This window comes from Corapipo altera, unplaced genomic scaffold (genome assembly GCF_003945725.1).
Source record: "Corapipo altera isolate COAL_440 unplaced genomic scaffold, ASM394572v1 61411, whole genome shotgun sequence".
Classification (NCBI taxonomy): Eukaryota; Metazoa; Chordata; class Aves; order Passeriformes; family Pipridae; genus Corapipo; species Corapipo altera.
In genome coordinates, this window is record NW_020884875.1 from 2,354,831 (window position 1) to 2,496,816 (window position 141,986).

General features: G+C 40.1%; 9 protein-coding genes and 2 long non-coding RNA genes across 32 annotated transcripts in view; 4 read left to right on the forward strand and 7 right to left on the reverse strand.

Annotated features, from left to right (window-relative positions):
* The window catches only part of CCDC152 (coiled-coil domain containing 152), a 14,277-nt gene extending 11,687 nt beyond the window's left edge, over positions 1-2,590 (forward strand). Inside the window, exons 7-9 of one of the 3 annotated variants that reach the window (XM_027634667.1) lie at positions 1-123; positions 1,059-1,145; positions 1,675-2,590. The exon at positions 1-123 is cut by the window's left edge and continues 5 nt beyond it. In XM_027634667.1, the coding sequence (XP_027490468.1) occupies positions 1-123; positions 1,059-1,145; positions 1,675-1,797 (333 nt within the window). In that variant the 3' untranslated portion in view covers positions 1,798-2,590. Of the gene's footprint in view, positions 124-1,058; positions 1,285-1,674 lie in introns of those variants that run through there. The other 2 variants (XM_027634668.1, XM_027634666.1) reach the window with 2 other exon arrangements.
* Positions 1,888-10,371, reverse strand: SELENOP (selenoprotein P). The gene is made up of 5 exons (XM_027634665.1): positions 10,123-10,371; positions 8,428-8,631; positions 5,761-5,973; positions 4,535-4,652; positions 1,888-3,626 (listed from the first exon to the last, which is right to left on the reverse strand). Exons 2-5 carry the CDS (start codon positions 8,616-8,618, stop codon positions 2,982-2,984), a joined length of 1,167 nt encoding a protein of 388 aa, XP_027490466.1. The 5' UTR covers positions 8,619-8,631; positions 10,123-10,371; the 3' UTR covers positions 1,888-2,981.
* Positions 10,372-23,103: 12,732 nt separating this feature from the next.
* ZNF131 (zinc finger protein 131) lies at positions 23,104-39,053 on the forward strand. Of its 9 annotated transcripts, none has more exons than XM_027634875.1 (8): positions 23,633-26,112; positions 26,695-26,833; positions 27,532-27,633; positions 28,515-28,659; positions 30,439-30,802; positions 30,905-31,127; positions 34,837-34,967; positions 36,796-39,053. In XM_027634875.1, the coding sequence occupies exons 1-8, from the start codon at positions 26,005-26,007 to the stop codon at positions 37,456-37,458; spliced, it is 1,875 nt and encodes a 624-aa protein (XP_027490676.1). In that variant the 5' UTR covers positions 23,633-26,004; the 3' UTR covers positions 37,459-39,053. The 9 variants fall into 9 exon arrangements, with proteins under 9 accessions (XP_027490677.1, XP_027490676.1, XP_027490672.1 ...); XM_027634871.1 differs by having other exon boundaries at positions 23,633-25,189; positions 25,980-26,112; positions 30,439-31,127; XM_027634872.1 differs by having other exon boundaries at positions 23,633-24,331; positions 25,980-26,112; positions 30,439-31,127.
* On the reverse strand, positions 34,978-41,260 carry LOC113943290. 2 transcript variants are annotated; one of them, XR_003526274.1, is made up of 3 exons: positions 41,151-41,260; positions 37,052-37,152; positions 34,978-35,798 (listed from the first exon to the last, which is right to left on the reverse strand). It is a non-coding gene; the product is annotated as an uncharacterized LOC113943290 (long non-coding RNA). The 2 variants fall into 2 exon arrangements; XR_003526273.1 differs by lacking the exon at positions 41,151-41,260 and adding an exon at positions 40,543-40,911.
* On the forward strand, positions 40,177-58,912 carry LOC113943289. Its single transcript, XR_003526272.1, has 3 exons — positions 40,177-40,561; positions 42,434-43,419; positions 58,749-58,912. It is a non-coding gene; the product is annotated as an uncharacterized LOC113943289 (long non-coding RNA).
* Positions 58,913-59,041: 129 nt separating this feature from the next.
* NIM1K (NIM1 serine/threonine protein kinase) lies at positions 59,042-68,668 on the forward strand. Of its 2 annotated transcripts, XM_027634884.1 has the most exons (4): positions 59,042-59,112; positions 59,661-59,899; positions 65,555-65,823; positions 67,783-68,668. In XM_027634884.1, exons 1-4 carry the CDS (start codon positions 59,042-59,044, stop codon positions 68,530-68,532), a joined length of 1,329 nt encoding a protein of 442 aa, XP_027490685.1. In that variant the 3' UTR covers positions 68,533-68,668. The 2 variants fall into 2 exon arrangements, with proteins under 2 accessions (XP_027490685.1, XP_027490684.1); XM_027634883.1 differs by lacking the exon at positions 59,042-59,112 and having other exon boundaries at positions 59,308-59,899.
* A 1,504-nt stretch (positions 68,669-70,172) lies between these two features.
* HMGCS1 (3-hydroxy-3-methylglutaryl-CoA synthase 1) lies at positions 70,173-81,512 on the reverse strand. Of its 2 annotated transcripts, XM_027634881.1 has the most exons (11): positions 81,379-81,458; positions 77,915-77,942; positions 76,471-76,928; positions 75,983-76,108; positions 75,328-75,492; positions 74,460-74,628; positions 74,163-74,333; positions 73,279-73,385; positions 72,820-72,945; positions 72,386-72,549; positions 70,173-71,986 (listed from the first exon to the last, which is right to left on the reverse strand). In XM_027634881.1, the coding sequence occupies exons 2-11, from the start codon at positions 77,926-77,928 to the stop codon at positions 71,894-71,896; spliced, it is 1,593 nt and encodes a 530-aa protein (XP_027490682.1). In that variant the 5' UTR covers positions 77,929-77,942; positions 81,379-81,458; the 3' UTR covers positions 70,173-71,893. The 2 variants fall into 2 exon arrangements, with proteins under 2 accessions (XP_027490682.1, XP_027490683.1); XM_027634882.1 differs by lacking the exon at positions 77,915-77,942 and having other exon boundaries at positions 81,379-81,512.
* A 5,917-nt stretch (positions 81,513-87,429) lies between these two features.
* Positions 87,430-99,640, reverse strand: CCL28 (C-C motif chemokine ligand 28). Its single transcript, XM_027634926.1, has 3 exons — positions 99,406-99,640; positions 88,971-89,097; positions 87,430-88,229 (listed from the first exon to the last, which is right to left on the reverse strand). Exons 1-3 carry the CDS (start codon positions 99,467-99,469, stop codon positions 88,073-88,075), a joined length of 348 nt encoding a protein of 115 aa, XP_027490727.1. The 5' UTR covers positions 99,470-99,640; the 3' UTR covers positions 87,430-88,072.
* Positions 99,641-105,780: 6,140 nt separating this feature from the next.
* On the reverse strand, positions 105,781-125,881 carry TMEM267 (transmembrane protein 267). 4 transcript variants are annotated; one of them, XR_003526282.1, is made up of 5 exons: positions 125,746-125,881; positions 123,414-123,599; positions 120,638-121,019; positions 114,432-115,361; positions 105,781-105,793 (listed from the first exon to the last, which is right to left on the reverse strand). XR_003526282.1 is itself a non-coding variant. In XM_027634925.1 (4 exons), exons 3-4 carry the CDS (start codon positions 120,959-120,961, stop codon positions 115,026-115,028), a joined length of 660 nt encoding a protein of 219 aa, XP_027490726.1. In that variant the 5' UTR covers positions 120,962-121,019; positions 123,472-123,599; positions 125,746-125,881; the 3' UTR covers positions 113,342-115,025. The 4 variants fall into 4 exon arrangements, 3 of the variants coding, with proteins under 3 accessions (XP_027490726.1, XP_027490725.1, XP_027490724.1); XM_027634925.1 differs by lacking the exon at positions 105,781-105,793 and having other exon boundaries at positions 113,342-115,361; positions 123,472-123,599; XM_027634924.1 differs by lacking the exons at positions 105,781-105,793; positions 125,746-125,881 and adding an exon at positions 125,648-125,736 and having other exon boundaries at positions 113,342-115,361.
* A 178-nt stretch (positions 125,882-126,059) lies between these two features.
* On the reverse strand, positions 126,060-135,715 carry CUNH5orf34 (chromosome unknown C5orf34 homolog). The gene is given in 12 exon segments (XM_027634479.1): positions 126,060-126,679; positions 127,400-127,440; positions 128,231-128,323; positions 129,065-129,153; positions 129,803-129,973; positions 130,279-130,348; positions 130,564-130,655; positions 131,443-131,566; positions 132,774-132,801; positions 132,804-132,868; positions 133,484-134,025; positions 135,578-135,715. Coding segments are annotated over 12 exon segments (1,656 nt in total). The 3' UTR covers positions 126,060-126,476.
* Positions 135,716-136,887: 1,172 nt separating this feature from the next.
* The window catches only part of PAIP1 (poly(A) binding protein interacting protein 1), a 24,588-nt gene continuing 19,489 nt past the window's right edge, over positions 136,888-141,986 (reverse strand). For all 6 annotated transcript variants that reach the window (XM_027635303.1, XM_027635305.1, XM_027635304.1 and 3 more), the window contains 4 exons: positions 141,243-141,360; positions 141,056-141,110; positions 140,364-140,457; positions 136,888-138,285 (listed from right to left, as the gene is read on the reverse strand). In XM_027635303.1, the coding sequence (XP_027491104.1) occupies positions 138,192-138,285; positions 140,364-140,457; positions 141,056-141,110; positions 141,243-141,360 (361 nt within the window). In that variant the 3' untranslated portion in view covers positions 136,888-138,191. The remainder of the gene's footprint in view (positions 138,286-140,363; positions 140,458-141,055; positions 141,111-141,242; positions 141,361-141,986) is intronic.

Sequence of the window (141,986 nt, forward strand, 5' to 3'; positions counted from 1 at the left end):
GTAAAAGAAATGGAGTATAGAGAAGAGAGAGAGAAAAAAGAACTGGAAATACTAGAGCTAACGAGACAGCTGAAAATTCAAAATGAAGAGAAGCAAAATGAAATGATTAAACTGCAGATAGAGGTATGCATTACAAGGCTGACTTAAAGATGAATTGGGCATTGGGTAAACTTCAAAGAGACTCTAGTGAAAAACATTAATTAGTACTTAACAACATAATATGATGGAATCTAGAAAACTTAAAAAATTATTGTCTTTACAAAGATCAGTGGCATAAGCTCCCTTCCTCAATGGAAACTGACTCACTTCTGCTCAGGAATCAAGTTCTACCTACTGTATGGGGAGACTGAAGTTTGCTCTGTTCTTGTTTTAAATTAAACTACTTTGAAACTTTTCTAGGCTTTCGAGGCATAAAAAAAATTAAACAGCATTTTCTGCTTAACTTTCTTGTTTTTAATTTCTAAATGATGGGAATATATATTACAATTTACTTTTGTAATAAAACTCCAATAAAAAATTAGAATCCTGCAGAGATTTTAAGTCAAAGTATTCAACATGTATTTAATTGCTCAGGTTTTAAACCACTCTCATTACAGAAATAATTAAGGAAATACTTCAAATCCTTCACATATCAAAAAAAGAAATAAAGTGTGGAAGTGTTCATGCTGAGTTACTCTTGGAACATGAGGGAAGGATGATGGTTTCAGAGGTCTTTAGCATCCTCTGCATTTTCCCCTCCTGTAGACATGTGGCTCAGGAGCCTTCAATGTATTTTTTTTTTTCAGTAATGTTCTTTACATCTTTTTGATCATATTTGTACTACATACCTTTTGAAATATTTTAAGGCTTTTTTAAAAAGAAACATAACTTGTAATGGCGTTCTTTCTTTTAAATAAACCTACATAGGATTTGCCTAGGATTAATTAGTAGATAAGCCTGTTTTTACTAGTCTCAGGTTAAAAATGCAACTAAAAAAAAGTGAAAATTATATTTGAATTATTTACTATACCTTTTTTCGTGATGGTTCTTATTGTTTTATCTTTGCCTGATTCTTTCAGTTCAATGCTAAATTAGCAAGAGCTCAGGATAAAACCACCAAGTCATTTTCAGATGCTTCTGTCTTGCCACAAATTATCTATCGAAGGGTATGTGCTTTAATAGTCCATGGTCAACAGGAGCTGTACTGTTACAGCCTGTTTGAAACAGGACTTCCCTGGGTTTTGTCTGTGTCTGTGTGTTCTCTCCCACATATCCCTCCCACACCTAGACAACTAAATTCATAGAATCATAAAATAATTTAACGTAGGACAGACTTTTAAGATCACCAAGTCCAACTGTCATGTCTTTTTGCATATTGATACCACTGGGGTTCAACAATAAAGACCACATGTGAGGTGGTTTTCTAACCACCAGAATGACTAATCTGGAAACTTAAGATAGATGACATAAATGACACTGATATAAACTGTGTATGGGCATTATTTTTTTTGTAGGCTTGAGATTTTGGGATGTCACAAAAATAGGATTCTGAGGAAGTAATCTTGGTCATTTTGTGATACAAACTAATGAGGAAAAATATTCTTATTAGAAAATTTCTCATTTGCAATAGCAAATCGTATTGTTATATAATTCTGTGTGATGTTTAACAATGAAGCCTTTCTTGCACTTTTACAGAAGCTGCAGCATCTCCAGGAGGAGAAAAACAAGGAAATTGAATTTCTCCGAAACACCATAAGAGACTTAGAACAACGTCTTCATAAAGGCCAAGACTTGCACTTAAAACGGAAGCGATTTTGAGTAAATGACATGAAGTATTTCAGCAGTACATACAATGCAAAATACAGACAGTGTATTTCAAACTGTGTATCTCGAAGTCAAAACAATATATGAAGATAGTATTTTTTATTGAAAACACTCTTTTCAAATATTCCAAAGGCATGCACTCTGTGTATATGCAGGGCTACACTCCTGCTAATCAGCATTCACAATAAAAAGACTCAGGTTTTGTAGGAGTAATAATTTCCCTATCAAACCATCATTAATTATGGTGTATGCTTTCACAGCAGTTTTCCTTTCATAAATATTATTTTCTTCATCCAGAAATCCTTCAAACAACTGGTTTTACTTCCATTCAGTTAATCAAACATTAGAAATGCTAAGATACAGACAGAAATTATACAAGTTTCAGTGGTATGTTATCTTACTAATTGATACAGATTTATCAAATTCAGCACAGTTATAAACAAAGATAAACATTATACTAAGATTAAACTCATTTTATCCCTCCCTCTTATTGATTCTGACACTGATTCTGCATGAAGAGCTGTTAACACTGCTTCTCACTTTAGGCATGATCTTACTGATTTAGTAGGATTATGTATTAATGGATCCTTTTATTGTATCTAAGCCACAAAAGTTAAGCACATAAATCTGTTACTTTAAAATAATTCAGTTACTGTTTGTATATTACATTTTCAACAAAAAGTTATTTTGTCACATTGCTTAGGAGTAACTTTTTGTGTGCATAGTTTGTATCCCCATGTTAGGAAAAAAAACTAACTCAACTTTTGAATAAAAAGTGATTAAACTATCTGTCTTGGTTATCTTCTGTTCTTTATTGCAAAACATCAGACAGGAGCCCCTAGGTCATAGTTTATGCTCCTGTCCTCAAAAATGCAAGCAGAATGTTAGAAGAAAAGCAAGAAAGACAAATTAATCAAGAATGCAGACACCTTCCCAGTGCACCTGAAAAACAAACCAGGGGTCAATTAAATTCCATTAAATTATGATGCTTCTCAGTGATGGAATTTGACAGGTATTCTGTAATTCTAAGAGGACTGCTCTAAAAGTCTACTTCTTTGCAATATTTTAACTCCACACACCTGTCAGTGCAATTTTTAATCTGAGGCAATAAAAACATTTTTCCACGCTTGCAACCATATGAATTTATTTGGCAGGATTCCCTTGCATTTTGAAGGTGCTTAGTTTGTTTTTCAGGCTCAGTTTGTCGCCTTTTCCTGTCACTGTCAGGTGTCACTGGTTTCACTTTCTCCTGCTGCTGGTGACTGTCAGGCAGCAGAGAGCAGACGTCACTGTCAGGACTCAGTGATGTCCTCTGCTGCCAGCTCGCTACGTCACCTGCAAGAATTTGGAAGTGCTCCGTGACACTGTCAAGTGACAGAATTTCCTAACTCTTCAAACAGAAGGTGTCGACAATGACAGCATCAGCTACTAGAAGTCAAGCCTGATGCTGTCTGCCAATTTCAAGTCAACTGGTTCTTACACCTGTTTTTCCCTTTTTTTCATAGCTTTTGTATAATTTTCACACTTTCTCCTGGAGGAGCAGTGTCTACCTGTTCATGACTACCTAAGTGATCATGTCTGTGATGGCCAAACACTCTGTGATGCCAGCTGCTGTGAGGATGATGTCTCTCAGTTTCAGAGGAAGTTTGGCCATTCTCATTTTTGGGACGATGACTGCCGTGGCGGTGGTGGTGGCGGTGGTGGTGCCCATGTCTGTGCAGGTTGTGGTGATGTGGGTGTTGACCAGTTGGTTTGGGATCTCTCTCTTCTAGCTTATCTGCTTTTCTGGTGATGTTTTCACATACATCATCAATATCAGGTTCCTGAAAAACAGAGGCTTACATTAAATACAAGGCAGAGTATTTAACTAGTTGTAAAATATTAATTATTTAAAATATAATAAAATAAATAAAAATATTTAAAATAAATAAAATAAAATATTAATTATTTTTGCAGAACCTGAAATCCAGTTTTAAATTATTTGTGCCACCTTGTTGAAGAATGTATGAATGTATAAAAAATAACCTTTCACTGAAACACCACTGATAACAGGGCTTTTAATACAAGCTTTTAGCAATTATAATTCAAGTAATCGCTAACAAGAAGTATTTTTTTTCTAGATCCCACATCTGACCTGCCTGTGGCCTATATTTAGATAGAAAACTGCATTATGGGATCCAAAATTATTATTCTTAGTGAACTTTCATGACTATGTATGTACATTTCTTGATAATCCTTAAAGTAGTTCTGATCTTTAATTATACATAAAACAAAGCTACCCTTCTTTTATAGCGGTAAGAATAATTTGTCATCTTGTATTATCACTTTTTAAAATTACTATGTTTAAATGCAAACTAAAATGAATATTACCTCAAATCAGCTTGGATTTGATTCCCAGGTTTAAAAAAAATACCATCCGTTTATGTCCTTACCCATCCCCCAAGACTAGAGTAGCTAATTGCTCACTAGCTGTATATAAACCCACAAACAGAATTAGTCTCCAAGATTACATTTAGGTTTCTGACAATTATTTCTATCACAGGCAAGTATTCTGATAATCAGTCTATTATAAATTAGATCTAATTAATTTGGAAAAATATTTAAAACCTCTCTGTCAAGACACATGAAATGTGTAAATTCTAAATCATGTTTTTGTGGATTAATCACACATTTAAGTACCAGTCAAATTCAGTTTCCTGTCCTAGTATACACAGATGGGACAAGAAAATACCGTGTAAGAGCAGTTTCCACACTTGTTTCCACAGTATGCAATCTTAATAGCTTCTTCTACATATTGGAAACGCAGGAAGGAATAGGGCAGTCCCAGATGATACACCAGACGGCCACATCTAAGGAGAGAAAGAACTTTGTGGTTAAATGTACCTGAAATTAAATCTCTCTTGTCATCACATCTCACTTTATTCACATCAATCCACCCAAATTGTACAGTCCCATGGAGAGTGTCCCTGTTCAAGGAGTTTACAATGGTTGCCTGCTCAACTGCATCAGCCAGTAGCGTGAAAAGAGATTTCTAGCTGTACTGGCAGAAGCTTCTGTGTTAGGAGCCTTTAGACTAGCAAAGGTACACTCATTACAGGTTATCTGGCTAATGAGTAGGGCTGTTTGCACAGCAGTTGTTGCATCCTTACAACATGTTTTTATGCAGCCTCACATGTATTTTGATTGGAAAGTGTATTGTGGTGCATTTCCATTACAGATTTAGTGTACATAAGGGGATTTTTATGCTACCTATTTGCTCCAAGTCTCTACTTGAGTGTTCTGACATGCACTTGACTACGCTACTGGTCAGTTTGAAGGAGCTGAGTAAATCCAGAACCTGTACACAAGGGCATCTTATTTAATATCCACCTATGTGTGGGCCTCTAGCCTTAGCTCCTTACATGTCTGCAGTGCATGTCCAGCAATAGGTAAACCCACTTGGAATGCTCATTACAGTAACATAACTTGGATAGATTTCAGTTGCAGTTATTACTGGCTCTGTCAAAATATACAAGTGCCAGAATCCTGTATCAAAAAGTTATTTTCTGCTGAAGTTTTAAGTTTCAACTGAAGACTAATTTTTCCATATGTCTACATTTTCAACAACTCTGGTCAAAATGTTTCCACTAGAACTTGGATAGTTTTCCTCTTTGATTCTACTTTGACATGCATGGGTGTAATGAAGTTGTCTGAAAATAAAAACAGCGTAAAACAAGAAAAAAGTTATCAAATTCTACACTCAGTTACATTAATCTAAATACACAGTAATTATAAAGAAAAAATTATTTACTCCAAAATTACTTATGCAAAAGCAGACTTTTTTTTTCCAGTAAACTTCAGCTAAGAAGTTGATAACGATGTCTTAGTTATTTGCACATAAATGAAATAATGTAGATTTACAAAGCATTACTCTAAATATATACAAATATTTTCCTGTGTTTCTCTGTAAACACACACCTGTCATAGATGAGAAAGTCATCCTTGTTTCCATTTAAGGTAGTCCAGACATCATCCTGTTGTTCTTCTTGCTGGTAGACAGTAATATAGTCTGAAACACTTCCTTTCAGTAGGTGAAATTCCCTCCGGGACTGAGCTCCCTGATGGTTGACAACCACATACGAGATGTTGACCAGTCCTTCATTCTCTAACTTTACTCGCAGGTCCTCCAATCTAGTGGGAATGCAGAGAAGCAAGACCATAAATCATTAGAGAATCATAAGATTTGCCACAAAAGTGAATATGCTCCATCTTGTTTTTATTACAGTGGAAGTTATTTTATCCCAGTTTTAATGGCAACAGTCTAACACTATTAAAACATTCTTGCCATTTTCCATGACTATCAAACTATACTGTCACTAAACCAGACTTTGCAACAGCTCATATGCCATGAGTCCTGTCCTTGTAAGTAGAATGCAGTAAATCAGACATCTGTTTTCAGACTGAATTCAGTGCTACTTTTATGTCAGCTCTTTCATAGTCTCCATGGTCTAACAGAGTTTATTTGATGCCTTTATTCGAATGCTGAGGTTTTGGTCATACAGTTGGTTAAAGAACGCACACCATAAATACAGCAGAAAAATGAAATATCAAGAAAGCAAACCTGCAAGTAAAAGGTCGACAGCTCTCCCACTCATCTTGACATGGCTATTTTCTATAATGGCCAGAAAAGGGCTATTACAGCAGCGGGGGCAAAATGAGTGCTATAGAAATGCTGCACAACCTGTCTGGCAGCTGTTAGTCTTTCCTCTGGCTTTTCATCACAAAAGTCTATCTCTGCTAATAGTTCAGAAAGCCGATTTCTTGCTTGATGTGGGGTTTCTTCCTTTTGGTTTGTATCCTTCCTATTGAGCTGCTCTAGAAAACTTTAATTTTTCAGTTGCAGGAAGTAATCTAGAATGTGGAAAATTCTTTTAAATTTTTCTAAAATGTGAAAATCAAACCTAAATACCTTGAAAGCCAAATGCAAAGCCCACTTTTGACTTTGACGGAGCTAGAGATTTACCAGTACTTTTTCAAATCCAATTCTTAGTAAACTTGCAAAGCCTATTGTACTATGAAGTTATGCAGCCAAGAGGGGCAAACTGAGATGTCCTTACTGTGACTAAAATCCAAGTCTGAAACCAGTATTATTAATTTTTATGCCAAACTGATTTCATGATCACTGAATGAATCCAAGATAAAGGCTTTATACAATTCCTGTTTGGGTCATCTCATAGTTATTTTCTTGCTACTGTGACTGTCATGATAGCTAATTATTTGCAAAGAGTGGGTTCTAGAAATCACAGCCCCAATGTCCCAGTCCTGTATGAAAACACAACACAGCTGACTTCTTTGAATATTCCATCTCATTTTTGAAAGGCCAGTCTTTACCTGATCTTCTGGATTTTTATATATCATAGAATCATAGAATCAGCCGGGTTGGAAAGGACCTCTGAGATCATCAAGTCCAACCCTTGATCCAACACCGCTGTGGTTACTAGACCATGGCACTCAGTGCCACATCCAGTCTCATCTTAAAAACCTCCAGGGACGGAGAATCCACCACTTCCCTGGGTAGCCCATTCCAATGCCTGATTACCCTCTCTGTAAAATATATCTTCCTAATATCCAACCTAAACTTCCCCTGGCAGAGCTTGTCCTACTGCTGGTTGCCTGGGAGAAGAGACCAACACCCACCTGGCTACAACCTCCTTTCAGGGAGTTGTAGAGAGTGATGAGGTCTCCCCTGAGCCTCCTCTTTTCCAGGCCGAACAACCTCAGCTCTCTCAGCCTCTCCTCACAGGACTTGTGCTCCAGTACCTTCACCAGCCTCGTTGCCCTTCTCTGGACCTGCTCCAGCACCTCAGTATCCTTCCTGAACTGAGGGGCCTAGAACTGGACACAGTACTCGAAGTGTGACCTCATCAGCGCTGAGTACAGGGGAAGAATCACTTCCCTGGTCCTGCTGGCCACGCTGTTCCTGATCCAGGCCAGGATGCCTGTAGCTCTGCATGGGGTTGTTGCGGCCAAAGTGCAGGACCCGGCGCTTGGCCTTGTTGAACCTCATCCCATTGGAATCAGACCATTTTTCCAGCTTGTCCAGGTCCCTCTGCAGAGCCCTCCTGCCTTCCAGCAGATCAACACTCCCCCCCAACTTGGTGTCATTTGCAAATGACATATGTATATAGAGCACTGCTGAACACAGGCTGGAAAAGCACATTATAATCACGTTTTGATTTGTCTTTTCCCCTACAGATCTTGTGTAAGAAATGAGTGGTCACAGATCTCTGTTTCATGTGATCTAGCCATGTTAGAGAATAGTGATGTTTCTTGGCTTCAGCATCTTTGCTGTCTTAATCATCTGTTCCTAACTGAAGCATAATCTTGAGGAACTGTTTCTCTTAGGTTTTTGTGTGGTTTGGGTTTCATTAATGTCAAGTGGATCACACTAATAGGTTGTAAATATAATCTGGAAAAGATTTGAAGTCAGAACCCTCCTGCTGAGAGTGAAACTGGTTACTAGGTCACATATTCCAGCTGTAGTGGTGGCATTTGAGGCAGCCAGAGTTCATTGAGTACATTGTAGTAGGGCACACATAGTATCCTCAGCTGGGTAACAAAAACTCGGAAGACACTTATGCTTACCTGGAAGCCTGCAGCAGGCACAATAATCAGCTAGCCTGGAGGAGAGCCACCACCGTCACTGTGCCTCTGGAGTTCAGCATTGGGTTCTCCTCCCCAATACGCCATTCCGGGGGCTCCTGGCAGTTCTGGACTTCAGTCCCTCCTCCTGGGAGGAGGCAGAGAGCCAGAACTAGCCCCAGCCCTGCCCACATGGCTGGGCTTTCCCTGAGAAGAGAGAAAATAAAAGTGAGATCAATACCTAAAGTTCCCATAAAAAAACACAGCAGCATTTTGGCTCCATTCAGTCCAGAAAATAAAAAAGTCAAACCTTCAAGAATAAAGTTGAGCTACTTTGTTTACTGCTCAATGTCTTTGATTTTGCAGTGGAGTTCCCCTATAGTAAATATACAAGTGTTTTTGCTTGTTTGGGTTTTTTTGTTGGTTTTTTTTTCTCACTGCTGTTATTGTTGTTAGGGGGATTGTTATTGCATCTCAACAGCTGAAAATAACCATTCAGAATAACTGGATTTTCTCTTAATACTACTAATCAGACTAAGTTATTTCTTCCTCTTTGTAAATTCTTCTCAATTGTTTTTACCACTTCAGTGATTTTAAAGTGGCCTGTTTCTTGCTTTTTGAAATCAATTGTGCTCAGCCAGTTTACAGTAGTAAGAATCTAGACCAGTTCACTTCACATTCCAGGGTAATTCCACTGACTTAAAAGTACATGCACCAACACTGTATTTCGGTACCCAGCAAGTACTACAGAACCTGGCAGAAAATAATAAAAAAAGATTTCAAGATTTTTTCAAGTCTTTCTGGAGAATTTGGATCCCATTGTGAAAATCTCTTAAAAAGAGAGGCACTAGAAACAATTTTGCAAAAACAGGAAATGAAGACTGAGTTTCAGGATTTCTCAGATCTTACAAAATCTCCTATCCACACTTAGTCCTTTTAATGTTTATGAAAACCAAAGCACATGAGAAATTCTGTAATTACCTTTTCCTTTTACTCCATGAACATCACAATTTTGGCTTGAAATGTTCAGAAAATACTCATTATCGAGAAACACATAAAATTATAAAGTTGCTCTCCAACATGTCCCAGGTTGTGGAATTGTATAACTTCACCACTTACATCAAAGTCTCATAGTGAACACAGAATAGTTTGGAAACAACGAGGTCTGATAAATAACATGTGTTTCATCAATCTTGTCCTATTCTAAGAAAATTAAAACATTTTAATAATTGATCTTTTAAAACAAGAGCCGGCTGCTGCATTTGTGAAATCCAGCTGTTCCTAATGTTTCTTTTCTGCAGTTCTACCAAAAGCATTTCAGGTAGAGTACTTTGAAGACTAAACTGCGGTCCAATAGATACCAATAGAGCCCTTTTTTTCACTCTTTCCACATACGAGGAAAACCTCCTGCCTTTACATCCATTCCACACACATAGAACTCTTAGGACATTCTGAGATCCTTCTATGCCTTTACAGTAGCCTCCTGCAGCAGTGGCATACAGTGCCCAGCAACAGGTGTCTCACCCTGTGAACCACAGGAGAGCTATGTTCTGCATTAAACTTCGCTTCACATTTCAACTCTATAGTTTGTTTCCAATGGAAATTTCCACAGTCAGCCTTTTCAGCCAAAGAAACAAGCAGACACACTGCCAAAGCTTAAGTCATGAAAGTCTTTCACAGCAAACCCAGCACACTTACCCTTTTCCTCCTCCCCCTTCTTGGCAGCTCCCCCTGGCTCTGCTGCAGAAGAAAACAGTGTGGGGAAAAGGGCTGTGGTATTTATATGGCTCTTGTTTATCTCACTTTGCAGACACGGTTCAAAGTTCAGGGAGCTTTTTCTGAACAACCTTGCAAGCAAAGAAAACGCCTTTAGCAAAAAGAGCCAAAATATTTCTCCATTAACTAATTCCAATTGGAAAGCATTTATGGTGCATAATGACAAAGTATTTTTAATATAATGACTTCAGATATCATGTTATGTGGTTTTTCGGTCACCCCAGTCAGCTAGAGGTAGTGGTACAGTCAGGGGAGGGGGATGGGCCAAAGAGTCATTATTTTCTGAGCACAGTGGTAACCACAGTGAGGGGGGAAGGTACTTCTCCATTTATAAAAACGCTGAGCTAGCAGGTTTTTTCTCATGTGCTTTATCTGGTATTTGCCTTAGAGAATGGTGTGCTCTGTCTAAGGGCATGTGTATACGGAGCTCCTTTTGCCCAGCTGCTCTTGATTACATCACTCTGCTTTCAAAATTACTTCTGTAGAACTTGCCAGTTTATCAGCTTTTGCTGAAAGTTAGAGCCCAGAACTCCAGCCATTTAAATCAATGCAGCTACAGGAAAGCCATGAAGCTTTAGCAATAGCTATATAACTGGCAATAGCTACACCCTCATCACTGAGGTATCTGTGGGCATTCAGGTTAAACTGTTTCCTTACCCCCTTGCCTCGGTGACAGAATAGCTTATGCACAGGGTGGTTTACTTCGACAGCAGTTTGCTTGGGTTTGATTTCCTTCAATGTAAATGGTACGTGTGTTTATGGGGAAATAAATGTTTAAAAACTGGGTGTGCCCTCAAGAGTTCTTAGTGGTGAGATTGATATTGCTTAGTTCTATGGCCTGACGCTGTCTTCTGCACAGATAAGCTTTGTGCTTCTGGCTGGGTGTGAGAAAAAGAACTGCTGACCTCGGGGTTTTATGCTGTAGAAGTCAGTGGAAAGAATGAGGAAAATCTGAACTTTCATTCAATAGCCTTGGAAGATACAATGCAGAAAACAGACAGACATCATACTGGGCCTGAAGTTTTTTTATAAGGTAGAATGTGTTTTATCTTCCTTCTACTGTTAGGGAAACAAATCTTGTATTCTTTGCTGGTTGGGACCAAGCCCTCATATCTGTGATGTCCTTTACTATTCCAAATGATAGACAATTTGCTGACCTCCTGCTTCAGGATTGGGTGTCAAATTCTCAGTTCTAATAAAGTCCTGTAAGGTTGTTTGGAAGCAAGTATGTGGTATGCACCATGTCCATCAATTCCTCCATGAGCATGGACGCAGCCAAATAGAAATTAAGCAGGGCTCACTAATAGGAATAATAAAATTTATTCTATTAACAGGGCTAATAAATCTTTTATTAGGGCTAATAATAATAGCTCAGTAGTGAGCTCAGTAGTGACTGACAGTTGGTTTCTTGCCAATTATTGCAACACAGGTGGAGATACTCTCAAATGAAGAGCAATATTCCATCCCCATTTCTTTTCTGCTTTGTAGAGAGGATGCGGGCAAGGTTTGATTAGCAAGTGCTGAACCCATAAACTACATGTTATACCACTGAGTGCTGCTGAGACATAAAGCCCACAAGTACTGAAGAACAAACAGGCCAGACGGAGTGAACTGAGCTGAAGAAGCTAATGTATAAAACAGCTACATTGCTGTGGAAAGCACACTAAGGATGGAAATGTATAGTGGTCACTACTGAAAAATTATTATTTCCTCCCTTAGAGTATGCAGAGACCCCTGCAGACGCTGCCTTACCAATGATGAGAAGCAACTGTTGTTAGCAATTAATACACTAGTATCATTTAGTGTTATATTACATTATATTTATTATAACCTTCATAATTTTAAGGTGACTTCAACTAAATTCCTAGCGATAAGCTATAAGCATTTTGCTTTATAACACTCACCTTACCTTAGATCGTTGTACTGCCTCAATAATCTGACTTGAAGCAAGGGGCAGGGAATATCGTAATCATGGGTGTGGATTAAGATAGATCTAGATAATTTAGTTTAGAAATGTATAAACATTAAATATGTTTAAAGTTCAGTTTGAAGCATTACTGTTTCTCAGTAGAAAAAAAAATCCACTTCCACATTTTTTTTTATGAATGGAAGATAAAGCTATTAATAGTCTAAGAATCTGACCATATAATTTCATATATTAATCCCCCTTCTGTTGATAGGCTTCTGTAGCCCTTTGTCCATAGCTTCTAAAGAAACAATTGTCTTTGATCCTTATTTTGCTTTCCACTGCAAGTATTTTCTTAGTTGTTGAGTTTGTTCCAATCTCACAGCAGGAGGGAGTTATGAACTCTAATTTGGACAAGCCCTCAGTTTTAAGCAATAATTTTTATAATTATCATCATGTTCCTACTTACTTTCTTTTGGGGTGGACAATAATAGTCCTGGTAGAAATAAAAGCCCCCTTCTCTTCTTATTGGACATCAGTTCTCCTTTTTTTGATGTGTTTGAAACTTTTTGAAGTATCAGAGCGCAGAAATATAATTTGCTGATTCTGTTATCTTGTTTAGTAATGTATACATTTCTTAAAAAAAAAAAAAACAGAAACACAAAAAAACCCAAAACGATACCACAACTCAAATGGATAAGGAATTGTGGCTGTCAAGAAGACATTACATTCTGTTAAAATCTGCTGTAGTGATTTGTAACTTGTGCAAATAATGAGAGGACAGGGGAAGAAGATAAATCCAGCATGAATTTTGTCCTGAGGCCTTAGGACTTCAGAGTCTGTTTTTCTCTTGTGACTGAAAGGTGTCACAAACAGGGAATTCAAAGTCCACCTGCAGATCATAAGTCTCTACTAGTTCTTCTCATGTCCTCTCAGACAACTGTGTCAACTCAGTGTAGTTACTCATACTTTAGAGTGGAAAATATTGCAACAACAGCAGGCTGTTAGAGTTACTTAATGCTTATGTAAAGAAATTTCCATTTGTTTATGAGGCCTTAAACTCTTGCATAAATGCTGTAAAAAAAAGGGCACTTAAGTGAAGAGTGAGAAGATATATTAAAGTAAAGTAAATCTATGCTCCTCGCATCTGGGATCCAGAGCAGCATAAGATAACTAAATGCACACTTCTCAGAATTCAAAGGAAGAAACAAAAGCTGACATCCTCTGATATAGGCCTAAAGACTCTTTCAGTGAACAAAGGAATAGCTGTTACATGCAATTGTCTACTTATAAACAAAATAAGACTTAAAGGAGCCCTGATCTAGTAGAAAAATATTTGGGTTTTCTGCTTGGAAATTCCATTATATTAAGTAAATATCTTTCTCTACTTGACCTTATCTGTAGCACACTGTAATTAGGAAGGGAAATATTTTTTTATGTGTCCTCAGTCATAATCATTACAAATGCAAACGGACCCTGGTTGCTGAATACCTACATGTATTCTGAGTTGCTTACTGGCTATGTTTACTTTCTGCATTTATCCTGCAATAATTCTATCAACCCACAAATTCTCCATGTCACCTCAGTGGGCCTAAAACCAGTGGTCCTCTTATCATTTGAAAGAAGCACAAATTTCCTAATGGTGCCCAAGAGGTGGTTAAGAAGATCACAGCTGTACAACACCTGTATTTTTGTATCTCCATCGGTGCCTTGGCAGTCCTGTGATCTACAGAAGAAAACTGCAAATTCCTTTTGCTTGTTGTGACTCTGCTGAGGCTCTTGGTGTTTGGGATAGTAAACCAAAAAGAAGCTAATGTACTCATGCAGTGCCCAAAGCAGGATATCTGTACAGACCTCCCATATGGATCTCACATCCCACAAAATAATCAGCAATCCTTGTAAGGAATGATGCAGTTGCACCAGCAATTCAGCAGGCAACATCAGGGTCTCCAGTACAATTGACTGAGTAAATGTATAAAGTGATTACAGCTCTGGACCAATGAATACAGAGAAAGTTAAACAAAACTCTTGATTATTCTCCATTCAGACAGTTCTCTTTACATTAACAGATCAAGTCTTCAAGAGTGCGTAATAGTAATCAAAACTTCAGAAGTATCATCAGCAATACATAAAATAAGTCTCCTTAGGAGATGTGGAGGAAAACGGTTCATCAGCTAAATCCACATAGTTCATTCTAGGTGACTAAATTGAAATGCTTTTCACCAGAAATGTCTGTACCAGCAAGTTCTTATTAATGATTTATAACAGGTCATCTAGGCGTAGTTCACTGTGCTGAACTTTAGCCACAGAATGGAAGCTAAGACAGCCCAGTATGTGGGATTCAGGGACAATACACAGTGAACATTACAGGAAGTTCAAATCTGTTCTTTGTTTATCTGTTGTGAAGTATATTAAAACTGAAGTGAAAACTGCGTCCAGCTTATCAATAAGAGGGATTTCTATACAAAACAGTTCTTTTTTGAGCACTGTTGAACTGTGATTAAAAAATGGATTATGTATTCTTGGTTAAATTTCTTTTTTGTAGCTCTGTTTTCCTGAATAATACAGGAGTAGCTGCAAACATTATGGTCTGTAAGAGATGTTAGGAGTGTTTAGGGCCAGATTCAGATAGATGAGTGCAAGATGGCAATTGTCTTATATGGAGTTAAGTCCAATAAACTAAAACACTTGTGGCTTCAGCTTTGATTGCTGATGATACTTCTTTTGAAATAGCATAGTCCTGGAATGCTGAATGTGATGGAAAATATTATTGTCTCTTCCTAGGGCAAGAAAATGTGAATGTGCCACCACAAATGAAGAACTAACTGACTAAATAAACCACTTTTTACTGTTCTGTCCATTCTGGAAATTCAAAAGCAGCTGCCATTTCAGCCCTCTAAGTAGCCAATTGTATGTGAACTGCTGAAACAACCTGCAGAGGAAATAAAAAAGTAGATCAGTTCAAGTGATGGTTTTCACTTATGAAAATATACTTTGCTGCTGTAGCACACAGGAAGGTGAGACTGAGAGCCATCTACTCCCACCATGAATTAAAGCCTTTTTCACAGAAAGGGAGTTCTGAGTACTATAAACAACTCCACACATAAATACCTGAAGTGATAGCTATACAAATATTATAAAGCGATACTGACCTTCTGAGGACTGTTGGAAGAACTAAACTGTTTATTAAATATAAAAGCAGAGGGAGTGCTGTGCTGATACATGTCACATGCTTGCAACAATTAAACCCTGAACAGACTAACTGACTGAAGTCTGGATGAGTCGGATTTTTTCTTTTCCCTGATTTAGATCAGAAAACAGATTTGGTGGGTCAGGAGGACTTACAGCAGCTATCTTACAGTAACAACTTTGCTGTTGTTGTCTGGGCCATAATTAGTCAGCAATAACAACCGGCATTTGACCCCTGCCTAGATTTGATTTCTATTAACAAAGCTATACTGGCTTATAAGTTGTGTCTTCAGCAGACAGTACTTTGTCAAGTGTTTAACCTGTTGTTGGTTTACAGGTACTTGGTGTCTGCAACCCACACTCAGAATGCAAAGGCTGTGCCTGTAGTAACATGGGTGACTGCACACCTTCTGGAAGTGCTAAATGCTTTAACACTGGAGTATATAATCACAATCATAGAAGGGTTTGAATTGGAAGGGACTTTAAAGATTATCTAGATCAAACTGCTCTGCCATGGGCAGGGACACCACTCACTAGGTAAGGTTGCTCAGAGCCCCATCCAACCTGATCTTGAATACTTCCAGGGATAATGCATCCACAGCTTCTCTGGACAACCTGTTGCAGTGCCTTACCACCCTCACAGTGAAGAATTTCTTCCTAACACCTAATTTAAACCTGCCTTCTTTCAGTTTAAAACCATTGCCCCTTGTTCTGTTACTCTTAGCCCATATAAAAAGTCCCTCTCCCTTCTTTTTATACCCTTTAGGTACTGGAAGGCTGCAATGAGGTCTCCCTGGAGTCTTCTCCAGGCTGAACAACCCCAACTCTGTCAGCCTGTTTTCATAGGGGAGGTGCTCTAGCCCTCTGATCATCTTTGTGGCCTCCTCTGGACCTGCTCTAACAGGTCTATGTCTTTCTTGTGTTGAGTACTCCAAACCTGGATATAGTACTCCAGGTGGGAGTATACAATGTAGCTGTCATAAATTCATACTAACTGGTGAAAAAAAAGAAGAAAAACTATTACTAGCTTCAGATAGCCGAGTATTTCCTATTCTCATGAAGAGTTTGCATTTTGCTGAAAATTATAATTATTAACTAACATATGATTATTTTCCTGTATTTTGGAGGAAATATATATAAGAGAAGTTCTCAATCTTTGGATAGTATAGTCCTATATTTTATTTTCCACAGATGCAGCTGTTGAAGGTAACAAGGCAAAGTAAAATTTTGAATACAAAACACTACTTCTGTATTACATTGATAAGGGGCCAGCAAAGATCAGAGACCATTGTATCTGACAAACGTGTCAGCCATACCTTAACACTGGCAGTCTTTCTGTTCTCCCTACAGTTTTGGTCTCCTAGTTTTTGGCTGGTTGAAGGAAAAGCAAAATCAGAGTAATAGAACTGCAGTAGCATTTCAGAATAAAGGGTGCAGAATACAACACAGAGGAAATAATTCAGTGTTTGAAAGAAAGAGAAGTGAGAGCAGAGAAGATATGATGACACGTTGTCTGAGGACACTGGCACAAGCCACACTACTTCACCTCACGGCAAATAGCAAAGACATGGAAAAATCTGTCCTGCAAAATTCAAGCAGCCATTATTGTTTGTTTTTATGAAATTACCATTATTTCTTATGTTCACATGTGTTTGGATGGACCTCTTGGCTTAACTTAGGGCTCACACTGAACAGGCTTCATATCATGTTGTCTGATTACAGGCAACAACAGCAACACTCACTTTTGATGTTCTTCATCCCATTTCAAAAGCACTAGCTCAACTTGTGGAACTTGAAAGGTGACTAGGTCCTGGTCCTGTCAAGAAATAGTCATCACACATACCTGAACAGCTTTCCTGTCAATAGGGGTTTGCATGGATGCTCGTTTGTAAGGACTCTTGTAGAACTACAGGAGAGGTGAATTCAGGATTGGCATTTTACCTTGGTAAGTCCTCATCTCTAGCTGACCTCTATTTTGAACTTTTAATGGCTGTCTCTTGGTAGGAAGACATGTTCAAAATATTATTCATGTATACCTTGTATTATTTACTAGTTGTTATTTATATATCAGGCATATAACAGTCATAGGATTGTATATAAGAAGGTGGCAGTTTCCACCTTACAGCCCAGTCTGCATCTCATGAACAGTTGAGCAGCTCCCACACCTGTCTTTGACCATCAGCATTTTATCCAGCCCATCAAATTGCAAGCTGAAATTTTCTGACCTTTTTTTGTCAGCAAAAAATGAAAAAAGAGGAAAAACAAAGTAGGGATTTTTGTGCTGATCCTGCATCACGATCCTTGCCAGATTTCCTGTAAGAGCTCAAGAAGAGGAAACAAAATATGACTGTGAAGTGAAAAAAATCTGTAGTGCTTTAAAAATCATAGCAATAAAGTTTCTAAACATTCTCTTCAACACAGCTAACAGGCATTCAGAAGGAGAGACAGACCAGAAAACTAAATGCATAAGCGATCCCATGACTGCACTACAGTAATAATTAACAATAAGTGCTTTTTAATTGTATTCCCCTTTTTGCAAAGACTTCATGATGTCTTGCCTGTAAATGTTTTAAGTTAATTATAAAACTCTTATTAATTCTTTAACACAGACGTACACCTAGGTAAGTTACAAAATACATAATTAAAGGACTGTGAGGTATTTCAGTTGTCCTGAAGCCAAGTGTAGGACTTCAGATTCCCATTGTTTAGGCAAATCATTATGCAGTCGGCAGCTCAGGCACCGTTTGAGGCTTTCAGTGTGGATCATGCATGAGGCCGGCCTTAAGAACCTAAATGACAGAACAGCGAGAAGATGGGTGGTCTTTCAGTAGCACATGTGCTTTGGTAGCTGTTCCACCTGTGTGGCTACAAAAGGAGTTCTTACGTTGCTGTTACAATCAGCACAGTCCCATCCAGTGTGACACAGACCATGCATTGTCTGGCACAGATGGAAGATGCACTTGATGGATGGAAGGCTGTGCCAGAAAGAAAAAAAGTTCTTGAAGGGAAAAGCAATATTTCCCTGCCTAATGGCAAGAATTATTTCTAGGTTGCCCCACATTCCAACTTTTTATTGCTCTTAATGTTATTTTAATTGAATGTGGAATGTTTCATGGATTGTCTCCAGGTTCTGAAGTAGACTTTCACCTGCAGTGAACATTTTATGCACCTATCAGTCATACATAATTTCTCACAGCAATAGGATGATCCATAGGTCTGCAGTTTTTTAGGAAGCTTATGTGCCCTGAAGGAGGAGTAAACACAAATTATCTGTTAATGTTTCTGCATATTTAATACATGGAACTGCAGCACTTATAGTGGGCTAGGTCAAAACCTTTTCTTACAGTTTAGCTTTAATCCCTTCCAGACTCTGTAGAATTTCATGGATTATAAAAGAGAGCTAGAAAAGCCACCACATTTCATGTACTGATGTGCTGTGTTCACTGTTGCTTATCAAAAAAAACCCCAACAAAACAAAAATAATTTTGCAAATCAGGTTAGATTTGGATTTGGTGAAAAATCTGAGTCACCTGTGAAGAGGTAATAACTACATATACAAAACCTTTATTAACAATGTCTATGTATGTTATTTCTACTCATGATGCACAATGCATACCAATACAAATCATGGCTAGGCTTCATGAACGAAGATTTGGGAAGGCACTACCCACACTTGTTGCAATACAAAAATGACATACTATGTATGTATTTTATCAATAAACACAGATAACCTTTTACAGAGGCTTTCCTTAAGAGGTTTCCTAGACAAGTACTGACCTAGCCAAGGCTGCTGAATTTATACTGGGAAATGATCTTTAAAGAAATCTTCCAACACAACCCATTCTATATTTATAGCTGTGATTCTATATTCTGGGATAAAAAGAGGAAAAAATAGCAAAGTACTTAATGTCTACTGTTATTTAAGCTCTAAGCCACTATACAATACCCTTAGGCATGCTTCTTATAATTCTGCAGAATCCAAATAACTATGGTTTATGAAACTGATATATAGTAAGTTTTTTGACTTGCTTCTTCTTCCACATATTTAAAATCATATAAAAGAAAATATTTAGATAAGAACTCTAGAATGCAACCACCCACTCATGCAGTGTTCACCAGACAGTGATCTCCCTGATTTCAGTAGTCAGCTGATCTCTCTGGAGTCACAAAAATATGACGCTTGTCAACAGTAGATAAGATTTGGCATGGAGCTTGTAGGTCAGCAGATAATACTGAATAGATATAAACGCCCATCCTGTCCTAGTCGGGCATTTCCTCTGAAAATAGAAAGATAACAGAGGAACAAGCTGACACCTTTGTGTCACAATTGCAAGGTTTAAGGATTTTTTACTTCAGTCCACAATTCGACACATTACAGTTTTCAAGCATTTAATTTTCCAGCTACCACTATCGTTTTGACTTCCTTTAACTTCTTATACCTTCCCTTCCCTCTGGAGATGGTAAAAAAATAAGGAGGATTAACAGAACAGCTCTCTGTCAGAAGGATAACCCATGTTTATTTTCCTATAGGACTTTATAAACAGGTACTGATATTTTTTCCCTGGATATACCTACCAAAGGGGCTCTACAGAAATGTTTTCCTCTTGCATAATAGCACACATCTGGCTTGCTCCAGGCGTGACAGTAAAGCCTTTTCATGCACAGAACAAGTCATTGTGCAATGGACACATGCTGAGTTGTCTGATAAAGAGAAGATTTCTTGCAAATGATTGATAGCATTACAGGAATGAGCAGTTGATTTCATAATAATTTTTTTAATAGAAGAGACAAGTAAATGCCACATTGCAGCTGTTTGAATTCTGCAGCTGCCTGGATGAATAATTTGGTTCTGATGTGGGAGATCTGGGTGTGCTGTGAGTGCACTAAGCAGCTTTCAAAACCACTTGAGGAGCCAGTCAGAACTGTCCAACAAGCTGGGTGTAGGTCACAGGCTGCTAGGTGGATAGCCTTGCGCTAGGTAACCTAATGGTGCCTTTTGGCCTTCATTTATTATCTGAATCGCCTTTGGAAAATAGTTATCTACTCATTGCTGCACACAGACACACCTTCTGAATTTTTGGTTTCACATCTGCAGTTCATTCATTCCTGCATTTCTTCAGACAAAGAGGTGTTTCTTTTATTAAAGAAGGGGAATGTATGACTCATGCTTTTCTACTATTAGTTTAGTATTCATTTTTCTCTGTTTGCTACTTCACAGCTCCCCCTGTGAAAAGGAGAGGCTCATAACACTCAGTTTGGACAGATGATCTCCGCCTTGGAAGAGAACATATACTCTTCAGTAACTTTCCCAAACTCAGCTGAGTGTTATGTCCAGAAGACTTATCAGATTATCTTAATAAATGAAGGATTCTCCAGTGCCATTGAGGGGATTCTGGAAAAGGAGAAAAGCATAGGGAATTTTTAGCCACACAAATAGAGGCTGAACTGGAGATACCAACAGAAAGCTTTTGGATGTTTGCTTAACGTATTCTTCTTCATGTAAATAAAATGCACGGTAAACAAGGTAATTTTCAGATTTACAACTAAATTGTATGTTTTTGTAACATAACTCTCGGAAATCCTAGAGGTAGTGCTGGGAAACAGCACACCCATCTCTGAGAGAGGAAAAGGGGAATCTAAAGAGTTATAGCTTAATCAGTCTAATTTTATATTCAAATATAAAGCTACTCGGACAAAATAGGAACCGTTCACTTAAAAGCTTCCATCTAACCTCACAGTAAAATTAGATAGGTGAAGCCATAGGAGAAAAAGAAACACAATGGAAAATGCCATGGGAAAAAAAGTAAATGGGCAGAACAAACCACACATTAGTGAAAAACAAGCAAGTCAGCAACATTGTCTGGATAGGTAGAAGGTGCTGGAATGGAAATTTTTAATTCTTGTGTTGTACTCTGCTACAGTGGTAACCTTAGCAATATTTTTATTTGAATTATAAGTTATTGTAGTTACAGTTCTTCAACTAAAAATTAGATCTCCAGTGGTTTAAACCAAACCTTTATATATTTTTAAATGCAGGAGGCATCAACATTGTTTATGTGCTGTTGTGTATCAGAAAAGAAGAATGAGTGTGGCAGGCAACTCCTAGATTGAAAACAACTATCTGAATAGATCTACTAATAAGAACAGCTAGCATTGTTACATTAGCAAGGCCATTAATAACATAAACAAATAAAAGGGAAATAAATTTGACTTTTTAATGTTGTTTTGCAAACCATTAGTATTGACAAAACTTTCTTGTATTGCTGTATTATAAAATGCTGCACAGAGTTTTAGGACTCTGCATATTAAAGAGTATATAAAAATTAGTTTGAACTTGACCAAATATCTACTATTTATGTTAGTTTGATGTTGTAGGATTTCTATGCTGAACAGCTGCCCTAATTTCATAGACATTTATCCTTTTAGTGGAGGAAGAATATGGCAAAAGTAATGGTGTAGGTGTGGCACCATGGAAAAGGGATAGAATGCATAAACAAGTCCATTTGCAGGCATTAACGCAGGTGAGCTCGTTATAACAGAGCCACTGCATGTGCATGCTCTTCTGTTGTCAGCATTGACACAGAGCCTGTCAAAGGGGCAATCATTGTGTCTGTTCTGGTAAGTTATACTGGTTTATTTGGATGAATACATTTTCACCTGGTGACAGGCTGTGACACCTGGATGACCAGGGGTGCCCCCGAAGACTCCGGCCTAGAAGAGAATCCCGAGTTTCCCATCGCCAGCACTCAGGCAGGGTGGCAGAGGGGCCGGTGTGGCACCCAGTGGCATGTACTTGCTGTCTCCTCCTAAGGTGCCTCAGCCAAATAACTCAGGAGCTCTGTTGGAGCTGCAAGGTGCTGCCTGGGCCTCTCCTTCCTCAGCTGGGGGACCTTGGAGCTGGAGGGGCAAAGCTGGACACCACAGAGTGGAACAGAAGCCTTGCTGGGCAATATTTCGTTTGCATATTTTGACACCACTTCATGATACTCATTTTGAGCACCATTCAATCTATATTATAAAATAAGACAGTGTTATGGAACTGCATGGAAGAGTGGCTGTGCAGCAGAGGGCAGAGACATGGACTGAAGGGAATCTCAGGGGTGTGAGTCCTGTCTGTTAGGGTGCATGTGGCCCCACCACCACACACCTTCCAGAATGTTCTGGCATTCCACACTGAGGAAAGTGGTCACTCACATAAAACACTGCAATACAACTACAAAGTGCGTATGGAAGAGGAGACACAGGTGTTCCCTGTCAGCTAGAGAACAAAGTTGAGCTACAAAATTGATCATGGCACTGGAGCATCTCTGTTACAAGGAAAGGCAGAGGAAGCTGGGTCTGTTCAGCCTCGAGAAGAGACAACTGAGAGAGGACCCCAATCAATATATTGGCTATCAGTATCTGCAGGGGAGATGCCAAGAGGATGGAGCCAGGCCCTTCTCTGTGGTGCCAACCAATAGGACAAGAGGCAAAGGGCAGAAACTGAACTTTACTGCGTGGTGACCAAGCACTGGAACAGGTTGCCCAGAAAGTTCCCACACTGGAGATATTCCAGAGCTGTCTGGACGCAATTCGGTGCAATGTGCTTTGAGATGGCCCTATTAGAGCAAGGTAGTTGGACCCGATAACACACTTCCCCGTGCTGCGTTCCACATTCCACCCCCTTGCCCGCCCCACCCATGCCACAGTCACGGACTACAGCTCCCGGCATGCCCCGGGCCGCCGGGCCCCGCCCCTGCCGCGCGCGCGCCCTGTCGCGTGTAAGGTGAGCGCGGGGCAGGCCGGGAATGCGAGTCGGGATTGGCCGGCGCGCGCCCCCTTTCCAGCGTGCCGGGCAGCAGGAAGCGGCGGCGGCGGAGCGGGAAGCGGCGCGGCGAGGAGCTGCTCCTGGTGAGTCCCTGGCGGAACCGTCTCGCCACCCTGCGGCGCACCGCGCCGCCGGGCCGCGACCCGGCCAGGAATTGAAAAGGGATCGATTTAATGCGCGCTTTGATGACGTAATAAGGACTAACGAGGTGGCGGCGCTGCCGAGCGCCCGACTCGAGCCGGCGGCGGTCGAGCTCCCCCTCTGGGACTTCCCCGCGGGACCCCCGCGCCCGCGGGCGCCGCTCGCCCCGCGCCCGCACCGGCCCTGCCCGGCGGGCCATGGGCGCGGGCCAGGCCTTCCGCCTTCGCCCGCTCCGGGCACTCGGCGGCCGCTCATTGGCTCCTCCGCGCGGGGCGGGCTAGGCCCACGCCTCGCGATTGGCAGGGGCCGCGCTGACTGACAGCGGCACCCGCCAATGGGGCCGCGAGGCGCGCGGGCCGAAGCCCGCGGGCGGCGGGAGCTGCGGGCGGGGCGCAGGGGGCGGTGACGCACTCTGGCGGGCGCGAGGGGCGCGGCCCCGCAGTGCGGGAAGGGGGAGCGGGAACGGAATTGGGAACGGGAATGGAAATGGGAGCGGAAGCGGCGCCTGCCGGGGCGGTGGCTCTGGGCACAAACGTGCGGCTCAGTGCACGAGAGATTCCTGCTGCCTCACTGCACACCCCGCAGGTCCCCCTTGCCCAAGATGGCGGTGGTTTGGGCAGCCTGCACCAGCCCCGCGGAGCTGCCCTGTGGGACCCGTGCGCTGGAAAATATTTGGTGCCTAAAATACAAGGAGTTCCCGTTGTAGTCCAGGAGGGTGGTAGTAATAAGGTGTTTCCGTTGAGGTGGATTTATAAAAATCTCTAAATCGTATGCATGTGACGTGAAAGGAGTACAGGCTGGAAAGGTGGTCAGTAGTTGAACGAGTCTTCCAAGAAAATTGGGTGAACAACTGAAGTATTCCAGTTTCCATCCCTCATCTGTGAGCCCGCTCATAAGAGGAAACTTGGATCACTTCTGTCCATCTTCCTGAGCTGTTCTGTTTTCCCAGCTGTACCTTTCTTTTCTTTGCCCAGAACAGTTGTGCTCCTAATGAACATGTGCTGTTCTGCCTGGCTTTCTTCTGCAGTATGACCGAGTTTTTAACATGAGAGTACGCAATGAATGCTGCAACTTCGTTGAGATACACAGTAAATTCACACTTTTTACTAGTTCTGTGTAAATTTATGACAATGAACTAGCTAACATAAGTTGTATGTCTCCTTACTCATGTTTCATAAGAGTTCTGAAAAAAAAATTTTTTTTAAAATATCTTAGATTTGCTGGGGTGAGGTTACTCTATAATTTTGAGGGTTTGGAGGGTTTTTTGGGATATCCCTCTAAACAAACAATTTGAAACTAAATCCCATGAGTTGGAGATCAAAATCTTGCTTGTTTTACGGAATTATGTTTTTAACTGCAAGTCATCTACCCTTTTACGATGTGTAAAAAATGGGCAAAAAGAATTAAAACAGTGAAGTAAGTGGCTGACAATTTCCCACATGAGACTTTATGTGAAATACCAGATGGTGGAGGAAAGCAGGAGCTGCTGGTTGTCTGTCTCAGACCCATCATTACAGATGAGATGCAGTCACTGCAGCAGCAGCATCCACTCCCTTCCACCTCACCTTCCCCTGTAGGCTGGTCTCTGCCTCCTTGAAGACCCTGACTGGTGTTTCTATTGCAAACAGTGGAATATGTAAAAGTTTCTTAAGAAAGGATGTTCTTTGATGTTTGATCTTTGTAAATTTTCGAGCCTGATCAACGAGAAGGGAGATTTAATCCGTGAAACAGAGAGAAGCCAACAAGCTCTAAGTGATGTCCAGGCATTAGAAGAACACATTACCTGTTGGTAGAACTGCCTTGTTAAGGTTTAGGACTGGAGGCGCTTCAATGATTTCAGACCTAGGGGGAGGTTAACAGAGCTTGGGAAGAAGAATGCCCACTTACAGTGGACACAAAGAATGGAGAATTTACAGGCCACAGGGACATTGAGAAGAACCCCCAAGGTGAGGAAGAAACTAATAAAACCAATCCAGCAACTGTGCTGAAATACGCTCCAATTGGGTAAAAAGGTAATTCTGCCAAGGAGTGATCATGACCACCAACCCAAGAAACCTAGGAACTCTGGAGAAAGACTGAGAATGTGGATTAATTAGCATGAGAAGCAAGAGAATCATTAACCAGTAGAAGATAAAATACTAATTAACAAGAAAACCATGTAATTTGTAGCCACTGAAAGCTAATTCCTTTGTTTGCTAAAATGCATAGTAATATAGTGTATAGTAGTATAGTAAAATAGTAATATAAAACAGTAAAAAGTTTTGATAGTTGGTGTGCTTGATTTGTGGAATACCACCGGGAACCCAGGCTTGCATAACTCTGAAATAGATAATCAGTGTCTTTCTCGAATGTTTAATTATTGGCTTGTTGCACACCAATTTTTGTGGGCATTTCCCTGGTTGGCAACGCAGCAATAGCAGCTGGAGCTGGATTTCCCTAAGTGGTTGCTTGTTCTCTACTTATTTTGTTCTCTTGGCAAAATGACTTCTCTGTGGGTGGTTTTTCTTGAGATGCAAGAAAAAGAGTGTGTTTTGTGGTGAAAATAGGAGCTCCATAATTCTTCTTTTCTGCGGCATTCTAAGTGTTAATGTGGGAGTTGAAGATGAGTGTTGCTGCATAGATCTGAAGTAATTTTGCCTGGGGGTGATTTGTGAAATGCTTTCATTGAAGCACTTGGAAGCTCTCCTGAGATTCTTTTGCATAAGCAGGAGACTAACATCTGCATCTCATCCACAGGCACAGAGTTTTGCTAAACCTCTTTATGTCTGAGATCCTGTGCAACTGCTACACCCACCTATGCCATCAGATTACAAGCATATTTGTCTCTTTAGAAAGGTTAGCAAAGAATATTTCACCTTGCAGGAGAAGTGTAAGTAGGAGGGATGAATAAGCTTGGGTGTGACAGCAAATGAAATCCCTGGCAACTCCAGTGTACTTAGAAGTTGAAAATTGCTACTCGATTACATGGATGCTGGAAGGAAGTAAACATCTTGTGTTCATAAGGAGCAAAATGTGACTTTAATATGAAAATTTTAAGAACTGTTCTTCACAGGTGGAGTGGTGGGATGGTGAGGAGTAACTTTATAAAGATTCTGATATTATCCTGCTGTGGCGTTGAATAATTAGCCATGGAGATGTTGCATTCCTGCAGCATTTGCTTTGAGGATGGTGGATCCTTGCTGAAACTGTAGGATAAAGAAATACGCTTATCCACTTTGACTGTTTTTTCAGGTGTTTAAATAAGACAATATTCCACATCAGTAGCTGTGCCATTTCCTACCTGTCAGCTCATATCAGGTAAAAAACCTGTTACCAGAACAATTTGTTGTTTCTATTGGTTTTATGGTCCATGCAAAGTTCTAGTTAGTTTATGTCCATATAAAGACCTGACTGTGCACAGTATTTACCAAGTGGCACAGAATTCTTACTCTCACACTGTACTTTTTTGCAGACCGGGTATTTTGCCATGGAAGCCGAGGAAACGATGGAATGTATCCAGGAATTCCCTGAACACTATAAAGTTATTTTGGATAGACTGAACGAACAACGTGAGCAGGACCAGTTTACAGATATCACCCTGATTGTTGATGGTATGTATGGGCCTGGGAACCAGCTGGTATACAGGGAATTCTAAAGGCTGTGCTAGGATGCTGTTGGGTTTGTCACAGGTCAGAGTCAGACTGGGCTGCAAACAGGCTGGTTCTGCACCGTGTGCAAGTTACTTGCAAAGTTTCATTTAGCATCTCAGGGTCAACAGACTCCAGCAGTGATTAATAATTTTGCTTCTGCTTTTCCAAATAAAGGGCTAAATATTTTCAGATAGCAGCCCTCTTTGAAACTGCTGTGCTATACTTAACGTGTTGTCTAAAGATTTCCAAAACATTATTAAAATATTTTTCTCTGACTTGAGCTGACTGTTTGCACACAGAGAACTTTTACAAATAGTGTGTCTAAATAAAATCACACCTTGAAATAAGATTTACTTCTTGCTTCTCTGGTATCTGGTATCATAATTTAAATATTTGAAAAGAGAAACACTGGAGTGACTGAGTCCTCCATCTGGTTGAGTTACCTTTTGCAAGGTAAGCGATATCACCAAGGTTCTGCAAGAGATGGGATAGGATAGCTGCAGTAGTATCCCATGTTTTATGGAGACACAGTGACTGTATGCTGCTGGAGTGGTGGAATAGTTGTTTAGGCTGGCTAGTCTTTTTCTGCATCTACACTTATTCTGCACTATGGAGGGAGTTATGTTACTCTGAACCAAAATTTTTGTCTCTCTTTGCAGGTCACCATTTCAAAGCTCATAAGGCTGTTCTTGCTGCCTGTAGCCAGTTCTTCCACAAATTCTTCCAAGATTTCACTCAAGAGCCTTTGGTGGAGATTGAAGGTAATCTGATTTGTACAATTAAAAACACTCAGAGTTGTGTGCTCAAGCTGGAAATTAATATAGCATCCTTGGTACAGGCCTACATACATAGAATCATAGAATGTTAAGGGTTAGATAGGTCCTTGAAGATCATCTAGTCCCAACCTTGCTGTCATGGGCAGAGATACCTCCCACTAGACCAGGTTGCTCAAGGCCTTATGCAACCTGGCCTTGAACACTTAAAGATGATTAGTCATATAATTAGCTTTCTAAATCTTACCTCTTGAGTTGTTCTGAGACAGCTGTCACCACTGGAAAAAAAACTTCCCCTGAAGAAAAATCAAAAAGAAAAAGAACACTCTTGAATTAAATTGTTGGAAGGGAAAGTGTGAGATTATGTGGGTGCTTTTTTAATTTTTTTCCTTTCTTTCCCCGATACATGGCTAGTGGAGGTCAGGCAGATCCTGTATGTTTTTAGAACTTGCAGTGTGACAAAATCTTTTCCCTGAGAACAACCAGTCTGGTCAGATGAAAAAGGTTGACAGTGATGGCAAATGGCAGATGCCTTGGCTGGGATGCAAGAGCATGATAGACATTGAGCAATACTTGTGTGGTAGGCAAGGAGCCAATTCCTGGAGCAGTATTTCACCCTCCAGTACCTTGCTGCTCAGAGACCTCTTGAAAGAGGGATAGTATTTTTGTGTTTAAATCTATATATTATTCAAACAGCTTTTTGTCCATCTCATCCTTCTTTTTATCTTTGTCAAGAGTGTTATCTTTATGAAACTGGCAGGTACAGTACTGTGATCACAATGGTGTGCAGGCAAGTGTGCAGGATTCATCAGGTAGATGAGACTGAGGAATTGTTAAAAGAAACTGTTGTTTCTCTTTTCTGTATACAGGTGTAAGTAACATGGCATTTCGTCACCTAATTGAGTTCACCTACACAGCAAAACTAATGGTCCAAGGTGAGGAAGAAGCAAATGATGTTTGGAAAGCAGCTGAGTATCTACAGATGCTAGAAGCAATCAAAGCACTTGAAATTAGGTAAGCACATCAGCCTCTTTTTCTTCCCACCACTTAAAATATAGAGTCTTAAGAATCCTTTTGTAAGAGCTGGCTGCCAGTATTTTGCAGTGCTGTTCCTTATGCTGGAACCTCCTTAGCATCTGTAGCACCATAACTCTTCTACTATGGTGTACATGTCAGAAATATACAAGCTAAAAAAAGAATGTCACATTCTTTGGGCTGGAACTCAATGGCAAGGGACATGGCTCGTAAATGTTGCCAAAGCTGTAGGGTTGTGTCTTTGTGGTAACTGATACCAGGTCTCTGTGCTGCCTGAAGGCCCACACCTGACTGACAACTGGCTGCACAGTGACAGTGTGCCTCAGGTAATCAGAACACATTAACAAGTTTGTGCTGGTTTTGTATTTCATGCAGCTTTCTGCTATTCTGAGAGAATAAGCAGTGATCTTAAAATTTCTTGCTGCAAAACTAACCTGTCAAATTTCTTGAATGAATGTAACTGTTGTAGTCAGTTTTATCTGGGTTCAATATTTAATCAAATGTTGCTGTGGCAGCTTTTATCCTCTACCAGGAACTGTGCTCCATTGCCGAGCTTGAGAAAAATGGGTGCCAGTCCCATCGTGCTGTTTTTCATCCCCTTTCTTCCCTTTCACTTCCACAAAGTGCTCTCAACGTTCTCATTCCTTCTGCATGCTACACTGCTGGTTTTTGGTACATGATCCCAGAGCTCCTTGCAGTAATGTGCAATGTAACTATCACCTTGTAGACATCAGAAATCCAGGCTAGATGAAACTGAGTTTAGCTGCTCTGTTTTCCCTGTGTGTGACTACAGTAAGGTGCAATTTGATAAGCTGTGTCCTGCATTACATCATTAGTCACATCTCTGACATATGACTTGGAGATATTGGGCCAAGTCTTGTCTCCTATTACTAGAAAACGTGGAAATGATAGGGAGTACATTACGTGAAAGGATTCATCCTGCTGCAAAGGAGGGTAAAAGCATGGCTTACCCCAGTCAGTCTGTTTGAGGGGGAGATACCCAGTCGTTTTCAAAACTGATAATCAGTAACAAAACCTGCAGCACAGAAGTGCTGTGAATGACTTGAAGGCATTGACCTGCTCAGTTCTGTCTATGTTTGAGATGACATGCAATCTCTGACATTTTGTAGGAAGGGGAGTTGAGTGTGTGTTACGCAGGGAAAATAGCAACAGAACTGAGGGTTGTGTTCAAGCTCAGAAAATTAAACTAGAATACTCTTTCCACATCCTGCTGGCTTTTACCTCAGCTGTTAGTTGTGTGCCTTCCTGAAGTACAAGATGCTATGATAACCACTGTGTGAAGTCACAGCTGTAGTGTTTTCTAACAAGCTCTTAGCACTGTGGGAAGCTGCACACACTCAGAGCTTAAGAATTGAAGAGCATAGGAGGGACTTGAATCTTATTTCTGAGTAGGCAGGCCAAAGTACTCTTTCTTTTGGGGGATTTTTCTTTCCAAGTAGAGAACTTTACAATTTTTTTAGATAAGCCTATGTCTTAGGTTAACTGGCCTTTCTTCTTGATAGGTACTTTGTGTCATTTGAGCAGCACCTTAGCAGCTTTAACCATGCTATTTTACTACACTAAGGAGTGTAGATCAAGGACAAATTAACTTCTGACATGCACACAGATTAAGTGGTCATTCATCACTCAACTTTGAGAAATGGCTAGAGAGTGTTGGATGCAGAAGCTCATTACTAGGCAGGAGTTCCTTTGTCAGTGCTTATGGATCTTAACGATGTTTATGCAAATGATTTTCAGGAACAAAGAAAATTCATCACTCTTAGAATCAAATGAAGCGCAAGGTAAAAATAAACCAAAAAAGAGGAAGATTGCTGAAACCTCTAATGTTATCACAGAAACACTGCCATCTGCAGAATCAGAGCCTGTTGAAATTGAGGTTGAGATTGCAGAAGGGACGATGAAAGTGGAAGACGACAGCATTGAAACACTTGAAGAAGTAGCTTCTGCAGAGCAATCCATAAAGTACATACAGACAACAGGTACATCAGATGAATCTGCTTTGGCTCTTTTGGCAGATATCACCAGCAAGTATCGTCAGGGAGAGAGAAAATGCCAGATCCAAGAAGAAGGTGATAATGCAACTGATCCCTCGTGCAAACAGGTAGAAGGTATTGAAATTGTGGAACTTCAGCTGTCACACGTGAACAATTTATTCCACTGTGAGAAATGTAACCGTTCATTTAAATTGTTTTACCATTTTAAGGAACACATGAAAACACACTCTACTGAGAATTACAAGTGTGACATATGCAATAAAAGATACCTACGAGAGAGTGCTTTGAAACAGCACCTCACCTGTTACCACCTTGATGAAGGTGGTGTCAGCAAGAAGCAAAGACCTGGCAAGAAAATACATGTATGCCAGTACTGTGATAAGCAGTTTGACCACTTTGGACATTTTAAAGAGCACCTGCGGAAGCACACAGGTAAGAGCACTGCTACAGTCCTTTGTTCTCACGTTTTGGGGCTTTGCATGTTTTGGGGAAATAGAGAATATGCTGAAGAAAACACATGAGTCCTGAGTGCTAGAAATACTTGGTTTCTAGTTACAGCTAAAATGCTGGTGTGTCTTTTTGTTTGTTTTTTTGTTTTACATTGATGTAAACTTTTGAGGGATTGAGTTGATTAAAAATATGCAGAAGGCACTAAAACCAGAAGGCACTAATGAAGCTTCTCTGTCAAGTCTACTAAATCTTAAAGGTTTTTTTTCAAAATACCTTCTTAAGGCATGTTCCTTTCTTCAAAAATACCAAACTGAGCTACTTTTATTTTCAAAATTTTCTGATAAAAGTTTCTGTTGAAATATGATCTGATCATGAGCTTCTTGGTGGAATACAGTCTAGAGCATTTCTTTATCTAATAGGGCTTCTTAGCAAATGCCTATTAATGCATTAGACATGAAATACCCTCAAAAAATTCTCTCCTGTACCATCTTGTTTGGAAAGTTTTATCCTTGCTCTTGACACCTCATCTGTGATTTGAATTTTCTTTGTTAATTAAGCAAAACTACTGAGAACAGCAGAGCATTTCTAGTCACTCTAGTACACTTTTCGATTGTGAAATTTGCCTCTTTGAAATCTAGATAGCATTTTTGGAGTACAAAGTGACTTGTGCTCCTTATTTCTTCCTTATAGTATGGGACATTACTTCATCTCACTGAAAAGTCTGCTGTCTGAACAGATACCAAGCATGACACAGATAACTCTGAATGTAATATATATGTGATCTTGATCTTCCAGATGTTTTTGTTTAATATGTCAGTCATGAGTCATCAGAAAAAATTTAATGGAGAGTAGCAGCTCTATTTCTGTTTCAGCTTCTTGCTGTTAAAGCCTTTTAACAAGGATGGCTTAATTTAATTAAAATGTATCTGTGTATGGGACTGCTGAGTATTGAACATATAGCAGTGTCCAGTCTATTCCAAACAGCCTCTTAAAAGTTCAGTTTATAAACAGATTTTGGCAAATCCTTATCCCCTATGAAGCAGGGAGTGTTTCTCCATTATGAACAATCCAAATACAAGCTACTTAACAAAAATCTTTTCATAAAAAAGTTTGTGGCAGATAACCAGATTAACCCAAAGTGTGTAATATGTTGTTTGCTCTTGCAAAAAAGTATTTTTGGTTCAAAGGAAGCTAGCATATCACAGAAGGTACAGAATACTTTATATATTGATCTAATAAGTATAACATGGAATCTAATTACTTCCAGTTTAGCATTTTCAAAAGCCTTAAGCTCAAAATCAAAACTGATATCACCATTTAACTCCTAAGGTCAGTGGAAAAACTCCCATTCAGTCACAGGCTTTCTAAATTCCAAATTCTGCATAGCACTGGTTGAATGCTAAAATCAAACTGAAAGGCCTGGGACAAAATGAACTAAAAAGTGTTTGATCCTATTGTTGATCAGTCACTATGCCAGAAATTACATGAAAATAGTAACTGCAGCAGAAATAGAATCATAGAAAGGCTTAGGTTGGAAGGGACCTTAAATATCACCTGGTTACACCCCTGGGACCATGGGTAGGGAACCTTCCACTACACCAGGTTGCTCAGAGGCCCATCCAACTTAGCCTTGAACACTTCCAGAGATAGGGCATCCACAACGCCTCATCACCTTCTGAGTAAAGAATTTCTTCCTAGCATCTTATCTAAACCTGCTGTCTTTCAGGTGAAGGCCATTCCCCCTTTGTTGTATCCATGCCACTGTAAAAAGTCCCTCTCCAGCCTTCCTGTAGGCTCCCTTTAAATACTGGAAGGTGCTGTACTGTCTCCCTGAAGCCTTTTCTTCCCCAGGCTGAACAACCCCAATGCTCTCAGCCTGTCTTCACAGCACAGTTTCCAGGAGGATCTCCTCTGTGGTTTTGCTGGGAGCAGAGGTGAGACTGACTGGCTTGTACTTCCCTTCGTCTTCCTTATTTTTCTTTTTTGAAAGGTTTATGCTTCTGCTTTTCTGGTCAGTGAGAACTTGACCAGGCTGCCACACCTTTTCAAAATTTATGGATAGTGGCTTCCTCCATCAGCTCCCTCAGGACCTGCAACTTTCTCTGTGTCCCAGGTAACAAGGTCTCCTATTTCCTTCTGGAGAGCACACACATTTTTCCTAGTCTTTTTATCACCCCTGTATCTAGAGAAGCTTCTCTTGTTGCCCTTGGTGTCCCTGGTCAGGTTCAATTCTATGAGGTCTTTAGCCTTCCTCCCTAACCTTATCCCTCTCTGTTCAGACAATCTCTCTGTATTCTTCCCAGGCTACCTGCCCTTGCTTCCACCACTCTAGGCTTCCTTTTTGTGTTTCAGTTTTTGCAGAAGCTCCTTGTTCATCCACGCAGGTATCCCCCTCCTCTGTAGTACTGCAGTTAGTAGAGACCTTGAAGACCATCTAATTCCAATCTGATCAGTTGCTTGGTCAAAATCCATGATTTTTGACCTGCAAAACTGAAGGCAGTTCAGCATCCTCTGCATTACTTTTACAACAGTCTCCAAAAATGTGGCCTTTTGTAACCATTGAGGGCAATGTTCCTGTCATTTAAACATCTTTGTCTAGCTTTCAGGTGTTTTAAGTGAGAATTGTGGATTTCTTTTGAAAAGATAATTAGGAGCTTTTGAATATTTTTGAAGATGTGGGTTTATTGGCTTTCCACCTCAATATCCGGTAACTATCGCATTCCTGAAAACGCAGGCTTTTAAACTAACTCGGATAGATTCTTATGATATTCACTGAAATGGCTCTTTTGGAGTTCATTGAGCAGTTTGTTTCAGTAGTGATGTTGTACCTCCCCAGGTTAATTATCAGACTTTCAGAAGAAACACACTCTTCCAGTTTTCTTGTAATTTAATTTGCTTGAATTTCAGTGTGTTTGTGCATGGTGGAATTAGTAAAGAGAGACCTTTTGTTCATTACTACTTGATAATAGTACACTGCTTTAGATGATAAAAAGATCGGTTTTCTGCCTCCTCTGTTGTTGTCCTTAGCTGGCTTCTGTGTTTGATACCATCATTAAAAAGAAGTGGCCAAACTGAAAGGAATTTTATCTTGCTTGTGCCCATTTATGTCCTTCTGTACTTGCTTTTCACTGTATTTTGGGAGAGGAGGGAGGGGGTTGTTCATTTTAACACTAATGGATTGTTATTTCATTATCATTCATCATGTGCCACCTTCTTTTTCTGGAGCTCAGTTTCAGCTCTCAAGCATAAACTGTTACTGTTGTTAAAAATAAAAGTTTATATTATTTAAATACTTCTTTAATGTGTCACTTTGTATATTTACTAATGTTGATATTTTAATTATAACAATTATCAGATGAAAAGTGAGAAAAAGCTGCTATTTCTTTAAGATACTTCATTGGAATAGTAATCTAATTTCCACTAAATTTATTTTCACAAAAGCGAAATGTACCTTAAATGGTACTGGTAATTGTTACATTGGTTTTCTTCTAAATGAGAGTTATGACTCCACATTTGGTTTTTTGCCCTTTTACATGGCATATCCATCTCTTCTTCTCTAGAATAATCCAGCTGGCCACATCTTTACAGTGTATTTATCAACCTAGACAAGAGGAAGAAAGGGGAAGAAGAGAGACCTGACAAAAGACTGGGTGGTTTTATACATTTACAAATCCTGTGTCTGTTTTAACAGGTGAAAAACCATTTGAATGTCCAAACTGCCATGAACGTTTTGCTAGGAATAGCACACTCAAATGTCACCTGACAGCCTGTCAGTCTGGAGCTGGAGCCAAAAAGGGAAGAAAGAAGCTCTACGAATGTCAGGTGGGTAATGGAAGTAGCAGAGTCCCAGGCTAGATACCTCCCTCCTTTGAGGGAGTGGGGGAACTGAACAAGAAAGGCAAGGAGAGTGGCCTTGTGTCTCCAAGAGCTACTTCAGTAAAATAAAGATCACATTCAAACACAATATGCAGGTAAATTCTTATGTCTAAGTAGCTCCATTTAAAATGTGGAATTACTCATGTGGAGCCTAATAATACTTATAATTAGATTCTTACAGGAAGGCTGCCTTTTACTGGTCTTTCTGCTTCCTTTCAAGGTTCTTGATGCACTGACCTAGGCCCTTCCCACTTCTGACCACGCTTCACTAAAGTTCAAAATACAAAATAATATTTTATTTTTTATTTTATTATTATTCTCTTTGATACCACACATACTGACTTTACCTGGAAAGTAATTCCAGCTTATGCTGGTGTTGCCTAAAGATCGGGAGCCAAAAAACTCCAGGCAAATTTAATAGAGATAAGATAATAGAGCGGGTCTTTAATGAAGGCCCCCTCTGACCATGGGAGTACAGAAAAGATGCACACGCACCGTGTCCAGTGGTTCTGCAATGTTATAGTATTGTCCATCCAATCCCAGAACTATCTGCCCCCCAGTTCCTCCCCAAATCTGCCCCCAGCATGCCTCTCCAGAAATTGAGTCAGGATCCTGAGAGCCCTTTCTTCCTTGTCTTCCTCTTCTTCATGGCACACATTGTCTTTGGAGCTTCTCCAACGGACTATGATGGTATCTTGTTGTTCTGGCGTGGGATGCAAATATTCTTAAACAGAAGATGTTTTCTACAATTCTACCTTGAAAGGAGCCTAAACAAACCTAAAGAATTTAGAAAATTTGATATGAAATGGGGAAATAGGGTTTAGTGAGTGTAAACTACTAAAGTGTGAGAGACTATACAATTATATTAAAAATCTATATTTACTACATAGCTGCTTTAAAATCTACAAAAAGCTAAAAATCAAAAAAATTCAAATGCATCACTGGCAATCTGTAATGTCTTTTAAGCAAAATAAATGCTGTAGAGGTTGTTAGGGTACTTGGTCACTGTATGTAACTGTCACTTGAAAAGCTGTTAAGATAAATTTTAATTCACTTTTAAAAGCAATTCTGAAGAGCTAGAAAATAAAAGAGCTGAAGTTGGTTGTAGCGTTTTTATTTGCAGGTTTGCTGCCCCACTGCTGTGACAATCTCACACCACCAGGTGGGGGGGGAGTGCTCCCCTGTCCAGGGACTGACAGCTGCTCTGGGGCTGCCCCAGGAGGCTCCAAGGGTGTGGGATATGACATCACCTCACCTCCACGAAATTTGACCTATCCCTTCCCTCCCACCCCCCCCCACACACTTGAGTTGGTCCGAGCCAATAATTAATACACTATAATCCAGCATCTTACAATTGGTGACCCTTTGGTCTAATTACTTCATGTCATAGTTTTGTCTTTCTATATTTCCTCATCCTCTCCCAGATGTTGTGACTGTGGCTTAGTACCTCTTCAGCCTGAAAAAGTTGCAGCAGTCTTGGATAAATTTTTCTTTAATTTTTCACTTTTTTTCTTCAAATGCTCTACTGACTGACAAATTTTGTCAGTGCCCTATGCAGGCACAACTCAAAGTAACTCACTGTTCTTAAAAAATGAATAAATACCAAGTCTTCTGTTTGTCTGAAGCTTGCTTCTCAGCTTTTACATCTAATGTCTATGTTTTTTGAATCCAAGTAGCAAGAAGCCACACTGTGTGAAGCCATGATCTCAGAGAGGCACCACACTTTGTCATATTTCTGTTGGCGCTGTTTAACATACTGTATCTTTTGTTTCAGGTTTGTAACAGCGTTTTTAACAGCTGGGATCAGTTCAAAGATCACTTGGTAATACACACTGGTGACAAACCCAACCACTGTACCTTGTGTGATTTGTGGTTTATGCAAGGCAGTGAGCTGAGAAGGCATCTCAAAGAAATGCACAATATTTCAGAACTACTGGTGACAGAAGAGGTTCTTCCAGTGGAAGCTATGGAAGCTGAACCAGTAACATCAATGACAATAATAGAGCAAGTTGAGCAAGTCCATGTCCTACCAGTAATTCAGGTACAGGTGGATCCTGCACAGGTAACTGTGGAACAGATGCACCAGGATCTCATACAGGACAATCAGGTCAAAGGCACACAGATGGAGGAACTGCAAGAACAGGTGCAAATTAGTTACTTGGAAGTTGAACACATTCAGACTGAACAAGGTGCTGAAGTTCATGTGGAGCAGTTACATGTTGAGCATGTAAATCAAATACAGATGGAAGAGGTACAGGCAGAACTTATAGATGGAACACACCTTGAACAAGTAGAATATCAAAGTGTTGATCAAGGAGAAGCAGAAGAAAAGGAACCTAAACAAATAGATGATGCGGATAAGGAACATCATGAACAAGCTGAAGACTTAAAAACACAACAATTAGTGGACATGCAGAATGAAAATGTGGATGACTAGGGCAAATAATGACACTGCAGGTTTAGGAATGAAATACCAAATTATTTTTGTTAACTTTTACATTGGTTTTTGAACTGTCAGTGGTCACCTTTCCAATATGCTGTCCATAAGAAGCTGGACCAGTGGACCAAAATTAGCTTTATTCATGTACAATTAAACTTCTCTTATATGTGAAAAATAACTTTCCCATTTGTGTAATGCCATGGAACAGAAGCTACCACAGACATGGACACCTTTGTGAGGTTTTTTAGCAATTAATAGCTTGTATCATTGTTACACCATTCCTGGGTATATGTAAGAGTAATTTCACCTCTTTTCCTCTTGCAGTAGAAACAAACTCTTGTATAGTATTGCAGGGTGTCTGTGGCAGGAGAATCACTAAAATCTGAGGGTTTCTATTGTAAGTGGCAATTACGTACCTGTGAATTTTCGGATCTTTCAGGCTGGGCTAAAATTAGCATTGTTGCTGGAGGTGTCTGAGCACAAAAATCCCGTGCCTTTTCAGCACTGACTAGTTAAACTTCCCAAAAGTTTCTAGAGTTTTTGAGAATTTAGTTCTGTAAAAGGCAATGTAGGTAATGTTATAGTGCTTTATATTTTTGCTTAAAATTGTCAGCTACTGGTTTTCTTTTTGCATTAAATTTAGAGGTGGGGGGCTGAGGGAGGGAACAGATTCCACATGGAGGCAGCAGGACACTCTAAAAGGGACACTTAAAAATAGAAAAAACTTGGTAGAGTCTGTGGCAAACACAAATTGGAAAAAAGCTACTAGCAGACTCTTCTTTTATAAATAATCATTTTTGAAAATGAATATGTTTAAACATAAATATAGAGATTTGTCTATATGATATCAGGTTCTTGGTTTTTTTGAAAAGAAATTCTGACACTTGACACAAAGATATGCTAAACATAAAAGTAAAAGCCATAGGTATGAGTGCTAAACTGTGGATTGAAAAGTAGAAATGTAAATAGTTTAATCAATATTAGACAATAAAACAATACCAACCATTAAATGTTGCATTACTTGTTTTATCCATTAGGAACAACTGAGTGGCAATTACAGTGCCAGCTTCCAGTGCTAAGAATCAATCTCATTTTTAATATGATTATTATCTCTTTACTGTAAAGTTAGATTTGTTTAGAAAATACTTGTCTATCTCTATGCTCAAGGATGCTAAGAACTACTAATTCTTAGTTACTGCTGGAGGTTAGAGGTGCTCCACATTTCTGAAAAACTATTTTCAAAGCCTTAAATGGAGGAATTTTTGCAAGGACATTCCCTAATGCTCTTGGTAATCTTGTAGGTCTTAGCTAAAATCAGGCTTTTGTATTCCATGTTCAAATGCAGAACTATTTCCTGGGATTTGTGCATTTATTTAGTCTCATTCATGTTTCATTGTAGCTTTTGCGAAACTGTTGCAAAACAAACATGGATCTCAATTAAACTTTCAAGCAATTTGATTAATGTAACTTGCATTCTTTTTTTATTATGTTTTGTGTTTTCTGAGATGCAAGTAATTTGTGATGAGATTCTGTGCAGAGGGAAGAATGTGGCCCAGTGTTAATCATGAAAATAAAATCAGTTATTATATTTATACCTGGCTTCTGATAAGCAGCTTGTCTTTTGATAACGTGGACGGGACAGGCCTCCTTGCTTAGCTGCATAACGCTGAAATTGTGGGGGTATTTGACAAAGTCAGTCTCTGTGGAATTAAAGGAAGGATCTGTGTGCCTGACCAGTGAAACCTACTTTTAGGTAATTAAAGTCCAATATCAACTGAGCAGTTTCTGGGTATTGGTAACAAGGCCAGTGGTTTGGTAAGCACAGTTGGGCCATTTCTTCGTTCAGTTTGATGTCCCCTTTCCAACAACAGTTCATTAATTTGGTCATCATCATCATGGCTGGGCTTCGCGAACAAAGATTTAGGAAGGCACTATCCACGTTTGTTACAGGCACACTGGTGACTTATGAGGCCAATACGAGATAGACATGTCTGATTGCAAGAGGCACAGCAGAAAGACTCCTTAGATGGTGTATTCAGCAAGGCACGATTCTTTCTGCGTTGTCTTTTCTCCTCAAGAGTGATCCTGCGTGCGTTCTCAAAGGAAGCAGCAACGTTATAGATGGTGTGTCTCCAGGCCTCCCAGTTTGCGGCCAGAGTAGACCAGTTATGTTGATCAGTATGGCCAAGGCTGAGATGTTGTTTCAGGGAGTCCTTGTATCTTTTCTTCGGGGCTCCTCTCTTGCAGCAGCCGGAGGCAAGTTCACCATAAAGCAAGATCTTAGGGAGGCGGTGGTCCTTCATCCTGGAGACGTGCCCTGCCCATCGCAGCTGTGTTCTCAGCAACATGGCCTCAATACTTGTGACTGCTGCTTGTTCAAGAACAGATGTACTGGTCACATAATCTGACCAGTGGATGTTTAGGATTGTACAGAGACAGCGTTGATGGAAGCATTCTAGGAGTCACAGGTGGTGGCGGTAGATGACCCATGATTCGGAACCGTATAAGAGAATGGACAACACTATGGCTTTGTAGACACTGATCTTGGTGCTTTTCTTCAAGTGTTTATTACGCCATACTCTTTTATGGAGTTTTCCAAAAGCACTATATGATTAATTTGGTAGGAGAGAAACAATACTCTGGTGTTGGGCCCACTGGTACCCCCTCTAGATTCCCGATGAGCCCGGATGGGAGTATGATGGGATTATGACTCGTCCCCTCCTCCCCGGAAGGGACAGGGAGAAAGGATCTCCTCAAGTGGTAGCTCTGCTAGAGAGCCTTCCCCCCCTTCCCTGTAATTCCCTTCCCTTTTGACTGAAGCCCAAAATGCTCCCATCCGTGAAGTCGCTTTGTGCCTCCTTGCTGCACCAGCTGATCCTGAAGGAGGGAAGGTTGATGGGGGAGTGGAAGGTCTGGAAAAGCCACCTTGCCATCCTCTCTCAGCCCCCAATGTCTCTATAGACACACAGACCTCTCTAAGCTCCGTATTCCCTATGCACTGTTGGAAGAGTTCTTCCCCCTAAACACACACGCACTGCAGGTCCCTGGAGCCCTGAGTGACGCGCGTCTTGGGAGTGGTACCTTGGAACTACGCCTGTCTGTAAGTTAAAATTCCTGAAGCCGGGAAGGGGGAGCAGCTGTAGCTCCTGGGATGCGGTGGGAGGGGGGGGAGCGGAACGGCCTGGAGGTGCCAGTGGGGAGCGGGGGCTGGTCGACGCCGCCCGGGGCCGGAGCTGTCCGAGGTTTGGAGGCTCCCGGGTGCCGAGGGTCTCTCCCGAGGGGAGCGGGGTCAGGAGGGGGGGAAATGGCGCGGACGCCTGAGGGCAGCAAATGGCGGGCGGCGGGAAGGGGCCGGGGGTCTGCGGCGGCGCTGCTTCCCGGGATCGGAATCTCGGGAAGGGAAGGGCCGGACCGGCGAGGCCCTGCGGAGCCGGGGATGGAGGCGGAGGGAGGCAGCTGGCCCTCAGGTACCCGCGCTTCCCTCGCCAGGGAGTCCAGCCAGCCTGGGCACCGGGGATCGCGGGCCGCGTGCAGGCGAAAGAACCCCCCCTCGAACATCTGCTAAAATGCCGCTGAGTTATTACTGATAATTTCAGTAATAGCACGTCGCTGCTGTTCTAGTTTGTGAGTTGGATTGCCTAGAGGAAGTATTCTGGCGAAAAGGAATCATGGAGACATTCCAAACCCACCTGGATGCCAACCCGTGTTACCTATTCCAGGTTACCCCGCCTTGGCAGGGGCGTTGGACTGGATGGTCTCCAGTGGTCCCTTTCAACCCTGACAATTCTGTAATTCTGGCATTATCCGGTGGGCTTATTGGTGCATTTTCCTAGCACTGAGGCATTTTCAAAACCCTCGGAGCAACATGAGGCTATACCTCATAACGCGGAGTGGGTTCCATTTGTTACTTAAATGCAGATTCTTTGAGAGAAACGCGTGTCTTATCTGACACCCTCTCACATTTAGAATTAATGGAAGCCTGAGGCAAAAATATTTTCATTCGAAGAAATCCCATCCTGTGCTTGACCATGGAAGGAGCAGAGACACACTACTAAGTTTTCTTGTTGGGTTGTTATTCCTTAGATAGTGTAATCTTTCCATATAGCTCCAGAGCGTCAGGCACGGTCACTTCCCTAACAGCAGGTATCAGAAAAATGCTCCTTTAAGGATGTAGTCTGGCATTTCAGTTGATTCACACCAATAGATTTGTTGATATTATGGGTACACACATGTTCCAGCATGTTTAAATGGTCCCAGTTCAGGAAGAAAACTGAAAACTGATGCTTGTTTTCAGAGAGAGAAGGGTGTTTGTTTATATGTATATAAAAAAATCCACCTGAATTTAAGATGTATAAGTCTATCCGAAAGGGTCCTAAATTATATATATATTTTTTCTTGCACTATGTATTTACTTTTTAAATATTTTCTCAGATCTATACCAATTCCAGGAGCTGAGCAATCTCATGACTGTAAATGAGCAAATAATTTGATTGAGTTTATTTTTCCTGTCCACTTAAATATTATCATCCATCTTCTAGTGCCTTTAGTTCAACTGAGACTTCTTTTCTAAATAGTATCTTATCTCACAACGAGACGCGAGGACTTCATAGACCTTGGGAACTACAAAATAAAGATGCCTGAATATGCTGATATTCCTATACTTAACAATTGCTTGTTTGGAATATTTCCAAGGTTTTTTTTTAAAATCGCACCTTCTGGGGTATTTTAAAAAATATTTTCCAGTTGTGGAGTCCATAGCTTTATCAGATGAAAATAGTGATTTTGTAAACTAAGACGGGATTTGCACTATTGCAAATGCAAATAATTCATTATAATACATTCTGATAGTACTAGGCAATTTTGAAGGCTTAAGTGGCACTGGAAAATATTTGGTTGTTCATACTGCCTCCACATTGCAATAAACTGATCTATTAGCCCTTTGCTAAAAAGGATTTTTCTTTGGTTCCTGTAGGTTGAACTTCATAGCAGGATTTTCTGGATTTCACCTCTGAGGAGATAAGATGCTCCATGGAGTGGAGCCACTGCAAGTTCCTGTTCCACGAGATACACAACACTGACCCAAGCAGACACAGCATCGTGGCAGCTGTAGAGCTTTGCTTGGGGAAGCACATGTAACTGAGGTGGTTGTAAGATACATGTCCAAAAAGTGCTCTTAGAAGGATTAACTGCTTACAGCTGCAAATACCACACAATATTTTCATGGCCAGCTGTAGCCTGTAGTGTTATTCCGAAGCCCTGGAAGTGGGGCGTGTTTGCTTCTTTTCCTGATTTTTACTGTGAGGTGGGAAATAAATTTCAACCTTTGAAATTCTTGGCTAACACTAGAAAAATCTCCAGCATGGCTCTTCCTTGTGTTTGGAAAGAAAGTAGTCCTTCATGCATAGGCAGCTCTCTTTTGGGACACTTGGCAAATATTATTTAGCTCGACCTCTAAGTCTTCCTGTAAAGTACATAAATGGCTTTTATTTTCCCCTTTTTAATTTTCTGTATTTTTTATGGTTACACAGACTAAATAATTCTGCAAGCAGGCAGTAATGGAACTGGAAACACTGTCCCGCTTTCTAACTTTCTCTCCTGAAGCATAAAACCAAGGACTCTTCTTATTGCAAGGAAAACAAGTTAGAAAGAAAGATAACTCTAAAATAGAAATCCTGCTTGAAATATGAGACTATGCCTAATGTGGGAAGTATAGGGATAATTCTGACTTTGTTATGCTTATAAAATAAATACAAATTTTCACACTCAGAACCATGAAAAATTACTTGGAAAACACTAATATTTTCTCAGAAATTATACATTTCCAACAGCTTCCAAGGATTTTCATTACTTTCAGCATTCATTCATACGGTGAACCTCTCTTCTGGTTGTGAATTGGTTTTTTAAGATGCAGAGAGGGTTAGAGATTATACCACTCTCGGTATCTGCAATGAAATAATTGTAAGTATGTCTGTGCTAGTGATAAATCTTCTTAATGCTGCATGGAGACAGATCTGCTCGTAGAGGATTATTGGGATACATTTTCTGCTGGTTGTCATGACAGTCACAAATCCATGCAGCTGCACAGCAGTGTATTAATCTGTGCGTGCAGTTTAATCCCGTTTCCAAATTAGATCATCAATACTGAACAGATAGATAACAGCTGGTTTAAATGCTGTCTGTTCACTTCTCTGAAAATAGCACCCGGAGTCCAGCCAGTACGCCTCCAGTTTTCTAGGAAAGACATGGTGTTAAGCCGTGGAGCAATTTGCTGCTGTAATAGCAGTGTACAACTTGGCTCAGTGTCCCACGTCCCGTATTCTTCAGGTGTTTATAATTAACGTAATTTTTCTCAGTCTGAATTATGATGTCGTTTATGTTTTAGAAATTATATCAGAAGTTTAAGGACTCAATAGTCCCTCATTAAGAGAACCTGGTTATTACACTGTGTAGCAATGCGTGCTGATGCTATCATGACCTTTAAAGCTCTTGTTGCAAAATGAGGAGGTATTTAATCTGAAAGGAAGTTAAGAAACATGAGTATTCCCTGCAAGGCAGTTGGGGTGTGCTTGAAAACTCATCTGGCATTGAACAATTCAAGACAACTACTCCTGGTGTGTCTTGAACCTTCTTTCATTATTTTATAATTAGTATATTTTATTATTTTGCAGTTATTATTTCCATATTATTTCCATTATTATTTGCAATTATTACTTCCTTAGCTTTTCGTGTAGTTTGCTGAAATGTACTTGTGAATTTCAGTGTTTGTAAAAGGTTTCATGAAGTCAAGGTGATCAGGCTCAGTTCACATGGCCTCTTCTAGGGGCTGTGTTTGTGTGAAATGTCAGCCCTGTCCTGCACAGCAGGCCCACAGATAATGCGGTTTTCCTTAGAGCAACTTGAAAGAATCAGCGTTTCTTAGTCCTGCAGGAGTTGATTGCACTAGCAGTTGTCTTCTCTGCCCTATCAGGCCACCATGAATTAATTGTGGGCTGAGAGGGGCAGCATGAAAGTACACTAATAATTATAGAAGGATAATCTACCAGTGCTTCTTGGTTTTGGTTTCATTTTTATGCATGACAGAGCAGTGTAAGTTTGGGGTTTTTTTCACTGGTTACGGATTCCACAGAATCCTCATTTGGTTTTGCAGAACTCAAGTTGAAGAGTCTCTTTCAATAAATAATAAATAATAAATAATAAATAAAGTTCCACTTCTCTGGCCGAGCATGGCATTATTGCACTGAAGGAGAGCTGATCACTTACCAGCTTCAGTAAATATAACATTTAAGATGAGTAATCAGTGTTTAATTTCCAGTGGCACATTTTCATTGGCATTTAAAGGGAAGTCTTTCTTTACTTACTCCCAGCAGTGCACAAGCAGCATGCCGGAGGTGCATAGGGATTTCAGTTTTCCAGGGATGTTTAGCCAGGGATGTTAGCTTTTCAGAAATAATACTAATGCAAAGTGTCAGCTTCCACAGCATATCGATGACAAATTTTTATTTTAATTTGAAGTGTGATCAGCTCCATTTGGCAGAGATTTCTCTTGACAGCAGTTCAGTTGCAATTAAGACTGACAACTTTTTTCATAAGTAATGAAGATTTGTAAAGATTTTATTTCAGTGCCTTCTTGCTTATTCTTCCTTAGGGTTTTGCTTTGGGGTTTTTTAATCCCTTGTGCTTTTTTCTGTCCCAAACCCCTTTTGGTTTCTTGATATCACTTGAAACAGCTGATATCTTGCTAAGTAGAGAAAAAAAAGATGCAGGTTTCCCTTCAGAATCAAAGCGTAGGAGCATCAGTAAGAGCTGGGTTTGGCCTTTTTCCCAGATGCGGATTATATCATCCTCTTTGCTGGTCTCTGATGACCCTGGATTCAATGACTGCCTGTATTAGGGAGGGTTCAAAACAATACTGAAACTTAAAACCATGACACCGTTAAAAGCTTAACAAAACCCAGTATTTATTACCAAGAGGTGGCCAACAAAACAAACAAACCCAAAAGGGAGGAAGGAGGAGAGAAATAAGCCCCCAGCACGACCTCCCCAGTTACCCAGCTGTTGCCCATAAAGTTATCTTACTGACCTGCCATGCCTATAATTACCCATAGCAGAAACTGCATCCTTGGAGAGTCAGTAAGTTCACAAACTGGCAGGCGTCCCCGCCAAAGGCAATGTTGTCCTTGGTGTGAAGTTAGCTCCCCCCAGGAAAGCACTATCTGCTTTTATACAATTAACTGAGTGAACACAACCTCCCAGGTGTGTCCAGCACCGCCCAGCCCAAGGCCCTCAGTCCCACCTCCTGGTTATGTAAGTGCATCTCTTCTGCACACACATGGCTTTCCCTGTGCCTGCGTGCTGTACTCGGGGGGGTCTTTTCCAAATGAGTCTGGGGGTGTCCTTCATCATCCTCCTCCTCAGTCTCTCCTTCAGGCGACCTTGGAGGACAACTAGCCAATCACAGAATACCAATTAAAACAGTTTATACAAGAAGCTCTCTTCAAGGACAACTTTCCCGTTTATCAGTGCTTGTTCTCCCATAACTTGGCAGGGAAAGAGCAAAGCTTTCACAGGTGGCAGGGCCAAACACAGACCAAAAGTATCAGCATAAATTCACCCTGGTACGCCGCCTGAGAACATGTTTGGTAGAAAAATCAAAGATTGAAGTTAAATACCTGGAAACTAGCCCAACACATGACATGAATATTTAGTCATTAAGCAAATTATATTGAATATATAGGAATAGAGATTGGTGTTGCCAAAAATTCTGTACTTGGCAGAACAAACTCATTGTGACTGAGGCTTAATTCTTGCTAAACATCACATTATTTGGGTGTCTCACACAGAGCTATGCCCATAAAGCCTGATGTTGAGAAAATATTTTTTAACTTTTCTTCACATGAGGGGGTGATAGTTTCGTGCATAAATTTTTTGTGTAAATTGCTGCATGGGTCTGCATCACAGTCAGTGAATTGTCTTCTGTCTAACCTTTTAGAAATTTACTTTAAAGGCGCTTATGGGTTTTTTTAAGGCATGCCTGTAGGATAGTTGAGCAGTGATAGTGTTCTTCTGCACATGGAAAGACTGCATCTGAAACCCTTCTTCAGGGCTTAGGACAGGGATTCAAATACACCACCAAAATCTGAGTAGGTGTTCCAGTCATGAGGTTATTTTGTGGTAGCTCTTTTGACATGCGTACTGTTGGGTTTGTTTTGTTTAAAAACATATGGAAGTTGTTTTATTCTGGATGTGGAATAACTTCACGTTCTTAAAAGAAACTAAATTGCCTTTATCAGCTCCACATAACCAACATATGGGGCCATACAGGACCTTTACTAAAAAAGATACTGTTTAGGGACATCGAATCTTGGGCTATTCATAGGGAAAAGACACTGGTATCAATGAAGCTGAAAAGTGGAGCCAACACATCAGTAACTCACCATAAGAATGTATCTTCCTGTACAGATGTGTTGTTTCAGAAATTGTTTCCTTTAGAGAAGAGCCTGTCTTGGCAGTGTCCTTGTTTTCTTCTCGGTTATTTTTCCTCTGTCCAGTCCGATCTGAGAACTTCTTAATGATAAAAGCCTTTATGTGGCTGGATGAGTATACTAAATGATTTTGAATGTGCTGTACTGCACTGGGCTGCCCACAGTGACAGTGACGTTTAACTGGAAATTGCTGCACCTGTTGACTTGCAATATCTAGGGGTGAATGGGAGAAGCTGTTTCCATTGACCTCCACTCCATGCTTTGCTCTCTTCAGGCAAGTGAGGAACAACCGCTGGCAGCCTGTTGGGAAGGAAAAGCCAGTGATAACAGCAGTGGGTGCTTTGGTGGTAGTCAGAGCCAGTGTGGGAAGAGGAATTGCGGCAACCCCCAGTTCTCTGGCAGGTTTTCCTTGGATATCACACATGTGAGTCTGTGTTGGCTATCTGCTTACATATGTGTCTGTGTGATAGGTGCATTGTAAGATATAATTGAGTGTGGGATCAGAAGGATGTAAAACGGAAATGTGGAATTAGGGCTGTAGTACAGGGGAAAAAAGTTGAGTGAGAACCCTTGAGGTTACGTACTTTTATCTGACCCTACTTTTGTTTCCCTGGTTCCATTGAAGGAGCATATGTTTCTCTGATGTGTCTCCACACAGTGAGAAAGGCCTTCTTCTCATTTGATGTTGCTATTCAGGTCACCTTAGAAACAAGTGTAATTATCTGCAAATGTGAAGAAAAATGCTGAGAAAATTTTAAAGTCAGAGCCAGTTTTGGTGAATGCATTCAGTAAAGGAGCCTGGGCTTTGAAGTCTTGCAGACTCAGCAGTGGTCTTGATGTTGTGGCTGGTAGTCTACACAAAATGGTGCTACAGAGGAGCCTGGTTCCTGACTGCTACAACATGAAAATGAGAATCAATTCCTTGATTATATTGGAGCCTTTTTCCACCAAGGACCTGAGCTTCACTTGGTAGATACTGAGATGACAATTAGGTGCAATACAGTTCCACAGAAATTTTATGCTTCAGAAATACTTTGTGAAGACTCCCTAAGTTTGGCAGCTTTAGCAATGGCAGTTCACTTTTGATGTTGGTCTCTGCTAATCCTCCCAGCAGTAAATGTAGCGTGGTGTATGTAAGGGATCTCAGGGCTCTGAACAAGCACTGTCTGCCAAGGTCTCTGGAATTTTAAAGTTTATTTGGACTCTCATTCTGTTTGTATTTGTAGTCAAGTTTTACACTGCTACCATAATTTTCATATGTGTAAGACATTCTGCTAATAGAGAGATTGACAAATGTGTTTCAGTACAGAAGTGATATGGAGATGCTCAAAAGATGTCTGTTTTTTGTCTGAATCTTGAAGCGTAAACAGTAGGTCAGCTGGTGAAACCACTTGAGGAAGGATGAAGAAATGCCTCTAGTAACAGTATTTTTTCTGTCTTCCTCGAATTAGTATGTTAGAAATCAGAATTAAAAGACAATCTAAGTTATTCTGAAATAATAATTGCAAGAAAACTTTGTTAGAACTGGAATTCTCTTATTGGCTGAAGGAAGAGAACTCAGCTTCATCAGGCCATATGTGAAGCCCCAGTATAATTTTTTTAAATCTGATTCAGTAGCATTGCAGAACTTTTCAAAGCTCAGAATTCTGTCTTAGATTTACTCCTGTAACAAGAAATTCAGAGTTAGTAAACGTATTGTTAAGACTCCTTTACATGATAAGAAAGTCCATTATTGGTACTAAAATAAGAAAGGTGAACAGATTCCTTCTTCATCACAAATGAGACTCCATTGTTTTAATTTCATCCATCACACTAGCAGTCTTGGTCCTCTAGCAATCTTTCAAGTTTGATTCCAACAATTTATGAAACTTTGTGGTCATTTTTGTGTGATTGTCTTGGGCATAAAGTAACAACTCATTAAAGCTGTTGGCTTAACCTATTTACTTCTGTAAAGTGAGCTGTACATACGAGCAGAAAGTTATGTGCATTTTTTGTTACTCTGGAAATATATGTAAAACACCTTAAAGGTATATTAGGAGTATCCTCATCAGGGGTAGCAAGCAGAATTTGTGGCATTGCCTAAAGTGAACAATATGTTAGTCTGTGTGCACATCTCATTTCATTTTCATGAACAAGAATAGAGCATAGCAAGGAGAAGTTGATTTAACTTTGCTCACAAGTGGTGTATATGTTCAGTTCCGTATCATGTCTGTGAAAAACTGTGGAGTTCTATCTGGCGAGTGCAAGGGGTGCAGGATATCAGCTTGATGCTGGCTTTGAGATGGGAACAGGCTTTCAAATTAATGGTTCTCTGTTTTTTGAGTACACGATCACTGCCGTAAATAACTCCATCCTTGCCTTTCGAGTGGTTGGGGTACCCCAGGTTTAAAACGAGAAACAGAAATGTATGAAGTTCTTTCATCCAGTAAACCAAATGATGCCAGCCCTGTGGTTTAGAGGTTATGAGAATAATCTCTTTCCAGTCCTGTTGAGCTCTGCATGGTGTCACCAGATTAAGTGGTGTGATTAGCTGGGTTAAGTACTAATTATATGAAGAGGATGCAAGAGACATGCATTTTCTTTCTTTTTCTCTCTCAACTGGTGCTGTGGCTCTGAGAAATGCTGCTGCCATGGAGAGACAGAAGAGTAAATGTTGTCCATCAAGGTTGAGCCAGAGACCTTTGAAGGAACCAGAAGAAGCTCTTAATCATTGTGTTAGAGGCTGAAAAGCTTATTGCCAGCAAAGCAGGCAGTTATAGTTCAAGGCAGTGTTGACTGTTCACACACGGTACATCACCAGGCAAGATTAAAGGCAGTGTCATGTCTACTCTGAGAAGCTTGATGGAGAATTTCTTCAAATACATCTTCAAATACAGGAGCTGATCGTGAGACTGCTTTCTGAGAGGCTTCAGGCTCTTAATGGAACTTGTTTGCTAGACAGAGGGTATAGGAGAGCAAATAAGTCAAATGTCCCCTCTTACCTGAAAATAAAGCTGTTACTGCAAATACTGCAAATGTCTTCATTTCCAGACCTGATTTCTGCTATCACTCTGTAGTGCTAAAACAATGTAATGTCATTTGTAAATGGCTGTGAAGAGTAAAAGGCTTTGGTTTTGACTCTGCAGTTCTTCATGATGCATTTTTTTAACTATCGGAGATGTGGAAGGGTGCCCTTCTTGAGAAGGGGTGAGAACTTGGCCTTTTACTTCCAGAGGCTCTGACTGTGCCCAGACTGATGTCCTGCCCAGTACCTGACAAGTCAGAGTTTGTCCTGAGATAATGTAAGCTTCTGGATTGCCAGCTGCACTTTGTTCAGATTTCAGGGCAACATTAAGCATTTCGTGTCTTATTTTATCTTTCTGGCCTCATGGTGTTAACCTGTGTAGTTGAAAAAGCTGAACAGGCCCTTCCTCTGTATCTCTTGTTCCCATTTTCCTCTATTTGCAAAAGCTGTCCTAGAAACCTTAGCAGGTCTTTTGACTTTATGTTTTTAAATGACATGTCACATGAAGCACCAGTGACACCGTGTTGCCTTTAGTAGTGCACCAAAGCATCGTTATGGTTTTAAAGTCATATTTTTTTTCTCAGCGTCCTTTCCTGCTGGTAATATAATTTCATGTGCATACCACTTAAACAGCAGTTGCATTCATAAGTGTCTTGAAAAAACTCCCATCCGAGAGGTTTTATAGTTTAATTATAATGATAAATGGAAAAAAAATACGTTGTGCTCAAGCAATTATCACCAATAAAGTAGTACAGACTCTTACAATTTTTTACTCTCTCCATTTTTTTTCTCTTTCCTTTCTCTTTTTTTCCTAAACAGTAACTATGAACTAGTTCCTCTGATTGTTTTCCTATTGTTTTTTTCCCCCCATTCTACAAAGTAAAATGAAACTAGAGTTTTTTTCCCTTACATTGAATTTTGCTTCCCTCAGGCAGCTGCTCTTTCTTGAGCTGTTAGAAGGCTGCTGGGAAGGAGTAGAGCATTAAGCAAATCCAGGATAGATTAGTCAGTGAATGAACCACTAGCAGCATTACATTGTCGTCTGTTTAAAAATAGATTGCTATTTCAGAACTTTAGTCTAATAGGAATAGCTTATAAACTCTTCTGCATGTCTCTAGTCTCAGATGCATTTCTGGATTCTCATATGAAATTCTCCTGCAGATTTCTTCAAGGAGAAAATAGAGGGAAGGTGAGGAACTGGAGTATCTTACCTGTAGACTTTTAAATAACTGTGGGCTTTCAGGTCGTATTGTGTGAATGATGGCTGTAATGGAACTGCACCCGGGGAGTGGATCCTTGCAGGGAAGATTATGGTTTAAACATGTTCTAAAATTTGCTTATGCTGTACTTCAGTGTATATTTGCTTTTTGCTTCCATAGTGAACCTATACTTCCTGAAATCATGGAATGTAATTTGTATCTGTGTAATACCATAGAGTTATATGTAAGAATAGAGTTACATGTAATGCCGGGGACTTATTCTTAATTTCCATTTTTCAAATTTGACAAAATCTGGTCCCTAAACTTGAACATTGTATGTGTTACTCATTAACATTTTATCAAAATATCTGCTTTTGATATGTTTTGTGGTCTTCTGTGTGGTAAGTGTTATGATCTTTTGTATGGCAGTTCATGCCATAGCTGTTCCAAAAATCTTTGGAAAAACTGTTCCCTTTCTGCTGGATTTAATTAGAAAAAGTAAGGTGGAAAGAACACTGATAGGTTTCCTAATGCTGCTGGATACTCAGATTTGCACTGTTCTTTCTAATGGAACACTGTTTACCTTCATTTTGACAATAATAATAATAATAATAATAACAATAATAATAGTCTGAGTTCAAGGACACATACTGAACAAATGCCAGTGAGATTAGCTAATGAAATTAAATACTAGCCAAATGTATTAACATTAATATTCACTCAAGTCAGGAAAGGTTTTGCTGTTCAAATGTCATATGAAAAGTAGGATGGTTTTTAGGGATTTGAGATGTAGCAGCTTTTTTTGCATGACTCTGCCTTTCAGTGAATCAGTAGTGAGACCTGTACTGCTTGGCCCTCTGTAGTGTTCCTCTTTTGCACCTTCCCAGCCAGAAGGGTCTTGGTCTGTGCCTGCCCCCAAACACTGACAGCTTTCCCTGCCTTTAAACCCTGGCTTCTTTGCTGATCCTTGCAGCAGAACAAAGCAGTTGCCTAAACCTGTTGGGGTACAGCCTCCTCAGCACACACTGATGTATTTAAGCATTTGGTTTGAGAGACAATATTATGAATTTTTCAGTGCTCCAAAACCAGACAAGTTTAAGGGGTAGGGGAAAAAAAAGGCTTATAAAAGAGCCTACGATTGCATGTGAAGCATTAGCAGCAATACTGAAGCCAAAGTCACAAAAGAAGAGTAAAATCTAGAGTTCTGTCTTCTTTGGGTTAATATCCCTCACTTAGGATCCTTACTATGCATCACAGCAGATTAAACTGAGAGAACAGTTGAATTTGCAGTGGGCTGTCTTGAATATTTCTTGCTGACATTACACTTTTTCTCTAGATCCCAGTTTCAAAAATACCCGTCCTAATTTCACTCCTGTTCTCAATCCAGTGGAAAAGGAATCTTTAGTGGGCAAGATATCTGTTATATCTTTTCAAATTGCTCCCTGAAGAATAATATCAACTGTTTTCTTCTGCCCAGATACATTGAAAAATCACCTTATAAGTACTTAACCTTTTAGTTCTCAGTACTTTTGAGGAGTGCATATAGAGTAATAAACTTGATTACATTGTAAGAGGTAATGTTGTTTCTATTTGCTAGGGCCAATCTGGTAAGTGAGGAGTAGTGAAACAAAACTATGATAGGCAATCCAAAACAGAACATTTTCTGTTTTCCTTGTATGGAAATACATTTTAAATTTCTCTTCCTTGCAAATAATGGTAGGGTGATTTTATTGCTGGCCACCTACTTAACAATGCTTATCTGCCTAAATATACAATCATTTTCTTGATATGAGTAAAGACTGATTTCTTCTGTGATTTCAGTGGGACTCAAAGTATTGCCTATTTCTTACTTCTTGTACTACACTTTGCTTTTTCCAGAGGATTTGTTTTATTTTCACGGAAAACTTATATGTCAAAATCATTTTTAGTGAAATAACTGAATTAGATGTTTTTTCTGTTATTTAAAAGGCATCTCTGTTGACTTTGAATACATGTTTAATGGAAACTGATTTTATCCTAGAAGAATAGTTTCAAGGCAAATTGACCAATCTGCATTATACCTCAAGAAAGGAAATAAAATAGACTGGCCAGGTTAAAGTTTTGCAAGGGTAAAATTAATTTCAAAAGACAGTCAGACTTCAAATTATTCCCTCCCATGTATTTCAAAGACCTGGGAAATCAATGGGCTCTGCTAATAAATTCTTTTTTTGTCTTTGCTTTTAATGCAATTTTCTGCACAATTCAAAGACAGAGTAATTAATTTTAATTCTCTTTCTAGCTGTGAAAGGATGAAAGGGATTTTTTCCCCTTCATTTTAGTTTCTACTTCACAAGTATTAATGTATTAGCTTAGTATTGTTTGTGTTGTGTTGATTGTTATGCATTGATTTTCTTTTCCATATACCCTAAGCACTCTACAGACTGTGGATTTGATGTGAGGCTCCACCAGGTGGGCTGCACACAGCCGGTGTTGGTAGGGTTACATGAGCTCTGAGTGCTGAGGGCTCTGTGCATCCTTCCTTCATCTCTCATCCAAGAGCTTATGCTAGCCAGTCAGCAGATAACCCCTGGGGAAGTGGAAAGGTGAGTCTGTGCTGCACCCTGATATCAGTGTGGCATGAAGTGCCTGTCAGTCTCTGGTGGGTCTTGTGAGTCAAGCTGGAACGCTCTCTAGACACAGCCAATCACTGCCTAAAGATCATGAAAGATCTCTTAAGGCTGGGTTACAGATTAGGGCACACCAGTGCCCCACACCAGTTTTTCCTCTATCTCTTATCTCTGGATTTGGCAAGAAGGAAGTTGGACTAAATGAACATGGGAACTTGCTTGGATCTATAGTTTTCTTCTACAGTGACCTGTGCCAAGTTGTGCATTCCACGCTCCTGCCTGTATCCCGTCAGCAGCTCTGGGAATAGGCTGATCAGGTAAAATCCCTGAGAGATCAAGTTCCATCAGTGAAATAACTGTGTTTGTCTTTAGGGGTCCATTCCAGAACGAGTGTGGGATCAACCCAAAAGATAAGGGTTTTCAGTCTTTCTGGTGCAGTTAAGGGGAGACACTTGAGCAAGCATCCACGTGTATCCTGCTTCAGTATGCAGGGCTCAGGCTTATTAAACTTCTAAATAGGTTTCAAAGTCCATTGTTTTCTCCTCTGAGTTACAATTGTAGAATTAAGTTGTGGGCAAGAGTTAGTGTGTTCTAATGTGGAGGGGTGGTTTTGTGGCTGTTTTTTCCTTTTTACATCAGAATTGTTGTTTTCTTGGTTTGATAACCATGTGTACAACAGATATTCTGTTGTGGTGAAGGAGTCAGTACAGTTTCACACAGAAACCACTGAAGGTGTTTATGTTCTGTTTCAGCCAGGGCTGCTGCATAAGTTAGTATTCTGTATGTGGAAAAACAATGCCATGTCTTAGGCAAGAATATTTATAAGGCTGAGAATAATAGAATCATTTAGGTTGGAAGATCCTTAAGATGTCATGGTTTAACATTGCAATGATGTTCTCCCCTTGCCCCTTGCTCCAGCTTGGACTTACTCACAGATCACAGGATTGTACCTGCTTGGAGTGGAGCTTTATCTCTGAGCCAGTCTCCTCAGAGATACATATACCTGCTGTGGGAGAGACTTATGCACAGCCACAGTGGCTTTGAAATGCACCATAATCCCTTCAGAGGCATGCTAGCTGTGGCACAGTCATAACTACAGCCACAGATGCTTTGAGATGCACCTGCTCCCACATGGATTCATCTGCAGGTCACAGTCCCTTCAGCTCGAGTTCCCACAGGAGTTCCAGGCTGTCCAGCACAACAGCAAAGGAACAGCAGTGATGCCTTGGTCACCTGCCAGCCCAGGGGCATCACTGTGGCTGCTATCAAAGTGTTCCCAGGCACAGCAGGAAGTTGATAAGAATAATGTTCATCATGTCTGGTTTTTGTCAAACAATAACTGGCAAACTGAGTCATGGCTGGGCTTCGCAAACGAAGATTTGGGAAAGGTCTCTACCCACATTTGTCACAAGCGCACTGGTGGCTAAAAAGGCCAATACAACTGCATTTGTAGAAGATGTCGCTACAGGGCTTTGCAAAAGTGGGTAGGGCCTTCAAGCCTGCGCAATGGATTTTTTAGGTGAGACACAGCATGCGCTGAACTGAGCCCACCCTTTAATCCTAAGGTTCATCTGCCAGGGCCGAGCAAGCTTGGACGGTGGCAGCGAGGTCCTCAGGACGTAGGTTTAATTAGAGTGACCTTCTCTTAGATGGGTACGGCCAAGGGCAAACTGAGTGCTATACCAACTAACTGCAGTAATTCTGGAATGTACAGAAATGGGTGGCATGCGGCCCTGGGCAGAGAGAGCAAGTTGTTTCTGGAGGTTCTCTGCTGTTAGTATTTCCTCACACTTGATCTGGGAATATACAAGTCTACATTCAGCCTGTAACTGTGCTATATTTTGTGTTTTGAAAAGTTGTGGGTTTTTTTTAACAACTCCTATGAAGCTCTGGTTTGTGTTTTATATAGGCACTCTGTTTTCTGGCATTCACAGAGGTAAGACTGAGAGTGCTTCTTAAATCAAAAAATGTGCTCAGAGCAAACCTTGAAAAAATGTTGATTTCCTTTGGCCACAACAGCTGTGCACTCAATATTACTGTAGCAAAAGCAGAAAAGTGGAGCTATTATTTTCCCTGTGGTGTCTGGCTGCACAGCAGAGCTTTTGTATCATGTGTGGTCTGTGGTACAGGTATTGTGAACTGTTCTGTCTTTTATAAAAGATAGGTCTTCTATACACGGGAGTATACTAGATTGTTGGTATTTGCTTGCAACAACTGTACTTTCAAAGCTACGATTAAAAAAAGGGGACAATATTTTTCCTGCAAATGACATTAAAAAAAAATCCCTGCTTCTTTAAATTCAATTTGGTTCTGGAGTTGGCTCATGGTGCATATAATGTACTAAGCAGGAGACATGCTGTTCTTCAAAGGAATTTACACAAATTAAGCTAATCCCCTACCCTAGGGAAATACCTTCAAAATCTTCATCTCCTCGGGCTAGACAGCAGAGGGCCTGAAAAGGGAACTCTGGTGAATGTGTTGCAGTATCCAGTGGCATCTTCATAAAAACTCTGTTACTCTGAGGATTTGAGTGGTAGGAGACCCTCCAGTGTGGCTTCTTTCACATTCACTATAACAAGAACTGCAGCAATTTAAGCACTCAAAGCTGAGTGGTTTTTTGCCTCTCTGAAAGACAGGCTTAATAAAAGAGACCAATTTGCAAAACGCAGTGCTTGGAGCCTTGGTCTAGCTGCTTGTGTGTTTTCATGTGCTCCATTCAAAGCTTCTTAAAACCAAGTCACTTATATTTCACATATATCTATCAAGATGGGATTTTAGGAACCAAAGTCTGTATATCCAGTGATCTCTCTCTTGGTTTGATCCTTTTTGCTTTCATTCCAAACTTCCTTAGAGTTGTGATGCAGGGTTTAAACTGAGCCTGCAGCTGAAGCCTGAGGGTATTTAGCAGTTAAAATAGTACTAGAATGTCAGTTTGAAAAACAAGGTTAAACAACAGCAGTGTTGGGCTGGCACAAGTCTTGTAGGATTGATACATTTATTCACTGTCTTGTTTTGTTTTTTGTAGTGATTTTGTTTTGGTTTGGTTTGGTTTTGGTTTTGTTTTCTTTTGATTGTTTATTTTGTTTTTTAAAGTTATTATTTGGGCAGATAAGTTCTCCTGAGGTTTTTAAGGTCACCAGTCAGCAAAAAAAAAAAAATTAAATTATTGTCCTTCATTGTATTTGGATCGCTTCTGATTTCCTTGTTTTCCCTTCTCTCTTAGAATTTCTTTTACAGCCAGTGCCCTTTTGTGTGATATCAGGATAGATTTTACTGGTTTAGAATACAGGAAGGAATGTAGGCCATAAATAGATGGCATATATTCTTCTAACAGCAGGAATACTGAAATAGCTCATCTCAAAAGACAGGGAACACCTCACCCATTGTCCAGATGCCAGGAGGTTACAGGATTGACAATTAGGTGGCAGGCCTGAAAGGCAGATTAATGGTAGGCTGTGCTCTAAAAAAGAGCATGTTGAGCCCCAGGAGAAATTTCCGCAGCAGCAAATTCAGGAAGAATTCAGCCATGTGCTGATGGCTTAAGGCAGTTTTGCCTTTCTCTTGACTCCTCTATCTCCACAAGGCTCTGGCATTCCCATGTGGTGTGTTGGTCCCCGTGATTCTCATGGAATGGGCTTGCTGCATTCTCTGCCTTTAACCAAATGTATTCAGGAGGGGCTCGTCTGTACAAGTCTATTTGAAGGAAATCCTTCTTATACAGTCAGCCTTTTCTGAACAGCCAGGTAACTGCAAGGGCCCTTATAATTTTTGCAGAAGATAGTCTTTAGCTGGGTGACTTTGACTTGATGCTGAATAGGCTGGCATTCATAAGACTGAGCTATCCAGACCCTCCTGTGGGTTTTTTTTGTTTGGTGGGCTTTTTCCCACCATTAGTAGTTCTGTGTTTTTCCTTTTGCAAAGCAGGATCGCCCATACCTGCCATTCTGGAGTGCTCAGAGCCATAAGTTACAGCTGTTCTTTGGTAAGGTGACATGGATGCCACCGCCTATCCAAAGACACTTATTTAAATAATAGCTTGGTGTTTGTACATGGGACTTCTAACATTGCTCATGGAGTTTTCCAGGCTTTTGTATGGACAGCCTGTGCAGCTGTGGTTATCCTCAAGCTGACAGAGCAGAATGGGATCAGAGTTCTGCCTCTCTAATGTCTGCAATGCTGTGGCAGTATAGAGCAGATGAGTGGTTTTCAAAAGCCCTGCTCTGCTAGAGTGCTGTCCACCACAAAAACTGTGAAATACAGTTGAGTTTCATATAAAGAGTTTTTTATTACCTAAAATATTTTTACAATTGTGATGTGAAACAGGTTAAAGCAGAAAACAACTATGGGTCAGAATTCAGGCAATCCTGCAAGAAATCATCCTTTCCCCAAAGGGAGAACAAACAGAATATAAGAAGCATTCCTGGTTCAGAGAAGTGGCAGAGTGAGTGACAGACACCTGAGGTGGTACCTCTGACCTCTCTTTGTCTTGCTCACACAGGAGATGGGGAAGGGGGTGTGGAGGGCAGCTCCACCTGGCAATGTCACGTGCCCTCTGCTAGTGCAGCACCTTAGCTGACTGTCTACCTAAGCCTCAGGCATTGAGTTACTGGTCTAATTCACTCACCCTCAGTCTGGTGAATCTGTCCTGGCAGTCAGGTGTCTCCTGTGTTCATCAGTCGGATGTGCTGCAGGCTGAGAGCAGGGGAGGTGAGCTCTGCACTCTTAAGAGCTTTCATGCCCAGCTCATCACCCTCAGGCTGCATGATTAGCAGTTGCTGATCAACTCCTGTTTTCCAAGGTTAAAGAAGAAAGGTAAAGAAGAAAATAGTGGTGTGCTGCTTTAAAGGTAAGTGATGCTTGTGTATTTAGAGTAAGGACTTCCACGTCTGTGCTGCCAGAGTTAAACTGGTGAAATGGTATGCAGGAGGCTGTCATTTAGTGAAGCATGTGGCTGTTATGTAAAGGTTTTAATTACTTTCTTCATCTGTCTGCTTAGGAACACGAGATGTCTGGCAAAATTTTGAGAAGGCTCAAGGCGTTAAAGAAAGCTCATCTAAATAAAGGAGAGTTAACGTGACATTGCAGTTACTTAATCCTTCATTGTCCTGCCATGTGACTGCAGGGATACTAAGGCGCAGCATTGCTTTTGCCTTTCCTGTCATCTTCTAGAATTAGGTGCTTCATTAAACCCACCATGGGAAGGAAACAGAGGGGCAAAGAACTTTCTACAGCAAGGCTTCAACACACAGTGACATTTCCAAGGCACAGTGACAAGCTCACAGCTGAAGAATGAATCAAAGGCAAACCCTACAGCCAGCTCTTGGACTGGTACCAGAATCAAGTAGAACTGCGCTCTTAAGGTCAGCTATTCAAAATTAAATGGAGGTATCTGAATTTATTAGGAGCAGTTAATCAGCTTTCTGTTTGACCTTTATCTATCAAGTTGTTTTTCAAAGCATCAAGCTAAAGCCTGAATATTTGTGTCAAATATTTTCCGTGTGTCAAATGTACTGTGTAGACACTGAGCACCTTGCCGCTTTCTTGCACAAATTTTGCAGTTTTATTTGCAAAGCCTCTTTCACCTTGTAGCTGAAGATCCCGACGTACTCACTCTGTGAGTGAGAAATTGATGTATACGGCTTCCAGTTTATCTCTGATTTTGAACAGGACATGCAATATGCAGATTGGGCAGATAATTTTCAAACTAATCCTTGGACTTTCCATAAACAGCTTTTTTTTTGCTACATTTGTCACAGTTTCTATTATGTGCAGGATTGCATATTCATTCAGAATTACTTCATTTAAGCTTGCTATTGCGACATCTGGTTAATGGGGAAGTGATTACCCTGTAGACTATGACAACAGGATATGTGAATGAAGGAGGTCATGGAAAACACCGCTGTTCCAGGTGGAATCATGAGGATAGCGGAGAAGATGATGGGCACCCGGAGTTCTATGGAGGAGATGAAGAGAACAGGCAGCACAGGCTGACCCCATTTGAGAAACTAATGCAGGATATGTCTCACAATGAAAAAGTGGTGAAAGAATTAACCCTGGGAAAGAGAATTGCCTTCTATCGAGTCAGAGGAGAAATAGGAAGTGGGAATTTCTCACAAGTGAAGCTTGGAATTCATTCCCTAACTAAAGGTAGGCACCACTGCACGTTGAGTGCCCTTACAAACGGCCTTCTATGGTAAGAAAGGTGTTGCCTGAACCTTAAATACATATATAGTTTGTATGTGTCTTTTTAATGTTGCTAAGTGAATCTGTGGGCAGTGTCACAGAAAAATGATCAAGGTTGGAAAATTTTTCTCTAGATAGCAACCATTACAAGAAAAGTTCATCACTGCACTCCATGGTGTTAACATATCTCATCCTATGGTTCGAACACTCCACACTTTAAAGCGTGTGTTGTGCCTCCCCTCCTACAACGTGTCCTGCCAATCTGTCCTCTTCCCTGCCCCAGCTCATGGGCTGCAGGGCTACAGGTGGTGAATGCCCACGGCAGTGTGGCTGGGCATGCTCCTGCCTGCAGCCAGACGTAGCAAGGCTTCCTCTGTTTCATCACAAATAGTACTACTATGGACCAAGATTTTATTTGGTCACAGTAATTTTGGTGACAACTGTTATGCCTGCTTTACAGACTCATTTGCAGACAGCTGGAATAGGGCTATAGGTGTGGGCTGAGCAGGTGCAAGGAAACAAGCTCTGGAAGGAGAGTCAGATTGAGAAAAATGCCACAGTAGTAAGTGTACAAAGATGCAGAGAAAACAAGTCACCCTGACAGAAAACAAGAACAATTTCTATCATGGTCAGACAGAGGCAGAAGAAGAAATAGGACAGTTGATGACAAGTTCTTAGCTATACCTGTGACTGAAATGTCCACTGCAGTAACCTAACCCTTCTAGTCCTTCATAGAAGATAGGGTGCTTTTCTGTATTTAAGCCGAGAAAAATACTTGACAATTCAACACAAACACCACTTTGGCAATACCAGAGCTTGCTTTTTCAATCTGATTGACTGTCCTTCCTTCCATCCTCTTGTAGGTGAGACAACAAGATATGCCCCGAAACCTGTATTATCTCCCATTATTTTCTCTGACTGCCTCTTTCAGCCCAGACTTCAGAGGGTGAGAACTTGTGTGCAAGAGTTGTTGCACTGGGAATCTAAGTGGGGAACTGATGGTTAATTTTTCACTTTTAAACCTGCCTCTGACCAAGGGTCGCTTTAACTGGGTGTGGAGTTTTTGATTTTGCTTGTTTAAGAAAGGCAACTCAGTTCTGCTTGGCCCATGGCAAGTTGTTTCCTCTTCTGTGATTTTTTTTTTTCTTCCAGAGGTAACTGTCTTGTACTTACTGCTGGAAGAAATTCTGCTCCTGTATCTGGAGCAGCAGGAATGCTAATGAAAGGCAGTTAGAAATTTGATCTGGATGAACCCTTTACTTGCTGAACTTACTTAATAACAGGTTGCTTTAGCATTTGAATAGAATTGATTGAAAAAATTTGAACTTGGTGAATACAGTAAGCTTGGGCAAACTAAATACCAAAAGCAAACCTCTTCCTTTTTCTTGAAAAGTTTCTTTTTCATCAGAAATCTCTCCAATTATTATTTTTTTTTGCTTGTTTGTAGCTTTTTTTGGTTAAAATGTTCACTGGGCAAAGAGTTGATTTCTTGATGCTAAATTTGCAACTGTCATGAGGAAGGAAGAATAAAAGATAAGTATTTTCTGACTCGTCTCTGCCTGTGAGCTTATCTGTGCTCATAAAATACAGTACACAGACAGAAGAACAGGGACGTGCACACAGGCATGCACCCATACCCACTCCCCACCCCCACAAAGAGGATTCTGTTTTTTGCAGTAGATGCACATCGTTGTATTGGTGATGATGTTCCTGCACAATGTTAATGAGTACTAGTCTTTTTTTTGCTGATTATATAAATACAAAGGCTTCGTTATTAATGCTGTTTGGATCTCTGTGGTAGGGGGTGGTATATGTGTTCAGCTCCTCAGTTGCTACCATAGTGTTAAGTATGGTCTCTCTCCTTACATGTCACCCTAAAGCAGAGAAACAGTTTTGGCTCTTACTACCATGAACCTTTGTAACAATTACACTGTGTGTGCTCTTCTATTGTCCTTGTGGTCTGTCACAGCAGGACACATGATTTCGAGAGAGAGAGAGAGGAAAAAACTTCAGGATCTTACTGGATGACATACCTTGTTTCTCTCATAAGGGCTGTCTTGGCTGTTTAGAGAATACAGAAAAATCTTTGGTGCTGTGATGTGGCTTGGACAGGTGTGCTCCTCACTGGGTAAAAAACTGGCTGGATGGCTGGGCCCAGAGAGTGGTGGTGAATGGAGTTACATCCAGCTGAGGCCATCACTAGTGGAGTTCCCCAGGGCTCAGTGTTGGGACCAGCCCTGATTAACATCATAATCAGTGATCTGGACAAGGGGATTGAGGGCACCCTCAATCAGTTTGTAGATGACAGCACATTGGCTGGGAGTGTTGATCTGCTGGAGGGCAGGAAGGCTTTGCTGAGGTATCTGGACAGGCTGGATCGATGGGTTGAGGCCAATGGTATGAGGATCAACAAGGCCAAGTATCAGGTCCTGCGCTTGGGTCACAACAACCTAAGGCAGCTCTAGAGGCTGGGGGAAGAGTGTCTGGAAGGTGGTTCAGTGGAAAATGATCTGGGAGTGCTGATTGACACTGGCTGAGCATGAGCCAGCAGTGTGTCCAGATGGCCAAGAAGACCAAAGGCATCCTGGCTTGGATTGGCAGTAGTGTGGCCAGCAGGACCAGGGCAGTGACTGTCCCCCTGTACTGGGCACTGGTGAGGCCACACCACAAATCCTGTGTCCAGTTCTGGGCCCCTCACTGCAAGAAGGACACTGAGGGACTGGAGTGAGTCCAGAGAAGGGCAACAGAGCTGGTCTGGAGCACAAGTCTCATGAGGAGCGGCTGAGGGAGCTGGGGGTGCTTAGTATGGAGAAAAGGAGGCTCAGGGGAGACCTTGTTCTCTACAAATACCTGAAAGGAGATTGTAGCCAAGTGAGGGTCATTCTCTTCTCCCAGGTAATAAGCAATAAGACAAGAGGAAATGGCCTCAAGTTGTGCCAGGAAAGGTTTAGATTGGACATTAGGAAAAATTTCCTCACTGAAAGGGTGGTCAAGCACTGGGACATGCTCCCCAGTGAAGTGGGGAGTCACCATCCCTGGAGATATTTAAAAGACATGTAGTTGTGGCACCTGGGGACATGGTTTAGTGGTGAATTTGGCAGTGCTGAGTTAACAGTTGGATGTGATGATTTTAGAGGTACTTTCTGATTTTATGATTCTATGTGTATTGTGGTATTCAGGAGCATTATCCACTATATTAACCTGAATTTTGGCAGAGATTTTTTCCAGAAACCTGTGAAACTTCTGCTAAGGACCATTACATTCCTAAGCTCTGTGTAACCTTTATTTTACATGCTTTCCAACTGACAAAAGTAGTGTGAGAGCACACCTGAATAGATGCAATTAAGAGCATCCAAAATGTACAGCTAATAAAAAGTCAGTGTAATGTGAAACATGAATTGCAAAAGCACAGATTTCCAGGCACCTAGTTTTCCTTTTTTTTTTTTTTTTTTTTTAAGCAATTTTAACCTGGTTTTGTTTGTATTTTGTTTCTTTTTTTGCCATCACAGCAAATACCACTTCCTCCTGAAATTATTTCTCAACCTTTTCCTAATTTCTCTTAGATTTCAGCTAGCACTTTTCAAACCTCAGCATACACTGTGTATAGTCAATCAAACATCTTTCAACTCAGTCTTTTGGTAAATAAGCTGCCTGCTAAAAATGCCCTTCTGTTTAGCACTGCTGCCAAGCAAGGGTAATAGAGGATTTGCAACAAATAATTTTTTGGAAGCAGAGAGGACTAGTTTACAAAAGAAAAGGAAGGTGTCAGGTTTCTTACCCTCTGGGTGGGCTGGGTTTCTTCGAATGTCATGCATTTGCAACTGCAATTTTGTAGACTTAAAGGAGAGCTTGGTCCTGATTTATGGTGGTGTTTGAACAGGATCAGGCCTTCAGTTTGTAAACACTCTTCTTTTTCCCCCTGTTTCTTTTTAAAACGTTGCAGGAAAACTGACAATGAGGAACAGTAGTTTCCAGCAAAAGGAAAGGGGAGAAGATTTCTTTTTTAAAGCCCAAATGACCCCAACTTTTATAAATCAAGATGTAATGATGAAATTGAGTGGTTAAGATTGTGAGAATTGTTCTGCCTGTATTATCTAACCATTTAGCTGAGTAGCCTACTGCAAACTGATGCTCATTCCTTGTGGTTTAAGAGATCAGTATGCTAGGAACATGACAAGGATTTTAGTCTGTCGCTGCTAGATCAGCAGTCAGAGCACTGCCAGGATGAGTGTCAGTAGCTGCATTTCTTCCCAACTCACCACACAGGAGCAGGTACCTACCTACCCAAGGAGCTCCTTAGAAAGCATGAAACAGGTCAGAGAGAAGCAGCATGGGGAAACCGCCCTGTACTTAGCACAGACTCCTGAAAACAGGTACATCAAGGGTAATTCAGTACCTTCCACAAGAATCATATTTGCTTCAAGTACTTGCTGCACTTCAGTAGAGAAATAACTGATGCATGTATGGTACTAAAAAATGTAAATGTACCAAACATGGTGTTTCCTTGATCTGTAAGATATATGCATAAGTATCCTTAACACTTCCTTTAGATATGTTGAAATACTAAACTTGAGTTAAAAACTTTATGTCATTAAGTAAAAACATCTTGAGTACTTTTATACCAGAACACATGTACAAATATAATACCCCTCTCACTCTTCTCTTACAGTAAAAAGTGAACAATACCCTTTTTTTTTTTTTCTAATTTACTCCCATGTGCCAGAAAGCAGGGTGAAGTTTTTTTCTGAAAGATTGGTTAAAAGTGATTCATTGTTAAGAAGCCTGTGATTGGTTGACTAAGATATTTATTTCCAGGAATAAATAGTTGTTTTTATTGCTGTGATCCAGTTTAATTTCGCTGTCCTGACAAATTATACAAAGCCACTGTAAACCTGTTTTAACCAGACTAATCCTTCAAATACCAGCTGTATTCAGAACAGCAAAGACAAAGGCCATAACCTACAAACTAATACAGAAGCATAAGGGCAATTGTGATTGACCTCTTCATTCTGCTCTGAGCTACCCTGATGATGTGATGCAGCTGCAGATGTATATCTGTGTTTTGTGGCTCTTGCCTTCACTGTAGATATGCTACAGAAAACATCTAGGACTTAACAGCAGCTTTGCATTACCAGAACAGCATATGTCAGCTAGGTTTGCTGTCTTACAGGATCCCTGCAGCGTACTCTGCTTCACTGTTTTCTCCCTTCCTCAGAATAAAATCTTGTGTATGATGTGGATTCATGGCCCACTGTGGCATACAGACATAAAAATGTACTTTTCCTGTATTCTGAACAGTACCAAGAACTATTAATACATGAACACATTGGAGAAACTGGTACAGCTATCCTGACAAAGACAAACCTCAACAACACTGATTTTGCTGAGAATTTGGAGGAGGATGAGAGAAGTAGTTAGGGAAGAGTTCTGTAAGTTGCATCTACTTCGAAATCTCTCCATTATAAACCTTCAGGGTTATAGCCAGGGCCTCTAAATTCCCCCCAAGTTTGTCTGTCTGGTGTGAAACAACCAAGCATTGTTGTAAAAAGCATCACCATTTGTACCTATTGCACTAATAGGTATAATTATGGTATAATGGAAAAATATCTTCCTTTTCAGAGAAAGTTGCAATTAAGATTTTAGACAAGACAAAGCTAGACCGGAAGACTCAGCGTTTGCTGTCTCATGAGATATCCAGCATGGAGAAGCTGCACCACCCAAATATCATCAGGCTGTATGAAGTGGTGGAGACACTCTCAAAACTGCACCTGGTGATGGAGTATGCAGCAGGTGGGGAGCTCTTCACTAAAATCAGTACAGAAGGAAAGCTGCTAGAAACGGAGTGTAAAATAATCTTCTCCCAGATTGTGTCTGCTGTGAAGCACATGGTAAGTTGCTCTTACGCAGGCATGTTGCCCCTCACTAGTCTTAGCAGATTTTGTGGGTGTATCTTTTGGTTTTCAACTAGTAGATTTACTGTTACCCAAGTTTCAGGCCCACATTTCTGAAAAGCAAAACAGCTGGAGAAGAGAATACCAGAGAGCTTGCACATCTACCTCGAGTTACTGCCTCTCTGTTAATAGCTTTTGGGAGGAGACTGAAGTGGGAACACCTGGTGGGTGTTCAAATCATCCCTTTTGCAAGTGTTCTGTCTGCTTTAAGGTGCCTGGGCACCAGTGAACAAAGCTTCATTTTTTCCCTCCACTTATTTCAAAACATGGGATTAGTCACTCTTCTGCTAGAACAAAGTGTTCCAGAGAGGCTTGTTAGGTTTGCAAACATCCAACTTGCTTATTAATGAACATAGGAGTCTGTCACGTAAAGACAGGCCATTCCTGGTCCTCACTTTAGCGTGAAGTTAACACCCAGCAAGTCCCTTCCCCTTTGCCTGGTCTTCAGTACCTGTACCTGGGATGATGCCATTTGTGTAGAGCCCAAAGCACCTTGTAAAGGCAGAAAGGAGCAATTAACTACTTCAATACCATGTCCTCTGAACCTTGCATAGTAACTACAGGTACTTCAAACAACAGCATGAAAACACGGAGGACTGTTCTACAACTTTGACAAGTAAAAGTAGAATTCGTTAAAGTTGGCTGAGAGTGCCCTCCGGCGGCTCATGTTTTCTTGCCACATAATAGCCTCTGGTGAGGTCAGAAGCAAGGGTGTTCCCAGGTCACTCACTCACTGCTCCTCTCTTACAGAAACAGTATGCATTTTTTATATGTTTTGACAAAATGATTGTATGTCCTGTAAGTGATGGATTAGCTCCAACACTTTTTCCACAGGACAGATACCCTGCAGCTACAGGAACTTAATTTACATTTCAAAATTACATCACACCTATTTCTTAGAATTAAACCCAGATTACTGAGCTGGCCAACCTCTTCACTTGTACACACAGACTTCTGCATAACATTTTATTTTTGTTAAGACATCAAATCCAGACTGTATAAATCCCATCTGACTGCTGCCAGTCCAAAACAAGAACAGAGGATCCCTGCCTGTTACTGACGTCAGTTGAAATAGGATGTCAAATGGTTTCCTTATTGCCTCCAGATACTGCACCTTGTTACTCCAGAGGGTAGGGCAGAGTGTGCTCAAACACATCCATTCCTTCTTGTTAGTTCAAAAATGACGCTAAACCCTTACCTAATCAAAATGGGTATGTTGTGACTAAAGCAGAACAAATTCAGTTTGAGTCCTTAGCTACTACTACCATTTCCAAGGGAAAAAAGTAGAAGTAACAGTGAATGTATTTATTTTAGCTTTTTAAAACTAGAAGACACCACTAAACTTGGTATCCTGCAACATGAAATACCATGAAGCCCAAGTCTGTGGTCCTTTTCTCCTGCCACCACCAGTTTCTCATAGGACATTAGATCACACAACACAATTGTAGTAACTTTCTTACTCTATCTGTGATTATGTTCACTCAGTGAACTAAATAAGCACTTATTTCCACAAGCTGTTACATGTAGTAACTGCAAAACCAAGTGTCGTGAACCCTGAAAAAATACTGATTTTGCACATGAAGATATCTATCTAGTCTTGTAGGATTAGCCATTCTGCCCTTGCAAATTTGCTTCACAAAAATACTTAGTATAGTTTGGGACTGCTGTTCTTAAAAAAATCCCAGCATCCTTCTTTTCCCCCTACTCAATTGGTTTTGTATCATTAGAGAATTAGGTTATATTTGTTTAATACTTTTTCAATTTTGTTGCAATACTAGTTTCTGACTTTGCCCAAGATAACTCCCCTTCTCCTGTGGGGTAACTAATCAATTAGGGGTAGCCATTGAGAACTTTCCAGTGAACAAACCAATACCAACTTCTCCTCTTGTCCTACAGCATGACAATAATATAATTCACCGGGACCTGAAAGCAGAAAACGTCTTCTACGCCAGTAACACCTGTGTTAAGGTGGGAGACTTTGGATTCAGCACAATAAGTAAAAGAGATGAAACTTTAAAAACCTTCTGTGGCTCTCCTCCTTATGCTGCTCCTGAACTCTTCCGAGATGAAAACTATATAGGCATCTATGTGGACATCTGGGCACTAGGAATCCTACTATACTTCATGATGACGGGTAGCATGCCATTTCGGGCAGATACTGTAGGCAAACTGAAGAAGTGCATTCTTGAAGGGACATACACTTTGCCTCCCTGCCTCTCAGAAAATTGCCAGAAACTGATAAAAGGAGTCCTTCAGCCCATACCAACCAAGCGATACTCCGTCAAACTGATTATGAACAGCGAATGGATGCAAGGCATACAGTTTCCCAAACCTTTACAGACATTTAAACTGGATCCTAAGTATTTATCAGACATCAGTACACTCAAAGAAGAAGAAATTGAAGTGAAAAATATTCTGGAAGATCTGGGAATCACAGAGCAGCACATTCAAAATAACCGGGGAAGAGATGCACGCAGCTCAATAACAGGGGTCTACAGGATTGTGCTGCACAGAGTACAGAAGAAAAGGGCACTTGAATCTGTTCCTATCATGTCCCACCCAGATCCCACAGAACAAGACCTGAGGAAAGCAATCCATTCTTACAGTGGGATTAAGCACACATCCAAGCTGTGTTCTATTTTATAAATTTGCACTGCAGACTTTATACTCAGCACATTTGACAGAGGGGATTATTCACTTTTCAAAGGGGATTATTGATTTTTCCTAAATTCTGGTGTTACATTTTTTTATTTGTAATTTGAATAAACCAAAAATGCCTCCTTCTTTGCATTTCTCAAGTCACAAGTGAAGCACTCAAACACCGAGCTCTCGTGCATTTGTTTGATCCTTGCTCCAGAGACATGGTATAGCCAGTGCAAGAACCCCAGTAATTGAAAGGATCATGAGTGGAGGTGATTGTTTAGTATAGATCATACTAGATCATACCACTGCATTTAACCCACTTGGAGATTCCTGGTACAGGCATGTAACAGCTAACTTCTGAAAAGCTGTATGTCAGCTTGACACAACTTTACCACTGCAAACCAGGACAGTTTTTGCACAGAACTAAATTTAAGCAGAGACCAGACCATAATCTAAACAATTGCAAATTCTTCTTTTGAACTTCCTCATCAAGATAGTTTTAAAAAAGCATTTTCTTTTAAGTAACAGCAATGCTGCTGTTGACCGCAGTTCTGTTTGTCATGATTCTGAAAGACAAATTAAGATTCAGTGCATATGTGGTTGCAATTCCTAATGCCTGACTGGTTGGACTACTATCAGCTAACCTTCTGACCCCTTCCACTACTTGCATGATTCTGTCAGTTGGGAACTGCTTCGACTCATTGCACTTCAATAAAGAAAGATTTAAGTGTACTCCAAAATTCATGTAGTTTTAAATTCTTGCTGTAGCACTTGTTACCAGTAGCTGAAGGCAACCAGCAGCAAAATCCACTTGTATCTGCTGAGCATTACAGGCTCACTCCTGCCACGCTGCTTTGGCAACCAAAGCTGGAACAAAGATGATTTTGACACTTGGCCACTGCAAGTTAAAGTTGGATAGGCTGACACCAACAGTTGTTCTGAGCATCACCAAGATGTAGATGCTCGAATTTTCAGCTTTAATTGCTGATTTTATACTTTCACCTTCAACAGCATCAGCTCCAATGCAATCCCTGAACAGGGACAGCTGACCTGCTTAAGCTAAGACATAGAGCCTGTATGATTTCAGTTAAGGTAAGATACCTGACAGAAGGTTTACATAGGTAGAGCTGGTGCTTTCAAATGTTAAGGGCAGGATGCCTTACCTATTATGAGTGCTGATGGGACGATTAGTTGATTTTGGAAGGACTAATTAATTTAAATGAGCAACAGAATGAGTCTGAAAAGCCACTCCTGGGAAACTGGACTCAGTGAGGCTCAGGTATGTACAAAGCAAGAACCAAGCCCCCTTTGCAGATTTTCTGAGGGGGATAAAACAATACCATCTTCTGTAAGACAGTAATAAAGATTAATTCCATTTCATGAGGTGGGGATTAATTCCTCTGCTATAAACAGTTTCCATATGAAGCATTTTAAGTTATCTTGAGACATAGCCCTGATGGAGTGGTTTTACACCAGCCTAAGTAACCCCTTTGTTTTGTTGGGAATGACACAAAGAAGAGAGATCCAGAATATCCACACAGCCTGTGAACCCACAACTTCAGGTTTTTACAGAGCCAGTTTCCTCTTTCTTTCCTGTTGAAAATAAAGTGTCCTGAAAACCCAACAAGTCAGCACTACTCCAACAGGTTTCAAATATCTCAAACTTTATTTTAATAAAGGATCAGCCTCACAGACCTGGGAGGTCTCTGCTAGTAGCTCACTTCTTGGTTCGTCCACTGCCAGCAATGGACTTTGTTCCATGACAGTTTGTTTTCCTGGTGCCAAGATAAGTTTCATGAGGGCAATCTAAACCAAAATACTTGCAAACACTATCATCATGCATCATTGCTCCATCATTTTTAGCAGAACAAACAGATTAGTATTCATCAATTTATATTAAACAACTATTTTATCAAGGCTTGACCGCACAAATACAGCAAGTTATCAAGTCCTAGTGAGTGACAGGTAATACAAACACTTCATTACACACACAAAAAAATTGTGATTAACAGAGAAATAATTTTTTGCTACTTTATATTAGATAATGTGGCTTTGTAGAATTAGCAAAGAAATAAACTCAACAAAACTTAATCTGTACATTAGCTCAATTTAAATATATATATCTATATATATAGATATAGATAGATAGATATATATATTACAGGCTTAAAAGGCTCATGTCGTAGTTCGTTTCCAATCTGGGCTTTAAAAATCTACCAGAATGGGCTCCCCATTACCACTGTAAATCTACCACTGGCAAAACGGATAGCTTGTTGAAAAAAAAACCAAACTAAAACAAAAGAAATAAAAGATGCTAGTCTACAGTATTAACAGTAGTGAGAAGGACTTCAAGGTACAAAGCCAAATTCAAAGTTAGAAATAGTCTTTTGGAAATGTATTATATAAAGACTAGTGAGAGGCCAGAGTTCTGGACAAACTGATGAAGATGACTCTCTTCCTTTGTTTGCCAATTACAACAGCTCCATAATGTCTAGAAGTTTTTTTTGAAAATTCTGCTGCCTTGGATACTTCTACTTAACAATCCAGAAAGGTGCCAAATCAATGATCCCATTTCTTTAGAAGAAAAAATTTACTACCTCCCTTCTTTGTCCTCTTTCCTCCCAGGCTGCTGTGACTTGCAATGCAGGTATAAAACACATAATATGGATGCTAGGAGAAATTACATAGTAACTAACCCAATGGATAACAGAGTTTCTTCCAAGAAAACCACTTGTCAACCTAGCTGTTCTTGATCCGGTAATTTTGAAGGGAAGAGAGATTCCATTCCAACAATGGATGTTACTTGGTTCTATACCTTTCCCAAAGCGATGGGGTGATGGGAGGCAGACTGGGAGAAGAAAGGGAAGGTGATAAAGTGAAAGAGAATTGCAGTATTCAGAAGACTGACTGCTTATTGTCAAGGCACTGAGAACCCTAACATTAAAAGCATGGACTAGTTTGCACACACTTGAGTACTAGTAGAAGTTAACAGTGTAGGTTTCAAGTCATTTTACATGGAAATAGCAGGCAGAAGATTCCTTTTTTTTTTTTTTCTATGTACAAAGACCTTGTAATAGACTACAGCTACTTCTCAGCAATTAAAAAAATTCAGACACCTTAAGGAATCCACAGAGGACCTAGCAAGTCCCTCTATCTCCAATATACTCCTGATTTTAGTGTTCTGAAAATACTTTAAAATCAGTACACCGTATTATGATGATTTTTTTCAAGGAGCTTAAACAGGTTTTTCATGCTCCAATGAAGTACTAGTGTACACTGAAACTTCAGCATTACTGCAATCCTTTTTCTCTCTCTCTCACTCTACCCTCACACCTTGTTTCTTTCCCCACCTCACAGAGGTATCTTAATGCTCCCCATTGGAAAGGGCAACAGTAACGCCTTCAGTTTCTGTTGTTGCAGGGATTCTTGGCACTTTCTTAGCAGGGCTTGGGATGTGCTAAGAAGAAGGGAAAAAAAACATTAAATACAGATTTCCAGTTCACATACATTCATACTTCATGGCTAGTCCAACTCTCAAACAACATTCATGCTACACTGGACGGCTTGGCCTTAAGTCAGTCAAATCGGTCATGCTTCATGCAAACAGATTGTGTGAGAGGAGCCAGTTTTGTTCTTGTTTCGTTCTTGTGCAGTTTCATTCTCTTTATGATGAAATGTACTTTCTTAAAATCCCATGTTCAACTCTTTACTTCTGGCTTGTATGTTAGGCACGTTAACAAAGTATTTAATATAACTCGTTAAACCACTTCCTCTTAACATACATGCACATGCTAAGACAGACATGTAAATGGTTCCACCATTTACATCAAACTTTGAAAGAGTGCCGAGTGTTCACCTCATGAACAATGCCTGGGTGCACAACTCCAACTCTTGCCTCCAGAGGTCCATCACTCAGGAGTGGGCGCCGGGCATAGGTTCTCCTGTGCTTTTCATCCACGCGCACGAGGTACCAGGTTCCTTCAAAGAGATCCTCTACTGAGCACTGTGGAATATAGTTGGCTGTAAAAAAGGGAATAACAGACTGTTAGTTGTTTCCTGGTGAGAGTTTTACTCAACACAGGCCTTTGCAGTTTGAATGCACTAAGACAGAAAAAAAACAATTCTGGATTTTAGTTCAGCCACATAGGGCCAGTGAAGACAAACTACTCAGAAGCAGAAAGGGTTGGACATTTCCTTCGTTCTACACTCTGATAATTTAAAGTCAGCTGAAATAACTGATGAGCATTTTGCTGTAGGACTAGGAATGATTTATATTTATGAAGTTGTTACCCAAATGGTGTGTTTCCTGTCTGATCTTCATGTTTTCAGCAAAGACATCAGGTGCAATACACTTTCTTGAGTCAAGTCTTGCTTTGAGATCAGAAAGGCTGGCAGTTATTCTGTCCAGTGCAGAACCTGCAATACAGAACCATCGTGTAAGTCAGAACCAGTGCTGAGAACTGCACAGCAGGACATTAACATTTAAAATCCATTTGAAGTGCTTTGCATTACAGAATCTCAACTGTTAGTCATTTAAAAGTATTCCCAATTACCCAATCAAAACATTAACGGAGTTTGAAGAATATTATTTGTTCAAGGAGACACAAACATTCCCTGGAGCTAGAACACCCTCAGTTTGGCAATGATGTCTTTAGGCATTGCTCTGCAGGTTTTATGATGCTGGTGGGTTGTGTAATAGTGCACTGAGCTGTGCAAGGGAGGTGGTTAACACCTCCTCACGTCACTCACCAGGAGTGGCATCCTGTGTGACCCTGATGGAATACAGGGTAGCAGCAAAACCAGAGCCATAGGAGAACACACTGATTCTCTGTCCTGCCAGCTGCTCTGGGGAGTACCTGCAAATCAAACAACAGCTTTTTAAAGTGAGAATTAAGCCCAGGTGTCACTTTGAAATAACTAGAAACTGCAGCTAGCTTAGGAAAAGCAGCCAGCAAATCATATTGTCTACAATACACATTTACCTATGTGCATAAATGCTGACTTTTAAAAACACAAATTCAGATACTGTTATGTGATGAGTTCCAAAGCTGCCTAAGCAACACAGAGCTGAGAAATGCACAGAAGTATGACCATCTAGAAGGCAGCCAGTTTTCATTCTTAAGCGACCTAAAGCCTAAAATGAACAAACACATCTTGGAAGGTAATGTCAGAATAAAGAAAAAGCGATCCAGGAAGAGTGGTTTAATTTAAACTTAACATGATTTTGTAAAAGGCTGTCATTGCAAAAAAATAATTAAAAAAATGTTAAATGCTAATTTAATTTGGTTTTGGTCATAGTGAGACAAAGAAGACATTCTGATTCTCTTTTCCACTGCAGGCATTTTTCTAGGGGGAGGGAAAGGGGAAAGGTTGGGGCTGAGAAGAGACATCGCCTCACAAGTAAGATCCTACTTTGGAAGGCACTAAGCAGCTTCTGACACATTTTCAGTCTGCTTGTCACTTGAACTCAATGTGTGTGCAGAATAGTTTTTTAACTTTAGTCTTTCTGCTCAAGGGAATCTCGTAGGAAAAGGTTTGCTAGACAATGGTTTTACAGAAGTCTTTCTAAAGCAAAAACCTTTTATGTCCTTATTCATAAACAGCTATGACTTTTTTCCAAATTTTATGCTTACTGGGCTAGAAGAGAGGCAAGGCAACCATAGACTGAAGGGGTATACATATTTCCATTCTGATTGGACACGAGTAATGAAGCTTTGGTTTTCTGATTGAAGAGCTCTGCACTAGCTTTCATGAAAGCTTTTTCCACATCTCTGTCAAAATATGTATCTTCAAGTTTTATATCCCTATTAAAAACAAAACAAAAAAAGAAGTTCAGAAACAGTTACTAAAATAGCAAAAAGTAAAAACACACCTTGGATGTGTAACAGAGTAAGATTATGTGAATAAAGGAATACAGCAGCCATTCTCACCTGAAAGCTTCCAGACCACTGAAAACACCATTCGCTGTTTCTGGGTTCTGGTCACTGAGAAAGTCATTCAACAAGAGTCTAGCCACGGATTTCTGTACCAGTTTACAGTATGGAGAATGAAAGATCATGAATCCAAAGTCATTCAAGGTGAAACGTCTGTCTGTCCCCTCTGGAAGTAGCAGAAGTGTTGTGTTACAACCTATGTTTAGTACTCCCTTCAACTATGAAAATAAAGCAGGGAGGGAGCTGGCAGGATACCAGTCATCGTAACATGTCAGCATACAAGAGACACTGAGTAACACCAAATACTGCTGTCAGGTGCATTTAAAACACTGACAGTGCTTCTACTTAAAAATAAATTCCTTACTATCTTTTGCACCAGCTAACAATGTTTGCTCTTATTCTAGAATAAAGAGATATAAGCTTAGCAGAATCTCTACTCAGCATTCCGACATAATAATCTGTCATTTAACTCTCTTCACGCCTATGCCACTTGGGTGAAGCAATTACTAAACATATTGGATTAAAAAAAAAAGAGTATTGTTACACAACATTTAAATATTAATCTAAATTTCTTATAAGCCTGGGTGGAGGTGGGTAATAGCATGCTTTTGAACAAGATAGTATACCTTACACCAACACATGCCTGTAATTACAGACTGTCAGGAACTTAACCATGTGAGAACAGAAGTAAGCAATTTCTTACAAGAGAGAGCAAATATTTCAATCACATCAGAACGCACAAACATGAAGAGACCCATAGAATAGTCTTTAGATCAGAATCTAAAACTTGAAAATACATTGTCTGTGTAGTTACACATTCCAGCACTTGCCAGATACTGCAGTACCAGCAGGAGAGGCTACGTACCCTTCTGCCACTGGGCATGGATTTTGTTGCGATAGACAGTATAGCAGCGATCCAAAGCACTGAGGTAGCACTGTATAGAGAGTTTGCCATCCACCACAGGATATTCAGAGAGCATATCTGGTTTGTAGAAGTCATAGGCATGCTGCATGTGGGTTCCACGCAACCCTGGTGGGCAGAAATTGACAAAAGTTGAAAACTGCCTTACTCAGCTGCTCCCAGTCAACTGGAACACAGCACACGTACGGAAACAAGCAGTTCTGGCCCCCCATCAAGCAGGTTTTCATAGCACCCTTAGGCAAGGTTTCACACAGTTCTCTTGCTTGTTAAGTACAGTAGGACTGAGCATGACAAACGAGCAACAAAAGACAGTCATCATACTGTCCTGGAAGCAGAATGTTGTGTTATTTCAGCTCTAGTCCACTCTGCCAATTTTACTGGAGAATTCCCAAGGAAATAAACAGATAGAACCATCTCTAGTTGTTTCCTGCTTCATCCTATAACAGGACTTGGCTGAGTTAGCCCAGAGCAGGAGGAGACACAGAAGAATTTCTAACATTAGTGGGAGTTAATCCACCACTCCAGCGAGGCAAAAAACAGGGAAACAGGCTTCAGAACAAATCTGCCTGAACAGTGTGTGTCCTCCCACAGCACTAACCTCTCTCAAAGATCAAGGGTGCATTTGGACCAACCAGCATGGCAACAGCACCAGCCCCACCAGTCGGCCTGGCATTCCCAGAGGCATAGACAGCGATGTCTCCAGCCACCACGAGGGCATAGCGTCCTGAGAAAAACACACAGGAAAAACCGTGAGAAGCAGCCAAGCGTCTGGCATGTCTTAACATCCATCAGCAACTTTTAGACTTTGGTTATTGAGGAGATGACACCAAGATTAAAGGGATCTTCAATCCTGACTTTTTCCCCCAAGTTTTTATTTTCTGGTAATTGCCAAAATTTACATGAGAACAGCAATTCGTAGCTATGTCATTGTTCTTCTAGTGGCAAATGCCCACAGCATTTAAGAAAAAGACCAGAATAGAAAAAGTTTACCCTCTGGGTTTCATATGGTTAGACATGAACGCTGTCACTGTAAGGCAGACTGATGTAAGGATGATGTAACTTTTCAAGAAATGACCATGAACTTACCATCCCAAGAACTGGACTCAATCCAATTAATAGCATTAAAAAGAGCAGCAGTGCCTCCATAGCATGCATTGGTGGTGTCGATTCCTTCTACATCTGTGTTACCAGATTCTTCAAACAGCTGCATCAGGACGGTCTTCACAGATTTTGATTTATCAATTATGGTCTCCGTTCCAACTTCTAATCTCCCAATACAATCATAGGAAAGGTTGTTCCTCTCCATGAGCTTCTGGACCACAGTCAAGCAGAGAGAGTTGATATCCTCCCGGTCGGAGCAGAACCCCATCCTGGCCTGGCCTAGACCAATGGTATACTTCCCAGCATCCACACCATCGTACTTCTCCAGCTCTGTCTGGTCAACATACTGAGAGGGAAAATATATTTCCAGTGCCACAATTCCCACATCTTTGGGCCAACAGGATTCAGCATTCACTGGAAGAGACCCAGGCATCGTGGTAGATCTTTAAGAAAAAAAAAAAAGAAAACCACAAAACCAGGTGATTTATTCACATTCATTTTGAGGGAACTACTTTCAGTTTCTGTAGTTTTATGTAAAAAGTTATACTTCATGTATTCTGCAAGGTCATTTGCAAAAGGCATGCCTTTGCCTCTGGTGAAACTTTGATCAGAGCATTCAGTAAACATCATTAGGAGTTTTGTAACGTTTTTTATTAAGTACTTTCAAGTGAAAATATAAATTTCAGCCCCAAAGATGAAGAGACGTAGGTTAAGCCTAAATTATCTTCCTAAGGCAAAACACACACTTAGTAAGTGTTAAGTGTTTGAGAAATTAATGCTCATTATTTTACTTCTGCTTATATGCAAAGTCTCGATTTTGCGCATAACAACCAAGCCAGAGACACTGACATTTTTTTTTAATGTTGCTAGTCAAGAACTTAAATTGAAAACTTATCCTTACCAGAAAATCACTACCTTTAAACAGACCAGGGCTTTTCAAAATTGTTTTTAGTTTTAAGCAAAGTGACACAGGTCACTGTGTTTTGTTTATACTTGCAACAAAGCTGAATTGTTTCAGAGTGGGGTTTTTTTGTTTTATGTTTGGGGTATCTTTCGGCAGGAGGTAGGGGAGGTGTTTTGTATAGTCCTTGGGGTTTTCCTGTTTGTTTTCTTCAAACATACTCTAGTGTTTCAGCATTCCGGAACACTGGAACTCCCAACACCGAGCCTGGAGGAATATTTCACAGGCTAAGACGAGATGAACACACAGTGTTCTCCCTGAGACACCGAGTAGTTTCCTTGTTTTAATCCCATGACTTTCCCGTCACCACACCCGAGGACATATTACACTCCAGGACATACTACACTCTATTCCTTCAGCCCCACCTCTATTACACAGAGGCACCATCCTCCTGTGCCTTGCCTTCCATCCTTAACGGAGCCCTTGTCCCTTCCCTGCCGAGCTCCAGGCACCGCTGCACTGACTTACCCGGCTTCTTCCATAAAACCACGATGAGCTGTATAAAGGAATAAAGAACGCCCCTAAAGCAAATATTGCTTTAAGCAAAACCACCAATTTCGTCTCGTTTGTGCCCGCTACTGCCGCCCTCGCCGCCTCAAGGTTATCCATACCCCAGCCGAGAGCCCGCCGGGAGCCCCAGGAATGGGCCCGGAGGGGTCACACCGCGTCCCTCCCGCAGCGTGTTCCCGGCACAGCGCGGGGCCCGGGCGCATTCCCGCCTTCTTTCCCTGCTCTCCGCTCCCACCGCCGCTGCCGGCCCTTACACGGGGCGGAATCCCATGGTCGGCTCCCAGCGCCCCGATCCCGGCGGAATGCGCGTGCGGGCCGCGGGAGGCGCGCGTGCGCCGGGAATGGCCACGCCCTCCCGCCTCAGGGGTGAGGGGACGGCCGAGAAGTGCCGAGATAGTGCGGTTGGCTTCACCACCTTGCGTGAGGCGAAAACCACCCCCGACAATAAGTAAATAATAATAAAAAAAATCACCAACACCCAAAATTCCAGTTTGGGGAAGTTTCCTGCGGTTTTGTTTTGGTTTTTCTTTTGGACAATCCATGGCCACACCCTACCCCTCGCTACTATTTGCATGGTGGAGCGGTGCCATATCCTGCTTTAAATTATCCTGACTGCAAAAAATCCCCAAAACCCAACCCCTCCCCAGACATTATTCCTGCCTCCAGGAAGAGCTGTTGGGCAGGATTATGGATTTGTTGTCGCACAGCAGCAGGTTGATGCTGTTGGAAGTGGAGCAGCTGATTTGCTAAAGCCACAGCCAGGGGAGGGAGCAGCGTGGTGGTCCCCAGGGCCCGCAGGAGCTGCGGGGCAAGGTCACATCCCCTCTCATGCAGAGAGAGGTAATGTCACATCCCCTCCCAGCAGCACCATGAGCCAGGTACACACATGGCCAGGGGTCACGGAGCAGCACTGGGGTATGAAACTTGGCTCTGTTTTACCTCAAATCTGCACAGCCACTGTTGGGGAGGAGGATGCTGCTTTTCGGCTCCCATATGAATGCAGACACACCACCCACAGTGAGATCCCAAGATAACTGCTGGGAAAAGGGCTCTGGAGTTCAGCTCTTTCTGGCACAAAATACCTCATTATCTTTCCAAAGGATTTTTTCCAAAAGGAAATACCAGCTGCTGCCAGCTCAGCAGTGTCTGGCTGCCACCTTGAGGGTGAGCCCAGACCAGAGCTCACTCCTGCTCCAAGAGCCAGAAAGTTGAAAGTTGGAGGCTGCAGAGAATCTCAGAGGGTTCATTTTATTTAAGAAGTATACAAAAATAATTGAATGGTTTGGATTGGAAAGGACCTTGGAGACCATTTAGTTCCAACCCCCTGGGGCCAAGGGCAGGGATGCCTTTCATCAGACCAGGTTGCTCAATGTCCCATTCAGCCTGGTCCTGAACACTTCTAGGGATGAGGCATCCACAGCTTCTCTGGGCAACCTCTTCCAGTTCCTCACCACAAAGAATTTCTTCCTAATATCCAATCTAAACCTACTCTCTTTCAGCTGGAAAACATTCCCCCTAGTCCTGTCACTACATGCCCGTCCAAAAAGTTCCTCTCCCCCCCTTTTTTTTTTTTTAAGTAAGCTCCCTTTAAGTACTGAAAGGCTGCAGCAAGGTCTCCCCAGAGCCCAAGAGGAATTCTACTGTTGAGAGAGCTAAGGAAAAACAGTGTGCTTTGTACTTGCTCCTTACAGAGCTCTGAGATCCAAAACTGGCATTTAACTGGCTGCAGTTCTCTTACCAGAAAACTTTGTGCAGAAGACAACTAGAGAGAGGGTCTTTCTATCACATTCCCATGGCTCACCAAATACTAAGCTCCCCAGATACTCCTAACAGGGCAGCAGTCTGGGCTACTGGGCTGTATTGCAGTGAGAAGCACTGCTTTATGAGCGTGCTCTGATCACTGAAGGAAATGGGACGTATGGCATCTTACATCAGTTACTCATTACAGAAAAAAAAAATGTGTTTACTTGGTTTAAAACAAGCAGCCTTTTGTCCTCCTGGTCAAATAGCAAACAACATCCCATCATTCAGTTTTTACTGAAAACTAAAACTCTTTCAGAAGTATGATTTCTTTTAAAAGACCAACAACCCCAAATGCTTTGATATAAATCAGAAACCTGCTTTGTTTTGTGTCACCTTAGGATTTCATTGGGAATGAACAAAAAGCATAAGACAAGCCATTGCTTTCCGCTGGCGTTACCAGAACATGTTCTCCCACAACAATTGGTGGCATTCATTGTCTTTCTTAAGAATTTGAGCATATTATGTCAATAATTTGACTCTTTTAATTCCTGCCTAAATTTTTAATTTCAACAGAACATTCTACTCAAAGTTCGAAAACAAGCCCCGGCCTTCTTTGCTTCAAGTGCTGCCTTTGGCTCTGGAGAACCGGTGGGAGGGACCGTGCTGGTGGCAGCCCCGGGTTGTGACATCACTGCCTTGTCCCCGCACGGCTCCTGCCACCAGATGCCGCTCCTCCGCCCAGACCGCGGTGACATTCCCGCGGGACGCTCAGCTCCGGGCACCCCCGTGGGATGCTCGCCTACCTGTGGGCGCCGGGAAACGGATGAACCGCGCAGAGCCCCACACCACAGGGCCAGACCCTCGGACCGAGCCGTGCTGTCCCGCCCGCGGGGTTGGCGGCACATCCGACACCGGGGCTGCGTCAGCAACACGGGCGGGCGCCGGGATGCCCACATCCCTGCGGCAAACGCCATTGGGAAGGAGGGCGGCGGCATCCCTGGGAGCAGCTCCAGGCTGCCTCTACCCGAAGGGCGGCGGCGAAGGCAGGGGGACGCTCTCGCCCCGCCTTTCCCGGTCTGGGAGGGCGACTCTGTCGCGACACTGAGAGGCGATGGAGGGACACACCGAGGGCTTCTCGGTGGCCCCGAGGCGGGGGCAGAGCCCAGCATCATCCACCCACCGCAGCTTACCCAGCTAGGGGCTTCCCCCGTGGGCAGCGGCCGGGATGCCTGTCTCGGGATGCGGCTCCTTCGGGAGAGGCCTGGTTGCCCGTGCTGGGGGCGCCGCACGCCACCCCAGGGGCTCTGATACTCCCAGATGCTCCAGACAGCGCCTGGCGCGGGGTTCCGGCTGGCACCGACGTTAGGACACCATGACACGCCTTTTTGGGGTATTTTTTGTTGGTTTGGCTTTTTCTTTCTTTCCTTTTCTCCTTTCCTTTTTGTTTCGTTTCCTCCTTTTCCCCCCCGCTTTTGTTATCTCCCCCTCCCTCCCCCCCGCCGCGTTGCAGGCTCTGCTCCAGACACATCCCCTAAAAACACTTCTCCCAGCTGTGCCGACCCGTCCCCAAGCCCTGCCTGCGGCTCCCCAGCCCCGCCGCCCCACGCGTGCTTCCCCACACACGGCTCCGCAGCCCCTCGCCCCCGAGGGCCTCCCTCTGCGTCCCGAGCCGCGCTCACCCCTCGGAGGCGACAGTTCCCGGTGTGACTCCCGGCGTGGATCCCGGCGTGGCTCCGCACTCACTCAGCACAGCACCGGCGACCGCGCGGCCCCTTTAAGCAGTCGCACCGCCCGCCGCCCGGCGCGCGCCTTGAGTGGCAGCCCCGCTCACCAATCACGGCTGCGGCCGCGCCGGGCCCCGCCTCCCAACAGGCTCGCGGCGGGCGGGGCGGGCGGGGGGCAATGGCGTGAGAAAGTGACGTAGCGTGGGCAGAGGGCGACGCGCCAATGGGGACACGGCAGAGGCGGCGGGCGCCCAATGGGAGCCGAGCGCCGCGCTGGCGAAGCCAATGGGAGCGCGCGGCCGACCGCGGGTGAGGGTAGGACGGGCGCGGACCGCGCTCTAGGCTGTTGCCCGGCAACGGGAGTGTCCGCGTGCCCTGGCCGCGGCCTCTCGGGGCATCCCGGACACGGAGCATCGCATCGCAGACCCGGCGTGTCCCGGCCCAGGAGCATCCCGGCCCCTCCGTGCCCCGGCGCCGCCGTGCCTCGGTCCCGGGACTCGCACGGGGCGCTACCAGCAGAATTGCCTCACGGAGGATGTGATGAATGTGATGATGAATGCAGCGCTGCCCTGCCCTGGAGCTTCCCGTCACAGTCTTGTCCCAGATAGTTAAATCCGCGGTGTGTCAAGCTGCACATCACGGGCTAGCCGCTGCCTAACAAATTGGCAATTAGCTAATGTGCGTGTTCGCCGTACCAGCCCCGCGTGCCTCCGGGCCGTGCCATGATTTATATCCACCGAATCCATTGCCATGATTAAGATCCGCCTAATCCATTGCTGCACAGGCCACGGGGCATCCACAGAGAACGGGGAGCACAAACCTCTGCTGCCTATGGGAAGTTGCTTGACAGAAGTCAAACACAAATGTTACAGCCTGGATAACTAGGTTGTAAAGCCCTGCTCAGGTCAGGGAAATGGTACTTCCTTGGCAGCTGTCAGGCTCTGTGACATCTGATTGCTGCAGCTAGCACAGGCCACCACCTGACACCTCAGGGTGTTAAACCACCATGTTAGGGGCAGGTAAGAATACTGCAAAGGAAAGGGAAAAACTATCACTGAAAGTGCTACCTCCTGTCCTGTTTGTTCAGTCTGTTTTGAACTTGTGACTGTTCTGCTCCTGTCATGCAAAATCATCACAGATTTGTCATATAACTCTCTTGAGACGAGTGAGAAATACTACTGAGAAATTGAGAAAAGTTTTGATTGCACATGTTACCCTGCAGTCTCCTGATAAGCTTGTGCCAGTCTGTGTAGAAGCCAGTTCCACTTGGTGTTCTGAAAAAACATGTTGACAAAATGCAAACTTGGTATGTCATGGCTTAGTAACATCATGTAGAGATGCTGTTACCTCCTGTGCCTACAGACCAAAAGGACTTGTTAGGAAAGTTCATCTTCTGTTCCAGGAATCTAAGACTCCAGTTGCTTCTTCTTTTCCATTCCTACCATAAAAAAACCCACAAAACCAAAAAACCAGAATGAGATCTGTGTCCTTGTTCTAGATGTCAAAATGGGTTCCTAATACCATTATGTGCTTTGGTGGCAAAAAGTTTCTTGACATGGGGAAGCTTGAACTGTCCTGGCTCTAGGGAACAGGTGCTCAGGGTCAGATGAATCAGTCCATCTCACTGAGTTTGTGGGAGCTCATTTGAGGGCTGCAAGTGCCCCTTGGAGCTTTGCAGCCCCTTCCCTGCTCCCTGGGGGCTCAGCTACCTGTGTACAGGGCTGGCTCTGCTCCAGCCTGCTCGTGTAGGCTGGGATGGGGCTGTACTGGAGGGAGCAGAGTGACAGCAAGGTGTGAGGAGCCTCCTGGGCGGCCTCTCTCCCTTCGCTTGGGAGCCCTGTTCAAACCTGGGCCTTTGCCTGGAGGGTGCCACCAGTGTACCTGTGCCTGGCTTCGACCTTTGCTGATCCTGACCCACTGACTTTCCAGCTTCAGCTCAGACCTACTCATCTCCACAGATTTGCCTGGAAACTTGGACTCTTGGTTGATCCTTTTTTACCGTCACTGGCCCTGCTCCACGTGTTTGTTTGGGCACTGTGGGAGCATGTCCTTGGTGAGGTCACTGCCCTACCTGCTGCCTTGTTGTGTCCAGCTCTGGGGTCACCTGCCCTTCCTGCTCCCTGACACCGTAAATCTGCTCACCTGTGAGCCTGCACTTATGTGGTGGGTTTTTTATGACAAATGTTATATTTGCTTTCACAACTGTGAAGTCTGAATTGGGTTTTGTAATTTTTTTTGTGTGTGTATAGTCAACAATAAATGCAGATGTAAAAAGCAATCTTCTTTGTTACATCTTAACAGATCTGATTAAAAAAAAGCTGCCAAAATTACTAACTGCTAATTAGCTTGGGGAGGTGATCCATATTATTGCTTTCTTTTCTGTGGTCTAGATATCTCTGCCAGGTAGGTAAAGACTTACCTGGTCTCTATGCTGCTAAAAGCAATGTATTTGCCTCTTCAGAATGTTTATGGATCCAGATGCTAATTTAAATTTATATCTAATCCAGATGTCCCCCTCTTGCAGACTAGTTGGATGACTAGTTCTTTATAGCCTAAGAAGTAAAAACTACTCTTTCTTATTAATCAGTACACTTTATTTTATAATTGTTGTCAATAGCATTATTCTTTTTATTCAGCTTTATGAGACTATTGCTTTTCCTGCCACTGAGTGTATTACAAGGGAATACTTACAAAAAGAATTACAAATGTTTCTTCACAAGAAAGGATATGCCTATACTCCTGTTGCAATAGACTACAACTGTTTTGTATTCATTTATCATAAAGATTGCATTAATATCATTAAAGTTGCTGGTGAATCTTGTTCCAAACCTCTTAGGTAATTAATTATAGTCCTCTAAGCAAATTGTGCTCCAGACATGTGATGGTACTATTTGCAGCCCAGCTAGTGAGAATGCAGGTCATTTCCCTTTCATGGCTCTAGAGCTCAACCAGTCTGCCCAGGGAGATTTTTAGTCAGGGCTGAATTTGTTAATTTGTACTAATGCACCAAAATGAATGCTGCACTTCAGTAGCCTTAGAACAGGAAACCTAAGAAAAGACTGGTTCATTTAATAAAGATGGTATTACCAGAGACACTCAGCATGACTCAGAATAACCTTGGAGCAGAAACATGCTCAGATGGTGCTAGTGGGAGCACACATTCTCTTCCTCTGTTAAAATTCAGGCTGTTTTGATAAAAGAGGAGTTTGAATTTGAGTTTTTCTCAACGCTTTTAAGCTATGTAAAAGTGGGTGGGAACTCCTAACCTGATACTGATTTGAAAGAAAAGTGTTTGCAATCTGATGATTCACCTTCTAGTTTAAAGCCAGAGTATAAATTCGGGGTGCTGGTTTTGTCTCAATAGATCCAACAGTTTCTTTGCTTCTGCTTAGTAGTTCTTAAGCAATGCTATCTGTAACGTTGTTTTAAAGCCTCCTAGAGAGATAGAGATTGTCACATTAGGTTAATAACTCTTAAAATAAGCAAAAAATCCAGATGATAATAATCTGTTAAGCTCTTTCTTAAAACCCTTTAAGAGTGCATTTGTTGGAATTTTCAAGAATATTTATTACAAGCCTAACTCGGACTTAATTCAATGGAAGTTACACTTCTAAGCCACTAAAATACTCACTGGGGTTTTTAGATGCAGCCAACTACATCTTTAGGCACCTGAATCCATTGGAAAGAGAGTTATATCCAGCATTTTCAGGGAAAACAAAGTAATGTGCCCTAACAATCTCTTCTACAAAACAAGATGTTGAGATGACTTTACTGAAAAAGGCATTGATTTTATTTTTTGCCAAGTACAGAATAGCAAAGGTCAAAAATAATGCTCAGGGGCAGAGAGTGTGAGGTCACACAAATGAAAGTTTGGAAACGGGAAGGTTTTTCTTCTACATATGTGTGTTAGGGTTCAGGGATAAGTGAAACTGTACAAGACAGTAGATCTCTCTCAAGTGCTGTTTTGATATTTCATATACCAGTATCAGGGAAGAAAGTTTTTTTAGATCGAATGACTAGTGAAAGTTATTTCTAATTCAATTCCCAAAAGGATGCACAGGAACTCAGATTTGAAACACAGTTGGTAGTGGAGAGTGGCCTTCTATCATCTCATAATCATCTCAGTTTGGTCTACTGATTCCAGGATAACATGATAGAAGACAACACCCAATCTGAAGAAGTGGGAAATTTAAACAAAAATATCAAAGCCTGTATTTTAAAGTAGGTCCAGTAAATGCAAATATTTCAATAACATTTGAGTTGGGGTTCTGGCTGAGTCTTAAAATATTTGTGACGTTGTATCAATTACAGGTTTTAAAAGTTATAAAAATGCATTTAAATCATACTTGGCTGGTTCTTTATGATATGTGTAAGAGGAGAAACTGCAGTAGTGTTATAATTTCAAATACAGATCGGGAATTGCTGAACAGACAAGAATCAAAGATTTGGGGGCCAGGAAAGCTGACAGTGCAAAGACAAGTCATCGTCTAGTATCTGTACTGCTTTTGAAACCAGAGAGACAACTGCAGCTGTGCTGTGTTCTTACAACTGGCAGAGGATAGGTCTGTAAGCCAGGACTGCATGGAGCTTCCCAGCAGCTTGTGCCTAAACCAATGCAGACCCCTCCCCTCCATTCCCTTCTCCTCTCCTCCCCTACCCCATGCTGTCTCCCATAGGACAGGCATGGAAATGAGGGTACACTCCATGCATTAGTCAGTATGTTGAGTACAGTTTGTACACTTGAAAGGCTGCTGTTTGGGTTCGTAGAACAGCTGTTAGGAGCTGAGATGCCATCATAAACCCACCTAGGAATCTGTGACTCAAGAGGGAAGCATGATGGTAAAATCTGGAACCCAGAGCAGAACATGAGGAAGAAAATAGAATTGGCAGAAGCAGTAAGATACTGATGCCATATTATAAAATGTTTCAGCAATTTAGCATTCCTGGTGCTCTGCTGACTGTGGCCCAAGGGGATTGGATTCTGTCTAAATTCCATTCTTCAAGTATCTGTGTGGTGTCCAGGCAGCACAGCATCAGAATGCAAATGAAATGGTGGAAAGTGTTTGCCATTTCACCTTCATCCTCCGGGGTCACCTCCTCTGCCTCAGCAGCTGAGCACAGCCATTGAGAGGAAGAGCCTCTGTGCAGGTTCAGTCAGAGAGCAATCCCAGATTCTGCTCCGGATTCAATCCAGGCTTCCTGCTGGCAGGCAGAGGATGGAGCTATGTTATCTGGGGTACACAATATGCCCTAGAATCTGGAATAAGAGTTAGATGAGTTGCCTCATCCCTGTTACGAGGCTGTTGGCTCACAAAGAAAGATAATTGGTTTATCTGTTTTGGAAGGAGTCAAGTTTATTTCATCAGATTTGCATTTGTTGCAGTGTACTACTTATCTCTAGTGACCTTGCTACAGATGTTCCTTTTGTTTTTTATTTAGGGAATGTACCAGCAGCTGTTTCTGTCCCCTGTCATTGGCCTTGCCGTCTCCTATGCTTTGCAGTATGTAGTTAGACATAACAATTACAAAACAAACACAGAGGAGCTAATTTAAGTCGAATGCAGTGAATGAAAAAAACAGTAATTATTTGGGGAAGAGGAGGAAGAACAGAATTATGCTGCTATATTATATAAATTTTGGCTCCCTCTGTGTGCATTCTATGGCACTTACTCTTTTTAAGACCTTTCTTAACCCTCATTTGCTGCTTTCTGTGTATGTGTCGCTGAGGAGAAGTGCTTTTGACTGAGCTGGATCTGTGGAAATTCTAAGTTAGTTTGAAGTTTCCATGGAAGGAGGGAGGGAATCAGAGACTGTGACAGTGTCACAGGAGACAGGCAGTGCCATGCAGTGGGAGAGAGGCTATGGAAGTGGGTAGTCAGGTTGTCATCATTGCTAGGCTTCAAAGAAAGACCTTGGTGGACATGTGTAATCCTCAATACTAATTATGAGAAATTCGGCAAAGAGGGTAGGAAGGACCCAGCTGAAGGATCTGAATAGGGAATTTAATGAACAAAAGCAATAGAGATGATCTTTGTTGCATAGCTTTGCATGCCACACTTTGAGTCCTATGAACAGGCTCAGATATTATCACTGCAATGATATTTCATGATAATAACAGCTGGGAGCAGATAACAGGTAAAAGACACGTGGTTTTGGCAAACTTAAACTGAAAGTATCTGAAAAGGTATCTGTAAAACTATGTAAAATGAAGAAAGAAATAAGATTAATGTCTGGAAGAATAGAAACAACACAGGTAACAGCACAAAGATGACAGGGAAGAATATTTATTTTTGGGATAGGACTGGAAAAAATGGAGGAATAAGAAGGAACAGCATACTACCATGTTAAAATAGAAATCATAGGGGAGGTTTCCATGAAAGCAGAGTGGGAGAGAGAAGAATTTAAATCTGCCAATAGATCTAGGAGGTGCAGAGACTTGCTACAAGACATTGCCTTTGTCATTTGTCTGGTAATCTGATCAGCATTGTTCTGAGTACCAGTGATGGTTTCTGCCTCTGCTTTCTCTAGCACACAGATATTTAGAAAGTCATTTTAATGCTACAATCATCCATCGTTGATGAAATCTGGTGTCTCTGTTCACAGTGCCATATGCCACAGGTATCTTCATCACGGGGCTTGCTTCATCATGCTACTGTTTCTGTCCTTTCTTTTTATTAATTCTCGTTCTTCTCTGCTTTCTAACATGAAGTTTTCTTCTGTGAATCCTGTGCTTCATCTTCTTCATCCATTTTTTAACTTTTTTAATCCGTGGACTCACACAGAACTTTTTGCCTTCTATATAGAGACTGACAGAGAAAAAACTGGTTGTCAGTTTCAAAGAAAAGATGTAAACCTTCCAACTTTTTAAAATTATCATACTTAGCACTCACCTATGAAGTTAGACTTGATTAATTGTAAATTATATTTTATACTGTGTTTATTAACTTTTTTTTTTAGTTTCAAATAAGTCAAAGTCAGGATCTAAGTTTTACATGATTAAACTTATCTTCCAAAATCTGAAAAAAAGCTTTACTACTTCAATGCAAAAAGAACTACAGTGCAAAGCAGTACATTTCTATTGCAAATAAATAAGTAGACCACTCTATAATTATTATTATTGTCATTACTACCATGCAAAAGTCTAGCAAATGTACCAATTTAACCCAAACAGTGTGATATTGTACCAGAAATAAAATTAGAAATAGCTTATGTACAAAAGAAAAGCTTATTTAATGAGTTTAGGCAAGGTTTTTTAGGGGATTAATAACTGGAAAAAACAGAGAAGTCTTAAGGTGCATGAGTAATTTTTCAGTTCTGAAAATAAAGCGAGAGTCTACATGCAGGCTGAATAATGATCAATATTATACTGAAAAAGAAATTCAATTTTACCAAAAAAATTTAAATAGCACAAGGAAAGACAGTTCTTAAATCACAAACAATGGTGTTTTCATTGAATTTGTATTAGTTTTCCAAGATTATACTTATTTCAATGATGTCTGATAGGTTTTAACTCCCTTTCCCAGAAAAGGACTCAAAATATTTCTTACATAACAGCTTCTAGGTGACACAGGCCATCAGCTTTCTGGATTTCAAACCTCTCCACTCTTCGGAGAATTCCTTTGGGAATTTCTTCTGTAATCTTTGTGCAACAGTTAAAGGCCCCAGGAAACAAAGCTAAAAAGTATAGTAACAATGTTAGAAAGAACAGAGGGGACAAGTCATAGTTTGACTGCACAGAATCACATAGGAGTTGAGATCGGAAGGGACCTCTGCAAGTCATTGGGTCCAGCCCCCTGCTCAAGCAGGGCCACCTGGTCCCTGGGTCCTGCTTAAGCTCTGCCTCTGATAACGTGGTTGGCATAACTAACACCATTTTATGAGGTAAGCAGCCATTCTGTGACCAAGCAAGTCATGTGTTCATGCCCCTTCCCTCACTGTCAGACCCCAAAGATCCTATGAACCAAGCAGACAAACCAAGCAGATTTCCACTTCCCTTCCCTACCGCCCCCCCGCATGTACTGCTGTCTGCCATCATTCCTCTCCAGATGCAGGACTTTGCGTTTCCCCTTGTTAACTACATGAGATTCCTCTCTGCCCATTTCAACGTCAGCAAAACCATGTGGTGCATCAGCTACTGCTCCCAGTATTTTATCTTTTGCAAAACATGCCACAGGCACATTCTCTTCCATCACCCAGGTCATTAATTAAGATGTCGAACAGTATTGGTCCCTGGGGTTTGTGCCACTGATCACAACCCTCTGGAGCTGGTCCTTCCTCCAGTTTTCAGTCTGCCTCACTATTCAGTCATCTATCCTATACTTTGTCAGCTTGTCTATGATCATATTACAGGAGACAGCATCAAAGCCTTTACTGAAGTCAAGGTACACAACATCACTGCTCTCCTCTTGACCAACGAGCTGGTCAACTCATTGGAGAAAGTCACCAGATCAGTGAAATGTAATCTCCCCTTCATATATCCATGCTGACTACTCCTGATCACTGTTTTGTCCTTCAGGTCTTTCAGAATCCTTTCTTGGAGGATTTTCTTCATCACCTTTCCAGGGACTGAGATGTGGTTGCCCAATTTGCCCTGCGGCCTTATGTAGGTCTGGGTTTTAAAAGTGCTCGCTAATTTGGTCTTCCTCCACTGCTAGTATGTCATCCTTGTTCCAGACTTTCCCTCTCAGGGGCCTGAGATTCTTAAAGGCCAGTCTGAATGGTAAAGAGTAAGGCAAAAAAGCGTTGAGTACCTCAGCCTTATCCATGTAATTTGTCACCAGTTGCTCTGCCCTGTTTAGCAGTGGGTTCACATATTTGCTCCTCTTTCTTTTGCTATTTATCTACTTGTGGAATACTTTGTTACACATCACATCCCTTGACAGATTCAGCTCCAGGTCAGTCTTGTCTTTGTCTTTCATAACCCCATTCCTGCATATGATATAACAACTAAACGACTCCACCTGGATCACCTGCCCCTGCCTCCACCCCTTTGTTCCTTACTTTGTTTTTATGTTCAAGTTTAGTTAGAAGCTCTGAGCACATCCATGCAGGCCTCTTGACACACTGCTTAGTTTTTTGTTTGTCATGACAGATCTTTCTAGAGCTTGGAAGAGGTGGCCCTTGAACATCCACCTGCTCTGCTCAACTCTCTCCTATCTAGGACCATATTCCATGGAATTCTTCCAAACAGGTCTCTGAAGAGACTGTAAATCTGCTCTCATTAAATCCAGGGCTGTGATCTTGCTTTTTTGTCCTGCTCCCTTCTCCTAGGATCCCAAACTCCACCATCTTATGGATTCTGTAGCCAATGCTGCCTCTGATTTCTTGTGCCTGACCAGGTTTTCCTTGTTTGCAAGTATCTGGTCCAGCTGAGTGCTTTTCCTTGCTAGTTCCTTGATTACTTGTGGTGGAAGACGTCATCAATGCACTTGAAAAAGCTTGTGGATTGCTTGAGCAATTGCTTTAGCTGTATTGCTCTTCCAGCAGATATCAGGGTGGTTAAAGTGCTCCATGAAGATGAGGGCCTGTGAATCTGAAGATTTTTCCAGCTGTTTGAGGAAGGCCTCAGCTGCATCTTCCTGGTGAGGAGGTCTATAGCAGGCACCTGCTACCAAGTCACTCATGTTGGTCTCCTCACTAATCCTGACCTGTGACCTCTCTGTTGGCTCATCATCCATTCCCAGGCAGAGCTCCATGCACTCCTGCTGCTCTCTTGCATAAAGGCCAGCTTCCTCTCCTTGCCTTTCAGCCCACTCTTCCTGAAAGCCCATATTCCTCAGCTGCAGCACAGCAGTCATGTGAGTCATCCCACCACTCACCCCAGTGAACTACCAGCCCTGTACCTGCAGACAGACTTCAGACTCCTGTTTGCTCCCCATGCTGTTAGTTGAAGGGCATTTCAAAGTGGTGTCAAGGGTTAATTATCTTTACAGCTTATGAGATACCATCCTCTCAGCTCCTCCCACAAGAGAGATTGGTGGTTTTGTTGTTTCAAGAACAATTTATTTTACATCTCCTTGTGCACACATATGTAAAGGCTTGTTACAGTAAAATAAAAATAATTTTAAAATATTTAGAATTATAGAATCAACCTGGTTGGAAAAGACCTCCGAGGTCATCAAATCCAACCCTTGATCCAACACCACCGTGGTTACTAGACCATGGCACTAAGTGCCACATCCAGTCTCATCTTAAAACCCTACAGGGGTGGTGAACCCACCACCTCCCTGAGCAGCCCATTCCAATGCCTGACTACCCTCTCTGTAAAAAATTTCTTCCTAATATCCAGCCTAAACTTCCCCTGGCAGAGCTTAAGACCATGCTCTCTTGTCCTACTGCTGGTGGCCTGGGAGAAGAGACCAACCCCCACATGGCTACAACCTCCTTTCAGGGAGTTGTAGAGAGAGATGAGGTCTCCCCTGAGCCTCCTCTTCTCCAGACTGAACAACCCCAGCTCCCTCAGCCTCTCCTCACAGGACTTGCGCCTGAGTCCCTTCACCAGCCTCATTGCTCTTCTCTGGACCTGTTCCAGCACCTCAATATCCTTCCTGAACTGAGGGGCCCAGAACTGGACACAGTACTCCAGGTGTGGCCTCACCAGCGTTGAGTACAGGGGAAGAATCACTTCCCTGCTCCTGCTGGCCACACTGTTCCTGATCCAGGACAGAATGCCATTGGCCTTCTTGGCCACCTGGGCACACTGCTGGCTCATGTTCAGCTTCCTGTCAAAATTATTTTAATTTTTTGGAAGAAGATCACCAACATTAATGACAGAGAAAGTGTCAGGAGTATAATTTAAAAGATCTGCCTTGTGAGGTAGAATCAGGGCCATTTTCTTGTTATCTTTTAGAAATTGTTAATGCTGTTGCTGGGATTTGTGTTTTCTTTTGCCTCAAGGACTCCCATGCCTGAGTGTGTCTCCACTAGGGAATAATCTGCTGAATTTTTTCCTGGTTGCTAATACCATCTTGAAAATAAAAAGTCACTGAACTTTAAAAAGCAGATTGTAATTCAAGGTACTTTGTGGGGGGGGTTGTGTTTTTTTAAAGACAAATACTAACATCTTGGTATTTGATTTTCTCTGTGTTGGCACAGAAAGGAATTTCCTGCATCAGCTCAAGGACAAACGAAGCTATATTGCTTAGAGATTTACCCAGGATGAAGGTCTCAAGATTAAATCTGTGCTTCAAAGTGAGCACAGCAAGGACTCGTGTGTCCCAGACCATGAACTAATCTGGGAGAAGTGGGGAGAGTGTTCTTCCTATTTGTTTGAATTTTTTTCCTAGCCATGCTGTCGCCTAAGTAATCATTTAGCTTTGAGCACAAGACTCACAGCAATAGAAAAAAAAGACAGAGAATGAATTTCAGTTCCTGTAAGCAGGAGATAAGAAGTCTGTTCAAAAATTTTCCTGTATGCAAGAAGACTGTGTTCTCTGTTCCTGACAAGAGTGCTTGCTGAGTGCTGGAATAACAGATGTTAGCACAGCTGTAGAAGTGAGTTTGAGCAGCAGGCAGGGGAGCAGGAGTTGCTGGAGAGCAGTCACACTGTCCACTGCAGCTTGCAGGGGGGGCTTTTGTACCTGCGGGGCTGATGACAGACTCCTGGGATTTCACAGTCAGAAGGGAGGGTGAAAGACAGCAACTGACCTAGCATTTGTCTCCTCAACAACCCAGAGAGAAGGACTATAAATAATCACGTGGTCCAGAAGGACTAATTAGGTGTTGAGCATTACCTGTGTAATTTCCCTGTTGTCCTTTGCTTTTCTCTCTTCAACGCCATACTTCTTGTGAAGCCAATTAATTGATGTTCACAAATGGAAATTCAGCTCATTGAACACCACTAAGTGTAAGTTTTTTTCTGAGGCCTCAAGTTAGCATTGGTAACACTAAAGTATAAACTTTTGTTGTTGCTAGTCAGCTCCTGACAGAAGGATTATGCTGGATGAAAACTCAAGGAAGGGTAATTATATCTTGAACTCTATCTGAGGTTGCCTGCTGTGCTTTTTGGAGAGATCTATTCCTGTTCTTTTTTGGGTTCTAGTAAACTAAAATACCTGGCAAGGCCAGCACTGCCAGCTCCCGTGGAATGGCTGGATATTAGCAGGAAGTGTTAGGGAGAGCCAGCTGTCCTCTGAACTGTGGCTCAGCTGTTTTTGCTGATGCTTAGCTACCATCTCTTGCCCCTATCCTACTTTATGTTTAAAAACATCGCTTGTTTTGATCTGATTACTCAGATCTAAACCATCAGTATTGCACTTTACAGTGCAACCTTTGAACCGGAGCATTAAAGCCACTGACATCCAACTCACGCAGTTGTACAAAAGCTATGCCTTGCGACGTGAGCACGGGTAGCAGACTGCATGTGAAATAGTCAATACACCAAGAGAAAGCAGACTGAAATTCTGTGTATCATGTAAGCAAGGTGGTGCTTATGTTCTTGCTAAAGAGACAAAAGTGTTTCTTATGGAGATTGAGAGGCTGCTAGTAACTTTTTATTGGAGATGTGTGCCTGGGGAGGCTTCTTTCTTTCATTGGTATCTATTCCTCAAGGAATTGTGATCTGCACTAGTTTTTTTAATGAAAAAGAAGCTGTCTCTTTTTTTGATTTTGTTCTGTGCATGAAAGTGCAGCTACAAATGGGAAATAGAAATTAATCTTTGAATCACAGATGAATGCATGGCACTGGGGACTTCCTGTCAGGGAACATGACAGTGTCATCAGCAACCTTCTACTGACAGCGGCATTTGTGATAACTGGTACCTTTTTACATGGGAGCCAGTTTTAAAAGTGATTTTTTTTTTCCTGGGTGTGAAGAATGATTAGAGCAGTGAGCCAAGGAATTCCTGTATTTCCCCAGAGCCCAGGAGAGCTGATGCTACTCTCCTGGAGCACTGAGCCATCCTGCAGCTCCATTATTACTCCAACTTCACTCTAATCCTGCAAGTGCAAACAAAGCAGGAGATAATAAGCAAAGCTAATGATTTCTGCCCAACCCAATATTATAATTTTTTGTGGTTTCAGCATTTAAGTCAAGGTTATTAGTAATCATTAATCTAAACAGTAGTTAAAAGGAAAGAACTGTGGTTTTCCACATGGGTGGTCCTTCATGTGCCATTTATCAGTCAATGAGATTTTTTCAGTGCCGTCCATTTCATTTGTCTCTGTGGCTCAGTGGCACAATCAGAAATACACAGCAGCTTACCAAAAATTATTTAGACCTGTTGTCTGACACTGAGCCTCTTTAACCAGCTGCTGAGGAAAGGACCAACAAGCTTAGTGATGGATCTTGAGACAGGTCCCCTCAGGGATTGCTCTGTTGTTATTTCAGCAGATGGTATTATCTGTTTTGGTATTTTTTTCCCTGGGAACTCTTGACAGGGAAAGACCTATTGGTTTTTAAGTTATTTAGCACATTTGGAAAAAAAACCCAAACCACTTAATTTGTTTCTCAACAAAAAAAATCCCTAAAATTTTTAATTATTTTTAATCAGCACTTGTTGTTCAAGGAATGTAGCACATGAACTTAATTTAAACTTCCCATGGTGGCTTGTTTTCTTGGAAGTCTGTCAAATCTTTGTGTCACTTTCTTAAGGCTGAAAGAATCCAAAGCGGTTGGCATTTAGTGTTTTCATCTTCATTCACCTAGACCTGTTAAAAGCTGTTCTATTAAAATGTTGCTGCTAAATGTAGAAGATCCCCAAAGACTGTGAGAGTCAGTGAGTTTCAATTGATGTGATGGGGCTCTGGGGCCTTCAGGACATGGACCTGCTGCAACAAGTCCAGAGGAGGCCACAAAGATGATCAGAGGGCTGGAGCACTTCTATAAGGAAAGGCTGAAAGAGCTGGGGTTGTTCAGCCTGGAGAAGAGAAGGCTCCAGGGACACCTAATTGCAGGCTTCCAGTACCTAAGGCAGAATGGCGGGTTTACATTAGATGTTAGGAAGAAATTCTTTACTGTGAGGGTGGTGAGACAATGGAACAAGTTGCCCAGAGAAGTTGTGGATGCCCCATCTCTGGAAGTGTTCAGGGCCAGGCTGTATGGGGCCCTGGGCAACCTGGTCAGTGGAAGGTGTCCCTGCCCAGGGCAGCAGGGATCTAGATGATTTTTAAGGTCCTTTCCAACCCAAACCATTCTATGATGGAAGTGGAGTACTTCGGAATGAAGTACAGTGAAAACAAAGCATCTGATGGTACGAGACCTCTGTGAGTACTATTCATATATAATGTGTCTTTACACTTGAGTTGATCAAGTCTCTTTGACTGCCTGAAGTTTCTTTTTCCATTTCCTATTTGCTACCTGGCCAAACTTAGTCCACAGAAACTTTTCTCATCCCTCTGCTTCAGTTTTTTCATTGTCATTCTCAAACTTGAGAGCCACATGTTAATCAGTTGAGGAAGGCTGCGTCATGTAGGGTTCAGGCAAGAAATATTAAAAGCAATTATTGCTGCTTTAGGCAGGACCTGTACAGCTCTTTTCTTCACAAGTTTCACTCCAGCAGTTAGTGTTTTGACCAGGCCTTTGGTGTTCCCTCCTGAACTCTGCTGGCAGCACAGAGGAGACTGTCAGTACTGCTGGCAGACCTCCTCATTAACCTTTTTGCACTGGCTGTGACCCACGGACTGCTGAGTGAAAGGCCATGGTAGTTTTTGTTTTATGTGACGAAAAACCGAGAATAATAGTTCTGGAATTTACACAAACTAAGGGAGCCCAGCAAATATGCATAATGTTACTGAGCAGGACGGGTTCCCTCAAAGCATAAATCTGAGGCATTTGCTGTTTCTATGCTGAAATGTGAGACCTGCCACTAATGTGTCTCAAGTTCACGCTGAACTGATGCATCTCTGCACCCATTGCACAACTTTGGCACACCTGTGCTATTAGCTGCGGGCATTAGTGTTTCCCAATGGAATTCTTTTGTGGTTACAAAGTAGGCTTTGTACATCTGGAGGAACAAAGCAAAACAAAACAATTTGCATTGATTAATTTGATTAATATCTTGCTTAGCCAGAACATGGAAAGTGTTGATATGCTCCAGTATCAATACAGCCACAGACAAGTTTCAGCCCTAATTCCCATGTTGTTGGCTTATGAACATAGAATCCAGGCTCTGCCCTTGGAGGGAAATCTACTATCACATTGCCTACACTTTAAATTACTGTAAGGCAGCTCATTTAGTACTCATTTGTTCATGAAGCTGCCAGAAAATGTTCCTTTCATTTGAAACAAACTTGAGGCTATTTTAAGAGTTCAGCACCTCAAGGTAGGTCTTTTCAGCTTAACCTAATGCACGCCAGTAACTATTTCATTGTGCAGAAGGCTCTGATCCTGGTTGGCAGGTGAACAAAGTGGGATGCTAGAATCCTTGACAAATGTAGCATAGCTGTAGTCTGTTAAAACAAGGAGGTTGCTTAATAGCTGGACTTGAGAGGGGAACTCAAATGCTGAAAAATGTGCTAGTGCATCCTACTGCTTTGACTGCATTGTAATACACACAGTTAAAGCACAATTCTGGGAGATGAAAAAGGATAGAACAGTTTCTAACCTATAACTCTAAATCAAATATAATTAATAATGTATAAATCTATAAATCATACTATATAATTCTGTGGCAAAGAATAAATACAAATGAAGTTGTGCAGTGATGCTTTTCCTGTTTTGCTATGAGGACTGCTGTTAATATGGACATTTTCAAGGCTGGAAGAATGACTGGAGATAGACAGATGAGTATTTCATACACATCAGGATTGTCAGATTGGTCTTTGTCCATCAAATAATGATCAGCTTCCAAGCTCTCTGTCCCTGTACAACATCCTGGATGATTGTATTACAAAGGACCAAGGAAATGCAGGCTGTAAATTGGCAAAACAGAGTGTAATATTGATGTGGTCAAACAAACAGTAATATCTAGTGCCTCGCCTAGCAAAACCAAACCTCATAATGCCTTGCACTTAAGTGCAAAAAGCTGTCCTGTGAATATAGATTTGTTTTTATCTATAAAGCAACACATTTTGATAACAGAGAACCCATCTCCAACACTGCACAGATCACCCTAGGTCTCACCAGACGAGCATTATTAGAATAACTTGAGTTGGATAACTGCAGATAATTCTTCTGGAAAGTCTCAGTCAGTCTTATTTGTTATTCCTATGCTGGAGCATCCAACACTTGATTTAGATGCTATTACTGTGTAAGGATTACCAAATTTCTCTCTTCATGTTTTCAAGATGAAGTACATGTAGGAGCTTCCGAAAGAGAATTTCTGTCTTCTCAAATCGAAATTCCAAAGCCAACCATCTTTAAAATAAGTTCTCTTGTCCAACCTGCTGATAGTCTGTCATGCAGTGCTGCTCCCCTCACTGCAGGTATTGGCACTCTGTAAATCCCTGGCACTAAGATGTGATTATAGAAGGCTATCGAGATTTTTTAAAGTAAAATTGCAAAAACTTCTGTAGAATTGTATTATGGGGATTAGGGTTGGAGGAGTGGAGGTTGTGGCAGGGGAAATCCCCATCACACTCTTCAAAATAGTCTTGATCTCATTTTCTGGCATTGCCTGGCCAGGCCACATTCTTTCCTGTGGCCAGGTACGGTTTTGGCCAACACATGGCTTTCCTGGCCTCTGTCAACAGCTACCAATTCACATCCACAAGCAAAGTAAACTTTTGCAAGTTTACATGTACCAGCCCAAATCTCACTTGTATATCTGTAGTGTCACCCTGAAATAAATGGATGCACAATGGAGAGCCTAAGAAGCCTAAGGCTACACTAAAGCCAAATCTAGTTCAGCTCATGGTAGGCTGTGCCTGTACCCTGACAGCCAGTTCTATCATTTGAGTATCATTGCCAAGTATGGAGTATGTTTGGGTGAGGAAAGTTAGGTGGTAGAGGCATTTCCCCTGTGCTAGGTGATTCAGTATAAAAGAATGTTCTAAGAGAACCTTTACTTTGACCTGTGCATGTACGTGCCAGTCCTATTGTGCAAGACCTTTCTGACTGGCTAGATCATAAATCTAGTACAAAAGCTTTCCCATGCCAGCAGGTGCAGTTGCCATTTTAACAGGATAAAGTTTTAAGGCAGATTTTGTCCGTGTGTTGTGTAAATTTTTAAGGAAATCCATTATTCCTACTCCTACTGAAGCCAGTGGAGCTTGAGAAAGGTTCACGCCAAAGGATGAAGTGCTCCAGAATCTGAGTTATCTCCTCTGTGAACACAGTTTTTTTAATAATAAAAATTACATCGAAAAAACCAAAGAATTAAAGCACAGTACTGGCCAATTTTGTTTGAATTTTTAAAAATTTTTATGGAAGTGTTATTAGATCTCCTGAATCCTCAAGACACGCTGCACTGAATGCAGAGCAAAGCTGCATGCAAAACTGCTTTTCTGGTGAGAGAAATCAGTTACTTGAAGTTTGTCATAAAAAGGTTTTTGAAACCTTTGCCACCCAGGGCAATTTCACTTTAAAAAAAAAAAAAGATTAAGTGGTTCTCTAAACATATTCTCTCTGAGAAACTTGGAAAGGAGACATTCACACCTGAACTAGAGAGATCCTTTTGAAAAAATACTGAAATTTTAATAGGTGCTCCCTCAGGAGATCACTGCTTCTCCTTCAGCAGCTAAAATCTTTCAGCTATCTTCTTGATAATGTCTCCTACGACAAATAATTCACTTGGCTTTTTCTTGCTTAAACCACTTCACAGAATGATAAAGTGCCCACATCTGTTGTGGAAACACCGAGTTTGCTGAGGAAATGCTCAGGTGACTCCACTGAAAATGCCAATTGCTCTGTGGAGTTAAGACAGCCAGGTTTCACTTTTTGAATCTTCCCATGCTACAGCAGAGACCTCTAAGCTATCCACTCTGGTCCTGTACAGAGCTGCAAAAGCTCAAGCAAACACAATTCCAGGGAGACACACTTGGGGTCTTTTTTTTTTTCTTTAAGAGAATAAAGTATAGAAATAGATAAAGTACAATTTTACTTACTCTCAGACGTCTGACTAACCGTGACTGCTAGAACAACCAAAACAGTGACTAAGTTCATATCCATTCCTCCCAGGAGCTGTAGGAGCACAGCCACAGAGCAGGCAGCAAGCTGAGCTGCAGGACTAACACCTGACCCTACCTCCCAGCTGCTGGGGATGAACGTGGCTTAAAGCCCCACCCTGAGCAGCCGCTTGACGTTGGCTGCGTCCCGTGTGGCACTATGGACTTCAGCAGGATTCCTCTTCCCACCTGTAGACACATAGTTAAGTGTTTTGCCAGATGGGAAAATCGGCTGTATTCCACATAGGGCCCCAAGATGGTACTGCCTTACAGCCACATCCTCACAGCCCCCACTGATGAGGCTCTTCAACAATACAAATGCCAAGAGTAGAAATAATTCAGAAACAAGTCCTTGCGGGATTAAGGCAAAAGGAGAAAAATCCTTTGCTATTAGGTATCATCTCCATGAAGCTAAACAAGCATTGTTGTTGGCCAAACCTGCTGTGTTATAAACAGGTACAACCTCAAGGAGACGTGTGCTGTAAGGTCTGTAAGGACCCTGAGCAAGGGCCATATTATGCCTGCCACACTTGGCATTCAGCACTGGTTCAAACCTTAAAAAACCAAAGAAAGACTAGTGTGCAATCTCAGTCTGAATGGAACACTGTGGCTGTATGAGTAGCAAGCAGTTGCTGTATTCCAGCAGGCTGCCTGCACTGACCTTTCCCAGGGCTGAACCAGAAAAATGAGTCTGGAAGTTCCCTAGGCTGCTCAACCAAGCTCATCTTTGCTCTGGCTTATTACAGCCATCCTTACCATTCCTAAATTTCCAGAGCACAAATTAGAAGACATTGCTAACTTCAGGCACTTTAATCTATACTTACACTGTCCCAACACCAGTTTTGCAATTTCATCTAATAATAAATTAATATAGTGCAATCAACCTTCCTGGCTATCACTGTTTTACTTCATAGTTCTTGGTTTCTGCTTGACACTGTTATCTATCGGGATAAGAGACTGGGGCAAATGCAGAGTACAACACAGAGTACTTGAAATGCAAGTCTACTGTTAAGAGGAAAAAGAGTAGACGATAATGATGTGTGCTGTGTAAAGTATGATTTCAGGGAAGTAACTTATGATGAAATCAATAAGCTGATTCATTGTCACCATTTAATTACAGTGAAAAATCTGTATTATAAAAGCTAAACCATGATGGTCAGCACTAAAACAGCTCACAGCACCTTTATTAACTTGAACCTATATAAGTACAAGACTATTAACAGCATGAAGAGGAACAAGTTAGAGTAAAAGAAATACAATACGATAGGTGTAACTGGAGTAACATGTTAAAGGAACAGCTTCAGTCAATATTAGAATTGGTATTCCAGTCTCTGGTTGACGCTGCAAACTGGGGTGCTTTGTTTCCTTGCAGATAACTAATTAGTTTGTTCTGGCAAATGCTTCACATGGGATCTCCAGGTATAATTTTAAAAGTCTGATGCAGATTACAATAGTATCACCACAGTGTACTATGTGTACTATGGAGTACAGGGAGCTGTAGCAGTGATGGGGATGGAGAAAGAACCAAAGCACCCTGTGTTTCTTACGACTAGTTCCTGTAAGACAAGTTTGAAGTGTTCCCAGGGGACTGCTCAGACACCCACACCTGCTATGTTCTCAAAAACACAAAGCAAATACAGGTATCTGCAGGTATTTATTTTCTCTGCTGCTGGCAACAAACAACAGCACACTGAATAAAACTTATTTCTTTCAGCTTGAAATCAAGTTTTACATCTCATGTTCCCTCAGAGTTCATGGTCTCATTCACAGGTCCAAAATAAAGTAAATGGTTTTATACTTCAATGGGAAAGTGCAGCAAGGAAACTATGATTGTGTCAGACCCGGAACATGCTTTTCACTTTATGGAGGCTATATAATGTGTCAACAATTTAAAATGCTAAACTAATAGAACTAATAGAACTAAAACTAATAGAACAGGAAAAATGTAAACTGAGGAAACAAGGCTGATTTATGAGATTGAGAAATTAAAAATAAAACCAAAGTCAGAGAACAATAGCAAATATTGTGCTATGGCTCCATATGAATGTGTAGGCAGCCATCCAATTTACGAAGGAAGAAGGAGCTAGCCAGAAATTCTTTTCCAAGAATTGGGCTGACATAGTTGACAGTGGCATTAGTTAGCTGAAGGAAGGCGAAGAGTTTTATTGACATATTGATTTGGATTGCATTCAAAGGTCAAATCAAAGCGCTAACCTGCAGGCAGAAAGTGTTGCAAATGAGAAGCTAGTCATATGTCCATCCTGAGACACAAATTCTTGTTTTAATCTTTTCAGAAGTTCTAGCTTTTATTTGAGAATGTAAAACTGCTAGAAAGGCTAAAACTGACAGCTCTTTTAATCTAAGTCTTTAATTTTTGAGCAATGGTTAATGATTTTAACTTCTACATTAATATGCATTGTAACATGATACCCTCAGTTATATATACCTTTCCCCAGTTACTCAAGTGGAGGCAAGAGTAAATGGTCCTTTTGTAACCCATTCCTTTTCATCAGACAATCTTCTTTTGCCACAGGAGTGCTGATTACTGAGGAAGACTAAACCACTGACTCGTTTGCTAATGCAGGATAATTCATGTTAAAACAACTTTGGATCTTTGCTGTTTCCAGCAAGACTTAATTTGATGAAGGCTTCTGACATACCGATAGATGCAAGAGGGTTATCACAGTACTTCCCATTACTCCGTAAATGATCATAATCATCAACTCACAATAATTATTTTTTTTTTAGCCTAGACCTGCTTAAATTATGAATAGAAGAGTTCACAAAATTATATTTTGGCCTTCCTAGCAATGTCTCCAATTTTTGTGTGGGCATCAAATCCCAAACTGCGAACTCCTCAGATGTCCCCTATTCTGGACTGTATCAGCTGGCCCTGTGCCTACCATAAACCCCCTCACTTTAAAATTCTCTGCATAACTCTCATTCAGCCTTCTGTATACCTTATCTGTGGGTAGTTTAGTTGGGAAAAAAAAAAAAGAGTCCAGAAGAAAACTTTGAGCTGTGAACATTATAAATGGTTAATACACTTACTAAGATGCAAGCCAGCCAGATTCAGTTCTCTGCCTGAGAAGAGGGTATGGATAGACCCAATTCTCAGGAAAGCTCCCCAACAGCCAGCTAAAGCCTCAGCAGGCTGTATTTTACACTCAGCATTACACCTTTTTGCTACATAAAACCTAGAAGAAACTTGAGGTGTGACTGGAGCACCCACTTCCCTTCCATCAGGTGAATTTACCCACAAACAGAAAATGCTGTCATGCTCCTGTGATGCTCAGCCTCCCCAGGATCCTCTGGTGCACAGAGCTGCAGCACTTCTAGGAAAAGCTGAGAGGCTTGTCCCTGTCTGTGCTGTTACCTGGCACTTAGGGCATGGATTTCCCACTCCCTGACTGCTAAATTACGACAGAATAGGATGAAAGTTGAGTTTTTTGGAAGAATGCAGGATTTTGTTCTGAAAAAGATGTTTTGGGCTTTACAGGCCAATAAAACAAAAGAACCAGTTCTGGGAGCAGTGCTAAAATTGCAGAGAAATACTTCTTATTTTCCATTGTTCATTTCAGTAAAATGTTCCATATGGGTATTCTGAATTCCATCAGAAGCAGCTGACACAGATAGACAGAAAGACAGAAACACACCCCACACCCCCCATTTTACCTTTTACCTGGGGTGTCTCTGCTGGACTTAAACTCTTACTGTGGCAGCAGCTATCACCACCAATGGAAACAGCACAGAGAAATCCCCTACCACTAGGGCACAGCAAAAAGTGATTGCTCCTGACAGGAGAGGCCAAACCAAAGGAGGAGGCATAGATGCTAACAGGGATGAGAAGCTGACTGGTATTCAAAAGAGAAGTGAAAATCTCTCTGAAGCGAGAACTATGAGGAAAACTGAGGCTGATACAAGTTCTGTGACTCTGTTCATCTATGAAGGCAAGAAACAGATACTGCAGGGAAGATGGGCAAAAAAATATTGCAGTCTAGGGAGGTAGACACCCAAAAATCCATTACTGAAGAAGCAAGGAGTACCATTTGATAGAATGCTGCGTTAGCATCTTGTTGCAGATGTTGAACCATTCTGGGAAGTCAGCCCTGAGCAGAGACCCAGGATTCCCCTCAAGAACTTTCTTCAAGACTACCAAGGAGTACATTATTGCCAGTGAACTGGAAAGTTTGGCTTCCAATGGCATGTTCCCCTCATTTGAGATAGCCAAATTATAACCCTTCCTGTACATCCAGTATGACACTTAAGGCTGACATACTATTATGCAGCATTAGAAGATGTCCTAACCCATTGAGGCAGTGAGCAAAAGGAAAACCTGAAGACCCTTCCCTTCTCAATCTCTATATTTAAAAAAATCAATCATAATTTAGAGGACCACAAGATGGATGCTGAAGAGAAAGAATGGCAGATGGCTGATTGGTTCAGGAGAAAATCTGATGCTGAGATGCACAAGTGAGAAATAAGTAGACTGGGATTCATGTTTCTGAATAGAACAAAGACCAGTATGTCTGCATGCTTCCTTATTAGTTATAAAATAAACATATTTTCTTGACTACATAGTTTAGTCATTCTTGAAACCAAGTAAAAAATGTAAAATGGAACCATTTACATCAGTGTCCACACAGCCTCTTTCCAACTCGGCCTCCCAAGAGCCTTTGTCTTTTGTCATGACAAAGCTGAGCACCAAAGACTAGGTTCCCCTAAGTTTTGGATGTTTATTTTTGTTGTAGGCCTTAACCAACTTTTAAATGAGGGAGTGAATCTATTATTTTGATTCCAAAAGACAAATATCAAAATGGGGGATGGACAGAAGGTCTACGCACAAACATGTGAAAACTAATTCCCTACAGAAGCAGTACCTGACCACACAGATCAGTGCTCTGGATCAGCATGATGCTCTGTTTCTAACTTGCTTTTCCTGAGTCCTAAAAAGCTTGACGTTGCCTTTCAGGACAAGATCTATTATGATCTCCCTATCTTTAAAAACCAACATTCCATTTATAGGGGGACAATAAAAAGTGAAAAACGTTCAATGGAAATGTGTTAAATCTTTTTTAGAAAAAGGCTGTTGCTCTTTTCTACCAACACACATAAATACACAGACATTCTGTTTTGCACTTCGGCTGAAAATGTGTTTACGGTCACGGGAGACTTGCGCAGGGACAAGAACAAACATAACCTCCTGACAAGGTTATACTAACATGGGTCTGTGTGGAGCACATGCAGCACACTACACCAACGCATGGGGACCAGCAGTCTTGCACCACTCTTATAGGGAAAAAATGCGATTCTCTCTCCCAAATTCACTGACTGTTACAGTAGCTTGTGAAGTCACTACCAACCATGAACTATGATCTCTTGCAGCCCTCGTTTATACCAGGAAATGAAATTTTGTCTTCTAAAACATCATGCCCTCGTGTTACATTTTTGTTATTTGGCCAGCACTTTTGTACAACTTCACATGACCTCACATCTGGCAGGTATCAGGTATTTGTCTGCTCGCTAAGGCTATGCAATATTCTTTAGTCTCACAGAGTATACGTGGTTCCTCATTCAGAGCTGAATTCAGAGTTTCTTTAAGCCCTGTGTAGACCAAGACTTTTATGCTTCTCCTAGCCCAGGCTAAGAAATGTTAGGGTGACACTAATGAAGGATCTTCCCTTTCTGAACAGGCCCACTTACTACAAGAGTGGTGTGTTTTCACCTCAAGGTCTTGCATAAATTTCCTATCAGTGCTCGTTCTGTCTCTGGAGCTGTCAGGCAGCTCGTCAGGCAGAAGTGGGGAAATTCACCATGCAAGGAGTGGTCATCCCAAACAGCTTCCTCCTTTTTTTTTGCCTTTTTTATCTTTTTCTAGTTCTTTTTTTTTTTCACAGAAGGGCACAAACGAACTTCAGTGTACAAATTCATCATGTGTTAAGATTAAGCACAAGAGACAGGGCTGCAGCTGGGTTAATTTATACTGCCTCATTTGGAGAAAATCTGATTTACAATGATTTTGAAAAAGGATGTACTTTACCAACAATGGGAGACAAAAAGAGCAAATTTTTGAACAGTAAAACGATGCATGAATTGGATCTAGATCCCCCCTATCCTCCTCCGTGATGCCACTGTCTGAGGAAAACATACCTAAGAATTTTCTTTTAACGAGAATTCAAAAGAAAATTTTAAAAAGCCTGTGACTATTCTTGGCTGCTCTCTTTTTGGAATACTATATACATGAATTTCACAAGTCCAAGAGGTATGTGAAATGCCAACATTTTGAAAAAAGAAGTACTGATTTGCCTTTATTACTACTAATTTACTACTAACAGACTACATTTATAAAGTCTGTTACTTGAACTTAAACAAGATCAGAATCGCTTCCTCAATTTTCATATTTTTACAGTTAAATGTTACCTACATGATATAAACCAGACTATTTATACTGTATGACCACTTGGGCACAGACTGTTTTCCCGCTTCGCAACAGCTAATGTAATGAGTGACTGAAACCTTCCTGCGCCACCCAGATCAAATAAATTATTATTAAGGATGCTATTAATAATACATCTGCTTCTGTGGTTCTCACTCACTAATACCGGGAAGGACTTTGGTTGCTGGATTTGGCCTGCTTTTGTTCTGAATTCCGCTCAAAGAAATGTGATCACCAAACATTCCTCAGCTGCAGCAAATACTTCCCATTTGCATGAAACCAGCACGGCAAACCAAGCTCATCTCACAGCCAACATATCAAGGCTCCACATATTTGAGCAAATTGGATTCACGAAAATACAAAGGTACAAATTTGCACTTAAATCGCTTTTATGTTGTTAACCACTTGAAGTGCAGTTTTGTTTAATCTCATTTACATTTAAGTACCACTGACTGTATGTTTCCAGTTAAAGATGGATGACCATAACTTGTCCGCTTCTTCAGGGATCCAGTCTTTGAGTTCAACAAAAAACCAAATCTTGCAAGTAAATGCTGACTGTCCTGCCCAGGCATGGTTCCGTGCCCTCCAGAGGACATTACACACATTGTCTTACTTGTAATCTCTCTCAATGCCTTTTTTTTTTCAAATTATCCAATGGTTTCCAGTCCATCAAATATCTGGATGGAAAAAGAGTCCTACACATTTATATTTATTGACTAACTTGGGGCATGGAGGTGATTTACTTTGGCAAGTGATTTTGGTATCTTAGTTCCTCATCACTATTCCAAATCCTATTTTCTGGCGTTGGAAAGTTGTTTGCAAAACCTGCTCTGTTTTTGTAACTTTAAAACCCAAACTATTTCATCACTTTAGGTCAGCTAGCAGGAAGTGACTGATATATACCATTTAACCATGAAACTCCAAGCTAGTCTTTACAAAATTGGAAACAAGCTCTTCTCTAGAGCAGGCTTTTTCTTGAAAAACTACATTTCATCATAACATTCTCCAGTCAGCTCTACTTCTTCAGTTTCAAAGAATTTATCTTTCAACAGACTTCTTGGCCCCGCTCCCCCACTTTTTCAATTTAGACAATAAACCTCTTTTCCTCCTATAAACTAACCAGGGACCTAGTGAGCCTGGGTAATTCTTGCAAAGCATGTTGGAGATAAATGTGAAATGCTACCACCAGGAGAGTCATGGAGATAGAGGAAAGAAAGGACAAGTCATGGACTGGAGAAAAGAAAACAAATGGCAGTGAAATTTTACTTTGATAAAGTATGAAGGGATAAAACATTTGATAGCATTGAAATGTATTTTATCTAAGTCCCACAAAACCTCTGCTCAACTATTTTGACTTTGAAAGCCTAGCAGAAAGCCTCCAGAACCAAATTTTCTCCTGTATGTCACTCTGCAAGTCCTATCCTTCTCTGTGAAGTGGATAAAAGCCTGCAAGTATGGGTTGCTTTGGGACAGAAAGTCAGCAGAAATAGCAAACACCCTTTGTAAGCATGGCTGGATGAGTGTTTTCAGACAACATCTTCAATAAAAAGTATTCTGTTGCATTTTTTTCCAAGTCTAGATATAGCACAAACTTGGAATATCTTAGTAGAAGCTCTTTTCATTACACAGAGACATCAATGTTTATTACCTCTGTAGAAGTAATAATGTCAGTGTGCCAAAGCACCTGGAATCTCAGCTGAAAGCTAAAGCTTCTGCCTCCATCAATAAAGTAACTCTGGCCAGGGAAACTGGAGATATACTGTCATAATGAAGCATCACCACTGCCATGGAAATTACGTGTTCTCTACCTTCAGTCAATATTAATCCTTTTGAGCGATTCTTCCTCCGCCCCTACTTGGTATCACACACCACTAACGGAGGAACACAGCACTCTGCTACAATCATTCAACTCACCTTCACCTGTGCACTTTAATCTTTCACGTAAGCTTGGAGTTTATGTACACTATGTGGCAACGAGAACAAACTCACCAAAAGACCAGTCCTTCTGCAAGACAGGGAGGTAGAATTACTGGGTGAAGGAAAAAGCAAAGCAACTCTTATCTTCAATTATTTGTTTTTCAATAGCCTTTTTCATGCTATCAGTTCCTTCCTTCCACAGATTCACCTACAGCCTGCTATGTAAGCAGTTTGGACAGATTCTGATTAAATGCTCAGTGTATGACTAGTCCTAAGCACTTTCCATCTTCTGCTGAATACCCTTCATAACTGTGACAAGTGAATGCTTGTGAATATGTGCCAAAGGCAAAAAAAGTTGCACTCATCATTTCCAAACTTTTGTTCACTATAAAGTGGGGAAATGGTCACACTTGGTAACTAAGAAAACAATGCCTTTTTTGCAAAGCTAATCCAGGCAACAGAGAACCACAGAAATGTGCCAACATGCATTGCTTTTAAACAAGCAGCAAGAGTATACTTACTTGTAAATCAAATCACTGCCAAACTGGTTTTCTTATCTGAAATGAGTTTTCAAGAAATTTGATCATTCAACTAGACTTTCAGTGGCAGAAATTCATTAGGAAAAAAACCCTCCTTTTTTGAAACTCATGATTTTCTTTCTAACAGAAGCCGGTTTTAACACTCACAGAATCTACATAATCATGGAGCCTCATACAGCACATACTCAAGCCATGGCTTTCCCTAATGCTCCAGCACTCCTTCTTTGCAGTGAGTGTGCAGATGGCAGCAGGGAGAACAACCCACATCTCCCTGGGAGTGCTGAAGAGCAGTATCAGAGACTTCTAATTGCAATAAATATTTATCATGACAAGATCAGGTGATCAGCTTTTATATATTGCCACTAAGAGAGACTGACAGTACCTAGTACAAGCTCTGCTGTAGGATACCCAAGTAGAGCCTCTTCTATGTTTAGTTTCAAGAGAGAAAGAGGTGCAAGTTTTTTAAAAATTTCATGTTCCCAGTCCAAGTTCCCATACACTGGAGCTAGAACAAACTATTTTTTTCAAGGAAATGGAAACTGAAGCAAAGATTTTGCACTGCATATTTCAGCCATGTTAAATGTACTAACTGCAATTGTGAAATCTTTCAAAGAGAAACTCCTGGCTTTGGACAGATTTTGAGAAATAAAAGGGTCTAGTTTTACAATAAATGATTGATCTGCATTTTAAACATTAAAATTCATTTAAAAAGCTGATCATCCCTCTACTGGAATATACTGGTCTAGAAGCAATCACAGAATCAGTGCCTCATGAGATCTGCCTTTAGTTATTTCACTTTTTCATGTTTCCTTGCATGTCAAACAATCTCCTGGATAAAACAATCTTTGAAGAGACAGTTTCCTTTTTGAACAATAGGAAATCATGTGAATGACAGGAAAATAAGCCCAATCTACAATGCCAATTACAGTCAGCTACCATCTAGTTAGTACAATCTGGGATGACTGGAATGGAATTCAGCATGTACACTGGAAGTATACATCTGTTCTAGGAAGACAAAAATTGCATTTTAAGCACCATTGAACAGACTGACTAGCTACACACTGAATAATAAAAAGGGTCTTTACGATGGTTTGGTATGATACAGATGTCTACCACTTAGTCTGCTGAACCACGCTTTTCATCCAGCCTGAGGTAAGTCAAGCACAAGGAGAGTGCAAGAAACACTGCTGATGTCTCTGTAGCCATATAAAATTACTAGAAATATGCTTGGTCAATAGTTTTATACATATTTAAATGCAAGATGCATGTTGCAAAAACATGTTAAATTATTTTTCACTTTGGGAAAAATTACACATAAATTGTGTCCATTTTTATGGTACAAGGTTCTAAGTGCCTTTGCTTTGCTCATTTGTATTTAATGTACAAGGCATACAGAATACTCACCCAAAAGATGCTGGCAAATCACTCAAATTTTCACCTTAGCAAAACAGGTCTAGCAGAAGGAAAGATCTCTCTCTACATGAACTAATGAAAAAAAATTACTTGTGCTAAAAGGTTTTGCTAGCTAGAGCATTCTGTATCAAAACTCCCCAAGACATAACCATGTTTCCACAGTAAGACTAGGAAACAACTGAGTGCTTGTATCTACATATTATGTACAGTTAAAGGAACAAAAAGACACAGATGATTTTGCTGGAAATACACTGATAAAGTCTTATTACTTGAATCTTACAGTATTCATTTGGCCCAGAAACACTTCATATTTTTAGCAGTCATGACAAAATTTGCTACTAAATTGTTGGCAGTAATATATAAAAAGGAGTTGGTTTTGATTATTGGCAATAAACTGAAATGAGAAACTAGCAGCATTATAACCTTCTAAACCCCTTATGCCATTATTACATCTACTATCTTTGATTTAATTTCTTTACCGCAGTTCCTGTACTAGAACTCACAGCTACCAGCTTCTTTGGCTCATCTGTAAAAATTGTTGTGAATGAGATCAAGGAAATTACCCCACACCAGTCCAGGAGCCCTTGCTCAATGTTATGCAATTTTTAAGGAGAAAAATGAGATCAAAGTAAGATTAAATTCCCCTTGCAACACGAGGAAAGCTCCAGAGATATCAGTAACATTCCCTGCTCAAAGGAGTTGTTTCTGTGGTGGATATAGCAACAGCATATAGAGACTTGGCCAATTACCCCTGCAACAGTTTCATTAAACAAATCCATTTTCACACAGACTGTTTCAAACACTCTTACTAATAAAAATGGTTTTGGTCAATTAATTTTGACTAAACAAATCTGTTTCTACAAACTGCCTAGAAATCTACTTAACACTTCCATCAAAAGGAATACAGTACAATTTCTTTTCTAGTTTTCAATATTCTGAAGATTTCCTTCACACTGAACTAAATTTTTTGCTAAGTAGTAGCACACCTGGGTTCCCCAGTCACAGAAATAAACACTCCTCCTCACCCCAGGAAAAATCAATCCAAAATTAGGTTAAGCAAACTGAGAATTATATATGAAGACAGGAGGAAATATCAGTGTTTGATACATATAAACGTATGTATCAACACATACACACATATAAATACAAGCACCATTTCACTTCAATAGAGGGCTTAGTACAAGAAAACAGTTCTACAATACAGCATTCAAATTTATAATGCAATGCAGAGGAGGTAAAATTTGGGAAATTTTAAGAAATAACTGAAGGCACTAATTTATTATTTTCAGGAAAAGTCTTACTCCTGTTTTTCAGTAATGAATGCAAAGGGTACTTAAACCTGACAGCTCTTCCTTTGATTCAATGCAAGGTCTGCCTGTAGAAGTGAAGCAAAACCTAGCTTGTGGACTCAAAATTACCAGTTGATCAAAGCCTGATATGCAAAGTGATATGTAACACTTAGAATACAAAATTCTTCTGCCCTGAAAAATATGCATAACTGACAGAATTTATATTGGCTCAATTACTTAAACAGAAATGTTCTCTTCTGATGCATTTCATCACTTAGCTTCATACTGACAGTAACTGATAGAATAAAAAAACGTGTTCCACATTAATTATGTACTAACATTTCCTTTAGACTGAATTTTTACCCCTTTTCTCTCTTTCTGGAACTTAGTGGATAGGAACTGACAGGAAATGTGTTCACTCATTCTGGTATGGCCTCTAGGGAATAAGGAGAAATTTTAGCTTATTTCTACAGAACTGGGGAGAAGAAATATTCCAACAGTTTTCCTTTAACTTGGCAATTATTAGTACCTGCTTTTTACAGCAGCAATCCATTAAAGCAGGAACAAAAGCAGCACAGTTCTAACAGAAAAAAAGTAGGTCAGGAAAACCCCATACTTACTTCAACTTTTTAAGTTCAACTTGAAAATAAAACTGGAAATGAAAAAAATTTAGATTGGCATACTAAATTAACCATTGCAATACCTAATATTTTAGTGATACATATCACACATTATGCACAAAATCATCAGCTCGAGTTTGTAAACCATCTTTTGTGCAATGCACATGCTTTTTCGCATTCACATTTACCCTCTGTAGCAATGCATGAAGTAAAGCACGAAGTCATTATGTTTTTAGCATTTTGTTTTATTTTTGTCATGGTTTTGCTACACATGGCAGGCATCAATGCATAGTTGAAAAATACCAGTGAATTTGAAATGTACATGAAATACCGGTAAGGAATTGTTAGGCCATTCACCTGTAACAGGCAGGTGTATCTCCCAGGTGACAGGGTGTAGCAGGATGCTCTGCCTGGAGTGGGGGTAAAACAACTCCAACAATGCCCTCTTTCCAAAGCTACGGGTGAATGGAGAAAGGGGCTGTCCTGCTGCTTTTGGTGTGGAATAATGCTGAAACTAGCCTGACTCATCAGTCCCAGAGTTAAACATCCTGATAGTGAGGTGAAGCTGTGGTAGACCTGGTAAAGTACCTGATATAGGACAACCAAGTAATACCACTGATAAACTGATTGAAAGATGCTGAGCTGACACAGCTGACCCAGAAACATATGGCCCAGTTTCCACTTTTTAATTTGAGGATCTTGTAACATACCTCTTTCTGGAGTGTGTGTGAAAATTCCTCCCCGGATTCCTCCCCGGAGTGGGGATGGCCCTCCAGGATACTCCTCAAGACTGAGAGAATGAGATTTGCTCACAGTCGTTGGTATGGCTGAGTAACATCAATCTCTGCTTAATAATTGCTTTTGCTAGCTTTGATATAATTGCTTCAATAGAACTGCTTTAATATAATAACTTCAATATTGCGTCAAAAATACTGCACTGCACTATACAGCTACCAATACTCTGTAGTAAATAATTCTGGTTAAGATCTTTTAGTCTAATCATTATCACAATAAAGAATTTATTTTTATATAAATATTGCCATTCTTAATTCTGTGGGACAAAGCTGTATTAAGGTTCAATTCCACATGTATAATCCTTTAGACATAAACCATTGGCAAAGTTTGGGACTAAGACTGGATCCAGCCATACCTAGATGCCTCTCTGAGGAGTTTAGAAAGCAATAGGGTCCCTTCTGTGCCTCCTGACTCAATGGGGGGGGGACTTCACTAATAAACTTTTTCTGAAGCTCCCACTCTGCCCGTGACACACAGGTGAGACAAACACTTTCAGTTCTCCTTTGTACTCTACTCTATGTACAAATTACAGCAATACATGCAACATCTCTGTTTACTTTGTAAAGTTGCCAGTGTCAGCTATAGTTGCCTGAATGTCAGGTTGAGGTGCGAGACTGCCATGCCTGTTTGGAAGGAGAGGGAAAGAAGTCATGTATTACAAGTGCTTGCTGCTTTCCTTAACACATTTCCAAGTGGCGTTCACCCATTGCTGTCGTAGAACTGGTGTAAGAACATGACCAGAAAAAACAGTATTTTGAAACACAGCTAACAATTACTGTAAAAACTCACACAAAAATAGCTAGAAATACAGAGAATGAAAATATGTGGGTTTAAACTACTGAAGACATCCCCATTAATTGATCCTTAAAAATAGCTAGAACAGTACAGTACCAATCTTAAGGACCATTGGTGGACACATAGTTACCAAAAATGCTAGAGCTACAGTCTAAAAGTGAGAAAGTGCAATTCTCCACTTTGTTCCTATATGCATTTCCCTTTGCAACAAATCTGGATAAAGCACAAAATTATACAAATATTATACCATGAAACAAGAATATTGAAAATTTTCTACACGGACTTCAGTGTTCACTCCTTGCACCAAATATATTCATTATTGGCATTCATAGCCTGCAGTTTAAAATACAGGACAGAAGTAAATGAATGAGCAGTGCTTCTCTAGTAAACCATCATGCCTTTGCATAAAAGACAGTTCTTGCTCTGAGGGCTCTAAAGCAAGATGTTTCTTATGTTGTTTCTGGAACACTATAAGAGACAGAAATCCATGGCATGAGGATAACCCTTTAAGGAATGTTTTGCTTTTCCAATTTTCTTTCCAATAAAGAAACCTTTTATTCATTTTATAATAAAGGCTAAACTGTACTGTCAGACAAGTTTGCATTAGCATACGTTTCTAACATGAAGAACAAACAGTGCGGAGACTATTCTTTTGGTGGAAAGACACATTTTAAAGGGGTAAAACATTTTCCACAATTAGCACAGTGTGCTGCAAAGAGCCACAGAAGGTCTCTGGTACTGAGAGACCAGAGAGACCAGTCATCCCAATTAATAAAAATAATAATAATAATAATGCATTTTATTTAACAATTATGAGGATGATATTGCACTTAATGGAAAATGCCATTTACAAGTACAGTAAGACAGTAATGTCTTTAAGCAAACACATTTTGAGCAATTTTTATTTTCTTCTATCTTCCCTAAAGCTTATGTTTTACTGTAATAAATGTTTGCCTTCACACAACCCTTAAATATTTACTAAAATTCCTTAGTTTCAAATTCAATAGTATTCATAATTAGTGTATTTTTAAAAATTAAAAACAATTTGGTCAACACATCATAATGCTATAACCAAACTGCCTTCTCTTTTCTAACCATGAAGCTAGTAATTATCTGCAAATTTAGTACCAAGCAACTACAGGGGAACAGAATTTACTAAAACTCTACATGATAGCAGGGTTTGAAGAGGTGCATAGACAGCTGCACAGTGTGAAATACAGAGTGTTTCTTTTAAAACAGTCCAATATAAGAGTCCAGCAGGACTCTTAACAAATAAATAAATTCAAAAGGCTAACATTTTTTTACAACTGCCATACACTATTAAATCCCCAGTAATACTTCGCATTTATATAGTACTTTATATTTTTAAAGCGCTATACAAATACTATCTAGATTGAAATATATTCTCTAAAGGCAAAATACAAATCCAAAGTGAATGGTGATCAGAAGAATGGCACCATGACAATAAAATCCATGACAGTAATGCAATTACTACAGAGAGAGACTAAGAACTTTATAAATCAGCTAGCTATGCATGAGCTATCATGGGAGATCACATGCTTTACAAGGGAAATGTGCAGATATAAAATTATCACCATTCATTAAATAGGTTCTATGACAACAAGGAACTGACACAGCTGTAACTGGCTCCACAACCTTAAAATGCCTAACTTGGAAGGTGTAGGAAACAGAAAGAAACCCCTTCAGTAATAGACAGCCAGGAGATAATACAAACAGCCTTTAAAAGCCATCATTCTTACACATCAATGTGGATTCCATGTTTTATAGACATTAATTCTCTAGTGCCTGTTAAATACATGATGAATGAACACAGATGAGGTAAAGATGCTGTAATTGCCACATACAGCCAATATGGCAAAGGAGGAGTTTTTCCAAACGGGCAGATCCAGAGGCCATGACGAATCCCGTCACGGACATGATGAGAAGTCCAGGATATGAACAACATCCAGGGAAGAAAGCACCATGAGTCCTTAAGCCTGAAAAGGTGCATAATAAACTTTAATGTCAGAGCCACAACGGGAATCATGGTAGAACAATGAAGAAGTGGTCTCCGTGGAAGAGTCAGAGCAGCCTGCAGGAAAGAAAAGTATAATAAGGTTCATGGATGTTTACAGGTATACTGTCAGGTGACTAAGTGGAAGTGCAAAGAAAAACCACTCCTTTTCACTACAGTTAATCAAAACTAACAATATGACTATTTTATGCACGAGACCTGTGTGCTCCCTTATCTCTCTATTGTATGATATGAATCATGCATCCTACCACCCATTATCAACAGCAACACAAGGAGGGAGAGGGATGAGGTATCCTACTTGTCATACAGTCATATGGTGCGCAGGAACTTGTATAATCTGCTGCACTGACTATTTGTATTTAACTTCAAGCAACCAATACACTTGAAATATTTAATATGCTTTACTTGAAATAAATCATATGGTTTAATGGCATTTATTTTAAAAATGCATTTTGTATTTTACAACAGTTAGCACCTGTAAAGTTGTTTCAGTTGCACAATGTTTAAAACAGAACAGTAATTTTCAGTACAATAAAAATGGGATCAAAGTTACATGGATTTTGATTGCCTTGAGACAGTCTTCTTCACAGACAGGCAAAACAAAGTTCAGAAGCCCACATCTGAAACATTTGTGACTTTTTTTTTTTGCATCAGCTATTTGTTTAACATTAACTTAGTTGAAAGTCTTATATTTAGTTTTAATCTAGCTAGTGAGATTTGATTTAGCCGTTTTTTTAAGAAGTGATAATGTAAATTTAATGTACATATTTCAGAAAATATCCTGTGGATGCACTTACTAGCAGCAGCTAGAACCACTGCCACAAATTCAAACACTGTAAAAAAAAATGTAATAATATCTTTAAAGATACTATTGACAAATAAGTGACAAATAAGTAGATTCATTTTTCTGTAAGCACGGGAGAAGCGATAGCACATTACTAGAAGATCTATACAGGTGCAGATACTGGTGAACATTTGGAAGGACTGTAAAAGGCACCAGAGATGTAACTTGACGGTGTATCTCACTGTTGTATTGAACAATCCCTCACTGTAACTAATGCAGAAAGCAAACAGAGCATTGCTATCCTGTTCAGTTTTTGGTTGTGTTTAATCGTTGCAGGGTTCACCAGGAGGAGTACCTGGTAGTGGGACTCTGGAACAGCTTCATCAAGCTTTCATGCACAATTTAGACAACTGCTTGGAACCCTGTCTTCTCTGTAAAGGAAACTTTGATGTAGCCGTAGCTAAGTAGTACAGAGATGGGAAGTTATGGACTACCTTGGAATATAACAGCCTCTGCTTTAAACCAAAGCCAACATTACAAGGCCTGCAGAAAGCTTTGCCCTACTAGCTTCCCATCACATGTTTGTCCCTGACTCATATTCAGGTGATGGGATTAAAAATCTCACAAACTGTCTCAACCATTTTTAACTCTAATGTTATGGACCCAAGTTTGGGTTAATGTTATGGACCTTTAAGTTGGTTCATTAAGGTTCTACAACTTAATTTCTGTTTCACACAAGCAGACTGTTCATGGATTAAAACAGAAATATCTTGCAATGGTGAAATTGTTTATCACTTGCCCTGCAAAGAGTCAGATTTTTCTCACTGTGAACAAGAACCTCAAAAGTCCATACTAGCCTAACTCTGAAAAAACCTGGATAGTGATACATTTTGGCAGATAGCCTACTGTCTGATCTTTATTTCTGCACTTTGAAAAAATCAGTAGCAAAGTCTAAATTAGTCTTTTCCCTCTGCCCTATTAATGTTAGGTACCAATAGCAACACAGTGAGTAAGGATATTTTTAATGTTACTTACACACCCAGTTTAGCAGTATTGGTGCCAATCTTTATCCAGTTTTGGGAAGGTGTTTTTCCTACAAATTTTAGAGGGCAGGGTTGTTCATACAGCCAACCTGTGTGTTCAGTTTCAGCAAGAGAAAGCCCTATTTTATAACAGCAGTACAACTATGAGGCTTCTGAAATGCTGTGCCTAGCAATAGTTGCTCAGAATAGTCTGTTTCCACTTTTACATTCTGTGACTAGAGGAACACTTACATCCTTGAGTTGCCAAGCCCAAGAGACAGACAGGTAATTCTGTTTGGCAATATAAGCAGTTACACTCTCCTAACAGGCAGATTTGTTTGCATTTAGAAACCAACAGATCTTTTAAAAAAAATAATTTAAGTTAGCACAATTTTCTGCCTTAAGCTGCCTGAAAAATGTTGCAAACAGAATTTATTCACAAATGCCCTTTTCCATGAAATGAACCTGTATGTTCAATCAGGTGCAAGATGATCTGGAAGTTCCTGCTCCTCCAGCCCCTCTCACGCACTGCAGTGAGCAGCTGGAGAGAGGAGACAATAATCACATGCAGGAGAACTGTGAGCAAACTCTTTGCTCACAGTAACACCATGGATGTTAAGTAACCCTACAGGCTCCCTCGGGCATATCCTCTGACTCTTCACAAGCCTGAAGTCCTTATTTTATAGTAACACATTCAATGTAACATATATAGTTATATTATAGTAATAATGTGAACAATACAGCGTCATATTCAACACTATATTATTTGTGTTTGTGCAAAGCTTATTCTCCAGTTCCAGAAATGCCCCTGTTCAGTCCATGTTGATCAGCAGTGGCACATTAACCACCTGTGTTATGTATATTTGCTGGTACAATCCTGTTTGCCACCAACTGCATTTTCTACACTTTCAGAGTCTTCAGTAGCAATACAGCAATTTCTGCAAGCCTGTTCTGCAACATGAGCGTCTAGGCTATAATCCTGGGGGACACTGGGAACAGCCCTCATGGTGTATCAGCAATCCTGACTGATGACAGGCTGCAGTACCTATCACCTTTAGGGTCAGTCAGTGAAAGAGATTCTTCAAACAGTGATTCCTTGATTCTTCTACACTCAGGTGCACAGTACAAAGCACATGGAACACAAAAGAACTAAAAATTCCAAGTAGTGAAGTTCTTGTAGATTTCATACTTGCTGCAAAAATAATGTGGGCAAAAGGGCAGATCACATGGTACTTGGTACACAAGTATTTATTAGAGCAAACATATAAATACCGCAGGTGACTATTTACCCTGAATACTCCAGAAAAATAATGATGGCCATGAAAAACAGACCAATGGCCACACAATCCAGGTAGTGAGCTGCGTCAGCAGGAACAGAAGTAGGTGACTGGAGTAGTGTGAAGGTAGCAAGTGGAGGCAGAAGGCAATACTGCCTTACGCTGCACAGAAAGGTTAAAGAAGTTAATCTGTCATCAGATTTAAAAGTGATGATAAAGAGATTTATAGGTAATTGTGTAGAGTAATGTGAAAAGTACTATTGTTACAAATTAGTAATAGTGGTGTGGTTAGTTAATTAGACTTCTTAATTGATTAGTAATGTGTTGCATAAGCAGTAAACATTGTAGTGTCATAAATCCATTACTCTCAATCTTGCAATTTAAAGACAAAGAATGGGACTGTAACTAACAAATACATAGTAAAAAAGTATCCCATGAAGTAATAAATTACATAGGAACTAGCCTGAAATTAACATGAAACTGAGAGGTGCATCATATTAAACTGAGGAAAGAAAAATCACACATTACAATCAGATCTAGCTTGCCAGACAGCACACTGCAGAAAAGTTTATGGGGATTACCTTACATCACAAACCAAAGAGACTGATGGCACTGCAAGAAGACGTAGAACTTGTAACAAGTGATTTTTTTCCTTTTCAAAAAGACAAAAGTGTTGTATCTGTGTGCCACTGAAAGGAATTAATCTATGCTATTTGGCTCATAAGAAGTCTCACCTAAAATACTACTCATAGTTTGGGACGGGACCCTGAAGATAATTCAGGCAAAAGGCAATCCAGGGGAGAGGAGAAAAATAGTATGAGGTTTAGAAAACATAAATCCAGCCCTGTACAATTTTTTTTGAAAGTTACTTTAATTTAGAGTTTTTGTAAAGCATAATGGCTTGCAAGTTGTCATGCTGTTACTGCTCTAAGAGTTAAGGGACCTACACTGGATATGTTTTACAGTTTTTTACATGTTTTTTAAACATTGTTTATTAGCCCAGTTAACATATGGAAAAGGAAGGAGTCTGTAGGCAAATCACTTCGAAAAATCCTTTGGACTTCTTGTTTTCTCCTTACCTCAGCTAAATAAGTTTGGCTACTGAAAGGACTATGATTCTACTGTCCACACTGTGTGTTTCTGATGTGAAAAACATTTTGAGGGAGACCAGAGAAATTAGCTGTCTTTTGCAGAAAAACCTTAAAGAATAAGAAAACAAGATCTAAATGTCAACAACAGTAGCCTGGATTAGAAAATGAATTGCTAGCTGCTTGGGAATTGAAATAACACAGGAACAAATTAATTCATGAAATTACAATAATTTAATTAATAATTTACAATAATTAATTAATAAATTAATAATTTACTGTGTTTCAGATACACAAACGTTCTCCATCATGGAAAGTGTAAGAATATTTAACCTTGCCTCACTGAAAGCAGCAAAGAGACAGGTCACCTCCCAGTTCCATGATACAATTCAATACTCAATTTTCCAAACAGATATCGGTGAAGAGAGACATCTAGTGTTCACAATTAAGAAAAAAATACTGGTAATCATTTCAAATGCAAGAAGCAGCAGTACAATTTCAATAATACTTTCTAACAGCCAATCATTCATTACTTGCATTTACTGATTTTAAAACAAGAAAATAAACATGAGAATAATTAAGACATTTAAATTCTACTCCATAATGTTAACAGTATAGGATCCATTAATCAACTAAGTTGAAGAGTGGGCATAAAGAGAACAGAGCCAGGCTCCTGGTACCCACTGTCAGAGCAAGAGGCAATGGGAATGGACTGAAACACAGGGGGTTCCTGGGAGGGAACGCATTTTCACTGTGATGGTGACTGTGTATGGCATCCAAACGTATTACTCAGAAAGACTGAATGAAATCAAACAGCAGCTCTATCATCTACTTTGCAGATAGTTCTGCCTCACATTTCAGATATTTCTAACCCTTACTGTAAACAGAAATGAAATAATCCACTTTATACACAAAAGCGTGCAAGGCAACACTTAACTGCTTAACTTGGGTAACAAAGCAACTACATGATACACATAGGATAGCATGTACAGCTTTCAGAACTCTTTTTCTAAATAGCAGAAACCGAACAATAGAATATTTTATGGCTTTTAAAATCATAAAACCTGCATATAATTCCATACATCTAACTTTCGTGTTTAGGACAATGAAGTAAGCAGTGACGAAGAAATAAAAGAAATAAATTACTGATCTATTGACTTACCTTTAAGGAGAGGGATCCAGCAAGAAAGAAGTGGTCCACGTCAATGACAGAGGCGAGGAAGCCAGCCAAAGTGACCTCAGTGAAGTCACTTTTCTTCCTGAGTCCAATTACTATGGCCCAGGACCACATTCCCAGTATACCATGCACTGCATTATCAGAGAAGGCTCGGAGCCAGTCATTTTGCTGAATGAAGGAAAACTGCAGAAGTCTGTCTGCTATGAAGCAGAATATCCCCAAACCTAGACTGGAAATAACTGAAGCTGTGCTGAAAGTCTGGAGAAGAGCGTGGGCCTTTTCAGTCTCAGATGCCATGACAAAAGCCATGTCACAGCACACCAAATGTCATCAGGACACACACTGCGCATTGTCCTTTGTATCGTCACTGTTCGGAAAATGTCAGAGATCAGAAAGAAAATTATTAAAGAAAAAAATCCATTAGCACAAAGCATTTATCACAACTAAAACTGAGCATAAAAAAACCCCAAATTCAATGTTTGCACTTAATATTCCTAGGGAAGTTTTAGTTTCAGTTAATTTGTTGACTTGAACACCACAGCTCTGAATTAAAACACTTGTCCTGTTTTAATTAGAGCAAGCACAAATAACATGGAAAGTTCTAATTGCACTTACTGAAATTTTACAAAGTAATTTTACAAAGTAATTTGAAACACGTCTATGATAATAAGTTTCAAGACTCCTTCTAGTCTTAAATACATTATATTAATTGAATTAAATACTTCACAATGTAACAACAAAAGATTACCCAATATGGATGATTCCTAGGACTGATGCTCAAAAATCCCAGATCTCTCTATATGACAACTGTTAAAACCGAGTTTTTAATCTATAATCCAAACTATTTTAATTTACATATTTTGCAAACATACGTATTATCACCCTTGTACAATTTCCTGAGCAACTCCTTGTTCAGTTTGGAGACTGGGACGTAGAATAAGCCTTAAGAAAACCAGAACCACTTACATATCTTCACTATTTATGATAAACACAAAGACAACAACCATTCAGTCAACCAAAGTAACCAAAACCGAGTGCTTACAGGAGAAAACTACATATGCTTTTCCTCTCCAGCAGCAAATTCTACTGTTAGTTTTAGGAGTGTTGTCTGCCACATTACCTTCATAACTTCTCTTTTTGCAGAGAAAAAAAAAGCAAATTAACTAATCCCAGTCATTTTACTTTTCAAAAGTTGCCGTCTGAAAATAACGGCATTGTTATATACATTAATAATAATTTTGAAGTTCTTAGAACCTATTTATGTTTTGTGACTTTTATGAAACCCTCTGATAAGAGGTGATTTCTTGGGAATAATTACTTACCTTAACTAATTAACACCTCAAAAGAAATTCCAAAAATAATTAAAGATCTTAAAGATCTCCATCTCATTCCCCCAAAACAACTATAGGATACCTGGATTACAAAAATACAGTACTCATTTACATGATAACATTAAAAAGAACACTTTTGAAAAAAAAGTCCTCATGTTAATGAAGTATTCCCTAGCTTTGTTACATTAAACATACTGAAAAGCTGTCTTTGAAGGACAGTACCAATTCTTCCTGTTCTAACTGCTATGCTAGTCTTTTTGGGGAGTCATAGGGATAGACCACAGTTTTGAAGCCTATATCCTATCTAAAAATGGATTCTTCCCATGAATTTGCCATTTTTGTGCACTACATTAAACCTTGATAATCTGTCTTCATACAGTTCTATTAGGTAAACTTTTACTCTAAAGGCACTTTTTGTAACTGTATTAGAATTCCTCTGAAAACGAATAACAATGGTGACACATAACAGTTTATGATTTTAAACATATTATTGATTTTAAGTCTCAGAAAATATAAGCTGTTTCTTCCAAACTATTTCCATGCCTGCTTATTGTAGAATTATCTGCAAGACATGACTGCTGGCACCTTTATAGAAAAAAAAAAAGCCCGCTGAATCATTTCTGTGAAAAACATTAAAAAAAAAAAGAGAAGAAAGCATTGTCGAGGACCAAGAATCAGAATGGGAACGATTTCAGAAGTGGAAAAATATGTACAGCGATTGAAAGGACTTTATGACGCAGACTTTACAGTTATTATGTATATACACATTGTATGTTTCCCCAGAATTTATATCTCCCGGGCATGCCCAGGCTTGTTCACTTCCCTGCTTCCCTGTTTCTCTGCTGGTTGGCTGGAGAAGCTGCAGAGAGGAGACAGCCCCCATTCGCCCTTTCCTTCCCCGGTTCCTCCTACGCCTCTCACCCTTTTGCCCGTGTCCCTATCCTGATTCGTTCCCCCGCTTGTCTGTCCCATTCTCCGCCCCATGTTTTGGCCCTTCCCCCTCCTGAGCTGACAAAAAATCGCGTGCACGCTTGAATAAAGCATTCTACCTGCACCCTACCTTGGATCCTGAACCCGTGCTGTGCCACGGCCCCTTCCCCCCATTCGGACCGCGGCAAAACATGAGTAATACATAGTCTGTGTACAGAGATGAAAAAAAGTAGGTCAAGTTTAGCATCTGTTAACCATGACTGTGCCTCTTCTGAATGAACGTGTAGACACAAAATATTTCCTGAAACACTGTAAGTGCAATTTTCTGCTGGATGACTTTACAGTAGATTTCTGAATAACTTCCATTTTAAAGAAAAAATGGTGATCTCCTCACAAATGTTTCTTCTATATAACCACCATGTCTTATTGGATTTCGCTTAAAATTACCATAATAATCTGTGTAAGAATCCAATCTGTGCAGAGGTGATGCAGCAACATACCTTTAAAAAGCACACCGGTATTCAAAATCAAACTTATCCTGGGACTAGGAGGACATACTTTTTTCCACTGCAAGTGCCTTATTCCAGTAGCAGATGTGGTCTCTGCCTCAGAGTTGAGCCTCTGTGCTTTCTGAATCCAGTCTGCCCAGTCCAAAGCAGCAAATACCAAACACCATTTGTTCCATTCTAAATAACACAAACACGGCAGCAGTAAGACTGATACTACACAAAGCTCTTCAGACGTTTTACAAAACACACACGAAATCTGAACAATAGTAAAAAAAACCCAGAAAGGATAAACATATATTTAATTCATTCATGAACAAATATAATTGAGCTAAAAGCAACTTCCAGCTAGGGCTTTGAATTGCTGTTAAAGAAAGCAGGAAAAAAAGACCATAAAACAAGAGAAGAGTACACATAAAGACAGAACACAATAATAAATAAAAGATAATAAACCCCAGAGTGGTAAACTCAGAAAAGAACACTTCCTGTCTTTTAAGTAACTGCCTTTCAAAATATAGAGCAATCTATTTTAACAGATCCCTTCTTGTGCCTGAAAGATTCCCACATAATGAAACATTTATGAGTCACAATCGGGGATCTGTTTTTTAATTTCACCCCATTAGCAAGTGGCCTTGGAATAGATAAACAGAGATCTATAGGTTGAAACAGCAACAGAAATCTGTGTCAATTTGGTGTTAGACTTACACTGTTTTGCTATGAAAAGTATTACCATGTGCATAAAGTACACAAGACAAGTAACACTACAGACTTTAAAAATCCCAAATGAGTATGATTTGAGAATTATCTATCATGAAATAAAGGTAATAATGCCAACTGGACAAGAACTATTGTATGTGAATGGGTTTCTTTCATACAGAATGAAAAACAGGATGCAAAACTGGCTTCAGGTTGACCTCAGTGAAGAGCCATGTCCAAATGTTGTTTTTAAACAGCCTATTTCTGCCACCGTTTTAGAAAAAAAAAAATGTATAAAAATCAAGTCACATTCCCAGGCACAACAACATTAACTATAAATATTCTGCAAATTAAGAGTGAAATCAGACTAGAAAAGGCAAAACTCTGTTCAACCAAAATAATCTTTAAAATGACACATTTAATGTAAACCTAGAAACCCTTTTTTTCTGAAATGATAAATTTAATGTAGAACTAGAAACTTTTTTTGTCTGAAAAGTTATGATTTTCAAGCTTTTTACAAAATATCACAATAAAGTGTCATATGTTTTTCTATCCTATAAATTTCAGAAAGCATATTGATGGAATTTACATTCCTGTTAAAACATAAAATTGGGAAATAATTCACACAGGAATGCTTAAACTGGGTAGTCAGTCCAGTTAACATGCTGAAGGGAAGCTTTATGTTGGTTTCACATAAAACACAAAAGCTGACAGAGTAACACTGCCTAGAGTTGTGATTTTTCGTGTCATTTTTATATGAGATAAAGCACTATACATAATCTATGCCTACACCCTCAAAATGCAATTTTGCTGATATGTTTAATGTAATTTAAGAAAGTTACCAATAATACTTTAGCAAACGCACACTTAACACTTTAAATTAGTGACACAATATATTTACATCAAAACTGTAAATATGCTTTTGGGGAAAAGAGACGACACTAAGAGGCCTTTCAACTCATGCTGTATGAGCAAAACGAAATTCCAATGGCTAAAACTATCACTTAGAAATACTGCTCTCCCCAATTTTTTCTCCAGTTTTGCAAGACGTTATGAGGTATGGGAAAACGTATAGGTATTTAATGCATAAAATGACAGAATCACAGAACCAATTAGGTCCGAAAAGACCTTTGGGGCCACTGAGTCCAACCTGTGACCGAACACCACCATGTCAACCAGCAGAATTATTTCGACTTTATGCAAGAAGTCAAAAGACTGCAGCCCCTTAAAACTCTATTATCTCCTAAAAACTTTAATATTTGATATTGGATGTTAATTTATATTAAAAACTGCATGACGTAGAATTACCATTTAAGACATCAGCTCAAACGTTAAGCATATTAACTCATGGAAAAGGAGATCCCAGCCTAAGACAATCTATGAAGACCTGGCAATGCAAGTATTTTTGGGTCAGATAATTATAATCTACTGTTGAGGCTGGAGGGTGGGAAAGGACAAAAGCCCAGAAGGAACACGTAGGATTTACCAAGACGCCGAAAAACTAACTAAATTTAACCCGGCAGGAAATTAACCTGAAAACCCGGAGTGTGAGGGGAGCCCGGAGCCCCCGAGGGGTGACGGGGCTGGGAGCCGCCGCCGCCGCCCGTGCCCAGCCCGCCCCGGATCCCACCTGGAGCGCGGCCGCGGCCGCCGCCATCGGCACCCGCACCCCATGAGGGGAAGGCGCCCCGGCCGCCCCGATCCCAGCAGGAGCGGAGTAGGAAGCGCGTTAGGAAGCATGCGTGGCCGCGGAGCAGCATGGGACCCGCATCAACCTTGTCTCCTCCCATGGCCGCCCCGGTTACGAGGGAGAAGTTTTTCCTAGGGCGAGGGGGGGCGGTGTCTTAAAAACAGTTGTTTGGGTGTTCGTGCTGTAGTTCGTTATATCGCTGGGAGAAAAGCGTCTTCTGCCCTGATATAAATTATTTATTTACTAAAAAAAAAAAAAAAAAAAAGAATATAGAGCATTTGGGAAGCATTTTATTGGACTGGGTGAGCTTCTGAATAAAAGCACGTTTTTACAATTAAAACTGCCTATCCCTACTCTAGTCAGTTCAGCAGTTCACTGAGTTGTTCTGTAAAATCAGTTGATTCAAACACAACTTCATACATTTAAAAGCAGCGAGGTCAGGTCAGCCATGATGTATTTATGCGGCTGTGCTCTACTATTTCACCTGTTCTCTTTGTCTATACCAAATATACCACTGGCACTGTTACTGACATTACAGTGGCAGCTCACAGACTTCACGGGTGTTACAATGGCAACTTCAGCCCTCCTGTCGCCCCTCAGAGCTCCCTCAGACACAGCTGGGACAGCTCCTAGGAGGACACGGAACACAGGTCTTCATCTGCTACAAAGCTTCACTTCCCAGAAGCTGCAAGCAGAGGTTCAATATCCTGAATGACTTTAGAAGTTTTCTCCAAAGCTTTCAAGACACACCCGACACTGAGTTCTTTCGATTCACTCCCGCTTTCATTTTTTCTGACAGCGATACCAGATGGATTGGATTTTGCAGCATTCTTCCTTTCTGGAACATTGCTACTGTCTAATAAAACCAGTGTTACTTTGTTAAGGAAAAAGATAAAACTCTTCCTCCTAATGAGAAAAATAATTCTGCATGTCTGTATTTATCATTCTGCATTGCAAAGTCTCACATTTTGTAGCATGGTAATTACATATAGCCAAAAGATGAAGATGGTATATTACTTAAAATGTCTATAACATTTATATAAAAATGTCTTTTAGACTTCAATTTTTCCAAGAGTTACTTTAAAAAGAAAACTAATGTTACACTGGAGTTAAACAGTGTACACTTTTCGCACTAATTGAATTGTACACTGGTTTAAAGACTATTATAGAGTGGCTTTAAGCAGATTCAGGACAGTGCACATTTTGAGCTGGCTGAAGACAATAAAACAATAATAAGGTAGCTGATAAACAGAAAGATACTGTACTGCAGCAACAAGCCCCAAGGCAACTGCCTTCTCTGTCTTTCAAGAACAGATCAGCAGATGACTCTTAGCAAAACTGATGCAATGACCATTAAAGGGCTTTGTTTTTCGGTGACTTTTTTATTTCGGTGCTGTGATGTAGAAGTTGGACAAGATAAGTGATAAAACAAAAATGATAAATAAGAAAAAGAGGTAATTTTAAGAAGTGAGTAAGGGAATAAAAGAAAGCAGGAACGGGATAGAGAGCCTTTGATGATCTAAAGTAAATATTTGAACATACAGATGAACAGCAGAATACAAAAGTGAAAAATCTACAGCTTTCAAAAGGACACAATTAAATCTCTGTATTTTTTTTAGCTCAGCATCAGCAGACCTGTCCAAAAAAATAAAGGTTATTAAACTATTTAGTATAATAAAAGGTTCTCAAAGACATTTTATAACTCAGATTTTATTTAACAGTTTCCAGCAATACTGAAAGTTAGATCAGCAAAATCCAAGTGAAAAAAAAATGCTTCATTTCTTTCATACCACTATTCAATGGCTGACATTTATTAATCATTTGTGTTCCCAAAAATCAAGGCTCTGCTCTAAGAATAGTCTCTTTGCTTTATGTATCTATAAATATAGATACAATTTTCATTTCATCAGCTATAAAATGTATCAGCTGAATCTGCTATAATTTAAGTAACAAGTACAAGTGTAATTGACGTCAATTAACACATTTTTAATACCCAAAAGTGTTTGCATGTGATGTCAGTAGACTTCTGGTCAGTAGCATGTTAAGAAGGGCAGATACATCAGCAAGAGATAAAACTGCTAAGTTCAAAATCCTGTTTTGAATTGCTTGATGTTCTGTTAAAAGACACCTTTCTTTGTCTAGTTTCTCTTTTTTTGCCTTGCAAGATACTACCTCTGTAACTTTAATCCTCCTTTAGCCAAGTCACCATAATTCTGATATTTAAGTAAGACAGGCTCAATGAAACAACCTCTACCTGGAACTCACCTAACATTTTAAAAACGGAATGAAAAATATAAAACCATACAAAATAAATGGTCTTTTTGACTACTAGGAAATGCAATCTGTAAAATTCGCAGTTTATAATATTTTTGAGTTTTGTTTTCAACGTTATTTATAGTCAGTTTTTTAGGACAACAATGAATACCAGTTTTCTTCAGTTACAGAGTGCGCAGTATATTCAGCAATCTCTTTCCTTTCGCTCAAACTTCTGCACCATTCTATTGCTGTTCTGATGTACCTATGTTAATATGAAAATTCAAAAAAGCAGTTATTTATATGAAAAACAAACTATTAATTTAAGCAAAAACCTGAAAGTGTTAAGCAATCCATCTGGATCTGAAAGAAAATGCTATGGTTCGAAATCTAGCTTTTTCTCTAGTTCACCTTGTCATTTTTTGATTCACTCTTTTTGTCCAGAATCTCCTTCATATTTAGATTTATACTGTTACAGAAAACTGTAACAAAGCTGTTATAATTTGTGATGAACAGTGTACAAGTGGTTATTTTTGTTTGTGAATATCTGCTTGCTAAAATGCAGCACAGTAAGCTTCTGATGATACCCATAATGAGGCTGTAATTCGAGCAAGGAGATTACAGAAAGTAATCTGCAGGCAGAGGTCATTATCTGTAATAAAGCAAAAATTGGATAAAGTGCTGTCCAGTGTTATGTACCAACTCTACACAGGACAAATGCTTTTGGGTTTTTTTCTTATCCACTGAGGAAAATGCCAAGTTGCAGCCCTAGTTATTTTTCTAAAAAGACATTGCAACAATTGTGTTGTAACAATTATGATGTAATGACAGCATGCAGTGGCCCTGGGTCATACAGGTCCTGAATCTTTGCCAGATGTAAGACGGAGCTCTTATCATTATGTGTTTGGTTCAGCCCTCCCAGTATATTGTCAGTAAATACTGCTTCTTCATCTAAATAGATTTGTACAGGATTATTTTATATTTAAATTACTTAAACTGTTTATACCTTTTATAGACTCCAGGATGACTTATTTGTATTAACTGCTGTACCCCATCAGGAGTAGTTAACTTACACCAGCCTATATCTTCATTTACCTTAAAAGAAAAAACATTACAAGTATTAATCTTCTGCTGCAGTCTGAAGAAGAAAAAGCAAGTATAATTTGCCAACTTAAGAATTAAGTATCTATGAACGATCCAGTTCAAACACTTATAAGTTTGTGCTTTGCTAAGGATAGAATCTGGTACACAGTCTTAAGCTGTGCCAGGGGAGGTTTAGGTCAGACATTAGGAAGAAGTTCTATACAGAGTGTGATTAGGTATTGGAACGGGCTACCCAGGGAGATGGTGCAGTCACTGTCCCTGGAGGTGTTTAAGAAAAGAATGGATGTGGCACTCAGTGCCATGGTCCAGTTGACAAGGTGGTGCTTGGTCACAGGTTGGACTCGATCTTGGAGGTCTTTTCCAACCTAACTGATTCTGTGATTCTGTGGTATAGTCTGCTATGACAAATGCAGGGGAAAAAGGCCTTGGCATAGCTCCAACACCTGCTTTGTGCTATTCAAGAATAAATTATTTCTAAAAGTGCATAGAAACGTCTCCAAACCTGTAGAATTTTCAATTCTTTTTTATTTTTGTATTTTATAGGCATCAGAACTTTTGCTTCATTTTCTCATTGATTTCCTAGTAACACTTTTTCAATTAAAAGTTTTAAGAATAGTCCTTCCTCTAACTTATGAGTTACCTGGATCTCACTAGAGGAGGAGCTGAAATCCCAAACCACAATCAGGGTCAACCCATCCCAAAAAGCAGCATGGACTTTATGATCCAAGTACACAACGAGTCTTCCCATGTTGGGAATAATCTTTTCATACAGCAAAACTAGCAACATTTCTCATCCATCTGTCTCAGGTACCTGGAACCAAACAGATACATCAAAAACTTGAGGAAAGATTACTTACATCATTATAGCTGTTTGTATATGGCCCAGATTTTCAATTCACTTGTTTTTCCCGAATTACAACCAGCTCTCTTCATCATGCAATTTCTTTCTGTTTCATAAATATAACTTTACAGTGCATGCTTTTGGCTCCCAAATATCTACCTTCTGATCTCTGAGAATACACTGAACATTCATTCCTCTAGATTTAGTCCTATTCCCTATAGTCTGTATAATCTTCCCTATAACACTGAAAGATTAGTAAATTTTCAGCTACATACCACTTTCCAGCACCAGAGATGATAGTTATGACTTAATAACAGTTTTGTCTTGCAGCAATAATGAAGTATTCTGAGGAGAAAAAAAACCAAACAAAATATTAAGCATTTCATTCTTATTATGTCTTCTAAGCAGTTCGGAGCTTTGTTTTTTATGTTTACATATGTCCTCAGTGCTAATATAAATTCCTTTAATTTGTATACTTAATGAAATAATAAGTGTTACGTGTAATTTTAACTCCTGTCCTTTCTAAGTCAGAAGAATTAATGTAAAAAAGGTAAAGTTACTTGGTTGCCTGAGTAATAATGGAGGATATAGAGTATGGATTTCCTGGTACATCAGGAGGAAGACTGTTCACTGAATACATTTTTTCTTCCATCTGCAGTAGAGCAGAAAGATGAATTAGTTACAGGTACCATAGCATGAAAACAGCATTAAAAGCTTGCAAATTATGAAATTTCTAATCTCCCAGAAAGAAACTATAATCACATTTAAATCTGCTCCAGAACAACTATCTCCTCAAAAAGTAAAAAAAAAATAAATATTCAGTTTCTCTGCACTCAGTAAGGGCCAAGAAGTTCTCTTATCAGAGTAGACTGTAGTTCATTACTGAGTAATGACACCTGACTATGAGTTAAAGGCTGAGTTTGAAGAGTATGAAGCTGATCCTTAATTCTGCTTTAAAAATACAAGGCACCGCATAAGCACTTGAGAGGATTTCTGCTCTGGGGAAACTTAGCAACAGGAAGACACAGAGAGGCAAACTCCTTTCTCCAGCACTGAACAGTTGGTCTTGTAGCAAAACCAGAACACATCTTCTAGGTTCTGTCTCCATACAGTAGAAAAGAAAACACTTCCAAGTCCATAAAGATTAATAATCAATATGTTAGTTTAAAAACTAAACTTCTAAATTAGCGACAAATGGTAGTAGTAGTATCTTACTCTTGGGTTTGATAAAATAAATGTGACAGTGAATAAAATTTTCCTTATTGTGTCTGTAATTTCCAAAAATACTCCTTCTGAAGCAGGAGTAATCTCATTTTTTTTGTATGATCAATGGCTTGATACAGGCATAATTCACTACAGAGTGCATAGCCAAATGTATTAAAACTAAGAAAGCTGCTAACTTGAAGGGATTTGGAATATACTTTAAAATAGCTTTATACCTTTTTCGTTCCTTTTTGGACTGCATAATGTATGAAATATTTTCCAAAAAATGCTCCCTCTGACTTGAAAAATGAGTCATCACCAGGATAAATTTCTGTGATGTTTGTCCTAGCATGGATAAATCTAAGAAAAATAACATAATTTTTAACAGGTATTTAAAATGCTGTTTCATTAGACAAGCAAAACAGGTTAGTACACTTGAAGAAAGCAATAAGCAGAAACAGCAAAATGTACCAACAATTTCTTTTAACACAGAAGATTAGCATTACCAGGGCTGTTTCTTTGCATGTGTGCATGAGGGGGAGGATTTAAATAAGCTAATTAAAGTTTTTTTGTGTGTTGAGGTAAGCATCTCACAAGAGCTGCTCATATCACTGACCACAAAATACAGTGATTCTGAAGTGAATTCTACAATTTTCTTAGTAGAACAGCCCTACCTAGTGTACACAGAAAACTGTCAGACTGAATGATTCCTGAACAATCTGAAGCTCAAAAACACAATACAGCTGTGTGTTTCTCATTAATGTCAATGGTCTTTTATCTGTGATCATATGGTATCTTTGAGCCTAAAACCCACTTAATGACACAACTCCGTTGTTAGATGCCTGGACTTAGGAGGTGGGACTTTTTTGAGTTAAGTGTGGCTACCCACCATACTTTCAAAGAAAAGAGGTTTCTGAGAAAAAAAGCTCTGAAGTGCTGCAAACATTTTGTTCAGATGAGATGAAAATTTAGGAATTACACTAAGAAAAATGAAGAACACTGGGCAAAAGGATTAAAGGTTTCAACAGCAATGATGCTTTTATGAAAGACCTTTAGATGCTGATAGCAATTATAACCATTTCAATATGAAAGGGCATTTCAAAGAAAAAAGTCTTTCTTTTTTTAACCATATGGACAAGGTGACTAGCCAGGAAAATCCACAGTTGAACTGCCTGCAAAATGTGAATTATGGAGGTCACCAAGACAAACATTTCTAAAGCATTAAATCATCAGTGTCAAAAGGAACGCTAAGAAATTTGCAAAGAAACCAAATACCATGATTGTCAGTGAAATCTGAGGGAAGTCCAGCTGTCCAATAAACCTTTAAGAAATTAGATCATTTCTTTAGAAGCCTTAAACATGGTTTCAGATTCAGACCTGGAAATACACTGTACTAGAAAATCTGAAGTCCAATGAACAAACAGGAGAAATGAAGAAACTCTTACATGAAGATTGTCTTCAATTTCTCAAAGAGTGATAAATGGACAAAGTAAGACATTTCATCTTAAAGCTTAATTCCCATACAAATAAAGTCTTCCAATGATGACACACGTGACTTCCTACATACCTATAAAAAACACCCTGGCACCATACAACTGAATTAGCTGAGGGTATGAATAGTATTCAGTGTCTTCATTCTGCAAGAAGTCACAGAAAGTCCACCTGTGTAAAATGCAATAAAAGTCTCACTGAGTCCAAAGATTGGTTGGTTGTTTTTTTTCTTTTGTGTGTGTGCTGGTAATCATTTCTGTAACTAGAACTGATGCATGCACACCTATTCAAAAGGAAGGGGCTGCATATTTTCAGAGTCCTCCAATTCCTTAGTTATTCACATTAGTTACTAAATTAAACTTCTCAACCCTGAAAATGTTTTTATTTTTAGTGATGCTGACAAAAGAACACGTGCCATTGACCCACCTCAGAAATATTATCTTCTCAAAAATAATTAAAAAAAAAACAAACCCAACCCAACCCAACACCTGTGTACTTTTTTCACTATTCTCTTTTCCATTTATATGTTTATACAGCATGTTAGAAAACAGAATTTATTTTTTTCTCTGGACTAATTACTATAGTTTCATTACAGATACAGAATGTTGGTTTCTTGGTTTCACAAATGTCATGTTTGAAGAAGATTCTAAAAAACCCCCAACTGATAGTGATCTTAATTTTTTTTTTTTTTATAGCTAGGATTCAGTTATTTCCCTAGAGGCTGAAGTTCCAAATTGCAGAATTGTGAAACACGTTAACATTTACAGTTTAAAGAGCTTAAATTACCTGTGTAAATGTGGGGCTCTGCAGCTGAGGGGCAAAGCTGTAGGTAAACAAGAAACTATTTCATGTCTTTCAGGGTTTGTTACAACGTCAGCCTTGATAGGTGCATGGTTATTTTTCCCACATGGCTTCATTACATTTTTAACAGTATGTAAGTTACAGCACATCAGTGCCAAAGACAAAGGATATTTCCATTCTTCGGGACAGGAGGAAACAGACCAACACTGTGTAACCCATGTGTATTCAGAAGAACAACTGATGTAGAACAATGGGTCTCCATCTCTGTCTCCTTGGTCCTTCGGTTTGGTTGGTTCTCTCTATTTACCTTCAGCACAACCATGTTCATTTTTCTTATTCACTATTCTTGTTTGTTTCAACGCCATTTCTGTAACAGAGTTACTACTTGGTTTTCCATTTTGATAGTCACTGTACCTTTTAGAGGAGCGTAAGGATGCTGCAGATGACTGGCTGACTTTGCATAAGAACTCCACTGTAAATTCTTGCTGCAATTCTGACAGGTAAAGGTGAGCATACCTCACCTGCTGCTACCTGCAGCACCCCACTCGCCCACGGGAGCCTCACGCAGAACTGTGTGCTGCTTCTCCTGCCTCCCTACGCACCAAGCCAGGGGGTGGGCAACCGGGCATTCATTCCTCGCCTCCCCACATCGGCACTTCTGGAAGACGAGGAGGCAGGCTGCCCATCTACAACATACCCCAGAGACAGACTACTTATAATTCTCTAGTAACTGCTGCTTTACATTTACGTATTCGCAGGGCAGGGAAATTCAACCTGTGTAATTAGAACTGGGTAGCAGAAGTTGTAGCTGAATAGGCAAGGTCTAAGTTCGTAAAGGACAATTTTAAAATTATGCCTAGCTGCCTTTTTGGAAGATTATACACCAACACCCTCCATCCCCTAATATTTAAAATTAATCAAAGCTGGTTTAAGTGGATTGACAGTTTACAGCCAAGTGACAATTCATTATCAATCCCCATTCAAACCACTTAATAAACACAGCTGAAGATCCACACTAGAGCACATGGTCTTGCTGCAACAGTCGTCCCTTACCTACCTATGGAGGTACAAGTTTCTCAGATCAGTGCAATCATGGATGATGTGTGTTCAGTACAACTTTCATTCTCAACAGCTGTTTTCCCAGGAGAGAGTAGATCAGCATCCAGTCAAGTGGCTGCAGGCACAGCCATGCATCAAAATACCCTCGTTCTATTTGCAATACCCTTTTTAATAAGTATTATTCTGTACAGTACTTGCCTGAAGCAAGTTTCAAAGTATATACTGGGATTATGAATGAGTCACGAATATTAGTTTTTATTATGGGTGATACACTGTATTTTGCTGACAATTTCACTACTATGGCTGAAACCTTCACCAAAGAAACTGTGGAAGTAGGTCCCACAGACTGAAGTAGAAGTGGCAAATCAGCAGTTCAGGGTACAAACAGTGTACTATCTGGCTTTTTGTTGGAATGTAATTTTGTGTTCCTGTACTAATTACCAGGATGCACAGGCATAAACTGGATGATTAGGACCACAATTCAATCAGAGAGAAGTTGCAAACTTGAGCTATCAGTAATAGGATGAGTTCTGTGCAGTAGGAAGGAAAGGCAAAATGTGATAAGAAAGTATTGTCTCAGAGAGAAATAAAGATTACTATTCCAAACCAGACCGAATGTCACAAATATTCAGTGCTGTAATGGATTACTGTACTGAAAAAAAAAATCCCAGCTCTGCACAATTTGTGATACCTGTGATACCTGACATAGTTTTGCTTCTTTCTGTAGTGCTGCAACTAACCTAAAACCCAATGGTCAAAACTGAGTGACCATTTGTTTACCTAAAAAAAAAAAAGAAAAAAAAGGGCCAATAAGTACTAAGACCTTCTTTGTAGGAAACTACTGAGAGTAAGTGGACTTCATTTCTGAATATGAAAATCACTCAACAGCAAAGCACATGCAAAACAGCAACTCTGGCAGCTCAGTTTGAAATTAAACAAAGTGTGCTTTTTAAATACTAAACATTTCTGTTAAATCACAATTAGATTTTTCAGAGTGGGAAATACTGTGCACACTTTTACTGATCTGTGAAGCTTGGTTCTCCTGTTCAAATCTGAATGTGAAGCCTGTTTCTTTTCAGAACCATTGCTAAAGAAGCTTGCTTCACATATCCCCCAAAGTTTGCTCTCCATGCTTCTCTGCCTTCGCTGATTTACCATTACACCATAACACAAATCCATCTTTTTAAATGGTTATATCTTTGCAAGGCATTGTTCAGAAACCTGTAGATGAGAAACATATATGCAGCACTTGAAATGTGTAAATGCTAAAATCAGGTGAAATAATCTTTAAGACTCATTTCTATCATACATAGAACAACGGGCAATTAAAAGTGGGCAGACAAGCAGCAAAGGGTGATTCTGACAATCAGAAACCTGCTGCTTTGTTTTGCTCTCCTCACATCTCATGCCACTGTCACGAATTTGTATTAAAGTTCTGTGAGATCTAAGACAAGTAAGAAAGACTTAAGTGTTTAACAAAAAGATTATGGTGTGTACCTTATGCAGCAGGACAGAGTTATAACTAATTTTTCCCTACTGCAGTAATGGCTTAAAGCTCTTACCAAGCTTCACACACAGGTACAGAGACAGCAAACTTCTCCACTACTTCAAACAAAAGTCTCACTTCATGATTTTCCAGTATTTCTGGTGGATGGAAAAGCTTATGTTGCAAACTTGACCTGAGTGGCTTCATCTATACAATTCCTAATTCTCAACATTTTAATAATACAGGATGAGTTGGCACACTTCTTATCTACATGCAAGATGTACTGTCTCCACAAGCTGACAGAGTACATCTGGAACCTGAGGGCTACTTTACAAAAAAAGAAGACTCATCACAACAGATGCAAAACAGATGCAAAACAAATATGAAAAGTGGAGTCCCTCTAAGTCACTGTTACTTAACTGTAAAGCATATATGGGACTTTTAAAAGGCCCAAATTCCTTGGGACTTTTAGTTTTGAGTATTAATGTTTTCCAGAAGACATCTGCTTATAAGGTCAGCAGAAAGTCTGACCTATATTTGGATTACAAATTTTGTATGAAAATTATGCCCAGTGAGCAAACACACGTGTGAAAATCAGCTAATTTTCACATTTCTAGTTTCTGGATTTCAGACTTTGAAACGCTAATACAGTCCTTAGGACCACACTGCCTTTTGATACATTTTATTTTTCCAGTGAGTATTAAAAGATTATTAAGAGTCTCTGCCACTGTGTACTTTGAAGAAAAAAAAAAGGAGTGTTGGGCAAAGGATCTATAGAAGGAGGTCAAAATTAATTTTTGTTTTAAAGCAAAAGTTTGACAAAGTAGTGAAATTATACCAAAGGAAACAAAGCTAGTTAAATTTTATTTTCCAAAACTCCAACCTAAATAAGTATGTTAAATAACCATCCAAAAACCAGTGCTCACTGTATTAGCAGATGCACAACTTATTTAATCAAACAAATAACAGTGAAATATTATCAGAATTATTTACATGCATATTTACAATGTGTGTTCTTTATAGTAGGTAACTTCTGGGAATATTTGCATCTGTTCTTGGTAAGTTTTTCTATTCAGTCTAACCAGTATAGGTGACAGGAAAGAAACTGAGTTTGGCAATAAAACCAATGGAGCATCCTAGGAAAACTAACATGATTATATGGGGTCCAAAAAAGAGCAGTTGACTTCAGAATGTTAACATTTATGAAATAAATGAATTTACTCCAATTACAAAATTAAATCAAGCTACATAAAATTAGAAGAATAAAAGAAGTTACAAGCATTGCCAGAAGGTTAGACATGTTAGATACATTATTGAAAACAAAAAAAAAGGAAGAAAAAAGAGCACTGCATGTACGCTTGAGAAGCATGGATTCAAACATAACCACATTATTGTAGTCTCGAAGAACACAACAAATTACAGCATAGTTTTTGCTTGTAAATTTGAAAATGAGCTTATCTGAACCAAAGATCTTGAAAGCACCTCACTTCCAAAATACTGCTTGCTTTTTCACATATCAACATATAACATTTATTCCAGGAGGGAAAAAAAAAAGTCCAGACCTCACGCATACATGTTTTAGAAGAGTAATAAAACAGAAATAAACAAAACAAAAATCCATACACAAAACAAAACTCTCACAAACCACTTCTCCTGATTGTGATCTACAAAAAAAACTATTTTTTTCCTTATTTCAATCACACTCTTCTTGGGGGGAAGGGAAGGAATCAAATACAACATATACGGTATATGGTAAATAGAATGAGTATATCCCCAATATATACTAAAGCAAACAAGCAAGCAAATTCAGATCATTATTCTTTCCCTTTCTCCCTCAAGGGAAATTTTATGGGGCAATTCCCCATTAAACTTTAATTTCAATTATAACTTCTAAATAATTTTTATTGCAGCCAAAACATTGTTCAAAAAACATTATTGATAAAATAAACTATGATATATACACAACATTTTAAGTTACAGGGCATAAGTTTACAATTTTTGGCAGATTCTGTTAAACAAAATGGAAATTGTATAACTTTAGTACTTGAAGAAACTAAAGTTCCTCATTTTGGTACAAATATTTTGTGTCCCCCTGTATTCTAACTATACCTAAACAGGTTTAATAAACTAACATTAATATGTAACATCTCACTGTTTTCTCTCATGTTCTGATTCTAGACAGAATTTTTCATATGCTTCTTCAATTTCTGGATCCATCTCATCATCAATCTCATCAAAATACCTAAAGAAAAAAAAAAATCACCAAAGGTGTTAAGTTTACATACAGATTTTGAAAACCATTTGTGTAGATATCAAGAATAAAACAAAGCTTTATAAATGACAGTATTTATGAGATTATTTTTAAAGGGGGATGAAGAAGAAAAAATAATGGGTACTAGGAAAACAAATAAATAGAAACCTCAAAGCAGCATAGATGTGTACAAATACCTACAGTGTTTGTCACCTTTTTAGATCTTCTGCTGCCCAGTTTAAAAGACAGAATTAGTTCCCAATATGATAGAAAACACAATCATGCAATCCAAACTTCCCAAAATTTACTAATGCATCTATACTGATAGATTTACAAAAAACAAAATTACCAACATATTAGCATGGTCAACATGCTAGCTCAAGGAATGTGTTCATATAGAAACCCTGTGCTCCTGTTTGTTTATATTTAAAAGGAGGCTCCCTATTGCACCTGCGTTATACTACCTTGTATTACAGGGTAGCTGGACTTTCAGAAAAGATCAGTCTTATTTAGGTCAAACGAAAGACTGGATCCCTTTAATTATGTAAGTATTGCACACAATGGAGACTACCATAGTGTTTCAAAATAAAGCCAGGGAGTGATGGGCATCACTTCAGCTTTCTTTCCCCCCACAGTACATTGGGAAGTAACTTGTGTGTTCCCTATTTTCTCCATATCCAACTCTAATGTCCTAACCATAGACTAGGACAATAGAGTTGTAGCTTGAACATGATAGTGTATGTAATTCTAAACAGCCTTAAAAAAATCGAGTCAGCAGCTACTGACTCTCCAGAAGTGCGCATTAATTTCAGGTGCTCAGTTTACTACTTTCTGTCTCTCAGTTCTAAACAATGGAATCGGCATGTCTGATCTGCACAGAGGCCATAAATGTGTTTCACAGAAAACCTCAGCAAGCCATAGAAAATGTGTATGAAAAGGTTTTTTACTCCAGCTTGTGCACTGAAAAAGCAATCTACATATTTATTTGTTCCTTTTTTCTTGCAGAAGCGTAGGCTGCAGAAGGCAGAACCCTCACACAGAATCCTCCTCCCTGATGTCAGTCATGAGAAATAGCTGACAGAGAATCGGCAGACATTTGTCTAAGCTTTTCTTAAGCCTTCAACAAAGAAGGTTACAGTCACCTTGCTTTAAAGTTGACTCAGAGTCACTCTTTGGATTTGCTGTGTTTTTAACTGCTGTCTGCTCCAATTTGCATTTATTCTTCTAAGCACAGAGGTTCACATGTGTCTTTTTTTGATACCTCTGTATGAGCTTGTTGATTTCTGATGACATCTCTTATTTATCTTCTGAAGTTGCCACTCTAAGTTAGGCACTATGAAGTTAGGCACAATCTAAAAGTTTTCTAATTTACTAACACAAATATCAATCCAGGCTTGCACTCTTACCACACATAAACACCACACAGAATGTGTTCTTGGGTGTCAAATCATGATCTGAAAGTCCTTTTCAGTGAGTACAAAGCTCAGAACAACTTAGTTTAGACCATATTCTTTTACTTATTTTACGTATTTCTTTCTTATAAACTGACACCAGAAAAGTCAGGCTACATTTTCACCTATTGCTTCCCCCTTTGCTTTCCTTGCTCTACAGGAATACTGAAAAGCCCTTTAATTCAGCACTGCTTGTGCTGAGGAGAGAAATTTAAATTCCTTCCTTTGAAAGACTGAAAATTCAGTAATTATCTCTAGCTGAGATGTTTATGTACATCAGTCAAATGAATTTAGGTTGCCTCACAACAAACACTTCAAGGCTTGGTGCTTCATTTTGATTGCAAATTTTTTTAAAATGCAGAAGTTTGTTTGTATATGTGCATAAACATTTGAAATGTAACTATCCTACTCAATTGGATAAATATGAAATTGGTTTCAAACTTGTGTGATTACAATCCAATTTACACCCAAACAAACACATCCACTGTAGAACTAAGTAACAATTATCTTATTTAATTTCACTTTTGTCAAGATTGGAATCCTAATTCTGCAGTATCACAGAATCGCAGTAAAAATAACTATTATTAAAAAAATACATCCCTAAAAAAGAAAACATACATATCCCCAGGTCCTAATAGATCTGCTCCATTTTCTTCATAATATGGAAACAAATCCTCTCTTTCAAGCAGCTCTTGGTATTCTTCTTGATAATCTGGTGAAGTAAAAATAAGATTGAGTAACATAGAAGACTAATCCTCTAAATTAATATACATCTATAAACTTTGAAAATAGTTAATGATACCATGAATGTCATGAAACATATTAACAGGAAAACCTCCCCCTACAGTGTTTTCTCAGAACATGATTTGACCTCTAAGACTGATGCCTAACTTCCCACAGAACTGTAAAGGTAGTGACAGATGTCTTTACATCAAATGATGCCATGCCACATTGTGCTCAGATTACAGATAACAAAGAAACGAAGGAAGAAAACCCCTTTTGCCACAAACAATGGATAAACAGAAGATGATTTGAATATTTCTGGCTTCCTGGAGAGGCTGAGTGCTGAGGACTATTGCACAAATTCTTCTGAACTATATGAACTCAAATGCACATTCTCCCTTTCAAACATCTTACCTTCTTTTAATGCAGAATAAAGCATGTGTTCCACAAAACCAGGAACTCAGACAGATTTTTGTCTTGTAAGTTGTCTAAGTTTCAGATGTTTGAAGAACTTCAACAAGCCATAAACTTAACTACAACTTTTTGAAAATGATTGAGAAGGCAGGTAAACTAAACTTGTGACATACCTGGGTCTGCTGCAGTGAAAGGAACACCATCAGATGTGTAAAATGTTGGCTCATTCTAAGAATAAAGTCAAACAGAAAGTTATACATATTCAGAGACAGTTGTTTGTAGTTTTGAGTAATGTGACTATTTATGAATCAAATTAAATTCGCATTAATTTAAGAAACAAAAATGGCCATGTATTCTTACCATAAAATAGTTGGGGTCGTTTTCAGGGGTAGCTTCTGTATGTGAAGTTGTTCCATGAACTCTACCCCAGTTACTAGATCGCAGTTCTACCAGTTTCAGAAGCTTATGTTTTACATCTCTGAAATAAAGAAAACCACTACAAAAGTTACAATGTTTTGTGCCAAGCAAGTAATTGGGCTTCTCTTACTGTGCAATACAAGATAGTTAAATCACTCCAAAAAATGTTCTAGAAAGGACAAAATTTGGTCCAATCTGCAGAAAATTTTAAGTTAAATTCTTCACCTGCAAGTATAGATGCTTTATGTGTCAATTATGAGATCCTCACCCTCTCCACTTTCTCTGTTGTTAAGTAAGGAGCTTGTATGAAAAAGGAAATTGTTATAGTTTTTATTGGGATATCGCACCTTGCAGTACAAACTGGGGAACAAATCCTTTTCTGATAAAAGGAAAATACTGGGAATAACAGGGGGATGATCTTCAAATTTTACTTTAACCATTTATTCTATGCTCCCAACTTTAGCTCTCCTCATTGTACTGAAATGTTGTAGTTAACAGTGAGAAATAATGTCCCCAGTACGTTAGATTCCTACACCCATTTCATCCCTAAAATAAGAGAAATTGCCTTATTTTAAGCAAGTCTATGGAGAAGAGTCTCATTAAGGAATACATAAATAAATAAAATTTTTTTGTTGTTTTCTCAATTCAAATGAGTTTGTTGTTCTGTGTCTTTGAAATCTCAGCTTG

What these genes read in the sequence shown, in the direction of transcription:
- ZNF131 (XM_027634871.1), top strand. Translation starts at nt 26,005, where the DNA reads ATGTCTGAGATCCTGTGCAACTGCTACACCCACCTATGCCATCAGATT. An exon ending in TATCACCCTGATTGTTGATG is followed by an intron (nt 26,834 to 27,531) that starts GTATGTATGGGC and finishes CTCTCTTTGCAG; the next exon opens with GTCACCATTTCAAAGCTCAT. An exon ending in GCCTTTGGTGGAGATTGAAG is followed by an intron (nt 27,634 to 28,514) that starts GTAATCTGATTT and finishes TTCTGTATACAG; the next exon opens with GTGTAAGTAACATGGCATTT.
- NIM1K (XM_027634884.1), top strand. Translation starts at nt 59,042, where the DNA reads ATGAATCAAAGGCAAACCCTACAGCCAGCTCTTGGACTGGTACCAGAA. An exon ending in AATTCATTCCCTAACTAAAG is followed by an intron (nt 59,900 to 65,554) that starts GTAGGCACCACT and finishes CTTCCTTTTCAG; the next exon opens with AGAAAGTTGCAATTAAGATT. An exon ending in TGTCTGCTGTGAAGCACATG is followed by an intron (nt 65,824 to 67,782) that starts GTAAGTTGCTCT and finishes CTTGTCCTACAG; the next exon opens with CATGACAATAATATAATTCA.
- HMGCS1 (XM_027634881.1), bottom strand. An exon ending in TGAGTCCAGTTCTTGGGATG is followed by an intron (nt 76,109 to 76,470) that starts GTAAGTTCATGG and finishes TGTTTTTCTCAG; the next exon opens with GACGCTATGCCCTCGTGGTG. An exon ending in CCATGCCCAGTGGCAGAAGG is followed by an intron (nt 74,629 to 75,327) that starts GTACGTAGCCTC and finishes TGCTACTTCCAG; the next exon opens with AGGGGACAGACAGACGTTTC.
- CCL28 (XM_027634926.1), bottom strand. Translation starts at nt 99,469, where the DNA reads ATGGATATGAACTTAGTCACTGTTTTGGTTGTTCTAGCAGTCACGGTT. An exon ending in GGTTAGTCAGACGTCTGAGA is followed by an intron (nt 89,098 to 99,405) that starts GTAAGTAAAATT and finishes TATACTTTTTAG; the next exon opens with CTTTGTTTCCTGGGGCCTTT. An exon ending in TGTCACCTAGAAGCTGTTAT is followed by an intron (nt 88,230 to 88,970) that starts GTAAGAAATATT and finishes TTTCTCTGTCAG; the next exon opens with TCTCTATATAGAAGGCAAAA.
- TMEM267 (XM_027634925.1), bottom strand. Translation starts at nt 120,961, where the DNA reads ATGGCTTTTGTCATGGCATCTGAGACTGAAAAGGCCCACGCTCTTCTC. An exon ending in CTGGATCCCTCTCCTTAAAG is followed by an intron (nt 115,362 to 120,637) that starts GTAAGTCAATAG and finishes TCTTTCCTGCAG; the next exon opens with GCTGCTCTGACTCTTCCACG.